The following is a 142,384-nucleotide window of genomic DNA, read 5'->3' on the forward strand; positions in this document are numbered from 1 at the left end:
TGGGTTAAGATTTGGGAATGATCTGAACTTAATTTTAAGTTTCTGCAAGTTCTTATTGTGATTATTTACAATATGCCGATTTGTTTAATTCAACTGGTTTTATATCACAACAATCACAGTGAAAATCTTACAAAGTTCAATCATTTTGTTTGGTAGTTTTAAGAAAAAAAGACTCAACATTATGGCTTCAGGTCATTGTTCATATAAAATGTTAGTGTTTGAGTTTCAGATAGAATATTGAAGTTGATAAACCATCACATTGACTTATTTATATAGCAGTATATAATAAAAACTGCCACAACAATTGTATCCAATACATTGAGATATAATAACTTATTTATAAGTATTTGAATGGAGAAGACATTAAGTAAAGACCTGTTTGATTATGTTCTATTTCAACTGGGAAACAGATAAAAACATCTGGATGTGTCTATCCAAACAACACGTCTTACAAACCTGTGCAGACAGTGAGATTCAGACAACATAAATCAAAGCTTTACTCTTCTTACTATGATTTATTTATTGGGAATTTTTGCTTGAGGTAGATGAAACCGGGGGGCATTATCTTGGTATAATTTTGCCATTATTTGTTTATTTACTGCCTAAAGAGCGAAATTACCGGAGTCAAATTCCTTGTTGGACAATGTTCGAACCTGGCCAATAAAGCTGATTCTGATTCTGATTCTGATTTTGTAAAAATAAATAACGTTTCCTTCATGATTTGCTTAATTGTTGGGTATTTGAGCAGGATCATCTGAAGAACTGAGGATTCACAATTTAAATGAGCTTTGATTTTCACTATTATTTTTGATTGTGTATGTATCAAATAAATGCTTAACAAATGCGTTTCATTGTAAGTGTAATAAAAGAAGATTTGTTGTTTTTAATTCCCTCACATCTTCATTCCCAGTCTCTCCTCCAGGTCTCCTAGGTGTGAAGGTATCTCTGTCTCAGGACACATTTTTCCTCTATTTAGGGGCAGTACAACAATGGGACAATCAAACATCACATTTACATGTCTAATTGTACAATTTTTATACCTAATATTTATTTATTAATAGTATAAGTAACAAATCAAGGTATATTGAAGCATCTGTAAACGTCATCAGATCTTTGTAGCCCAGTTCCATCATTATAATTAATTCTTGGACAGACAATGTCCGGTGATAACACACATATATCATACTAAATGGTTCACATGATGAACATTTAAAAACTGAGTTTCATCGTGTCTCGTCAAATTCACGCGTCTTAAAGTTTTTTTTTGTTTTGTTATTTTCTTTAGAAAATTTCCATGAATTAATCTATAATACTAAGTCTCGGAGATATTTGTGTTTGTAATTTAACATTATGTAATTCCTGCTCAGTTTCATTTTGAAAGTTTAAACATTATTATTATTATTATTATTATTATTATTATTATTATTATTATTATTATTATTATTATTATTATTATTATTATTATTATTATTTTATTTTTTTTATCTCATTATCTCTTTTGTATGGAATGCTGAAACAGTCAAAATTAAATAAACAATTAATTCAATCATTAAATAAATGCACAATGAAATAAATAAAATTGGAAAAAAAAATTCAATTACATTGAACAAAATTACAAAATTACATTTTGAATATTTCATTGGATATATATTTCATTATTTCACTCTTTTGCAACACTGCGTTAAGTATATTGTGTCTGCATTCCTGAGCGTGAAATGCCTGACCTGACTTGTTGGAGCAACACAGACAGTTCAGTCACATGAGTTATAATGCACACATCTTCCACGGCTCGCTGTGTACGTGGGATAAATGTGCAAAAAAAAGTACTTTCGTTTTGATTGTGAGGTTTTGATATGAGTATAGATCTTAGTTTCTTTCGTGACAAAAGCACTGAGGGTGATGTTTTCCTCCTCGGAGACCCACAGAGCCTGCCAGTCAGTAGGAGGAGCTAAAGTACCCAGAAACGCTGACCCATTGAGCCTGTCAGTCAGCCGTGAGGGGCTAAAGTGCCCAGTACCGCTGACCCACAGATCCTGTCAGTCAACGGGGAGGGACTAAAGGCCCATCACCGCAGGGAATACTGATGAACTCTTCCCTTAAAGCTGCTGGTTGGAATATAGTTAAACATTTTAGCCTCAAACGACACTTTTTCCATGTCTGTCCCTCGTGTGGAGTAGCAGTTGAGCAATAACTGAAGTGGTAAGTATATTTCCACGCCTAACTCTGCATTTTTTCCTTCGTTGTGTCGCCGCAGTGACGGATAGTGAGATTTTAGACTTCTGACCTCGATAATAAATAAATACCGAGATGCTGCATCCGCCGCGCGTAAAAACGCCCTTCACCGTGAGTGTGTGAAGGTTTTTAATAACTGCCTGGGTTTTATCGAAGGAAGTGTAGTTTTTCACGCGAATAAGCCGCCGTGGGAAACTAGGGACTGGGTGGAGACGAGAAAAACTTAGCCTTCAGCATTTTCTACTTATGTGAAGTGCGACTAACTCCCTAAAACCAAACATGTTGTAGATTAAACTGCATCCAAATCCCTATAATCATCTTTATTGGAAGCAAAAGCTTGTTCTTTCTGACGTGGGCGTTACAAGTCGTCTTTTATTCATTCCCCCTCTCTCTTTCTTCCCCCTGAGACGTGAGGAAACTTTGAAGGAGCCAGGAGGAATCTCTTATTTTAGTCCACAATTTTCCGGACACCGGAAAAGTCAGTGTGTCAACAGTTGACTCAGCATTGTTGTTTTAGTCACGGAGGACTTTCTGAATAATGCACACGCCCACAGACGATGGGGATTTGGTGGCATTTAGTTTTCCCCAAAAGTGCCTGCAGAGACCGAGCATGATGGAAAGCTTAAAAACACATTTAAGCAGGGTAATTATGTGATTAAATATGGTGTTGGCAAAATATAGAAGCAAATAAAATCCTCTTTTCAGCTGAAGTCGAGTTGAAGTCAGATCTGTTCTGTTTCACCTGTAGCACATCCAGCTGTGCTTTAGGTCTGCACATCTGCAGCCATATCTGTGCTTTAGGTCTGCACATCTGCAACCATACCGGTGCTTTAGGTCTGCACATCTGCAGCCGTAGCCTACCTGTGCTTTAGGTCTGCACATCTGCAACCATATCTGTGTTTTATGTCTGTACATCTGCAGCCATACCTGTGCTTTATGTCTGCACATCTGCAGCCATACCTGTGCTTTATGTCTGCACATCTGCAACCATACCTGTGGTTTAGGTCTGCACATCTGCAGCCATACCTGTGCTTTATGTCTGCACATCTGCAGCCATACCTGTGCTTTATGTCTGCACATCTGCAACCATACCTGTGCTTTAGGTCTGCACATCTGCAGCCATACCTGTGTTTTATGTCTGTACATCTGCAGCCATACCTGTGCTTTATGTCTGCACATCTGCAGCCATACCTGTGCTTTATGTCTGCACATCTGCAACCATACCTGTGCTTTAGGTCTGCACATCTGCAGCCATACCTGTGTTTTATGTCTGTACATCTGCAGCCATACCTGTGTTTTATGTCTGCACATCTGCAGCCATACCGGTGCTTTAGGTCTGCACATCTGCAACCATATCTGTGCTTTAGGTCTGCACATCTGCAACCATATCTGTGTTTTATGTCTGCACATCTGCAACCATACCTGTGCTTTAGGTCTGCACATCTGCAACCGTACCTGTGCTTTAGGTCTGCACATCTGCAACCGTACCTGTGCTTTAGGTCTGCACATCTGCAACCGTATCTGTGCTTTAGGTCTGCACATCTGCAACCATATCTGTGCTTTAGGTCTGCACATCTGCAACCGTACCTGTGCTTTAGGTCTGCACATCTGCAACCGTACCTGTGCTTTAGGTCTGCACATCTGCAACCGTACCTGTGCTTTAGGTCTGCACATCTGTAACCATACCTGTGCTTTAGGTCTGCACATCTGCAACCGTACCTGTGCTTTAGGTCTGCACATCTGCAACCATATCTGTGTTTTATGTCTGCACATCTGCAGCCACACCGGTGCTTTAGGTCTGCACATCTGCAAACATACCCAGCTGTGCCTTAAGTCTGCACATCTGCAACAATAACCAGCTGTTTAATTTGCTAATTATTTTGTCAGACAAATACATTTTAGGTTTTTTAATTACCTTACATAGACAAAATGAACTTTATTAAATCATACCAAGCTGTGCTTTAAGTCTGCACATCTGCAGCCATACCCAGCTGTGCTTCTGCTATCAATTGCTGTTTAAAGCCTTCATTATTTACACGCATCATTCAACTTCTTCATTTGTCTATTTGTATCAGCAGTGATGTATTTTTGATCAAATCTGGATGTGACCAAAATCAGAAATCCCCTAATACATGATACCGAAAAGGGGATCTAAAAGCTTCACAGCCTCGCAGCCCAATGCTTTTGTTATCAATGGTAACTGATCCTGTGTTAGTGCTTTTGGGAGAAGATTAAAGCAGCACAGAGGAGTTTTTTTCTCATGTTTAAATATCAGTTTCATTTGAAGGACTTTGTGAATGGATGAATGAATGAAATGCGTGGCTACTTTTAGGACGTTACTTCCAGCACTTTGTGGTCTCCCGTCCCGTACTTTGAGTGCCATGTGTACTGAGATGCATCCTGAGTAATGAGATCTGACCCTGCCACTTTATTCTACAATACAGATCAGAGTGTGTAAAAGAATACTAATAAAAATAAAGATCAGCCACTATTATGATGAAGAAATCCAAAGAAAAAGAGCATTGTTGCAGTCATGGCCTAAGCTGAAGACTAGTTTATTATTGTAAGGCAGTCCCTGAATTCGTTCCAATATCCGTTCGTGAAAAGAGTCCGGATACTAAAGTCCCAGGCCTCCATCAAACGTGTCCTTAGTGATTGGATCTGTGTCTGTCTTGGAATGTGTTCAGACCTGACATCAGCATCAGCCGCTTGTGATCAGATTTCCTAGGACACATTTAAAGTTCTTAAAGGGGTCAGTCTCCCACGTCAACGGTAAAACTAGCTCGCAGAGCTACGGGGAAACTCATGGCAGATGCGACTTCTAGACTCAAAAAATGAATTATGGAAGAGCAAACAAGAGCGTGACCTGACAAGACACCAAATGAAAGTAAATTGTGGACAGTGCTGTTAAAGCAACTCAACCACTCATGGGAGTGACTCTTTCAGCTGAAAAAACAACAAAAGGAAAGTCTTTTTTGGTGCTTTGACCCTTGCAAGGCACTACGGGATAGGCAAGCCCCCTGACGAGCTGAGGGCCTTGGCTCATTCTTACTGGAGCCTTAGGGCCTTGCAGAGATTACATTGCACAAAATTCACAAAGAATAGTGAGCAGCAGAGAGTGAGACACACTCAGTGATTTCTAGTCACGTGAATGCTTGGTGTGGCTTATTCAAATCACCTTTTAGTCAGTCTCCACCGGTAGTAGCAGACGTAACCTGAGCAAGGTAAAGGGATGTTTTGCATCCAACGAGCTAACAAGAAGAAAATCTTGTTAGGTCAACACCAGACTGCTCTGCTTTAAAAGGTAAACAGACAATATCGACATGCTGTTGTGTGCAAGGATGTGTCTCAGTTTCAGTGTTGATTTTTCTCACCTGAGCCGGTGAAACCTTGCTTTACGCGTGCATGGAGGAAAGAATGAGAACGGTTTCAATTCTTCCGCAACTGCTGGAGGACAGTGGACCAAACAGCATAAATGCCAATGTTTAGTGTTAACATATATGGCTGAGGGAGAGGAAAACATCTAAGATTGTAAGAGCAAGTGACTAAATGGCATGAAGAAGCGCAGAAATTGTTTAAAACAAGTCCTTAGGTTGCTTATAAACATAGACTATGGAGCACATTGCAGACTTATTTCCCCGTTAGGAAGCAAGCGTGTATGTTATTTTTGGGAATGCCTCTTTATTCTGATGGCTGCAACTGCACTCTTCAGTTTATTCGCATAGCGCCAATTCACTATAAAAATCATCTCACGGCACTTTACAGAAAAAACTACTTTTACTCGGATCATGGAGCATCTGCTAAAGAGATTATCATCCAAAATCAAGTATCTCATTGAGTATTTTATTTCTAAACTTCAGTGATCTGTAACAAGCATGCTTCTGTGACGCATTCACTCATCAAACATGCAAAAAATGTTCAAGCACAGAGTCTCCATCTGTGTGCGGTTGCACAACACCGGGGAGGAGCCGGGAGGAACTTTGTGAGATTCATGACCAACACAAAGGGCTATAAAAGAAGGGAGGTGCATCGAGGCCTTTAGACATCAATCTGCATGTACAATCACACCTAATGTGCCTTCTCGAGAGCACTGTCATTCCTGCCTGTTCCTGCTTGGACATGTACCACACAGACGGAAAACTCTGGCGTGAAAAGGCTCTGACGTAACTGCGTCTCTTGAGATATTCGTTCAGATATACACTTGGTTGGTTTTCATGCGTTTCAACTTTATTTCAATTCATATCAGTTTTTCGCCTCTCTTACCTCCACACACACACACACACACACACACACACACACACACACACACACACACACACACACACACACACACACACACACACACACACACACACACACACACACACACACACACACACACACACACACACACACACACACACACACACACACACACACACACACACAGTAACAAATACCCTCCTCTCCCGTTTCCTTGTTTCCCAGGAAACAGCCATTCAAAGGCACTTGCCCACACACCATACAAAAGGCTCCATGCACACCTCATTTTCTCCCTGCTGGTCCTGTCTTACATTTCTCACGTTATTGACAACCTGATCTGCAAGAAGAAACCACGTCCATGTTGTATTAAGATCCTTTTGCCAATTACATCATATGCATTACATTATTTGTGTTTTGGTTGTTGCGGTGCAGAGCTGTGCTTCATCTTACTGTGTTGTTAAGAAACGTCACCCCTCCTTTGAGAGTACTTTCACTTTGCAATTGTATGTTTGATCTCAGATTATTCCAGTTGCATCTTGGGATACCTTAACTGCCTCACCCACCTGTGTAAACACCTTGTTTGGCTACAGCGTCTGCCTTCTGTGCCTGTTGGTCCTGTGTTATTGCTCTCGGCGCTACTGCTGCTCAAAACCATTTGCAGGTTACCAGATGCAGTTATTTAAAATAAGTTTCTTAAACATGAGTTCAGTTAATAATCTGAGTTGAAAATCAAATCTCCTCATGTTTACTCTGTATTAATTAAATGCATTTCACTTTAATGATGCTTCATTGATTCCTGTTGCAGTCAGTATTATTAATGAAGTATCATAAAGTCCCTGTCGAAGGTTATAGTGACTCGCAGAGCTCCTTGTACCTAAGAAAGTCTAAGAAAGAGACTTTATTGTTCACCACTGTGATCTGTAGAGGATTTGCATTGTTGGCAACATAGATTTGTTCATCAGTTTGTTCTGTTTCTTTGAACGACGACTTCACATAATCAGTTGTATTCAGTCTTCAGTGGAACAAACTTTGGGCTTTTTATTCCTTTCTCTTTGCACCAGGGCGGCTGGGATTCGCGACGAAAGTGCGATGGCCAGTCCAGAGGATGTGATTGAGCCAGTGGCTGTGAGCTCAGCAGCCCAAAACCTCGACAGAAGGCGCTTCTCCCGTGACATCCGCGATTTGCATCAAGATGAGTTGGATGGCCTCATGACAGCCAGTGGTGAGTACGAATAAATTAAGGTTTGAGCTGAGAAACTCTTATGGCCTGATCAAAGTCATTTTTATCAAAATGTTCCCATTTTCTTTTTTTGCATTACAGAGGGCCGTCCCTTTCAGGTGGTTCATCGTCTCCCTGAAATTAAAGATTCAGGAGTACCGTTTTTAATGCCTGGTATTCCTATTACATGCAGAGTGGACAACACGGAGAAATACACCACTCGCTCCAAGGTGTTAAGCTTTCTCTCCCTTTCTGTCACTTCTTTTTTTATTCAGTTACTATTTTTCACCACAGTGAAAAATACAAGTAATAAAATCATTTTCTATTTTTCTTTTATGAGTCATTAAAGCACTACTGGTTCTTATGATAAACTTTACATTAGCATTTAAATGGAGAAATATGTCCTTTCACAAATACCATAGCCTACACTTTTTTCTGAGATTTGAATAAAATGTCTGCGATATTTGGCAAATTTTTCATTAGCGCAATTGTTGTACTCAGCTCTGCTGCTCATCCTACCAGTGCATGTTCCTGACAAAAGTGGTGCCATTTAAAATGGAAATAAACAGGCTTTCCAACGGTATAAGATTTACTGCCAAGAAGCATGGTTACAACAAAGAAATAATCTACCAAACACAAATTTCCTTTATTTTTGTTTTCAAGTTTCAAGTTTTATTGTCAGATATATGTTCAACATACAGCACAATGAAATTACAGTTTCCTCTGACCACAGTGAAAAATACAAGTAATAAAATAGAAGAATAAAGAATAATAAATAATAAAAAAAAAACAGTCCACAATAATTAAAAAGACAAAAACAAAACTTGAATATTTACACTTTTTGTGCTAAGTTTTATTATCAAACTGTTTTTAGTTAGTTGTCACTTCAGACAGAATAAATGCTCTCAAATATGAGTAAGGGACTTCTTCAATAACATATCACCTTTTATGTGAAAACCCCCCACACACGTGTTCTTTATTAGTCACTCCTTCCCTGATCTTTAACACCTAATGTGAGTGAAACTGTCATTTTAAAAGTCAGTGGTGCCGTTGCGATACTCTGGGTGACGTGTTGTGTTTGAGCCCGCATACTTCGCTGTTGTACCAACGCGGAGGTGTCGAGTAGACTGGCAATTCCAGTTTTTGTAGTCATTGTCCAGAGAGTACGTTTTCATGCTCGGGCAGAAAAAACTCCTGAATGATGAACATTGAGCAGTTTAGTCACGTTTGAACGGCTTGATTAAGTTGTATGCTCTTTCCACGCCTCAGTAGGCTTTGATTTTCCTCCCACAGCCAAAAGACATGAGTCAGAAATTAATGTCTGCTTGTTTCAATCATTTGAATTTACGCTGGGAAACAATAGACAGCCCTTAGAGACACGATATTCTTGTTTATAACTTCTAAATAACTAGTGCTCAGATAAGCTTGTCTGGCAATATAAACCATTATGTTTCTTGTTTGATGTAAATTTTTGACTTTGAGTGAAATATTTGTGTTGCCTCATTCAAATCTTTAAGCAGATAGTTTTAAATTTAAATAATGGTGTTTTATCACATATGTTTTTCATTTTAAGGCATCGTGCTAATAGATGATGTGATCTGAATGATATCCCCCCAGGTCAGAGTGGGAACCCTGTACACGGTGCGGTTAACTCACGGCCACTTCCAGTGGACGGTGAAGAGGAAGTACAAGCACTTCCAGGAGCTGCATCGAGACCTTTACAAGCACAAGATGATGCTTCACCTGCTGCCGATCGGAAGGTCGGTTCACCGGTCTGTTTATCTCAGCCATGCAAAGCAGCCTCTCACTCCGATGGATGTGCATATTCAAACTGAGTGATGAGCCCCTTTGAGCTTTCAAACGCTGATTGCCTTGAATATTCAAATTTTCTCTGGGAAGGTTTGCGAAGGACAGACAGCTGCTGAGGAACATGTCGGAGGAAATGCCCAGTCTGCACGGGACTGACCGCACAAGGAGAACCTCCAGCAAAATGGTAATTTTAAATTCCCTGTTTTTACAGGAAAGCATGTAACTAGGCTGAGAAAATAGATGCTAGCCTGTTCGGAGCAACACTACGTAGTTCACACTGTCTTCTGATGGATGATAAACTTTGTTTTTTGTTAGTTTTCAAACCCATACGTTCTTTTTTGAATACAGAAATACCTTGAGGAATACCTGAACGGTCTTCTGGACAACACCTTCTGTCGGAACGATCACAGCATGGTAATTGTTTAAAACAGTCACTTGCTTGTTATACAGATATGGTGTGATTGAACAGTCTCTTTTGTCTTTTTTCAGTTGGAATTCCTCTCTGTTGGCGCCCTCTCATTCGTGACTGATCTCGGACCCAAAGGCTTGTAAGCAAAGCCCCGTGGCTTGATGTACGTGGGTGAAATCCGGACGCGAGGGGGGGCTTATCGTGCTGTGTGTTTTTCTCAGGGAAGGGCCCATCTCCAAGAGGTCGGGAGGTCACCGGATCCAGGGCCTGAACTGCTTTGGCCACCATCAGTTCTGTTTCCGCTGGTCGCACCGCTGGCTGGTGGTGAAGGACTCTTTCCTCTTGTACATGAGCCGAGACCACTCTGAGATCAACTTCGTTCTGCTGTTTGACCCCGAGTTCAAAGTAAAAGTGGGCCGTTCTCACACAGACACGAAATATGGAGTCTGCATTGAGAATTTCACTCGGTAAGTCTACTTTGTGTCTGAACATGTAGGTAACGGTATTCCTGGGTTTTCACGCAGCTGTGATGCATGAATCGCCTCGCTTGTTCTTGTGTAGGAGTTTTGTTTTTTTTTAATACTCAGAGGTACCAGCAATAACAGGCCAGAGCCTATAAGCCAGTTTCCTCATCATTGTATGAAGCTTTTTTTTTTTTTTACATATATATGAGGGGGATAGGAGGGGGGGACATCCGCTGCAAGTCTGAAATGAAAGAAACACAGAAAAACACACTACGTGCACACAAGCCTTTGGAATCTGCAAGAGAGAAATCCAACAAACAGAAATGGGAACAGGCAGAGACACAAACAACACAAACAACAACCATTCCAGGTCTCTAAAACTAAATCAGTACTAGGCTGCTGCGATTATCTGTCCCCCAAAACTGTGGGAATAGCATGTAGGTGAGTGAGCAGGTGTGTATGTCTGTGTAATTGTCTGTGTGCAAGGTGAAAACAAGACTTGATGCATGGTCGCCTCGCCTGCTCTCGTTTAGGAGTCTGGTTATTAAGTGCAACAGCTACAGGCAGACGCACTGGTGGAGCCATGAAATAAACCGACTGGCGGAAAACTGCGACTATCTCAAAGTGCAGCGCTTCGAGGGATTCGCTCCACCTCGGGACAACACGCTCACGAAGTGGTCAGTAGAGCTTTCGGCTGATATTTGCAGCAAAATTAAATAAACCTTATCGTCAGCTCTCAATTAAGTAGTAAACATTATGGTTTATTCATTTTCTTTGAGGTATGTGAATGGAAGCGGCTACTTCAGGGACCTGGCTGATGCTCTTGAACAAGCCAAGGAGGAGATTTTCATAACTGATTGGTGGTAAGAACCTTGAGATGCATACCGCGCTGCAAGTTTTCCACTTTAAAATTGAACACGTAAGGAAGAGAATTAAGGTCCCTTGTGTGAGGGGGATTTAAATTTCTGATGTCCTAAACAAAAATGTCTATATTACTTTAACATTAGCACATTTCAGCTCCCTCTGAAGTCTATTTCCAATGTGAGAGTTGTAAAATGTGATTTCTTTTCTTTCCTTTCAGGCTCAGCCCTGAAGTTTACCTAAAGAGACCTGCAACGGATAACTACTGGCGGCTTGATGAGATACTTAAACGGAAAGCAGTAGGGACTCCTTCCTAGTTGTTTTCCATTTTAACTCCTTTTTCAATTCAATTCAATTCAGTTTATTTGGGAAGGGACAGTGTACATTCATATACATTTAGAATTAAAAATGCAAATGCACCCAATTTTAGCTACAGAGCTAGTTTCCATTGGCAGTCCCCCGGCTAAAAATATAAAAGAAAGACAAGTTAAACAACAAGTTAGAACAAATACAAATATAGCGTGCAAAAAGTTTCTGTTCTTGTTATTTTGCTTCTATTTAAGATAGAAGGAACCTTCATTGGCTTCCTGTCCTTTTATAGAATTGATTTTAAACTTTTGATGTCCGTTTCTAAAGCTCTTAACGGCCTCACACCCTTGTAATTATCCAAGCTTTTAACTGTCAGCAATCCTGGTAAAGTGCTGAGGTCAACTGATCAACTTTTGCTGGAAGTCCTGAGGTCAAATTATAAACACTGGGGTGACCGAGCCTTTTCCGTTGCCCACTGCATTTTTAAATCTAGGCTAAAAACCTACTTATTTAAGACGGATTTTAACACCCAGTAGTGTGATGACACTTTTATCTTATTAGATTTTCTTGTATTGTATTGTTTTATTGTTTTTTATTGTTCTTATTTATCCTCCTTTTGCTGTAAAGCACTTCGGTGCACCGAAAGGCTGTTGGAAAGAGCTGTATAAATAAAGTAAATTACATTGTTGAGGGATGAAATGATTTCCCAGTCTCACACAACTCTGTGAACCTTTTTCTGCAGGAGCAGGGAGTGAAAGTGTGCGTCCTGCTATACAAAGAGGTGGAGGTGGCTCTTGGCATCAATAGCGACCACAGTAAGAGGACGCTCATGAATATGCACCCAAACATCAAGGTCTGCACCACCTCTGCACACGACCTGATTTACAGGGAACCACTGCATATTTAAGACTGTCAACAGATGTTTGGTCTCACACTTTACTGAGAAGTTTGCCTCTTTCGGTCCGTCAGGTAATGCGGCATCCCGACCACGTGTCGTCCGTGGTGTTCTTTTGGGCTCACCATGAAAAGATGGTGGCCATTGACCAAACTGTGGCCTTTGTAGGAGGGATAGACCTGGCGTTTGGGAGGTGGGACGACAGTCTGTATCGGTTAACAGACCTGGGTTTGACAGAAGCGTCAAACAGCGAAAATGAGGAGCAGCCAAACAAAGATACGACAGTAAGGACGTTCTGTGGTCAGCTTGTTTCCTGCGTGTGTGTCCCACGTCACTTCAAAACCTGATGGCTGACTGTGTTAACCAGGATAACGGTGTGGCCGATGGCCCAGAACCAGAGAACCCAACAGAACAGGACCCAGAGGATCTGACTGCTAACTCTAAACTCTGGCTGGGCAAAGACTACAGCAACTTTATCAAGAGAGACTGGGTCCAGCTAGACAGGCCATTCGAAGGTACCGTATCAGAACCTCCTAGAACCTCAGAGGAAAAAGATGAAAGGATTGCTTGTTTATTTAGTTTTTTTCTTTCCATAGATAACATAGACCGCAGTCAAGTTCCTCGCATGCCGTGGCGTGATCTGTCAGCGGCTATTCATGGCGGAGCTGCCAGGGATGTGGCCCGCCACTTCATCCAGCGCTGGAACTTCACCAAGGTCAGACAAGAAAGAGAGGCTGGTTGTTATCGTCCACTTGTTGAATGTAATCTCTGCTCGTCTCTGTAATGTTCTTGCTGCTTGTTTTCAGGGAGAAGGGGCCTCATGTGGGAATGATTTCTATGTACGAGCCAACATATATCTGTTCATTATTTGTTTTGTCTTCTGCAGATCTTTAAAAGCAAGTACAAGGACGACTTCTACCCTTATCTCCTCCCCAAGTCTCTCTCCACTGCCGGCTCACAGCCGTTCGCTGTGCCTGGATCCACGAAAGCCAGAGTCCAGGTCTCTAATCACATACACACAGGGTGTTAAACACTAGTGAAAAGAATAGTACTTAACATTCAGAAACACATCCATTGCAGTAACAACATAGCACAAACTTATGTATTGTGAATTTAAAAAGCCAGATGAGGAGACTCTGGTAGTGCTTTCACATTTTTTAACATCAAATAAAGCAGGAGAGGGATTTTCTTTTTCCAAACCTGCAGACAGAGGCAGTTCTGGCTAGATTTATGCCCTGGGCGACCCCAAAACGTGACATGAACAGAGAAAAAAAACAAGATAAATAGAAGAAATATAGTATAGTATATAAACCCAGATATAAATTGCACAAATCATTCATCAGGGTCTAATAACCATCTTTGCTTAACAACAAGTGTGGAGTAAAATCAGACTTTTTTTCACAGCCTTTGATCCAAAATCATCAATTACATCATCATAGGAAATCTTTTGTGCAACTGTATGATTGATGCTGATGATTGAAAGTCCAGAGAGACGCTCCTGTGACATCATGGACCTCAAGCATTTTAATAAGCTTTAGCTTGGAAAAACCAGAACCACTTGTAGATGACAGAATTTTTTTTTTTTTTCATTTTTACCTTACCCAATTAATTACATGTAGTTATATGGGTATATTTTAATTTTAGGGATGAAATACAATTTTTTTGGGAGCAGTTTGTGTTGTGTGGCCTCCTCCTCGCCTCTTCTGACACACACAACCTGTATGACTCTCAGCAGCAAGTTGAGGTGACAGGGTGACGATGAATACGCCCAGCGCGAACTCCACTAATGGAAATGAGCGGCAGTAGTCTAGATTCCAGAAAAGTGGCGAGTTTTTGTTTTGTTTGTTTGTTTTTTACAAGGGCACTCGTGCGCGCCCTCGCCCACATTTCCCAAAGCAAAAACCGGCTCTGCCTGCAGAAGAGGGTTGAAGAAGGCCGAGCCTTTTCTGCCTAAACACGCTGTCATTCTCTTGAAACGAACTTATGGGGCTTTTCCACTCGTACCTTCTCTGCCAGAGGACCCAATTTCACCATCTAAGTGCCTCAAATCTCTCACGTTTTATAGTGGTTTGACCAAAGGTTTTATTGTGGATGTTTTGCAAGGCTTCACTTTTACATCAGACATATCCATTTCAGTCCATTTTGTGACACTGTGCAGCTACCTACGCCGGAGAGACTGGATACTCAGAACTACAGAGGTGACTGGCATTGGGTTAAGCACGTTTGCCTTGAACAGATGACTTCTTATGGCCACTCTAACATTGTTCTGAAGGCTGAACCGCCACACTGCTGCTACACTGGAGACTGGCATTTCCAGCTCCGCTTAAGCCGGTGTTTTGGTTTGGGGAGTTCCTGATCCTGCTAGCTGTTGCTCACTGGGAGGAAATTCCAGAGAACAGTCTTGGTCGTGGCCTGCAGACCGCAGATCTTCAGTGCCAGCAGCCACATGGCAGGATGCATTGAGTGGCACACAAGTCAAAACAATAGACGGTTAATAACACACTGCCTTGCATAATGCTACGGCACTTAGCCCCTGTGCTATTATCTGTTACAGAAATGGGAAGTTTACCACATAAAAAAAAAACATATACTGTATATACACATACATACATAAAATATAAACAGTTTTCGAGTGATTTGCACTGAGCAGTTGGAGTTTCGACTCTGGCGTCTTCCCTGTCTGTAAACGGCTGATTAGCTCAGTATAGGTCGTGCGTTACTAATGTAACGACTGCAAATTCAATGTATGATTAGGCATAAGTGATTTTATACCTCTTACTTATTATTGTTTCCATTGAATCAAGTAAAGGTCAAAGGCAAAAACTCAGGGTGCAAAAATGAAACCAGTGCCTGTCTTAATTTGAAAATTATACATATATATATATATATTCAATCTTCACACACAGTTGCATTTCCTGCTTAGCATTTGTAATGCAAACTCTCTGTTTCAAAAGCACATTCAGCATCACATCTTCTTTTTTTTAAATGTCCTTCAGGGAGTCACAGGCCTTTGTAAAGACGTAAGTTGAAGCGACCAGTACTTGAAGTCCTTCAGGCTTGAAGATCTTGTTGCCCGGAACTGAAGAATGACAAATTTATCAAGTTGCTCTTTTTAAACATTTAAAACGCCGGGCCATTCTGTTTACAGATAAAAGCTGCAATGCTGCAGAAGAAGAAAGGCTGTTTTTCTTGTCGCTGTGCATTTAAATTCTCTCCTGCACACGGAAATCTCTGCACTGCCAGGTTCAGTTGTCTTTGTAAGGTTGGGCACAAAGGCATTCAGTCTCCTATATAAATACTGTTCCTTTGTGATGTTACCGTGGCTGATAAATCAGGCTCTCCATCTGTTCACTGTGAATGCTATCCGTCCTGCAGAACAGTAGTCGGTTGTCAAGCAAGCACACCAGTGATTGGAAAGAGCAGTGGGCCTCGCAGTGGAGCCTGGGATAAAACAAGTCAAAAACAAGGACATTTAAAATAACCTCTGGTGACCAAAATGCTGTAGAAGCAATAGAATTTACATGTGATGCCGACCAAAGTCAGTGTTAAATGTAGCCCAATAAGCAAGAGACTGTCAACACATAGAACAAGGATGAATTAAGTAAATAAAATAAGCTCTGTCTGCATAATAAATGTCATATCTCCACCATCCACCAAAAAAAACTCTGCCACCTCTGTTTTTGGGCCTAAAAAGGGCCAAGACAAGTTAGTTAATGGCCCTCAGCGATCTACCAGGACCGTGAGAGGTATAGAGGAGCCACGTTGTTCAGACAAGAACTGTAAACCGAATCCTGAAACGGACCTGTGTCCTGGGGATCAATCCTGGGTCTGAGGTAACACAGAACATACAGTAGTAGAGGCTTCACAGTTGGCTTAACAGTACATGTCTTGTGGCTGAGGCCCGGGTGGGAAGATGCCCTGTTTCAAGATGCAAGCTCCATCAGGACCTTTTGAACTGGACCTTCATCAGGACAAATGAATGGAGGAATCTTCATCTGTACAAGAAAGCATAAAAAACAACCTTCCTTATATGTTATGGAAGAGTTTGCAACGCAACTGTAGGTAAAGCACTGCAACCAAGATGAAATGCTCTTGGAGTTACATTTATTTTATTTAGTTATTTATTTATTTAGTTGTAATAACAACCTAAAAATGTGTAGTTCTATCTTCAAGTTTAAGGAAATGTTTAAAGAAAATACTGTAAATAAATATAAAACACTATAATTATAAAGTATACTATCTAAAACGTTCTAGAATGTGAAACGTCAATTTTATATTTTGTCTTACTTATTTTTGTCTTCTTTATGTATTGTTTGTTTCCACGGAGTAAAGTTAATGTCTCATATTTATGCTGATCATAAGAAAAAAGGGTAGGCACTATAAGCTACGGCTTCTGCCTACACCTTTTCGGCAAAAGACATTTTTTTTTTTTTTTTACCTTTTCATCTTGTTCTGCAAAAAAGTGTGTACAAGCTGAAATAAAGATTCATAATAATAATAATTTCTCCAATAAAACAGGAAATCAGATAAATGTCCACACAGCAGGGAGACTATGTTATGTAGACTGAGACACCGCCTTTGGAAACGGAGCTATTGGAAGTATGAACATTTAGTGCCATCAATCTGAAACGGTTTAAAACCTGGTCAGAGGTTTTGTTTTGGTAAATGCTGGAACAAAGGTTAAGTAGAAATAAATTACTCATTTTTTCTCTTCTGTAAAAACCAGGGATAACAAATGCTTGCAAAAATTTAATCTTAGAAAGTGGGAGAGTGTATTTTGTGCTTAAAAAAAATATCACTCACAATAGCTATTGTTTGGTGACAGTAGCTATTGATGCGTTTGTGTTGCGGGCGTTGGCCTGCAACCCTAACTCCTGCTAATTATTATCCTGTCGCATCCCCATCTGGTGTTATAGTCTCTTGTTCAGGTTTCAGATGCACTTACTCAGCTGTTGCAGCAGGTGTGCAGCGTTTTCTGTGTCAGCTCCTCAAATTAAAACCCCTTTATGAATATGTAAACCTTTTATTTCATTTGTTGTGGATGAATTTAATTTAATTCCACGACACAAAGAACACGCGTCTTATTGTTGTTGTGTTTGTTTCCCAGGGAAACGGTCCTGTTTCGATAAACAGAAACAGCTGCTAACGTTTGTGTGTGCTGTATCCTCAGGTGCTGCGCTCTTCTGATCGCTGGTCCACTGGAACCTGTGAGAACTCCATCCTCAACGCCTACATACACACCATCGAGAACAGCGAGCACTACATTTACATCGAGGTAACACCGCTTTTGATAGTGCCGTCAAAGTGCAAACATGGCATGGTTTTAGCAGAATCACCAGAGACTGGCTTCTGATTTGTTTAAAAAGAGACGCCGCTTCTGTTGAATGTGATTGCTCATTACTATGTTTACTTTTCAACTCGTTTATCAGACATCTCTGGGAGATTCTCTGGCCTAATTTTGAGGTTTTATGAGTCTGAACGCCGCCTTTCCTGCCAACTTCCTACTTGCTTGGGCCCTCTCCTTCACACTGAGCCGCCATCTGCCTCCTCTCTCCCCCTAGAACCAGTTCTTCATCAGCTGTGCCGATGGGAAGACGGTCCACAATGGGATTGGTGATGCCATTGTGAATCGAATCCTGCGAGCTCACAGGTGGGACCTGGCTGCATGAGCCAGTTTAATTCCTGCGTTTGCAAGCCTCAGGGGGTTTTGAAGCTGCCTGCTGAAGTTTAAAAACTAAAATAAACATAATGAACAATGTGTTGATGTTGGGACTTTATGTGTCTTTGTGCAGAGAGGGGAAGAAGTTCAGGGTGTTTGTGGTGATACCGCTGCTCCCCGGGTTCGAGGGGGACATTAGTACAGGAGGTGGAAACGCCATTCAAGCTATTCTGCACTTCACTTACAGGTGAGATCTTTTTCCTCACCACAAATAGCAGCACCTTACTTGTACTTGTACTTACTTGAAAACGCATCCTTCTTCATATTTTTATCTGACTCAGAAACATGTTTCCAGTAATCAGAATATGGGACTTTATCAGCTGTCACGTCATTCTTGATTGTGCTGAACTTATGATATCAGGTTCCATGTCATTAAGACTTTTTTAACAGATTGTTTAATATATTTATTATGTTGTTCGACATGTCGTAATATAATCTATATAGAAGAAGTTCAATGTTACTAAACTGAGACAATATTGCTTCGGCTGTTATGTGTGTGGTAAAAGTGAGAAATAGTTGTTTTTTTGTTGGGTCTTTTATTTATTTATCCTAAGTTAAGTCAGGTTTCTTCACTGTAATTAAATGAACATAATTGGTCAATGGAGATTTGTAATAGAATGACTTATTTTATTTTTAAATGTAGTGTTTTATATTATTTTTCCTTCACCATGTGTCTTGTGCTTAATTCTACTTGTCGTTAATGTTTTAGGACAGTGTGCCGTGGAGAGCAATCAATAATGTCAAGATTGGGTGAAGGTGAGTTTTCTGATTTGACTGCTTTGATTTACTTAAAAAAAAAAAACACACAACAAGCAAACTAAAAAAGAAAACAGCCACTTATTTGCTCCTAAATCCAAATCTTTCTGTCATTGTTCCTCCCTTTTAAATTGAGTTTCCATAATTTACCTTTCTATATATCTATTTTTATGCAGGTTACACATTAGAGAGTCTGTTAAGTGTTTACGTTGTTGTGATCAGTCCTGTGTTTTTGTGAACCTCCAGTGGGGGAACAGTGGACCGAGTACATCACTCTCTGTGGCCTCCGAACGCATTCGCAGCTCTCCCAGACGCTTGTCACAGAGCTCATCTACGTTCACAGCAAGACCCTCATCGCTGACGACCGCTGCTACATCATCGGTGAGTCACCGCTGGCAAACTCGCTTACGGGGGTCCATGATCAAATAGCTCATCAGTAATCTCATTTCACCGACGCTAGACGTATGCTGCCGCGTGGAACGATGTCTTGACAGGCTGAATGCTGCCTCCTGCTAAAGTGGTTCAATAAAGCTTAGCTTAAGTTTCACTCCTCATTTAAGAATGTATATTAAAACCCAATAATTATTGCATAAGTCAATTAGAGCTATTTGATGACAGAAGAACCTGATCTCTGATTGGACGAATGTTCATTGTACACTACTTGTTATGCAAAAGCACGTGTTATCTCTCAGTTTGATTAATGCATCCCTGAAATATTATTACTGGGGTGGGACTCGTTGTCCAGCATGGATGACACTTTAGCCAGGACTCTCCGTCAGCCACCTCCCTCACTGAGGCCAACGGACAGCCCAGGAAAGAGCTGGACTTCCTGATGATCTTATCCAGCTTCTTCCTCTCCCCTTCTGTGATGCTACTGTTCCAGCAGACCTCTGTAAAGAACGGCTGATGACATTACAGATCTTCAGGGGTGGCCCTTTCCCTCCAAAATACCTCAGTCGCCTCAGAAGGTAGAGCCTGCTCTGTCCTTTCCTGTAGAGGGCATCAGTGTGGAGAGTCCAGTCCAGTTTGGTGTTGAACTGAACACCCAGGTACTTATAAGAGTCCACTTGCTCAGTGTCCTGGATTACCTGTATGTTCACTGCTGAGGGGAGGCAGAACGGCATCTCTGAAAATCCACTACCATCTCCTCTGTTTTCGCTGACACCAGTCCACAAAGCTCTCCGTCAGTCCTCTTTACTCGTCGTCATCCTCTGTGATGAGGCCAACAGTCGCAGAGTCGTCGGAGAACTTCTACAGTATACACCTGTCAGTGTCTGAAGTCTGCTTTGTAGAGGGTGAGAAGAAAGGGGCCCGGGACAGTCCCTTGGGGGTCACCCTTGCTGCTGGTGAGCAGGTCAGACACACAGATCCTGTTTCTCACAAACTGTGGTCGGCCTGTGAGTTGGTCCAGGATCCATGAAGACAGCTGATGGTCCAGACTCATCCTCTCCAGTGTGTCCCTCAGAATCACCGGCTGGATGATATTAATCGCACTGGAGAAGTCGAAGGAAGCGATTCTCACAGTGCTGCCGGGCTTTTCCAGGTGAGAGAGAGCTCGATGTTGCAGGAACATAACGGCGTCCTCCACTACAACATTAGGACGGTAGTGGCTCCATGAAGGGGCCAGGATGTCCCAGGATCAGTCTCTCCAGAGTCCTCATCAGGTGGGATGTTAGAGCCACCGGTCTGTAGCTGCTGAGGTCTTTCAGGTGCAATGTTTTAGGCACCAGAACCACGTCTGAGGTCTTTCAAATCAGTGGTACCACCAAGGCTCATGTTGAAAACACGCTCCACAACTCCAGACGGTTCATATGGACAGGGCTTAAGGAGCCTGGAGCTGATACCGCCTGGTCCAGCTGCTTCCCTCGCTTCCATCCTCTCGAGCTTGTTTCTCACCTGGTCTACTGTGAAGGACAGGAGTGGGGGATGAGTGGCTCCATCTTGGTGTGAAGTGGTTGTCAGTCAACCTGAAGTAATCTAAAAAAAAACTGAACGATTTCAACCAACATAACTATTTTGAAGCTCAGAATTCAGCATTTTGGCTGTTTGAAACCAGGTAAGTGGTAGCGTGATCTGCGTAAAGTACTGCTGCTTGTCGCTCACAAGGTTAAAATTAATTCTGCTTAATTGTATATTTCTAGTCCAAATGGAACCAACACAGAAAAGGGCATGTATATGTCTTTGATAAGACATAACATTTTAAATTGAGACCAAACACTTGACAGAATGAGATGTTTTCTGTTAGTTTTATACAGACACGCAAATGTAGTTGGGCCCTGATGCCCTTTTAAATATAGTTTGAAAGCACCATATTACTATTATTTATTTGATTACTTTTTTATTTCAATAAAGGCTATAGTGTGCATGCACATCTCTGCTGCACACACACACAGGTTTACAGGGTAGGACGGTGACCTTCACGAGGTTGCTGCGCGGAGGTCTGGGCATGTTAATTTATGTGCAGACCAAAACCACTGGGAAACTATAGTGAACTGCATTTTTATTGTGCTGATTAACTGCTTTGCCCATCTTTTAATTTCACTGGTTGTTGAACAGAGGAGAAGAGGAGAAAAATATTGCGTTGTCTGTATTTATAAGGGATACAGCTGAACTTGATTTAAAAACTCAAGCTTATATTATAATACAGGTGATTTTATTTGCTCTAAAAAAGTCTTATCTTCCTTCAACACAACCAAATACCTTTTAAATTTCATACAGCTTTGCACTTAATTCAGAAATAAATCAGTATTCTGGTTACTGAATAGTTAAGATACGAATTACAGAGAACTCAGCACAAAAACTGAAACAAGCACCTTTTCTAAACATATAACTGATATCATAATCCCCCCCCCCTATTCTTTACTCACCAAGACAGAGTCATGGATCTGAAAGGATTAATTTCCAATGCTTGTCTTCTCCACTTGTGCTCCAGGATCAGCCAACATCAATGACCGCAGCATGCTGGGCAGCAGAGACAGCGAGCTGGCAGTGTTTGTGCAGGACGAGGAGAGGGTCCCATCCATCATGGGAGGAGAGGAGTACGAGGCCGGGCCGCTCACACTCGCTCTCCGCAAAGAGTGCTTCAGGTCTGAGCTAAATGTGTTCGTCCTGAAATAACATCCATTAATGCCCACAAGCTTTTACTACCTCTGAACATGGACCGGGTTTTGAAGGAAGTTTGTAAAATACCTCCCTGTTACATACTCCTGGCATTGAGTGAAACCTGTAATGATATACTTTTGTTTGGTTTTTATTCATCTGGTGAAAAGTGTACGCAGTTTAAATGACATCATATGAGTGAGACGTGAGACTTTTAACCCGTGTTTATTTTCTCTGATGCTACAGTGTTCTTGTTGGAGCTGCTTCAGACCCCAGCATCAACGTAGACGATCCCATCAGCGATGACTTCTTCTTCCTGGTCTGGAACCAAACTGCTAAACTGAACACTTCTATTTATGACAAGGTAGAAATACAGTCCGAAGACACGTCTTAACCACCATCAGTTTGAGTTTGGGTTAATTGTATCGTTGCATCCTCGCTGGTTCTGCAGGTCTTCAAATGCCTGCCCTTCAGCACGGTGTGCAGCACGCGGGACCTGAAGGAGTACAGCAGCCAGGACCGCCTCTGCGACACCGACCCCGAGCAGGCGGCAGAGGAGCTGAAGGCCGTCCGAGGGCTGCTGGTTCACTTCCCCCTGAAGTTCCTGTGTGAGGAAAACCTCCTGCCGGCTCTGAACACTAAGGAGGGCATGGCTCCTGCAGAGCTGTGGACGTAACCGCGCTTCCACCCAGATCAGACCACTACATGACTGCGTCACAACTAATCTCTAACTAATAACCAGCATAACACACTAGAGTAGTTACACCACCAAACACTTCGGCTGTGGGAGAAAAGCCACCTCTAGGAATTGTATTTGTCCATCTCTCATGTGAAGTCTGTCCACAGCTGCTGAAATGCTGATATATTATTCTCATTGATAATCTGTTAGTACAGTAGATGAACCCTTGCGGGCCAATTTATTAATGATGCCAGAGTCTGCCTCGTAACTTCTACAGTATAATCTCATCTCCGGGGCCAGTGGTGTTGCGTCTCTTACATAAATGAATGTATTTCTCTGGAGACGACTGCCAGGTTGTTTTGGAAATCGAGCATCTCACATGATCTGGGAACATAGTGTACATTTGTTGGTGCAGCATTTTTTTTGGGTGGGTGGGTGGCTCTGTCTCTTTCTCTTTCTGTCTCTCTCTCGCGGCGCGCTCTCACTCTCTCCCTCTCAGGCTTCACCTCTCACTGCAGTGCCAGCAAATCTGTCAGAACATTTGTGGTTGTTATGGTGACAGATATAAAGAGATGAGAGGATCGTAGCTGCAATAAAGACTGGATGGGGCAGGCAAAGGAGAGTGCTGATACGAGGGATAACTCACCAAAATCAAGATGTTGCACCAGAAAAACAGAAAGTGATGTCTTGATCAAAGAATGAAGTATTTCTGTGGAGGCAAAAATTATTTTCATATTTAATGTGGAGGGAAAAAAAACGTAAGTGCGAAAAAGAAAAGGGGGCAAGATATTTTAAGTATGCTACGCTGAGTTACTGTTAATTTTGGCATTTCGCTACGTCACCATGGCAACCGAGAGAATGATCGTTTCACTGTGTCGTGTGCAGTCTACAGCAGAACATTAAATTTGACCATTGCACAGCTTTTTCCAACGTCGAGAGCAGCGGCCAGGAAATGTCCACCTTGTCTTTGTCCGCAGACATCGACACATTTGTTGTTGTCCAACTTAAAGTAAAATAAAGTGACTGGCATAGATTTTTAATACTGGGATTACCAGTTTGGGGCATCGTGAGACCATGTTTTAACCAGCAAGGATAATGATTGATATTAGACTATATAGCGTAGGGGGATGACCACTGTTGATAAGTTTGTGAATGTCTTGCATCGTGCAACTTTAAAGCATTTATATTGTAGAAAGGCAATCATCTCCCTTTTGAAACATCTTGTATCCATGCAGCATCACATACTGCAAATACTATCTTCCACATGAGGGAACACAAGTTATGGTTTACCTGGAGACAGAAGATGTAGGTGACAGAGGTGAGGGTGAAGGGTCATTTCTGGTACCTACATTTGCACAGATGGGGAGTCAATGTATCTCTGGACAGGTTTTTTGTGAACCCCGTCTTTTTTGAGGATTTAGAGAGCATTAGCACATATATATGTTTTTCTTTTTGTTAGCAGAGCAGTGAGATGGTCCTTTTGTGTGTAGTAGCAGTAGCAAAAAAAAAACAAATCTGATACGAGACAACTTGGAATGCACAACATTAGCATAAGTTCATGATCCCAAAAATGCTTAAACTTGTTGAACCTACTATATGACGAAGCGAGTGAAAGTGCAGACAGTTGTGTAAGCCCTTGACACGTCTCCAGAGGTCAACAACACCACGTCGGTGGTTTCAGTGCAAACCTGACTGATAAAGGATGCGTCATGTGAACGCTGCCCCGCTCTACCAAGCAGCTTGACAGGGACGCCACTCAAACCATCAGTGTTTAGAAACGCTGCTTTACTAAAAAAATTCACTTACTTCAAAAATACCCACACTTTCCTGTGGAAGTTAATACAAGCCACTGAGCCTGCTAGATTAGATGTTAGCATCTTTCACGTAACACGAAATTGGGGTTTTTAAGTGCTTTTCTTTGTTGTGGTTCATTGTGTCTTTGATATACTGAGAAGTGACCTTACACTGTTTCTATTATGAATTGTATTTCCTATTGGACTAATAGCCAGCTATACTACTTATTTTGTATGAATGTTCCACTAATTGAAAAAAAAAATCATGTTTAAAATAATCTCTTAACATTTTTAAACCTTGTTGATGCACATGTGTAGATAGGTTCTTACTTTTTGAAATGGGCCACTAACTCTCAGGGGGGGACGTCTCTAAATAATCTGACGTAATCATTTTAGCACAGTTAGAAGCAGTTTATATTATAATTTACAATATGTTGTTTTTTTTGTTTGTTTAAGTAACTTGTTTTATTGTACTAAACGTAATATCTGCTCTTACTTTAATTCAAAATAATGTCCAAAATGACAAGTGTCCCATGTGTTGTTTAATAAAATACTAACAAGAATATTTGCGTTGTTGGATGGCGTTGTAAGCGACATTACCATCAAATACAAATAATATAACGTTTTTTACGATTATGTCAAATGTTTTGTATGAGACCATGTAAATGTTTAATAGTGTATGTTGAATCATGTCATTCCTCTGTCTACAATATCGATGGAAAAGGTCAAAGGTTGCCTTCCATCACCATAAATAAGACCAAATCTGCCAAATCACAACACATTGCAATCCAAAACTAATGATTAAATGTAAAAAAAAAAAAAAAAAAAGTTTACAAAACAAAGGTTATTTTTCCTGATATCTCATATGCATGCAAATAAAGTATTTTAAGTAGCATATTCTGTTGTGTTTTTTCTTTCAGAGGTGAAACAATGTCATGAGGTCTTAAAGAAATGTGAGAAATGCTTTGGTCAGCTGCCAGAGAGATATAGAGATACAGCTCCCTTTTCAACCATTTCTTTACAGCAGGTTTCACAGTAGCTGATTTTAGTGGGTGGAGTCAGAACCACACCTCACCCTCTTCCCTTCCTTCAAAAGGTTTGCCTGTTTTATAATTGGTGTTGCTGTCTTTAATTACTTCCCTAGTATCTACAACCTACTTCCAAAGTACAGCAAACCGCAGCATGATGGGAAGTTGAGTAAAGGTAAGACCGGGAAACTTGATGATTCTGCTCAGATCCCGGTTTGTGGTGTCATAGTTCCTTGAAAATTTGAAAAGCTCACTGAATTACATATTTTCAGACTCAGGTAAGGGAGAGTAAGGTGTTGCGTCAGAGTTTTGTGAGCTAGTAGTGACTACACACACTAATAATGTGACTTATTTACATGATACGCCCTCGTTAATAGAGGTTGCATTATTCAAACAAGAAATGAAGGTAGATCTTAATGTTTACATGTTTATTAAATGGGAAATCCACTGCTGCAGACCCTCCATTTTATCTTAGACCAAACTGCCTTGCTGAGAAATAAAACATGCATTATTCAAAACCATAATGATCTCCCAAAGACAAAGCAGATCTGCCTCAATGGAAGAATAACTGGCAATCATAAGCTCTTAAGATGATCTTAAGATCTTACATCTAAACATTAGAGTGATAAGATTAGTTGATGGAAAAAGTCAGAACTGTTTGATTATACTGCAGTTTTTCCTGTAATATAACTTTATTGGCTGTGATCAAGAAGGTGAGTGCAGGGACATGTATGCCTGGGGACGAGCCCACATGATCAGACTCTGTCAGGTCGAGGTCCAGTCCGCGTTGCGGGTCGTTTGTCCCTGCTGCGCCGCCGTAGCCCTTGAGCAGGCTCAAACCTCGCAACTGGACATTCCTAAGAATAAAACAAATTAATTTTGAGTGAATAATTTGATAGTTCTTACAAAATACTATATTCACAAGTATCGCTACACTAAATCTTCATGGACTGCTCTTAATAATTAAATCTCCTTATTTCAACAGTGTCTAAAACACATTAATACTCCCCTTGCAGTTGAATTGTATACTCTGATTACAACTGTCGTTTTATCCTTACCCGCTGTACTTGTCAATATGATTTTCCTTCTTTATTTATTATTTAAGTACTCATTTTTCATTCATTTGTTTATTTATTTTTTCCCTCATTCTTTTTTATTTTTTTTTTCTTGTTATATTTATTTATTTTCTTCCTTTCTATGGAACGCTGAAACAGTCACAATTTAAAAAATAATAATTAAATAAATCATTGAATAAATGTACAATGAAATAAATACAATTGGAAATACATACATATATACTTTATTTAATACTGTATACAATTAAATAATTAAATGTATAATTAAATAATTAAATGGTGAATATATTTCATTGGATATACATTAGTCTAAGTTTAAATGATGTGCTTCACCCAATGCAGGAACCTTGAAATAATTAAATATGTAATGAAATAATGAAATATATATCCAATGAAATATTCAAAAATTAATTATTTATGGACACATTTAATTATTTCATTGTATTTTAAATAAATTATATATTTATGTACTTCCATTTTTATTTATTTCATTGTACATTTATTTAATGATTTAATGAATCAATTAATTATTTAATTTTGACCATTCCATACAGCCAATGCAGGAACCATGAAATAATGAAATATGTAATGAAATAATGAAATATATATCCAATGAAATATTCAAATTTTAAGTATTTAATGACACGTTTAATTATTTCATTGTATATTAAATAAATTATATATTTATGTATTTCCAATTTTATTTATTTCATTGTACATTTATTTAATGCTTTAATTAATTCATTATTTATTTAATTTTGACTGTTTCAGCATTCCATACTATGTATTTATTTCATTGTGCATTTGTTTAATGATTGAATGAATGTATTATTTATTTAATTTTGACTGTTTCAGCCTTCCATATGATTGTTCTCTCAATCTGACGTAGCCTACTTATGTTTACATCTGAGTTTGTCATTGTTCCTGTTAAATAAAGTAAAAAAAAAAAAAAAAAAGAAAAAAAAAAGAAACCTCGCAACAGGACTAAACCTGGAGGTGGGAGGGAGGACCTGGGTGGCAAAACATGGCGAAATAACAAGTTTCGCCCTTTCTCCGCAGGTAGAAACTGCGCTGGACTGCGTTTAGTTGTATTTATGATCACATTTGCACTCGGGGCGGCGGTAAACTTGCAGAAGAGGGCCAGATAAGTGCTGCGGCGGCTGGCCAGGACACAGTGGCCGCCTGTGTTTTCCCCGGAAGGCTGGCGGTGCTGGGCGCGACTGTCAACACGGATGAAATAAAAGAGCGAAAGTTTATTCTGGAAAAGGAAAAATCTTAGCCGCGGCCGCGCGCACCTGAGGCGGTTCGGACGCGGGCGCGCGCGCTGGCAGAACCTGACGGATCATTTCAAGTCGCGGGGAAGAGTTTGGACAACTGCGCACGCAAGGGGGGAGCCGTGTGCTTGTTCTGTATTTATTTATTCACCAGTCCTTTTCACAGCTCGTAATTCTTCCAGGGAAATAGGGCTCATAATGCCAGCCTGAGGCTCGGTTCTGGTGCTGTGCGGACCGACCCGGACGCCATCACATCAGACGTTGCGTTGCAGAGCCGTGACTGCTGTTTTTCTACTTTTATTGGCACAACGAGGACTATCCCAGTGGGACATTAGACGTTTAGTTTTCTTTTCCTCGGCGTGCGTCATTTACGCAAATGTCTCGTCAGAATAAACGCAGCAAGGTGGAGGTGCGTTTAGGTTTGTTGTGATGGCTGCCTAACAGCGACGGAAACAGCTCTCTCAAATATCTACACTGCATTCCTTTCATTTAGTGCGTAGTTTTTGTTTGTTTTAAACCTGATATTTAATTGTTGGGAGGAAACATTATATCCGTCGGCCAGGTTGACGTGGGCTAGCCAGCTGGGAGCGTCTGTGCCAGCTCGGACATGGATCTGCTCGTCTAGGATTTATCCCAGAAAGCCGGTTTACTGTACAATCTGCATACAATAAGCCATTCTAAACTGAAAAGCAGCCCCGAAGTTGTACTTGTTACGTCACAAGTTTCTGCAAGTATGTCTGAAAACGCCCCCACACGAAGCCTGGACGACATCGACCTCGCAGCTCTGCGGGTGAGTATCTCCACTGTTCCTGCACGACCACGGCTCAAGCCTGGATTATGGTTCTGCGTTAAATCGACGCAGAGCCTACGGCGTACGGCGCGCGTCGCCGCGTACCTTACGCCGTAGGCTCTGCGTTGGTGTAACGCGGAACCATAAATCAGCCTTGGGTGCTGTGGTTGTGATGGCTTTTCTTATGTCATGCGAGTTTCTAACAACAAGCACAACCGTACACCCACGCAAGGAAGCTCAGGTGAAATAAACACCCCTCTGGCCGGGTGTTGGAGGCAGCTGTTCTGTTTACAATCACCAAACAGATCATCATCCCTGACAACTTTCTGTGTGGTGTGTTAAAATTCAAGAAATAAAGGGAAACATGACAGCCATGGCTTTTACAGGCTTTGGTTGTCATGAAGAATTTTATTGTGTTACCACATACTTTGGACTACCATTTATATCTTGTTGGACCATTTTCTGTAAGTGAATCCAAGCTTTGCAGAAATATTTCTTTGTGGGAATTACTGTCTCACGTGAAGCTGAAATTTAAAACGTGCAAATGTCACTTAATTTCCTGATCCTAATATAAAGTGTCAGAAAAGCTTGTAAGCTTTTCCATGAGGCTTAATCCGTCCCAGTTTTCCTAACTTTTATCTGATCTTTGAAAGTTGCAACACATGGGTACAACCCTTGGTGGTTCTCACTTCATCTGTGTAAAATTTTAAATATTGAACCAATGAATTTATTTCAGACAATTACCACAAAAGTGATTGGTAAACAGTATTTACAAAAGAACAATCCCAAACAACATATACATATTCACCAGTATTAGTTCATCGTCGCTATATATATTCATATATAAATTTGTACATAATAGAAAAATAATATAAGCAAAAATTCCAATTGAATAAACTTGTAAGTATTTATACCTTCAGATATGACATTGATTGATGGAAATTGTCTGAAAAGGGGTATTAAGAAGCAAAACTTATTTATCGCGGTTCAGTAAGAAAAAAAACAAGTTTAATAGTAATTTCTCACATGCATGTTGATATATCATCGGTGATATATAGAGGTTGGTAGCTACTAGTTGGACCCAGGTTAGAGGTCTTTCCCACTTCTCCTTGGATATAATTGGTGGCAATAGTAGTTTTCTTTAATACTAATTTAGCTGTTTCCGTCCAATCAATGGGCGTTCCCTTATTTATTTGAAGTTACTGTTTGAGCAGTGTCGGCACTGTTTCTTTTGTTTTTGAAGTCTTGCCACCAAAATCTGCCAGAGATAAGTGTGAAAGGGTTGTTGTGATTTCAGAAACTCACCAGGGACTCAAGTACATACTCTTATCAAACAGAAGTTGTGTATTCAGTTTAGTGCCCATCCCCAACTTAAATGCATTCTTGAGCTCGTACTAATGTGTGGCAGGCTTCTTCAAGAAACATTTTTACTTGAACCTACTTGAACTATGTCAGATTTAGCATGAATGGTTATCATTTGCATTATTCTTTGCAGGACATCTTTATCATTATTTTAGAAGTGTTAAAATCCTTGTCGGGTCTATTTACAGCATCATTGTGTCTTAAAGTGCAGTGAAACAGTTTTAGAACAAACAGTTTCTTTCTTTTGGAGCACAAAAAGATAATCTCAGTCTCTAATTTGAAGAAATTTTCAGTGGAAGGACTCTGTTTTACATAACTACAGTTGACCCACACAGGTCCCAAGTAATCAGCTTGGCAGAAATGCCTAATTCACATTCTTTTTGATCAGCATTATTTATAACAGGATATATTTAAAAAAAAAAGAAGCAGTGTATGAGTTTCCTCTCTTTTGGTAAATGTTTTATTTTTAAGTTAAAACACGTTTTGAGTGTTTGTGTAACATTGGCTGCTTACTAACTATGACAATAAGTTCCTTGGAAACGAAACGCATTAGTAATTTAGACATTTGATTTTACTTTGTTGCAAATAGTTTGCAACAAAATATGTTTGGCACGGATAAGCTAACAGAGGTGTGTGAGCATTGGTTACTGTAACATAAAATAAAAAAAATCTTTTATTAAATGATTACAGAAATACAAGCTAGATTTCCTTTTTTCACATTTTAATAATTTTTCATTGAAGGGTTGAGATTGTGACTTTTGCTGATATCTACAGCTTTGTAACCACAGGCCAGTTATTTTCCTTTGCATCTTTCAAGACTTCCTGCATCAGTGTGTTAGCACCCTCACAGGAAATGAGTTGTCAACTTCCTCTTGGACCGCCACCGCTTTATTTTATGCTGATGCACTCTAAAACAGGATTATTAAGACTTGATATTTGAGTCAATGAATTGTGTCGTTAATCGAGGTTGACCTCAAGTGTATTGAGATTATTCATCAACATAACACATCTAAACATCAGAGTTATCATTTTCAGTGCATGTTTCTTATTCCAGATTTATCTTTCGGTCACCTAGAGTTGTACGGCGCCTTTTTAAAAACATTTATTTTATTTTATTTTATTTTTATTATTGTGCGAGGTGTGCTTGGACTAAAATTGTACCCTTCCTTGACTTTCAACTCATTCCTCCCATCCCACTCTCTGCTGGACGTGAGTGAAGCTGCCGCCTCTGCCTCACCGCCTACTCAATCATTACATTATTCCCTTCTATGCCGTCGTTCTTTACCCTCCCATTTTACGTCACACTTCTGTTCCTATTCACAACCCGCTTCAGATCTCTGTTGTTGCTCACTTTATCATCAAAGATGGTCATCATTTTTTAGTTTTAACTGCCAGATTCTTCCAAAATATAAATGTTATTGTTCATTTGCATTCTTCCACTGAAAAGAAAATCTTCCCATTGGTGTTGAAGGCAGAAAACTGATCACTGGAAGTGGATGAAAGCAGGATAGGTCATGGTGTACGTTCTAAACCCAAAGCAGCAGTCTCACCACCCACACATCTTCTTAAAGCCATATTGAAATTCCCTGAAAGTGGAACTGGTTGTCATTTTCCTTCGTTTCAGGGGGGAGGGGGGGTTGCATAATTTTGTCAAAGCAACCTACGACTTATTAGTGTCGGTAGAATATGTGTTCACAGCTTTGAAACATAAAATAATGACTCAAGCAAAGATCCTAAAGTTCTGTCCATGTTGTCATGAATAATCTTTGCATATCCAACCTTTTTAGTGATTCTGTTTCTTCTTCTTTGTCAAGTCCTGAAGGTGGCAAGAAAGCATGTGGCTAGGAAGTTTGAACCTAGTTGGTCTTTAAAGGGTGAAAAATGATTTAAAATGACTCCAATGTAAACATTACAAACAGTATTATCTTTACAAAACAATTAAATGTCTGTCACAGTGGTTTTGATGGAGCCTATCGATCTGCAAACATCCTCACTTTGATATTGCAGCTTGTAAAAAAAAAGATCTTATCCAGATCTTTTTTTTTCATCACCTCCTCACCAGTGTTTTGTCTTTAGACTTTATGTAAGTCAGGGTTTGTGATTAATGTAGTTGTAGTGAGATTAAAGCACTTATGAGAGCAGTTGAGGGGTATTACTCTTAACTTAAAACAAATGTGTGTAACAAGTTGATACACAACCTCAACTGAGGAAAAAGTTGGTCAAATTTATTTAGAAACACCTATTTTGACCAAAGATTGTGCCTCTTTGGTTGCGACCTACTGTGTCTGTGTGTTGTATAACAGTTTAATATGCCTCATTAATTCACAAAGGTCTGTTTCCAACAGGATCCGGCAGGAATCTTTGAGCTGGTCGAGGTTGTTGGCAATGGCACATATGGACAAGTGTACAAGGTGAGCCATGATGCCCGAATCATTTATAAAAATGGTTTAACTCCCATGAAAGACTGAGGTGTATGCCGTTCCCTTTTCGGGTTACAGCAGAAAAGGCTTATTGCTATTTTAGTAGATATTTTCGGCCATCAGGCTGATTAAAAGCTTTAAAGCGGCGGTGACGGGGAGATAAGACCCTATACTCTTATTCTACATTTTCTCACTTCAAAGTGAAGTGAAGAAGCAATTAGCTACGCCTATAATGGGTGAAAGTCGTGAGTTTTCAGAACTTCAAACTTGATCAAGCGGCGTCACAGTAACCTACTTTGGCCTTTTCTGCAGGGGCGTCACGTGAAGACAGGCCAACTGGCCGCCATCAAGGTGATGGATGTCACAGAGGAGGAAGAGGAGGAGATCAAAGCAGAAATCAACATGCTGAAGAAATACAGCCACCACCGCAACATAGCCACGTATTACGGTGCCTTTGTCAAGAAGAGTCCACCAGGACACGATGATCAACTCTGGGTATAACTACACTTGTACCTGCCGTGATGTTGTTTTGGGCATATTCAGCTTTATTGTTCAGTTCAGTTCATATTTATTTCAAGCGGTACAACATTTTTACAACATAATTGTGTGTGCGTAGCTGGTGATGGAGTTTTGCGGCGCGGGATCAGTGACCGACCTGGTGAAAAACACCAAAGGCAGCTCTCTGAAGGAGGACTGGATTGCTTACATCTGCAGAGAGATCCTGAGGGTAGGAAGTCGCAGTCGCACCAGTCAAATCAATTATGCAGCTGAAGTCATTACTCAGTGACCAGGTTTGACTTCTTTGTGTGTGAACAGGGCCTTGCTCACCTCCATGCCCATAAAGTGATCCACAGAGACATCAAAGGCCAGAACGTGCTGCTGACGGAGAATGCAGAGGTCAAGCTTGGTATGTCGAGTCAAAGTACTTGGTTTTGCTGAGGTAGTTGTGCTTTGTCCTCTCTTCAATAGTTTATTCCTCTGGTCTGTTTTTCCCTAGTTGATTTTGGGGTAAGTGCTCAGCTGGACAGGACTGTTGGACGGAGGAACACCTTCATTGGAACTCCTTACTGGATGGCACCAGAGGTCATTGCCTGCGATGAGAACCCTGACTCCACCTATGACTACAGGGTAACTCCAGCAGCACTTTTAGCGTATATGTTTGCATATGCTGCAAGAGTAATACATTCAAACTGATGTGTTGTGTGTATTTTACAGAGTGACATTTGGTCCTTGGGGATAACGGCCATTGAGATGGCAGAGGGAGCTCCTCGTAAGTGTTCCCCCTTTTTACCTGCTTGATGTTGGATTAAGTTTTAGTAGTAGGACGTTTATCGTATTCTCAAAGACCTGATGAATGAGTCCGGCTCGCATATGCAGCCTTGTTGGCTGTGTCCTCAGATGGACAGCTGACTCACTGTAATAGGGTAGTGTAGTCGTGAGCTGGCAGCTGATTGCACGGATCTGCCTGTCTCTGGTCTGTGGGGAGATCTGCCTCTAGATTTGGTGTGGAAGCAAGGAAAATCTCACCGAAGCATAGCTGGGTAAAATTTAGAAAAGAATGTCTGGTAAAACACACCGGCTTAACTCTGGCAGCTTATTGAGCCTGCTGCATCATGTTGAGGATGCTGTTTTCCTTTCAGTTTGAGGCTGGAGAGCTGTTTCACCTCACCTTAAATCTGAGTTTAGTGTGTTTACTTTTGATTGACATCCGTCTGATATCGTAGGATCAGACCAAATAATCTCTCAGAGGACTTCTCAGGAAACCCCAAGCTGGAACGTATCCAGTCACTACACTTTTAAGATTATTTCTATTCTGAGATTTTTTTCAATATGAAGGAAACAATATGTACTTGTTTTTTTTGTGTTTTTTTTTTTACAAATTCTTGCATTTTTATTTTTAGAAGCACACATCCATCACAAAACCTTTTTTCTTTGAAAGCAGATAATTTACAATACAGTTGGATAAATGATATTTCAACTGTCAGAATTGAAGGTTGTAACTTTTTTTAATGCTTTTTTGTGTTTGTGTTGGTGTTAAGTGCCATTTTCTGTACTATTTTTATTAACTATTTTTACGCATTGGTTTTAATTATCCATTTTTTGGTAGGCTATTATCTTTAGACTTTCATGTAAAGCACTTTGGGTACCCTTTGGCCGTTGTAAAGGGCTATATAAATATACTTGATTTGATTTGTTTTTAAATCCAGCGGGTAAACTGTCGCTTTATCAGGTTTGATCGACTCAACCACTACATTAGCCTTTGCTTCTGAACCTTGAAAAATGTTGTTGTTGTTGTTGTTGAGCTTGGTTTCCTCTATCTGAAGAATTATTCTTTCGCTTTTTAAGATGGGTATTGTTTTCCTTTCAAAAGCTTATCTTGTGTTTCTATTCTTGAGAATTATGATTCATTTTCTCTCTTCAGTGAGTGCGTTAAAAAGAAAAGCAGAAGTAGTTGTTGTTGTTAGTATTATTATTAGTTATTTTTTTGTGGCCTAATTGTGCCTATTTGTAGGTTTACAGTTTACAGCATTGTTTAATTCCAAATGACACACTTGGAACCAAATCCAGACCTTTCATCATTATTGATGAAGGAATAACCCACACTGCTCCATTAATGCGTTTAGTGAGGTTTTTTATCCCCCAGTTATATTTGATCTTTAGAAAAAGTCTTCTATATATTACAGAGTAATTCTTTAATCCTTGCGATCAAAGCAGCGAGCTGGCGGCAGATCATTCTTGGTAAAGTATCAATTTACACGTCAGATTTAAAACATTTCCTGACTTTGGTCTGCAGCTTTAGAAAACTGGGATTTGTTCAAGGGACTCTTTGTTTTTCCTTTTTTATCATGAGTTTTTCACCGTAACTGATGGGGAGCTACACAGCTGCTATAGCCTGCTGCTGTGAGTGACATGCAGCCGGATATACAGGCCAACTGTCAAGCTGGTGTTGGTCTGCCATCATAAATTATGCAGCGTGTGCTCACTGCATCAGTCTGGTCACTGAAATAGGTCCATGGTGTGGACTGGCCCCTATTTTTGATTCCTTCCTAATTCTAGTTCTGACACCACTTTTCATTTAAGTCACTTAACCTAAAGTAAATATTAAAAGACAGCATCATTTATCTCTTTATATTCTGGGTAACTTGGTACATGATATGACAACATAGATACAGGCCACCTTCTTTTAATTGTAATGTTTTATGTCCTAGTACATACAACTTGTAAACCAAATGAGGGTTTACGTTACTGACTTAAAATGCTTTAATTAAACTCCAGTAAATCTGCTGCTCAATGCATCATGATGTCAAGTATGGCAGGAAACTAAGACCCCTGTCAAGGCAACTTGCTTTTCAGTGTCATACAAGCCACCAGCCGTATGATGAAATGTTTATTAAAGCTTGCTAATTAAAGCATATTAATTATTAAGCTTCTTTTGAGACTCTTGAGGGTTCAGTTTGCCACAGTGCAGCTTTTATTTCACTACATTGGCAGCGTTGTAAATTAAAAGTATGCATTCAGATATTAATTTAATTCACTACATTGATGCTGCATAATTCTGTACACTTGATTATTAAAAAAGAAAACAAATCTCAACAAAATTACCTGTTCAGGTGTGTAGTAAAGTTTTAAACAGGACATCAGTGTGTGAGTAACTTTGTAATGAATCCTCTCTGCAGACAGATAATGTAATAGAGCTGTAAAAATGAATGTCTGTCATATCGAGCTCATGTTATCAGTTTAACTGTGACTTATTCTTTAAGTTGGCTTCTTTTTTATGACGAAAATGAAATTCCCCCTTTCCTTTGGCAGACATTGCACATGTCATAAAAACGGCATTACAAAAGCCTATTTACTGTGAAACTCTGAAGCTAACCAGTCAGGTTTATCTACAGTACCTACCTACGCTGGGAACACGGTGACTCACAGTCCTTGCTCTTACATTCAGTGTAACAATAAGCCTAAGGCACCAGGAGAGATTGGATAACAACAGCTGTAACCATGTTTCAGGATGCAGAAATCTATGATGGTGTCCAGTACTGCTCACTAGCTACCCAGACAAGGAATAGTCTTGCATTACATTTATCCTGATGTGCCATTTTTTTCTTTTTCTTGTAGCCTTATGTGACATGCATCCAATGAGGGCCCTCTTTCTGATTCCTAGGAACTCCCCACCGAAACTTAAATCCAAAAAATGGTAAGTGAACAACCATCCTGATGTCTGTCTGGACTGGCTTAAAAAGATTAAAACTTTCCTTTAAAGGCTTTCTGCCAAAGCTGGACAATAATCAAGTCACCAGAGTGAGTCTGCATACATCATTATTGTTGAAGAATAGCCCACATGGCCCCCGTAATATTTTGTTGGACCACCTTTAGCTCTGTTTATGGCGTACATTCACCATCCATGGCCACGGATGAGCGGTGCTCTTAAGTGGTTTTCTTAAGGTTACACAGCTGTTTAGTGCCAATACTGTCAGCTGTTTTCACATTTTCCACATCAAGATGCTCTTACTTTTACTATTAAACAGAGTTTCACTGTTGACTTTCCTCTGTTAGATTTTGAGAAAAATTAAGGAGATTGCAGTCGTCCAGGATTTTTTCCATTTAACCACATCTCTTCATCAAAGATGAGCGTTTGCCACTGTCTTTCCAAGTTTTTATAAAGCGTTACTAAATCATTGAAAAAGCACTGGCAAATAGTTTTTGACCCAATTTTAGCAATTTCAGCTATGGTTGAATGATTTTATACCATCATTCACCTACCTGTTATCAAGGTAATTAATCTGTATTCAGTTTCTAGCACGTATTCAGGCATTGCCGGATTGACCCAAATTGTTTCAGGCAGCAGTTTTTTAATTGAAATTCATCATGAATGAAATACTTAGTGTTACACGATGTGGCTTAGACTTATTCATCCTACTCATACTACAAATCCGTTATTGTAACATAAAGCTTTACATTTTTCAGCTCCAGTTCCATAATGTTTCATTCTCTATTAGAAGATGTTTGCAAGACGTTGGTCAAAACTGGATACGGTTTTGAAAAAGTCACAGCAGGACGGTGGAGTAAAAAGTGGTGTTATAATAAACTTGGAATGCACATTAGGACACTACAACAATAAATGACTAAATGCATAAAAACACACTTTTATGAGAAGAACACTGAATGGAAATAGTGTTGCTTGTACAAGTAATTTTTGAATATCTTTCCATCTCCCAAAGTAGACAGTTTGCTTAAGGTTATTTTGAATTTATTTGTGGTCAAGATTGCTGTAAAGAATGTCAGAGATAAATAGGTGAGCCAGAAGTTGGCTTATTAAAAATAAATTTGTCATTCTTTTTACAACCCTGTGTTTTTCGTGCCTATTATTTTTTATCTACCTTTCATTAAGGGACTCATTCAATGAAGATTATAGTCCCACAGCATCCAAACAGCAGTGGTTCTGCAGTTTCCCCTTTCTCACTTTTTCACTGCAGTCAAAAAGCTTGTAGTCCTTTTTAAATATCAGTTTAATATCCAAACAAATAGATGCACCGTGATTCCAAATACATAAGATGTAATAGGTTGGTTGCTGCTTTTTGAACATGAATTTTCGTTCTGCTGTTGAAAAGCATTTCATAATAATGATGTTGCTTTGCATTTATTTTAGTTGCAATGACAGGGGTCAATAGCTTATAATTGGTATTTTCTCCGAGTCTCTAAATAAGGGTTTCTCTGTTTACTAGATGTGCATGTGTACTCGGTGTAGTTTCTTAGTCACCCAGGTCATGGTAATAATCAGCTCTGATGATACATTCTGAATAAAAGGTGAAACATCTTCAAGAGCCAACAAAAGGTGCGTTTCCATTAGCAGGGGATCAACGTAAACCCGGCAGCCAGGAGCCTCCAACAGGCTCAGCCCCCTCAGCCAGCGTGTCTTTATTATGCTGTAGCGCCACACAAGAGCCATTGACTGAACAAACAACACTGCTCATCACATGACAACAAGGCCTGAACCAAGTCACCGTTTTTTTTTCTTTTTTTTTCTTTCTTGTAATTTCCATCTTTATCAAATTTACTTGCAGCAAAATGTTTCTGGTCCAAATTGTTCCAATTAATTTTGTTCATGTGATTTAAGCTCACGGGAGAGGGCTCAATGCAATTTAAAGGTTTAAGAAAGGTTTCTGAGGCGGCTCTTGCAGGGAGGTTCCTGTTAATGGAGACACGTGTCAACGATCCGACTCCACAAAAACTACCTGAAACCCCCATTAATGGAAATGCACCTAAAAGGAAGTCTTTGATTCAAGCGTTTGGAAGAATTATGTGTCTGTTTCTATCCATGTCATTTTCCTGCAAAGACATTAACAAATTGCATGAATCGAGATGAATTACTTTAGTCATGTAACAAGGGAAGATTTAGTATTTAGTATTTGTTTCTTGGAATGACTCCCAGTTCCCATCCAGAGATGCAGTCTGTGTGAAAGGGACCAGAAGTCGACCTTCTCCCACATAAACTTGTCCTAAATGTTGGGGAAAGATTCTGGTCAAATGGCCTGTCTGACAGCTTTTATACCTCTTTTCCATTGAGTGGTTTGGTCCAGTCCGGTATTTTGTGTGTTTCCATTATAAAAGGGTCCCATACAACCGTACCATACAGTACTTTGGACCCCGTTAAGTTGTAGGTCCATAGGAACCCAACCGTACCAAACTGCTCATTGGAAAAGGGTCATTTTGGTACATTCCTCTCTGCTTTCCTGTTGCTACCATCAAGTTTATCACCCTCCAATCTCCCATTTCCGTCCAGGTCCAAGAAGTTTTTTGACTTTATAGAGGGTTGTCTTGTGAAGACGTACGCCAGTCGACCATCCACAGAGCAGCTGCTCAAGCATTCGTTCATTAGGGACCAGCCCACTGAACGCCAGGTCCGAATTCAGCTAAAAGACCACATTGACCGAACACGCAAGAAGAGGGGAGAGAAAGGTATGTAAATGAGATGGAAAGACACTTAAGTGTAACACAGCAATTTTAACTTGTATTCAATTGTCTTGCTCTAATTTTGATTTGATTTATGTATTGTTTTTCCGTTGATTTGTCTTGTAGAAGAGACAGAATACGAGTACAGTGGAAGTGATGAAGAGGATGAAAATCGTAGAGATGATCGAGAGTCAAGGTAAACGTAATCTTTTATTTCTGCCCAATTCTTGTTGCATCATCTCGTGGCGTACTCTCCACTCATGTCTTCAATTTTGGTCATCAGTTCAATAGTGAATGTACCTGGGGAGTCCACCCTGAGGCGGGACTTCCAGCGGCTGCAGCAGGAAAACAATGAGCGCACACAAGAGGCTCACAAGAAGCTGCAAGCCCAACTGGCGGCTCAGCGCCGGGACCCCGAGGAGCACAAGAGGCAGCTGTTGCACGACCGACAGAAACGCATAGAAGAGCAGAAGGAACAGCGCCGTCGACTTGAAGAGGTAACGATCAGCCCCACAAATGGTACTTTTAAAAGGAGCAGTTTATCATTATGTGAAATAATGATTGTGTTTTCCCAAAGAATAAAAAAAGAAACTCAAATATGAAGTAGATACCATGAGGCGATTGGCATAGTTCAGCATCAGGACAACAAACCTGGCTCTAATCAAATTAAGATGTGCACAAGGAGATTTCTTGGGAAAACCTATGAATAGAGCTAAGCTTGTTGAAGGAAATGTAGTTAAAACTACAACTTTGTTCCAATTAGGCTTTTGTTTCCCGGACAGATGTAGAACTGTTTTCCTCTACATCCCGTCAGCCCAGCGAATTGACCTATCGACAAGTCCAGCCCCCTAGTTACTGTCGCTATCTTGGACAAGCTATGAGCATTTTTCAATATTTTACAAAGGCAACAGGAACCCTTGGTTCAATGATGTTTTAAACTCATTTTGGACACAAAAGAACCAGCTTTTGTCAAGAATACTCACAAAACACTATTGAGAGTTAGACAGATAGATATCAATGGTAATAAGGTTAAATTGGCAGCATAGGTCTGCAGATCACAGTGCCGGTAGAAGAGGCCTCTTCTTATTGTTATTAAACCACAGAAGTTTCCATGTTCTGGCAAACTGTCGGGTCTCTTTCCCCCAAAGAGAGCTGAGAGGCTTCTGCAGGTCTCCATGATCCTTAACAAGATTAAGCAGGTATTTATAATGAATGGAGACTTTTAATTTTGAAATGGATAACTTTAGATCTACTTCCTACATAGCTTTGGATCTACTGCTACATAGCCTATAAGTAGATCTAAAGTAATAATGTTGCTTAACTTCATATCCACCTCTATCTTGGTATAGATCTGGAGTTATGAACATGTGCCACTGCTGGCTACCGACCACTAGGTTTTAAAGTTATAACTCTTGGGTCTGGTGCTCAGTAGCTCTATAATCTGAGATAAACCACAACACTAGTGGTGATCAACATTAACCAACTCTAGTACTAGCTGGCTATCCTATTTGAGGTAAAGACTGTCTGGCTACATCACAATTAATTAATTTAGCTTTAAGTAATTTTAGCACAGTTCAAAGAACTGTTTCTTTATTTTACTTGGCTCTGTTTTGTTTGAGTTAAGGAGATTAATTTCATTAGAATAAAACTAATTCAATTACCCATCCTCCTGGGATACCTGGAATCGGTATTACAAGTACCCAAGGATTACCTCTTTTGGCATAAACACACCAAAACAGATGAGAGTTTAGGTTCTGGTCCCTGTGGAACCGATACTCAGAGATTGACTTATTTCCCCTCAAGGGGTCGGTCTCGCTGATAAATCTACAACTCGGAGAGCTGATGAACATGTTTCACAAAATGTCAGATAATTTTTCATTGTTATTTTGAAACATAAATGTTGTCATATTTAAGACACCAGTTTATACAGGATTATACAGTATTAAGTTTAGCTCTTGATGGCACAACAGTGATGTCTGGTGCTAATCGAACACTGATGGGTGAATAACTACAAATAAATCTTACGAATCGCCATCTCATAAAAATTAGACATTTCTTTGGATTTAGGCGAGTGTTGATCATTTAATATAATCCTCAAGATGGGAGTGTCTTGGATTTGCTCCTAACATTGAACATGATAAGGTAATGACATGTAATCCAGAGCATTTTTAAAGGATAATACAATATTAGATTAAAAGTAAACTGACTAAGAGGTTTGTCGCCGGCATGGGTCGGCTCTGGTCTTCGTGATTAAGCCACTTAACTGCTTGCTGCTGCTCTGATTGAGACATCCTTGTTTGCCAGTTCCCTTATTTCATGACGGTGCCTGACTTTTAATTTGATTTCAAAATGCTCAACAGTGCAACTCTTTTGATGTGTTATATGATGAATATATGAAACTAATCTCTCAAAAGATGTGAGGTTAGTAAATCCTAGAAGTTAAGATTTGTGAGACCTAGCCACAACATGCATCAAAATATTTTGTATGAATCATGTCAAAGCCTCCCTGGTTAAATATCTAGTACGTTAAAGCAAAGCTTAAGGTGCCTGTAGTGGCAGGGGTTCCTGTGTTTCTCTGCTTTTGCTGGATGAATAATGTGGAATAAAGTGAGACTGCTTAAAGTCATAGACAGTCTGCTCCAAGTACTATGCGTATGAATTATTAACTATATGAAAATTTTGTCGAGTGAAATGAGTTGGTGCAGAAAGGGAATTAAAAAGAGACTCATATTTAGTCTGTGAAAAAGTAATTAATTCGAGCAGTATTATTGTTAGTGAGTAGTTGTTATTGTCTGAATATTCACACCTTCTCTAGATTAACACCACTAATGTTTATCTGGAATTCTGTTCTCAAAAATTAGCTTTACGCATGCTGTTAACAAAAACACTGACAATGATTGTCCTTTGACAGTTAGGCGTAAATAGGTTTTAAAAAATAAGTTAATACAGAAGCAAGTAATGACCCCATATCTGGATTACTCGTAAAAATTAATCCATAATGCTGTAACCCTCAGTGTTTTGCCCAACCTTTTTAGATCACATGTGGTTGTATTTGCATTTACATGCAGACTGGATTTAAAGTTGACACACAGTTCTTGAGCTGGAAGAATGCTACGTTAGACATAAGTTACAGAGAAAGTATATTATTGAACATTTTTAAGACACGTCTACGTCGTGTAACACATAACCGATTTTCTGCCTTGAAAGTGTCAGGAACTTTGCAGTCTATGAGCAGGTATATGGGACTGGGAAGTAACATACACTCACTGTTTCTCAGTAGTTGTTTTGAGTATTGCGCAGGAGAGCATTGTGCTGCAGTGAGGTAGCACTCGATTCATCTTCCTCCACTGCTTGCTCTGTCTTGCATGCTCTTTTCCCAAAAATGAAGTCATGATAAAAGATGAAGGGATGATTTCCCACAAAGAACAAATGTTTTGTTGACCCATAAATGATTGCATCCTGTCAAAAAGTGAGAACTTGCCACTAATTATTAGATGAAATATATTTATTTCTCTCTGTGTTTTATATGCTTCTATATGTTCTGCCATTTGTTCCTGCTCAATTCAACATTTTTCTGCAGCTCTTTGCAGCAGAAAATTGGCTCTTTAGCAGGCTAATTCTCCTCTGCAACCATAGCCCCTCTGTTCATCTCTCCTCCTGTCACATCTCTCTCCCAGCAACAGAGGAAAGAGCGAGAGATGGTGAGGCAGCAAGAAAAAGGTCCCCATCGGAGACTTGACGATATGAGACGGGAGGAAGATCGAAGGATGGCAGAAAGGGAGCAGGTAACCAACCACACGCGATGTGGAGCTGCCGTCAGCCAATCAGTGCAAAGTGTAGGTGTGTTCACCAGAAACAAAGCGCAAGTTGCACTGGTGGTGAAATTCCATGAGTGCGTTGCCATAGCAGCAAGGGTCTAAATTAGTGTATTTACTCAGAGATGAGATTTCTGTGGGTGAGCTCTCTGCATCTCTTATGCTCTGTTTCCACTCAACCCCCAGTGGCATCAGAGTCTGGCTTCAGAGCACAATCACCTTTTTAGTGAATCATACTGGATTAATGTTGCCTCAGAGGAGTCACTGTTTGCTGTTAAATACTCACATCTTTCCATACCTGCCAATTTATCACATTATCTACAGTATGTTGATCTTGTTTTGATGATAACATTTGCCTGTTTCACTGCTTATTCTAAAAAAGAAGACTGCTTTCATACTTGATTGTTTTTGTTTCTTAACAACGCAACACATGGTTCCTTCGTAATGGAATGATATCGCCTAACGCTTATCTGTTTCCATCTTCTACTCCTGTCTGAGATTTATGTGAATGTGTTATCTCTGCCTACTTGCCTTTCTGCAGGAGTTTATCAGGCATAAGTTAGAAGAAGAGCAGCGACAGTTAGAAATCCTTCAGCAGCAGCTGCTTCAGGAGCAGGCACTGCTCATGGTAACTAGTCCACACCGGTCCTCCGTCATTCCTTGTTTTGTTTGTAGAGGGTTTCATGTCTTCCTCTCATTTATAGCGCTTCAATTGAGGTGATTAGTTGACTGGCAATGAAATATATTTCTTGTCAGTATCAGTAGCTTTTGATTTAATCAAAATGTCTTACTTGGGTTTTGGTGAGATTATTCTAAGTGCAATAAATGAAATTGGATCAATGTTTTTTTTTTTTTCTTAGTAGCTTTTATTGATTTTCATATTTAATTAATAGACTGTAGATGTGCATCATCTTGATAAAAACATGCTCTTCATGTTTCAAAGTAGCTCACACCATTGCACATCTTTAAAAGGCATGTGGTGACCTAGATTTTCTGGGGAGTTTTTGCAGTTTTTCGGGGGTTTTTAAGTAAACACTCCTGTGGCGCTTAAAGTCATCATTAGCACTGAACCCTCAGCTTCTGTTTTTGTGAACAGAAATGACCTACATTTCTTTACAGTTTAAACGAAACAGCTGAGGTACATACATGGTTCCTGTGTGTATGCCTTTATAAGGAACAGATGACAGGGTCAGCCACAGGGCAACGCCTCTGCTGCACTTCTAGGGGTCAGTGCCATCTTCAAAGGCAATTCCTAAAGGTGCTGTGTTCTTTAAACTACCAGGAAGACTGATTTGAGCCTGAATTATGACAAAAAGTGTTTTTGCATGCATCTCATACCCAACTTTCAATGAAGCACAATCTTTAGCTCACGGCTGGAACAAATCTGCAAGTAAAGAACTCGCTTCTTCTCCTGCTTCACTTCAATCTGCTGACATAAACTTAACAGTTCCTGTTTGTCTAAGCAACCTTTTGTAGTGCCTTTCATTAGATTTAGTTTATGCTATAGTAAATATGAGATCAGTTAAAAAGAATTTTGAAAATTTGCATTTCAAACCAGTCATGCTGCTAGATGAATGTAAAAATGCAACATCAAGTCCCTGTTTGAATCATCCTATTAAGTCAATAAACATGATACCGAGGAAAGAAAACATTTACTGTAAAGACAGTGGTTTAAAGTTATTTGTAAGCACTTTACTAGGAACACAAATCCTCTCTAAAGTCTAAAATATTCACCCTTAACAAATACTGATTTAAATGCAAAGATTGCAAACTAAAATGATCCGTCAGTGTTATGATAAATCAATACATGTGGTAAATTAACTCCTCACTGTGTAAATCAGCTTTGTAGCAGTAGGAACTCAGATAATCACTATATATTATATTGTCAATTTCAGCATGTGACTTTAAAGTTTTGACAATGCTGTTATTTTTTTTCACCTTGTGAAATCAGCGTCTATAGAAAAGCTTGAAGACCCACGTCTGCAAGTCATAAAAGCTGATACATCAACTCATTCGCCTTTTCTTTGTTTAAAATGTAACCTGAAAAGCAACATACAGGATCAATAAAAGAAGGATATTTCCACATGGGCTGGTTATTACTTGGCTTTGATATGGTCAGGTTTTTCATCTTGGCGGCGTACATCAGTCCTTGACTGCTACGTATCTAAACCAGTAAAAGCAGTCTGATGTTAAATGTATTGGTTAATGTTAGGTTTCATCTGAGCTGAGCAGTGTTTTGACTGTGGTGTTTTTTGTCCTTGCTCAGGAGTATAAGCGTAAACAGCTGGAGGAGCAGCGTCAGTCGGAGCGGCTGCAGCGGCAGCTCCAGCAGGAGCATGCCTACCTGGTCTCCCTGCAACAGCAGCAGCAAGAAAAGAAGCCGCAACTTTATCACTACAACAAAAACCTAGAGCCCAACAACAAGCCCACGTGGGCCCGCGAGGTAGCAGTCGGACCTGCATTTGAAGCAGAACGCCCCACAGTCAACTTTTTCTCCTTTTTTACATTTGTTCTTTCACTTTATTCCTTCTAGGTGGAGGAGCGAAGTAAACTCAACAGACAGGGTTCACCCAAGATCTGCACTACGGTCTCTGATACTGCCATCCAGTCGAGGTCTGACTCCATCAGCCAGTCAGGAGTGGTCCAGTCTGCACAGACTCCGCCGATGCAGAGGCCCGTTGAACCCCAGGGGGGGCAGGGCAAGGTTTGTGTTTTCAAAGGGTTGAAAGTTTAGCTTAACCACACCAGCAGAATAGCGAGCCTAACATTCCTCTCTGCCTCCTGATTTAGACCTACTTATCTGGACGGCCTTATTTATGTGTTCTTTTTCCTTTTTCCCTTCTATATCTATTCCCTTTTTATTATTCCTATCTGAACACATCTGTACTTTCCTCTCCACTGGGACTTGCTTCTCTGATGCTCTTGTGCACTCTTCCTGCTGACGGGCTGCGCCTCCCTTCTCCTGTGCTGCTTCTGCCCTCTGCAGTTCCAGATGGCTCACTTGGTCCCGCTGAAGCCTTACGCTGCTCCCGTCCCTCGCTCCCAGTCCCTCTGTGACCAGCCCACTAAGAACATGTCCGCCTTCCCCACCCAGGACCCCTCCCTCACCCCCGCTCCCCGGCCCGTCCACTCCAGGGAGCTCGTGCGGCAGAACTCGGACCCCACCTCTGAAACTCCAGCGCCGCAGGTGCATCAGATCAGGGAGGATCGTGGCCCCTGGATCCGCCTGCCAGATGTCGAACTCCCACCGAAGGTAAGATCCAGTACAACCCAGAATGATCAAGCTGAGTTAAGGTAACTTTATTGATCAACTTCAACTTCCTTTTATCGCCACACGGCTAGGCCGGTGGAATTAGTTTCACGGTGCAGGTGGTAGCTGCATTGATACCGGAAGGTAGATGTGTTTGCAGGTAGAAACTAGAAACTTACAACAACACCATACAGTACAGTGACACAAGACAAACCGTACAATAACAAAACATTGATGGACAAACAAAACAAATGCTCCAGATTGAATAAGCAGTACAATAGATAAATAAATAGACCTAGATGGAGGATGGGAAATCATGTCCTATTTAGGGCATTAACAGGGACGATACATACAACATTGTCACAAAGAATGAAAAATGTGATGCATACGAGACGTCTAGCTTCAGCTAATTTGCAGTCTTTGTCCCTGGTCAGGCAAAAGAAGGATAAAAGATACTGAATACAAAATACAATAATACAAATACAGTGAATAATGCAGTGAACAGATATCATAAACAAATAAACACAGCTCCAAAAGTTTAGTTTTGCACAAAGGCATTTTAAACCTACGGCCAGAAGGGAGATACTGGAATTGGCCGTATAGTGGATGAGATGTATCATCTGAGATGGATCAGCTAGTCTCTGTAGTTGCCCATTAAAGAGGCATTCTAAGTTGAGTTGTGGCTCAAAAACTCCTTTAAATCTCTTTTAAATTCCTTTTAAACTCTTTAAAACTCTTTTAAACTCTTTAAAATAGTTTTAAAGAAGTTTTAAAAGAGTTTTAAACTCCTTTAAAACTCTTTAAAAAGAAGGTAAGGTAAGGTAAGGTAACTTTATTGATCCCAGAAGGTAGATTTGTTTGCAGGTAAAAGTAGAAACTTACAACAACACCATACAGTACAGTGACAGTGACACAAGACAAACGGGAGAATAACAAAACAAAACATTGACGGACAAACAAAACAAATACAGTTTGTTTTATACAATAGAATAAATAAATAAATAAATAAATAAATAAATAAATAAATAAATAGACCTAGATGGAAGTTGGGAAAGCATGTCCTACTTAGGACATTAATAGCTGAGGGGACAAAACTACATTTATACCTTTTTTAGTTTTGCACAAAGGCATTTAAACCTACGGCCAGAAGGGAGATACTGGAATTGGCCGTATAGTGGATGAGATGTATCATCTGAGATGGATCAGCTAGTCTCTGTAGCTGCCCATTAGAGAGGCATTCTAAGTTGAGTTGTGGCTCTCCAATTAGCTTACTGGCCCACCTCCCAATCTGATTAAGCAAGTTTTTATTTTTTCGAGGTAAGTTGCCAAACCAGGACACTAAGCTAAAAGATCTTATAGATTCAATTTTAAAAAAAAAACTAAAAAAAACACCCAACGCATCTTCAGAATATCAGTTTATTTTATAAACCAATGTAGTTTGTAAGAAGTGGATGTTTCTGTCCTCAGGTTCCCCAGAGAACCGCATCTATTGCAACTGCTCTGAACACCAACCTGCACTCTGGCATCAGGCATCCAGTCAGGGCCAGGTACTTCAGACACTCTAGTCCTTCATCAGATATTCTCTTATACATTTAATTTAGCAGCTTTAAGTGGTGGCACTATACCAACATTATATTTTTATTGCAGCAATCCAGATCTCAGCCGCAATGATCGCTGGGAGAGAGGAGACAGTATGAGCATCATGTCCAATCTGCCTCAGACGGGTTCTCTGGAGAGGCATCGCATCCTCAGTGAGTTTCTGAGCAGACTCTTTCCAGCGCGTCTTAGTTTATGATTTATAAGTGCACATTTTGCAGCATGATTATTATTTTTATGTGTTCCAGGCTCCTCCAAAATGGATTCCCCTATTCTGTCTCACGAAAGCCGTCATAAGCCTGGGGAGTCTCGGACCTCCTCTCGCCCCGGTCGCCCCGCTGTGAGTGGTTCTTTAAGAGAACACTACATTTACAGTCTATCAGCTTCCTCACATGGTTGAAGTTATTTGTAATATTACTTAACCGGTGAATGTCAAAGACAATTAACCATAACGTAAACTGCACTAATTTGCTCCTTCTTCCTTCTTTTTAAAAAAAAAAGCTTCTTTTGATCTGAGATCCATTTGTTGCGTGATTTGCCTTGAAGTGAAGTAATTCAAAGTTTTGTCTTCATAATGGAGCCCTGTTCTGGTCCGTTTCCATTTGGTTAATCTAATAGCAAAAGAATGACACTCGTACAAAATCAAAAAGTGTAACATTTACTTGCAGAACGGTACAAGTCCGAGCACAACACTTGTTGCAGAACGTTGTGCTTTTTCCAAATGAAGCAGAAACAAAACATTCCTGATTTGATTTTGTGTCCAGTCACGGGTTCTCTTCATCCGAGTAATGTGACATCGTTTGTTTTTATAATACAATACTGCTAATATGAAACCAACTGTCCAGAATATCCCTTTAATGAGAGATTGACAAAAGCAATCGGTGCTTCGTATCTCACTTTTGTAATGCGTTTACGGTAATTTACACTGTAGGTACCATTTCTGTTACTCCTCATTCTTCCACCTACTTAAATCCTGTTTGTCGACTTTACCCTAAATATGCAGAGTTACAAGAGGGCTATAGGGGAGGTCAGTAACCTTTTATTATACCATGTGATGCATTGTGTTCATGCATGAATTTATTTTGTATATGCATTTCTTGACTTTATGTTAATACAGAATTAATAGCATGCTTGTTACAGTTTTCCCTGAGATAAACTCTTTTCTTCATATTGAGGTATTTCTATGTGTTTACACTCATTCTGTTATGTGGGCATCCTATATTTAAACATAATCATTCTTTCGAGGGTCCCTCATCGTCAAATGTGTTTGGATCAGCTGTGCATTTTGCAGATAGTGTGTCTTTTTTTGTGCTACCAACTTTTATTTCTGAGATGATTTTGAAAACAATTTTGATTGCACTGTCTAAGTAAACAGTGGTGCATGTGTGTGCAGGACCACGGCCTCTACGCCAAGGAGCGCGCAGAGGAACCACCAAGGCTCCCGGTCAAGGCCAATGACTACCCGCCCTCCTCTTCGGAAAGCAGCGAAAGCAGTGACGAAAGTGAGAGTGGCGACGGCCCGGAGGAGGACGAAAGCCCAACAGATCGGTAAAACCAGCAATTGAAGAAGTATCATGTTGTTTTTTTGCTCGTTTTGCTCCTAAATACTTTTTTCATAATCAGAGTTTACATTCCTATTTCACCCTAAACCCTCATTCTTGTGTGGTTGCAGTCACAGGGATGCAGATACTGATTCGGTCAACACGATGGTGGTGCACGAAGATGAAGCTGAGGTGGGAGAAGGAGAACAAGCTGGAGTGTACGGAGATCAGACCATGCTGGTGCAGAGAGTGAGTCATCTCTACAAGTAATGGGGTTTGAATTGCATTGTGACTTCGTGGGTAGATCAACCCAATGCAGGAAAATAGAGGAAGATGGATGTCTGCGTTAGGGTGGAGCAAATACAATTCTGTAGTTGCACGTTGAGATGTGTTGCATCTTTTTATGGAGCTATAGAAAAGAAAATGATTAGCTGAATGCATGTACAGCTCTGTAGAAAGAGGCGACAGATTTGTTTTTAGTTTAAAAGCCTGTAGACACACTTTCTACAGTGAGGCTGCTCGTCTTTACCCAGAGATTTTACTTGACAGATGAACTTGCTTAGAGGAAAAAATAAAAGTCCAGCACATCCATCAAAGGAATCCTTACATATAACATTACATCAGATATGTGGAATGTATTACATATAACTTTGTGTCTCCAGCCTTGAGGACACTCACCTTCTAGCAGATGCGGTGTATTTTCAGAAAAAGAGGAATGATTACAAAAGGAAAAGGTTACAAATTGTTAAAGATTGGCCAAACACCCAAAAATGATTGAAACATTTTAATAAAATGAGGAAATAAATGAAAAAATGAATGAATAAAATGATGGACATTTTTAGATGAATAAATGTTCAAGCTTTGAAAACAGGATTTCCCTTTTTGTACAAACCACTCAGGAGGTTTCCTGGAGAAAAGTTGGTAACCACCTGCTTAAACACGGAGCATTGTTAGCATTATTGTTCTTTAAATGTTAAGGAAAGAGTCATACGTTGATGCATATCAGTTCATTTACAATTCAGACTTTGGCATGTTATTGTCCACATAATTGGATGATATATTATTTCATGTGGAAGTATTTTCTATAATTATTCAAGAAGAAACGGACAGTGTCTTTGAGAACGTGCCACCACAGGTGTATTTGTCAGTTTAGCACTTGGCACCAGGGAGCAGCAGGTTTTTGTTACTAAACTGTAATGTTAGTTTTGCACTGCTTCAGCATTGCACTCCTGATAGTGGTCACTTGGAAAAGGTTTAAATCTGAGGTTGCTTTTATTTATTTTGTGAATACTGGCTGAAGCCAAGCTGCAGCCACTCACTGTTAGTTTCCCAGATACAGGATCTTAGAGATATTTGGGGGGACAGTCCCGTGACAACATATATCTCCAGATGAATGTTGATGAGGTGAACGGCAGAAGTGTATTTGTGGCTTGTTAAAGTTTGAGTTTTTATGTTTTCCTCTAATATTAGATACAATGACAGTTAATATGATACAAATAAGGCAGGGGAAAAGACCACTTTCATGCAAACAGTATGTTTTATTATAATTCTTTACACCAGTCCTAGTACAGTAGTAGTATAAATTATCTTCAGTGATATTTCCACAGTACAAACGCAATCCATAGCAAGTGTTTTTGAAGAGGCTGGCCGAGTCATCTGCTGATATTTTAAATGCACGACGGCCAGAATCCAGACCGGTCAGAAAATGAAGCTTGATTTATGCTTGTTTGTCACACTCACGCAGAGTTGATGTGAAGGCCAACTACACCAGACAAGTCGGAGCTGATAAATGTTGAAAACAGTTCATTTTACTGGCATTGCAGCAGTATGTCTGTCTGCTCTGAAAATGGCAGAGAAGCAGTAGTAGTCAGAAATACAGTGCTGCCAAGTGGACCAGTCACTGCTGTTGTGGGCTGCATCAGTGAACAGGGATGTGCATATGCGGGTGCTTTTTTTGTTTCACCATGAGTGATTTTAGTCCTCTGACAGAACCAGGGTTTCACGTGTTAATAAAATATGTTGACTCTCAAAAAGGGGTGGTGAAGGACACATTCACTCACACTCGCATCTTCTTCTTTTCCTTTCGGGTTTTCCGTTCAGGGGTCGCCACAGCAAGTCATCCGTCTCTATCTCCCTCTTATCTTCTGCATCCTCTTTTCTAACACCAACCAACCTCATGTCCTCCGTAATACATCCATGCATCTCCTCTTTGGTCTTCCTCTCAGCCTCCTGCTGGCAGTCCCCAACTTAGCATCCTTTTCCTCATAAACTTACTATCCCTCCTCTGTCTATGTCCAAACTATCTTAATCTAGCCTCTGACTCTATCTCCAAAACATCTAATGTGTAACATCAGTCTGATGTACTCATTCCTGATCCATCCTCGTCACTCCCAAAGAGAACCTCAACATTTTAATTCCTGCTACCTCCAGCTCGGTCTCCTGTCCCAAACCGCACATCCTCGCTGATCTCACCACCGTCTTGTACGGCTTTCCTTTCAGTCTTGCTGATACTCTTTTTGTCACACCTCACACTTTTCTCTACCGGTTCCAACCTGCTTGAACACATTGCTTCACCTCTGCCCAAACTCACACCTATGCACTAACATCTGCTGCAAGATCACAATGCATATATGTCTGACTTTAACTTGTTTTGCTAAATTATAATACTAACCATTAAAGGAGCTTGAGGCAGGATTGAGGCAGGATTTATGAAAATAATTCGTAAATGTTTCAAGTTTTCTAGTAATAATGTCAGGTGAAGCGTTCTAAACCCAAAAGAATGAGCCCTCTAGTGTATCTCTCCTTTGCCTTGAACAGGCTGTGTGCTGCAAAATGTGCTGCAATTCGGTCCCGAATTTCCCGCGCTGGGCTGCGGATGTGACATCACATGACGCTGCATGCACGTTCTCCCCGTTCTCCCGTGCCGGCTTCACTGTTGGCTGCAGTACCCCCAACGGCCGTCGTGGTGAAGGGTGGCGCTAGAGAGTCTCATTTCTTAAAAGGAGCCTCAAGCTCCTTTAATATATATGCACAGTTTTTTTTTTTTTTTTTCTTTAATGCTTTGACATAATGCATGAGCCCAGCTATGGTGTTGATCCAACGCAGAAGCAGAGACCACGTCATCGTGATAGCAGGAACAGATTTACAGATGCATGCAATGTATATTTATGATGGCACAAAAAATATAAAGATGGATTTTTGAGTCTTTTTGTGACTGCAGGACACATTACCCAAGATTTAAGTTAACGAAGTTGTAATTACATAACAAATGAGATTGTGTGTTTACCTGACAGACCCCAGAGAAGAGGAGCCATAATGGATACACCAACCTGCCAGATGTGGTGCAGCCCTCCCACTCCCCCACTGATTCAGCCTCTCACTCCTCTCCGGGGAAAGACTCTGTTTATGATGTAAGTTTTACTGCTGCCAAGTACATCAGCCCGACATTTGTGGTTCATTTCTGTTTTATATTCACCTTTATTTCAAACATGAAACCAACCATTGGAGTTTTAGTGCTGTATCAGCAATGTAGATTTTGGGTGTCAGACAACATGAACTTTCTGCTGCTTTGATGTTGATCTAAACACAATAGTTTGTCTCTCTCGGCCCTCTGCTCCACCAGTATCAGTCCAGAGGGTTGGTGAAGGCAACTGGCAAGTCTTCCTTCACCACCTTTGTGGATCTTCGCATGTACCAGTCACCAGGAGGTACGGGAGACAACATGTCTCTAAACGGTGAGTCAGGAACTTTTCAAGGTTTAGGAGTGCTTCATTGCATTTTTGAACTTCAATTCATCAAGACCTAAGGGAGCTGTTTGTTGAATTGAAGCAATCTGAAACGTTAAGTTTTAGATAACTTTTTGTTTTGTTTGTTTTTGTTTCTTCATTTATGTCTAAAATGCTGACAGAGTTGTAGAAATCATGAGGCTCTGAAATGCATAAAACTATGGAATAAAAACCAAAGTTTAAAGTTTTAGGTTTTCTTGAATGAAACATTTCCTCAAACTCAGTTGGGAAAAAGTCAATTATGAGCTCACTTTATCATGTTATATCAGCCTTAAAAGGGTATCACAAACGTACTATCTCGTCTAAAAGGGATGCACATGCTGATTCCGGAACTCAAAGGTCAGGACAAGGAAGCTCCGACTATTTACCTTTATGTTTCATTGAGGTTTTTCTCAAGTTTATTTCCATGAATGACAGAAAATATGGAAATCTGGCTCAATGATGGGCTCTAAATCACCACAAGAGTGTTTATTTATGTACTTTTGACCCATTTGCATTAAGATTTTCCAATTTGTGACATGAATTTGTAGGCTCCCGGTTTGAACAGCTGAAGATGGAGGTGAGGAAGGGATCCATGGTGAACGTCAATCCCACCAACACGCGTCCTCCTAATGACACTCCGGAGATCCGCAAGTACAAGAAGAAGTTCAACTCGGAGATCTTGTGTGCTGCACTTTGGGGTGAGAGTAGATGTGGAAAAGGGGCCACCAATTTTATTTTTGGGGGTTTTTGCATGTTGTGGCATATTTTTATTTGAAAAAATAAAGTTATTTCCTTGGGTATGCGTATCTCCAGGTGTGAATCTGCTGGTGGGCACAGAGAACGGCCTGAAGCTGCTGGACCGCAGCGGCCAGGGAAAGGTTTACCCCCTCATCAACTCCCGCAGGTTCCAACAGATGGACGTCCTCGAGGGCCTCAACCTGCTCATCACCATATCAGGTTAACTGCTGCTCCCTGCCACTGTGTGTTAAACATGTGTGTTCTTCCAGAACCACATCACTCTCTTGAAAGGGACTTGAAAAACCCTGGAAAAGATATTGACAAAAGCAATATTCTAGTGCAGACAGGGCCGCCGCAAGGGGTGTGCGAACCGTGCGACCGCACGGGGCCTCGCGCCCCAAGGGGCCTCGCGCTATTGCCGTTTTTTTTGTGTTTTTTTTTTTTTCAATTTTTTTTTTCCAATTTTTTTTTTCCTTTTTTCCCTTATAAATATCAACAGTCACGTTCCATTACAGACCTAAATGTGTACTAGTCTGTGCATATCAATAAATATATGTGCAATGTCTGTTGTTCAATACAACTGATCAGACCAAGCGCATTGACACAAGCTGCTCTGATCCAGACGGGTGGAGTTGGAACAAACTGTCACACAATGTCGAGAGAACGAGACGGATTCAGGAAATTTCCATCAGGGGATGAAAAAAGAAAAAAACTAAAGAAAATTGAAGAGTTTAATGTCTCTCTGAAAGGCTTGTTTGATAAATTTGTTAGAAAAATCACCGATCCGACCGGGTCTCAAGCAGCCATGGGGCCCCGCGTCGAGGCAAGAGATGATGATGAGGCAGGGGAAGGTATCCAGTATTTTGCTAATTGGAGAGTTAAAATTGCGCATAAAGACACCTGATCCGACCCAGAAAACTCCAAAAATCCCCCCCCCCCCGGCCATTTCGCACAGGGCCTCGCAAATCTCCCAGACGGCTCTGAGTGCAGATATTTAATCTCTCTTACATACTCAGCAAGTGCATTTCACAAGACTGTCACCAATGTGGGGCTGATAAAATCCTTTTCTCGTTTACACTTATTGTTGAGAATTTTGAGTGTTGATGTCTTTTTTTGATGTTGAGTATATCAGGTTTCACATATCTGAAAATACATCATATGTCAAGCTTCTCTCCACCTCACAATGTTTGTATCACATTTTTAACACTCTTGAATTAAACCTGCTTAGTCGTCCTCTGTAATCGTCATCCATCAGTCATAAACCCAAATAATTCTTTGATAACTCACTCTGTCCTAATCAAGGCAAGAAGAACAAGGTGCGTGTCTACTATCTGGCGTGGCTGAGGAATAAGATCCTCCACAACGACCCCGAGGTGGAGAAGAAGCAAGGTTGGACCACGGTGGGGGAGATGGAGGGCTGCGTGCACTACAAAGTTGGTGAGTGACAGCCCCTGTTTGTTTATGCGTTTATCCCCTCCAGAGAGATTCTGATGAATACATCTGGCACAGTGAATTATTGATTACGAGAGTCTAATGTTAGACGGCCTTGTGGTTGTCCTGTCTAGTGAAATACGAGAGGATAAAGTTCCTGGTCATCGCTCTGAAGAACGCGGTGGAGGTTTATGCCTGGGCGCCCAAACCTTATCATAAATTCATGGCCTTCAAGGCAAGTATTTCCTTTCCTAAGAGCTGGAATAGTTATGCAAAGTCAATCAATCAGAATGCCGTTCAAGTTGATCATCTCCCTCCCTCTCTTGAAAACAGTCTTTTGCAGACTTGCCCCACAGGCCTGTCCTGGTGGACCTGACGGTGGAGGAAGGCCAGAGGCTGAAAGTCATCTATGGTTCCTGTGCCGGTTTCCACGCCATTGACGTGGACTCGGGCAACAATTATGACATTTACATCCCCGTTCATGTAAGTTGTGGAGCCGTGTGGATGTTTGAGCTGAGGTGGAGCCGGCGGCAGCTTATACTCTGCACTTTGACCTTAAACAGATCCAAAGCCATATTATTCCACATGCCATCGTGTTCCTTCCCAACTCGGATGGGATGGAGATGCTGCTGTGCTACGAGGACGAAGGCGTCTACGTTAACACCTATGGACGCATTATTAAGGACGTTGTCCTGCAGTGGGGCGAGATGCCCACGTCTGTCGGTACGGGTCAAATGTAACATGGATCAAATGGCATGTGTGATTGGTGCTTGTTCATCACTAATATTGCACTTTGCTCTTTAGCTCATATCTGCTCGAACCAGATCATGGGCTGGGGAGAGAAGGCCATCGAGATCCGTTCGGTGGAGACGGGCCACTTGGACGGTGTCTTCATGCACAAACGAGCTCAGAGGCTGAAGTTCCTTTGTGAGAGAAATGATAAGGTAACACTTGTATGGAGTGCATATTCCTTTGTTGAAAGCGAGTATTTCTGCCATTGATTGCCAAGATTTGCTGTTACGACACGACTCAGACCTCACTGCTGGGCATTAATGCATACAGTACCTGTCAAGTTTTAAAAAATAAGGGAAATTTTCCGCCACCCACTGTCCCACCAGCCCAACCAAGGTCCAGTGTTACATTTTTTTGAAACAGGTTTACAAGAAATCTAAAATAAGTACCTGCCAACTACTTACAAACTACAATTATGTGCTCAGAATCTGACAGGTCGACCTTTTTTTTAACACTGAAATGCTGTGTACTTCCTATGTTTGTAATTCCTATACTAGACCCTAAATGAAAACACAAATGGGAATTAAAGCACATTTTCAGTTTATATACACATTGATTTTCTTCAAGTGAAACATTTACATTTTCTTTTTATTTGTCATTTTCACTCATGTGGCTCTCTAGTATTCACTGATGGACATCGGTCCTTCCCCGTGAGAAAACATATCTTTCAGAACGGGGTAACTGAGCCCCATCCTGCTCCTCTTTGGGAAAGTAACTTCGGTTCCCCATTTTTAGAGATATTTACATGTAGTCTTCACTTTTTTGGCAGAAATGCCTTTTCTATTCTTACATCCATCCATCCCTCCAGCTTGCTCTGAGTTTGCTCCCGTTGTCGCCACTAACCTCGCGAGAACTGCCACCCAGGCTACAGCAGGTTGCAGTTCTCGCGAAACTAGTAACAATTCAGTTTGGAGAGGCACAGGAATGCTTTTTAAAAATTATTATATTACAAAAAACGTAACATTTTAAAGGAAAATAGTACTAATATGGGAGGAAGCCGGGAAAGAGGGGTAAAATACGATAGTTTCCCGGCCAAAACGGGAGACTTGACAGGTATGCCTTAATGGCCTCAGCATGGCCTCAGTTGAAGTCACACTACTCAGCTTCTGGGCATAGCTGGATGTCCGATGACAGAATTTCTATTTAAATGATTATTGACGTCCTTTTTGCTCTCATTTTTACAAATACGCCACTCGTGATGTTCTTCACGTCTGCTCTGCTCCGCAGGTGTTCTTTGCCTCGGTGCGTTCTGGAGGAAGCAGCCAGGTCTACTTCATGACCCTGAACAGAAACTGCATCATGAACTGGTGAAGGAACCGCGGCTCGGGGTCAGTGAGTGCGGAGCCCGGCAGGGCCCGAAGAACCAAGTGCACCCCAAATTCTTGCAAATGCATGCACGCAAATGTGAACATCAGTCTCTCCTCCTCTACCGCTCACTCGCGCCCAAACACTCGTACTGCAGAGATAAACACACGGCCTCAAACAACAAACACTACATCCACAGCCGGTCTCGATATCCACCTCAGCCTACACTCCTTAAGATGCAGTGCCTACAGAGGCCCCCCCCCCCCCACGACGTTCTGCCCAGAATCATCATGCAGAATCGCTGACGAGCTTCAAATGTCAATAGCGTGTATTAATTTGAACTGTGTATATATTCTTGCTCGGTTTCATTTTCTTGGTGGACCTGTGTTCAGTTATAACTATTTAGTTCATAATTGTGAAGTATGGTAACATTCCACAATGGCTCTACAGTACATTTAACGGAAACTTTATGTCAGAATAAATGTGTAAATAGGTAGCACATGGGGCTTAGATGGAAATCATTTGCAGGCGTCTCCTGCAGCGACTGTTCACAGGGATGTTGGATGATAAATGCTGGAGCTCCCATCTGCTGTGGCGCCGCAGCGGCCTCGGGTAGCTGGCCTGAGTTTCTTTTAGTTAAATACTCCATCCTGAAGCCCTATTTCCTCCACTTTTTTTTTTTTTGTGGCCCAAATGGCCAATGATGTAAATCTTAAACATGACAAATAGATCGTCAGAGCTGCAAAAGCAAAATAAATTTCAATTTGAAAGAAGAAATGATAAAAACATCCTGAACGTTTAGAATCAGTGCAGTGAAATCGCCTGCTTTGCTTTCCTCAACGAAACCATGAATTATATCATGTTAGACATTGAAATCTCTTGTTTTCATAGATTTATAAAATACACAAATTTGATATTTAAATGTAGTGACAATGTATTGGTATTAGCCTACTGTTTTTCTGTTTCCTCCTTTTGTTTTTTTAATGTCTGCCATCACATGGCAGTATATAATCTTGTCTCTGAAGAGGAGAGTTCATGTGTTTTAGTGGTAGGCAGCATAATTACAGCTTTAGAGGGTGACGGAGGATGATTTATTCATCAAGGAGAATATAAGAGAAACAAAAGAGGGGGGGTGCTTCATCACGGTGATCTACTCTACTGTAATATACTTTTTGTGCTTAGACTATTTTGTTAGTGTAAATCTTTGTGTGAGATGTGTTCTTGTTTCAGGAGTTGCAGCAGAACCGCGCTGTGTAAGATATCTGTAGGTCATTTTCACTTTGGGCTGGCAGAAAGACTTAACTTAACCACAGAGAACCGTCTTATCAGGCTCTCCAGAAAAACATGGCTGCAGCTCATGGGACTTGTATATTTTACATCTTTACATTCTGCCAAAATTCAGAATATTTATCAACGTGTGCAGCAAAGCCAAAGGAAGCTGAGCTTAGAGGCTGTAAAGGTGGAACAAAACAATCCCCACAGATGACTGACTAACTAATATATCAGATGAGATTGATGGAGCTGATTGTCAGTGCGACAGGATGGCGGCCCAAACAGCAGGTTTTATTCACGATCTGGGGAAATATCGTTGATTATGTTTTTTATGTTCATCAGTGGGGATGCAGCTCATTTTCTGTGGCTCCCAGTACATAAAGCCCTTGGAAGTTGTGAGAGGAATCTTGGCCGGTGATCTGTGGGGATTTTCTGCTAAAGCTTGGCCTCTAAGCTAAGAAAATGCGTTTCATAAAGGAAGCTTATTAAGACTGCAGCAAATGTTCAGGGCTGAGAGCGTCAAGACAAAGATTAAAGAGATAAATGGTTCATTTTACAGCCAGATTATGAAACTGTAAATGGTCACGGAAAGCACTTTCACTTCAGTAAACATATATTTCAAACTGAGACTTTAGTGTGCATGTAAGCCATTGAGATAGATTATAAAGTACTGTATCAAACCTTCTTTCCCCCTCAAGCGAATGTGTTTTTGGTTTTAGATCTTTAATGTGCCACGACCTGCAGTACCGACTTCTCAAATACAATCCACCAGGAGCGCTCGCTCGGTTGTTTTTTTTTTTTTTGGTCAATCTGTTGTGTTTACAGTTTAAGCAGTGCCTTGGTTGGGAAGTTTGGAGGCCAAGAGTTTTTAGGAAGGGTTTTGAGCCCCCCCAATACCCTTTCCCCAATTGTCTCTTACTTAAAATAACTTGAAAAGGAGGCACAACAATTTGCTCTCTTGTTATCATAATTAACATTTGGTGCCAGTTAAGTGCACTTAAATAAAATCCTGAAAATCCCTTAGCTGAACTGACGATGCCTTTTTCAGCGCTACATACAACCTAACATGAGAAATGGACAGGTATCCAGTCAGAGTGGCAATAATAAGTTATTACAGGTTGATTTAATTTGTTGGTGGACTTGCAACAGGAACCAGCAGAGAGAAAGCCATGTGTATGAAATGAAATGAAATGAAATGAGATATATATATATATATATATATATATATATATATATATATATATATATATATATATATATATAGGTACAGAGTGAATATTTAGCTTTGTAGGGCACTAATTAGAATAAGCGCTTATTCTTAAATGATGTGTGGTCTTGTAGTGAGAAGAGTAGCTGGATATATTCTAAAAAAGCCTATTTTATAAAAATGTAAATTAGTCTATATTGAGAAATAAAAGTGAATGTACATCTATAAGAAAGGTATTTATATAAAAATATGTTCCAAACTATTAATATAAGCACAATGTACTTCAAGAAAGAACGATCAAAGCTATAACCGAGTGTAACGGAAATGGATTTTCTTTTTTCCTTTCTTCCTTTATTAATCTATCAGTCATCCAACTTGTTGGCGTGAAATCAGTAGTAGTTGTAGATCAGCAGATACTTGGCTGCTGTGTGAACATGGATGGTGTCAAGTAGTGCTGCTTTAATGTCGCATCATCCAGACAGAAATACCGTCGTTAGCAGAAAAGAGGCCACGGTCTTCACGTCTGGGGCTGACGTGCTGTCACTATTCTCAGGTGAGCATCATAAAGGCAGTGCAGGGGTGTCTTTAAGAGCCTTGAACTGGTGTTTTGTAATGTCTCAGCTTTGGAAATTACATTAAAAAAATAACAGCTAATAAAATATTCATTACTAAACTAACAAACTGGAGAAATCTGCAATTAATAGTCGGCAACCAAAGTTATTTTACACATCGAAGTGTGTTCATGGGTGTCACGGCACATCTGAGGAGATGTTTAGTCTGATAAAAGGTTTCATATCTCACTTGAGTTGACATCCATTGGTCCTGAAAAATACAAGCCTTAAAATGGGAAAAGGAAAAATACACGTTTAAGTTGCTACAGAGCCTGAAACACGCATCGTGCATGGAGCTTTGATATGTAAAACCTGTGGGTGCTTGTTGAAGCTAAAATATGTAGGAATACCACATCTGACCACATGGGGGCGTATAGGTCTATGGTGTTGACAGAAAAACCCCTAACAACACTGCACTTTGTTGTGTTTTACCAGAAAGTGACAGATGAGCTCCTTGTGATCGCCCCCTGTGGCCAGAACTGGTATTGCTACATCAAGTAGCTTTAACAGAAAATTTTTCTAAAAATACAGACAATTACGGTTGCGTGGTCAGATATGGAGTTCAATTCTTTAAAAAATGTGGAAGCAACATGTTATCTACAAAAAAACTAGATCAAAATAAGGCAGCAGCATAATTTATAATTAATAATTATGCACTTGAAATCTTAATAATTTCAAGTGCATAACTGTTAAGTTCACAAGTATGAACAGTAAATCTACTGCAAAAGGTTAATTTAGTGCAAGTTAGTAAAAGTAATCTAGTTAACCAATCTTGAGCACCAGAAATCAGCGCGCCAGTGTGGACGGTGGATGATGTTTGTTCGTTTCCCCTAAAAGCACATTAGGATATAAAAGTGCCGTTTATTTTTGCCCCCGGGGCCTTAAAAGGACCTGGACCTCACAACTCGATATCTTTTCGTTACAAGATCTGCGTCATTGTTGAGCGTACGATTCTCTGATCCATTTCCGAACAACTTGGATGCGAGTTCATCATCAGAGAGGCACCGTTGACTTTGTGCTGAGAGACGACGACAAAGCTTCTGTTTTCTAAGCAATACAAGTATGTGAACCCTTCCGAACCCTGACTGTCCATGTCTGTGTGGCTTGCAGGTAGTGTGACTCTCCAGTGGCCTTTGGCAGACTAAATGTAGGCTGGTTCGTGTCTTACAAAGTCCTTCTCTACTTCTGTGTGTAATCACCCGAAATACCTGCTTCTCTCTGTCAGCCTCACCTGCTGAGATGAAATCTGTCTGCCTTCATGACCCGGACAGAAAAGCACTTCTCTGTCTCAGCTTCTACTCTGTCACGCTGATGCACCAGCAGCGGTAGCTGTTTGTGAAGCAGATCAAAACTTGGGAAGCTAAACATCGTCAGGGTTTAGGGTAGAAGTATAAATCACATCATACTTTCTCAATAACAAGGTTGTTTGTTTTTTTTATTTGCTCTTTTTTTTTTTTTAAAGGTTAACACTTGCTATGTTTTAAGTGTGCGCGTGTCTGTGTTACTTGTGAGAGGTTAACTTCAGATTGTATTTCATAAGCTGATAAACTTTAAACTTTCAAAAGATTGTGTTGAATGACTTCATGTGTTAATACAGATTGTTTGAAAAATAAAATACCTTGATCTCATTCTTGTCTGTAGTGTCTTTATGCTGTAAATGTCTCCCACGTGTTGCTTTATAAGCATCTTACTAACTGATATGTGAAACGCACTTCTGTTCTGAGCCACATCATGGTGCCAAACCTTCATGCTTGTTCCTGTCATTCCAGGTCCAGACGTATTCACAAATTGTAATTATGACCACAATTTGTAACACTTGATGGAAATCTTTTGCAGTCAGTGACTGAAATCTGGAGCTGGTGGAGATCAACGATCCCGGAGGAGCTTTACCGCGGCCGTCACCAGATGTCTGTTTTACCTTCTGTAACTGAAAAGCTGCTGGACTGCAGAGTCCATCGATCCTTGGACATGGTTTAGGTGTTTTCCTGCTCCAGCGCAGCTGATTCTAATAACCCGACGATGATGGTGATCCATTCACCTGAATCAGGTGTGTCGGACCAGCAAACGTTTTTTAAATATTCTTATCCTTGATTTTTTTTTTTTTTTCCCCCATTTCATCACCCAGTGCTCCTACCTAAGTCAGTCCTGGCATTGCTCCCTCTACCAACCCCGGGAGGCCCCGCACTGAGCTCAGGTTCCTTCTTAACCTGAGGAGTGAGCAGGCCGCTTCTTTTCACCCGACAGGGTGGGGCTTCTCCGGCCGGACAAATATTTCATTTCTGGAGTTGCTTTTGCAGAACGTTTGTGTCACAAAACATCTGCACCGGGTGGTAAAATGGCAGAATCACTAAAACTCTTATTGTCCAAGTACTTCTGGGCCCAACTGCAAGTGATCAGTTGTAATTTCAGCATAACAAATAGGCCTGTTCAATTTCCACAGCAGAACTACAAACTACTATTATAGCCATGCAAAAATTATGTATATATATATATATATATATATATGTGTATTTTACACATTTCAATATGCTTTTAACTGTTATTAACAAAGTTTAATCTGTGATCAATGATTAAACAGGAGACATATCAGGATTCAAAAGTATTAATAGGTAAAACTGACTATTTAGTTGAGAGGAACTACGATTGTATCCTGAGATCCAACTATAAACTTTACATTAAGGCGATCCGGCCTTCGATCTGTCTCATATCAAAGAACAAACTTGTGCTCTACTTTCTCATTCAGGGTGTTCGATCTGTATTGTTTGGCTTTTTCTTTTTAAATACATTTGTTCACTTGAATACACAAAAAGAAAACCAAAGTGACTCTAAATTTTAAGGATTATTTGCGTACTTTTAGGACGTCTGGTCTTGCGTCCAACTGTATCATTAAGTGTCCCACCTCAACAAGGGACGACGACGGTGACCATAGAAAAAAAAATACAAGACAATAAACTTTGATGGTGTAAAATCAACCAATTTGACCCTTGTAAACACTTTGACAAAGAAAAACACGGCAGCTGGCAGGAGAGACTATTATTTATTAATATTATGTACAATTATACCATGTCAAGAAAATACAGTGACAAAGTCAAGGTCAAAATACTGGCTCCTGTCTTTTAAGATGTCTTATGCTGTTTTTTTTTGTTTCTTTATTTTTTTTATACCTCCTTCACCCCAGATTGAGTTAACTGCACATTAGTCTAATTATCAGTGTATCTGAGGCACAAAGGAAGAACATGAATAAGTTTAAAAATGGTAATAAGCAAAATAAAACAAAACCCTCAAAGCAGATGAACTGAGTGTGTAAAATCTCTAAAAACACAGTGACTACATGATATGAACCACATCAGGGATTTTTTTTAGATTTTTTTTTTTTTTTCTCGTCCCTCTAAAGAGTTGAGGGCTCATCTGACTCGTCCTTCACATCAGCAAAGCTGCGATAGATGTGGTACTGAGACAAAAACAGTACAGGAAATAAACGTCACCATCTTCATTGTAAACAAAAACAAACGTCCTCCTCCGGGAGATGGCGCTCGCGGGGGGGCTGCGTTGTAAAGTAAAAGGTTTCAGGTAACAGTGGTGTTTGTGTCTAGAAGCACAGCTGGAGACTCAACTGCATGTGGTTACATTTGATGTTTTACAGATAAAAATCAGTGTGTGTGTGTGCGTGTGCTGCCGTGCACTTTAATCAGCAGTGGGTACCGAGTGTGGACGTGTGTATGTGTTTCAGGTTCGGTGTCTTCTCGTCTTCCAAGCAGTGTGAGCGTGTGTGTAAACTCATACCTAAGTCGTATATATTATGTACAGAGTGAAGTTGCAGTCTTTTGAATATTACAGTGTGAATAAAGGGGTGCAAAATGTGCCCCAAAACGGGAGCGGCGTGCAGCTGCTGGACGTGCTCGGCTATGCTGTCTCAGTTCCAGATCTTGAGGAAGCTGTCCCAGGAACCGGTGCACGCCGCCATGCCGTCATCCGTCACACCCAGACAGCTCACACGATTGTCGTGGCCCGCCAGGACCCCTGCAGGAGGGAAGCGGGAAAACAAAGGGCCGTTTGTGATCCGGAGCCGTTTCACTCTGGAAACACAACCCAGTGATTCGGTTTCCCTATTTGACCAAGGACTGTTTAACTTTTATTTTCGACAAATGAGGCTTAAGGCGTGATTCTGCTAATGGGCCTGCAGCTGCTTCCTCCCAAATGTAGTTTGCTTTCAGTTCCCTGAAAAGGAGTCAACATGGACTGCAGAATGTGAAACCCGGACATAGCTTCAAGCGTTAATGGTGTCTTCACAGATGTGCAAGCTGGCTCCTCTCCCATCTACTCGAGGGGGAAGAGACTCCGCCAACTCAAAACAGTTTCAGTCTTCTGCTTTAAAAACCATGTGTCTGCAATACTTTTGTCCCCCTTTTTAATTTCTTTTCTGCTACATTTATTATTTTTTGCAATTTTTAAATGTCCTGCTGACTGCAATGCATCTTTAATTTCATATTGATAAGTATTAAAGCCACACTACGCAGTAATACCACTTCTAACCACTTGAGGGCAGCATACTATAAAGTTCATGACTCAGGCCTGGACATAAGGCAGTGAAGTGCACCTCTAGTGGGACAAAATGGTACTACAAGACATGCAGCCGAGGAGGAGATTCAGCCGGCCCTCCGTGAGTTTGATGAAAGATGGATTTTATATCATTTATAGTCATTTATATCTCTGCATGCAAAGAAATCGGGCCACTGAATGTCAGAGATGTTTCGCAGGAGATGTTTTATAAAGGGGCACAAAGGTCCTTGTTTGAGAGTCGGCTACTTCTGGAAAACAACTTGGGCATCCTGAGTTAGTTCAGACCTTCACAACTCATTACAAAGCAGGTTTCTGTATTTTCAAGCCGCCTCAAGAACTTTAATTACCCGATTAACCCTTTGTCAAGCCCCGCACCCGTTGCTCGGTCGCCCCCGTTGCTAGGTCGGACAAAACTGTCATCTCTCCCGTCCACTTCCACTGTAAAAACTGGGTTTTACATGACTATATTTCTGATAATTGGACCAAAGAAAATCAACAGCAACTAGACATAAATAAAAAGGAACACTTCAGGTACCATGTAGTGAGTTTAAAACACTGACATTTTTGGTGAAAACAAGATCTTTTGATGAGTTTAGCTGATAGCATGGTGGAAGGTTCGACCGTCCACATTTATTCAAAGCAGACATATTTCGTATTTTACCGTTGGTTTTGGGATGAAATGTATTCCTGTGATTCTCTCTGGGTAGTGGGTGTCACTTTTACCAGTGCCCCAAACACACCACTTAATCATTTTAAGATAAATAAATGCTTTCGCTTTCGCGGTTGTAGCTATGGGTTGTAGCTGCTGCCGAACTGACTTTGTTTTGACAGTACGGATCGGATTTCTGCCCGTTTGGGGATAAAAATGACAACTGCTTTAAACTATGAGGACTGTCTTGAAAGTAAACATCATTTAAAAGTATATTATCCTTTTAAAAACACTTAAAACATTAGCCTCTCAAGATTCGACCGGCAAAAAACTACAAAAATATAATTGATGTCTCAATTACTGCACATAGCTTCTCCCACTCAGGCCGAACCCCCTAAACCATCTCTTCAGCGCCACATCGGTCCAGAACCGCCCCCCTACCCCGCCGCCACACCCACCTGCTCGGTCTCCCTTCATGGCGTCCCAGATGTTGCAGTTGAAGTCGTCGTAGCCGGCCAGCAGCAGGCGGCCGGAGCGCGAGAAAGCCACGGAGGTGATGCCACAGATGATGTTGTCGTGGCAGTAGACGCTGAGCTCCTGGTCGGCGCGCAGGTCGAACAGCCTGCAGGTGGCGTCGTCGGAGCCCGTGGCGAAGGCGCTGCCGTTGGGGAAGAACTGGGGAGGAGGAGAGGAAACTCAACGGGACGCCCTGATTTCAAACCTCACCCTAAAATCTGACAACCTTCCTCGCTCCGAGTCGGATCCGTCTAACTACCGCTGCGCTTTCCGTCCTCAGTTTACCCATAAGCCCCTCTGCCAGCTTGTTATGTACATGTCAGTCAGTGGAGTTAAACTATGGAACAGAATGGATTCAGAATTAAAACAATGGCTGCGTCCGAAAATGCATACTTCCACCCTAATGAGTGTGCAAAATGAGTATGCGAGATATTTTAGTGCGTCCGAAACATTAGAACGTACTCAATAGTATGCTCTATCCATACTCATTCTGGGGAAATGTATTAGTGTGGATTGATGGACACTAGCTGAGCAGTATAGTATTATATTAAGTATAATAATATTATTATATAATATTAATATTATAATATTCGTATATAATAATATTATATAATGTCATCTTGTTTCGGCCAGAATAAACGGAACAGAGCGGAGCGGAGCGCTGCTACTGCTGCTGTTACCATGGTAACAGCTGCTACTGCTGCTGTGACACGTCACTTCCTCCCAACGGCAGGAAGTGAGGTGTGCACTCTTAATAGTACGTCCAAATTAATGCATACTACTGATATTTACTCAAATGTGTGCCGAATTTAAGTATACTTTTTATATACTTTTTAGTATGGCATTTTGGACGCACCGACTGTCCAAACATTAACCAGTTTAAAAACAAATATAAAAGCATGATTTTCACAAGGTACAAAGAGGAAGGGGTTTAGTGGCCTTTAAGCGCCTGCAGATAACAATTGGGTGAATGGGTAGATTTGTTTATATTTATGTACAGAAATGGGCAGCTAATTATATGTGTATGTATGCATGTGTATATGTATGTATGTAAGTATGTATATATGTGTGTATGTGTGTGAATATGTATGTGTATATGTGAGTATGTAAATAAATATAGATAGATCAGATGGAGTTAATATAGAGATAGTGTGGTGTAAATAAGTACATTTATATAAATATTTATATGGGCATGTGTGTAAAAATATATAGAAATATTCAACTATGTGTATGTTTGTATGTGTGTGAGTACAGTGTGTGAGTATAATTATAGTATAGTTAGTTATTATAAATACTTGTTAATAAATCATTAGTGAATGGGGGTAGGATTAAATAAGTTTCCACTTCTTCCTACTCCTTTTTGCACATGTAAATTAAGATATTAATTATTATTATTATGTTAAAGGATGAAATTCTTTATATATTTTTTTTTTTTTGGTTTTGCTTTGTTTTCTTATCTTCTCTTTCAATTGTTGTCTTTTTAAATGCACAAAATAAATCAAATCAATCAATCAATAATTGTTATTCAATTGGGACATCGTCGACGGACACCGGGTACCAGTTAGGGTTGGAAGAGGTCAGAAGTCACCTTTTTATCCTCCATCTCTCCACCAGCTTCCCCGAGCATCTCCCTGCAGTGGGCTATAAATGACTCTAACCTTCAGCCCGGTAAACGAGGGCGACCTGGTAACCGAGGGCGACCTGGTAACCGAGGGCGACCTGGTCCCCGAGCGCTACTCACGCAGGTGGCGTTGATGTCGGACTCGTGGCCCGTGAAGGTCTGCCGGCACATGCTGTCCCGGATGTCCCACAGCTTGACGGAGGCGTCGCAGGCGCCCGACACGAAGGTGCGCAGGTCGGGCGACAGGGACAGGCTCATGACGTCGCCGGAGTGGCCCGAGAAGACCGTGGTCTGCTGGCTCGTCTCGATGTCCCACAGTGCACTGGGGCAGAGAGCACAAAGAGGGGGTCAATGGTGATCAGCTCTGGAGGACGCGTGGTTCTGCGCTCCGCCACTCACCACGTGGTGTCTCCCGAACTCGTGATGATTTGATTGTCGTCTATGAAACGGCAACAGGACAGGTAACCTGCGAGGCCAGAGAGGACAGACGCTCAGTTGAATGAGACATTCAGTTATGTTCTCACAAACAAGACCGTCATTATTGATGCACAAGACTTTGAAATGATTTAATTCATCAGGATATACATATATATATAGACTTGTAGTTCTCGAGACCGGTCTTGGTCTTGTCACAGAATCGGATAATTGAGATGTTGTTCCACACCAAGGTGACAGAATCTTGTAACACCAGTTCTTCCTCTTGTTAATGTACAGTTTTGTAAACTATTTGTATTTTGCATTCGATTTAAAGCAGCACTATGTAACTTTTCCACCTTAATATCATATTTCCAGAGTCATTGTGATGGTACATCAACTTCCAACAGGTTTAATGACACCTCTGTCATGGTCTGAGGGGTCTGTATCGCCTTCCCTGGCACTATGTAACTTTGAGGAGCATGGTAGGAACCCTGCCACACTAAAAAACTATTTTTACGGCTTTGACTGCTTTACGGCATACGTCACTTCCCCCTCCTTCCCGATTCGTAGTCGAGACGAAAGCTGGGCGGGGCGTGGAGCGCAGAGCTCAGCAGAAGCTGGTATCATGGCCGAAGCAGCGAAAAAAACGAAGAAAATGAAAGTGTGCATGTGTCTGTATTTAATTACAGTTTTGTGTTTATAATGGCCTTGTTTGAATAAATATATATATAATAATTGTGATTGATTAAGCATCAGGTCCATTTCAGTGATGCTGATATACGGTGTAATCTGATTACTATAATGATAAATAATGCAAGTTCAAGTTGATAATTGTATCTTTAATATTTCAAATTCAGGTTTCATCTCCAAATTAAGTCCAATTTAAATCAGTAACATTTACTATTCATGACTTTTCTGAGGTGGAGGGGGGTGTTGGAGCTGGTTATTCTGCTAGAGGACTTTGGGACTAGTTAGTAGTCGTGTTAATCCTTAAAAGCTCTGGAGTCAATCCTCCAACAGTGTAGAAATAGCGGTAGTGCAGTCGCCACACATATCTGATCTCAGCTGATGGATGAAAACATTTATAGTGAGTTCAACATCATCATCCACTTCTCTGTGTTATTGTACTGCAGTTGAATACAAGCTCATATGGAAACTAGCTGAACCAGGATGATGTTCTACAATCACGCAGGATCAGGAAATAACTACGTTTCTTTTTGGTCTCGGTCTTGAGCTGAACTAGTCTTAGTATTGGTCTTGGTCCTGGTCTTGTATTAGTCTTGATACTCTCTGGTCTTGGTAGTGTCTTGGTCTCGGTTTAGACGGTCTTGACTACAAGTCTAATACATACATATATATATATATATATATATATATATATATATATATATATTAATATCCACATATGACGCAGATGTTGCCCTCGTTTCTATAAAAAGGTGCTTTATTCTAATTTTTCTTTTTAATTTGGGACCGGAAGGTCCCGTGAGCGGGAGGTGGCGCCCCAGCGGAGCTGGCGACCCCTCACCTGTGTGGCCGGGCAGCTCCCTGCTGACCCTGACGTTGCCTTCGCGCGTCTTCAAGCAGTAGATGGAGCAGATGTTGTCCAGGCCTCCGCAGGCAACGTAGTTCCCGGAGGGGGCGTAAGCGCAGGTCATCACCCAGGAGGAGCGCAGAGGGATGGCGTGAATCTAGGACGGACGAGGGGGGCAGGTATTAAGCCGTTTCACGGGCTCCTTTTCTTTTTATTTCCCTTTTACAAGATATTTGCATGTTTTAATGTTGGAAAAGACCTAAATGAATGACTCCGTTTGATCTAGCGTTCCTTTAAGTTTCCTCTCCTGAAAGGCCCAGTTTCATCTAAACATCAATGTTTAGATGAAACAGCACACAACTCTCAACCTAGGGTTCTTTTATACAGAAATGTTCTAAAGGGGCAACATTTAGTTGTTTTGGAGGAAAACACAAGTGCTCCTTTTGAAATTTCATCCCGAGACTTGTCAAATGAACTGATTTGACGTGGAAAGGTAGTGTCCATATTTTCAGATTTTTGTTATTAGAGGTGAATTTTACAATTTTTTCCTTTCCGCAGGTCTTACCATCACTGCATTTTTCTTTTTTACTACTGTTAATGCAACTGTAGATGTTTCCTCATGAAGAAAAGATCTTTGCTTGGTCTACCTTGTTAGTGGTGTGGCTGTCCCAGACGATCAGCTTCCCATCCTGAGAGGCGCTGACCAGAAGCCTGTAAAGAAGAGGAAGGTTTTAAAACCACTGAAGCCGTTTTCACGTCTGTTCTGAAGCCCTTCAACCTTCCACACGTCCTGGACATCCAAGTGTGGGAGGTTTGCAGCATCTTGACGACTTCAGAGATTAATAGACAGAAAACCAGTAAAAGTGCCCGTGTGGGATTATATCATATATTCTGAAAACCACAAAAATAGTCCCCATTGTTGATACAGGGAAGCCTGATCTGACATCAACGACCCGATGTCCACGGCACAGGTTTTTGTGCTCCATCCAGATGTTAATCAGCAGTATTTCCAACTAATAATCACTTTTTTAGTCTATTCTATTTCCTTTTTTATTGGATTTCTTCAGCTGACTTTGGAAATGAAGATGTTTTGTAGGATACATCATTAGTAGTGATGCTCCTAATAAATAGGGCGTGATTGAATACACAGCTGTGCCGAAGCTCCTCACATCTGGACGTCAACAGTAAAGCCGACTACTTAACATTTTGATGTGGGAGTCAGATCAGCTGCCCGGGCTCGGTAGTGTTTGCCGGCCATGGAGCAGAGTTGGATGTTATTGATTGATGCACCACAGGAAGTGCAGAAGCATTCAACAGAGAACCGTCTCACCTTGAGTCTGTACCCCAGTGCATGGCATAGATCTTGGCGAGGTGGCCACGGAGGGTACGTCTTGTCCGCATCTGGATCCGCCCCACAGGATCCAAACCAGCAGCGATCTAAGGTTGTGAGGAATACGGGTTTTTAGTTTGAATTCTTGAATTTTGATCACTGCAACCTTAGTCTCCTTTAAAACTGGGACCTATTTAACTGTCAGTGTTGAGCCGAGTGACAACTTTGACTCTAAATCTACTAAATTACCTCTGATTTAAAAGGAAAATGTGAACCGAAATATGTTTTTTAACAAGTTTTCACAATTTCTTCAGGTTTTGGAAACATTTCTGTGACCTGCTGTGGTTCAAACCCTCCAGGGATGCAGGACAACAGCTCCTTTTTCAGCCACGACTTTACAGTTCTGTTCACAGCCATGAGAGATGGACCGAACCACTGAGGTGCATCATTACTGTACGAGAAAACCTGCAGTACCAAACCCGAGGAGGTGACAGCGGTGGTCACCGTGTGTTTGCACCAACACCCATCTTATCAGGACTGATGCATTTAACTGGTCTAAGCTGGGAAAAGGCTGCAGGACGGGGACACTACAGCCAACTGGATGGTCTAAATGAGGTTCTGACTCCATATTCAGTTATTTATTTATCTAATAGCTAATAATATATGGTGTCAATACTGTTGTAATGAGTGGGGACGGTCCGGCACGTCTCCTAATACCACTTTGTCCGACTAGAGCTGCAGTTAATGGAGACCAGGGGTGGGGACACAGCGTTTCTGTAATGTCCTGCACCCATGAGGTTTCTGGTGGTACCGCCACGCAGAATAACTTTAGGACCCTTTAAACAACTGGGCAACATTAGTAATCGTGGGTTTTATGCTGCTACTGAAGCTGCATTTAATAAGTGGAAACCAACATGCCAACGAGGAGTCCGACTGCCTCGTCTACGTAGGAAACATCAGATTAAGCGCTGGCTGAGCTTCATTAGCTCGTTCTTAAGTTAAGTGAATTTAAGTGCTGCTGATGAGAGTTTTCTGCTAATCCACCAGTGAGTGGATGTGAATCGGGCTGAAAGGTTTGAGTAATTATTCACATTTGCTTATAAACTCAAATAAAAAATTAAAAAGTAAAAAAAAATACAGTATTGATTGTGCATCAGTGCTGAAAATGTACCAATGTTCATCGTTTCCTTCTTTCTTCTTGCAGCAGCAACTATTCTGATCATAACTGGCTCAGGTTGGACTAATCGATGCTGCAGCTGATATTTACAGCAGATTATTGGACGATTTCTGACCCCGGTGGCCCTCAGACATCCTCTGAAAGAATGCCTTCATAAATCCTGCAGGGAAAAGTCAACTGCAGACTTGATTAATGAGAGCCACACCATCAAAGTACGCACGGGTAGTGGGCTCTGATCCGAGTCTCTTAATAACAATGATTGCCACAAAGTGACTCACGTCATGTGACGTGGTGTTTGATGTCATCAGCGTTTAAAAATATCTTTTTCCAATAAATGAAACAATGCAGAAGATCTCTGTCTGAAACATTTCATTAGCTTTGAGCCACTAAAGTTCAAACACAATAAAAAATAAAAATCTACTGCGGTACAGACTTTATTTAAACGGGTTCGGTTCCATTGTCCCCCGTTTATTTGGGATTATTTTATCGAGAATCCCTTTGGAAAGCAGTAATCCCGATTACATTTCGCGTCCCTTCTACGTTCTTTGGTGAGAGAGACAAAAACAAAACTGTGATATCATCTTGGGCCTGGACCCCGGAGGAGAGACCCGTCAGGCCTTCATGATTTCACTTCACAACCTTCAGGCCTCTGGTTAGTAGTTCAGAAGGAAAACAGCTTAACATGTCCCTGCATGTGGTGTGAAATGACGACTGTGTTGTGATGATGATGTCCATCACAGTCATTGATCTTAACATCATGTTAAAATGCCCAAAACTATTATAATGGTTTCATATTAATGAGTAAGAGGAACCAAGCTCTAAACTTGTAGTTCTCGAGACCGGTCTTGGTCTCAAGACCACTTTTTTGTGGTCTTGGTTTCGTCACGGTCTCACCAGGTCTTGGACTCGGATAATTGAGATGCCGTTGCCCCCAAGGTGACGGAATCTGGTGATCAGCAGTTCTTCCTCTTGTTAATGTATAGTTTTGTAAACTATTTGTATTTTGCATTTGATTTAATGTTTTGGTCCATCTGCATGTGTCTGTATTTAATTACAATTCTGTGTTTATAACGGCCTTGTTTGAATAAATATATGGATAATATTTGCATATCGTTGTGATTGATTGAGCATCAGGTCCATTTCAGTGATGCTGATATTCAATGTAATCTAATTACTATAACGATAAATAATGCAATTTTAAGTCGATAATTGTATCTTTAATGTTTAAAATTCAGATTTCATCTCCAAATTAAGTCCAATTTAAATCAGTAACATTTACTATTCATGACTTTTCTGAGGTGGAGGGGGGTGTTGGAGCTGGTTATTCTGCTAGAGGACTTTGGGACTAGTTAGTAGTCGTGTCAATCCTTAAAAGCACTGGAGTCAATCCTCCAATAGTGTAGAAATAGCGGTAGTGCAGTCGCCACACATATCTGATCTCAGCTGATGGATGAAAACATTTATAGTGAGTTCAACATCATCATCCACTTCTCTGTGTTATTGAGCTGCAGTTGAATACAAGCTCATATGGAAACTAGCTGAACCAGGATGATGTTCTACAATCACGCAGGATCAGGAAATAACTTGGGCGTTTTTTTTGGTCTCGGTCTTGAGCTGAACTAGTCTTGGTCTTGGTCTTGATATTCTCTGGCCTTGGTAGTGTTTTGGTCTCAGTTTAGGCGGTCTTGACTACAAGTCTTCCCAATCTGACTCAGTGGCGTTTACCTGTGTGAGGGTGGAGTCTCCACATGCTTTCCTGGCATCCTAGTGGGCACCGTCGCCGGCCGAGGGAAGACACGACATCACAGGTAAATATATCAGAAGTTGAACCCAGAAGTTGAACTACTTGAGGAGAAAACCGTGACTCACTCTGATCTGGTTCCTGAGCTGCTCGGCCTCCTGGCGAAGCTGCTCCAGCTCACTCATCTTGACTTAGTCCCGAGCTGTCACCTGTTGGTCGGAGCACAACTTCAGCGGCCAGAACCTGCGCATGCATCTCAACAAACCCACGGCCTGTGGAAGTCCCATCTGTCAGGGATTTACACACTTCCACATGTTCTCATAATCCAGTAATCCAGAGGTCAACATTCAGCAGAAAAAAAAGATGTTGAATTAGGTGAAAATCGCTCAATTAGAACGGTTATTTTGCCTCTTGATTTGGGGCAATAAATAATTACATAGAAGCAGGATTTTTAATCCCTGTGGATTACTGAAGCCACAGTGAGAAAAACACTTGTAATCTGTTTATGGCTAACCATGCCTGGTTTGAGTGAGGGGAATCATCTGGAATGACTAAGCTACTACTGACCTGCCAGCTTCTCTACAGACACAGGATATTTCTCTAAAGAGGACTGAAACTGATCACCTATCAGCAACCGGTCCCTGGCACGACACCAGGAGACGACAGGCTGAATTTCCTGTTCCTGGTAGGAACACAGCTCCGCATTGAAACGGTTTTCCCAGCAGGGAGCCTGTATTTGCATTTGTGCCGCAATTCAAATTTCTGAAAATCATCCGCTGCACGCATGCATGCATGCAACGCAGGGTGCCCACTGCGAGGAAGGGTATACATCCAGCTCTAGTGGATGACTAGTTCCCCTGGGGGGGGGGGGGGGGGGCTGAGAGGGAGGGGGGCTCGAGACCAGATGGATCACACAGCACTAATGGAAAAGCCAAAAAAAAAGGGGGTGCATTGTGGGTCTCGGTCTCCTGGCACAGCTGCTCATTTAGCCAGAGGAGAAGATAAGATGAGAATGAGGAGGATGAGGAGGATGAGGAGGAGGATGATGAGGAGGAGGAGGCCTGGATGAGTCCAGAAAGATGCTGGGATGCGCCTATTTGAGCATCAGGGATGCTGGTGAAGTGGCAGGGAGACAGGAGGGTGTGTGGTTATGAAACAAGCCCTCAAAAAAGGCACAATGTGACAGAAATTGAGGGATGCTCGGAGTGGAGTGGTGGAGTGGGGGGGCCCCACCCACCCCTCTGGACTGATGTGCATCTACAACAACATAGCTCAATGCCACCGGAGAGATCAGATGTCACAAGTCACAGAAAATGAATGCATGTGTATGTGTAGGCAGGCCTGCCCACGGAAATAAAGTCCACGGTGAAGACGAGACGGCTTTTCACGGGGATTTTATTTCTCTGCAGGCCGCACATCATCAGAGGAGTGGCCCCACGGCCACGGAGGCCCTCACTGCCCCCCCTGATTTATGGTTCTGCGTTTAATCGACGCAGAGCATACGGCGTAGGCTCTGCGTCGATTTAACGCAGAACCATAAATCAGGCTTACCTGGTAAAGCTCCCGACGGTTGCGACGCGCGGCGAGGCCCTTGGAGGTTTTCTCTAAACGCGTGTCCCTCTCACGCATCCAAGACGAGGTTCAGGGGAGGTCCGGCTTCACGAAGAGGGGGGGGAGAAAAAAAAAGGTCCGTTTGTCACGATCAGGCTGCACACATTTCCATTTCTCGGCGTTTTTTTGCTCTCGTGAAAGATCCAGAAAAAAAAAAAGATGAGATCTGCTCCCCCTGCGCGGCCGCTTCCTCCCTTCCCAGGATCGCTGCGCTCCTTTTTTTTTTATTTTTCCTTTTTTATTCTAAGGCCGGCAAATTAACAAAAACATCTTCGTCCAAACGCGCAGGAAGGAAGAGAAAAAAAAAGGCGAATAGGAGCGTCCCTCAGCTCAAGGATCGTCCATTAAAGGCTGCTCAGCCTGTTTTTACTCCGAGTCTTCGTGACGTGATCCTGGTTTCCTTCCTCCCTCTGGTCGCCTCCTCCCTCTGCCGACACTTCATCAGCGCTGCCGCCTTCCGCTGCGACCACGGAGCCGAGCCCAGCCGAATCTGGGAAAAGAGAGAGAGAGAAGGAGGGAGGGAAAAAAAAACCCTGACAGATGAGAAAGAGGCGGCTGGATGCGAGGATCGATTCTGCAGGAGAATCAGCCTGCGTGGATTTTCCTCTCTCTCTCTCTCTCTCTCTCTCTCTCTCTTTCTCTCTGTCTCTCTCTCACAGGCGGCGACCTCTGCATCCACTCGTGTCCTGTTTCTGTGTGAATGTCATCATCGAGGATCAGGGTGCAGGATCACGCGCTGACCGCTGGTGGGATCTCCAGATCCGACCATGAAGCACGTTTCAACCACACCCACCTCCTAGTAAAATCTCATGCCCCCCCTCCCTAAGCAGACCACTCCAGCCATCCTCATTTCAAAAGATCCCTGAATGTGATTCAGACATTTTAAAATGTTGAAATGCTGCAGTTATATACAGTACTCGAGTTGTAAAAAAAAAAAATCAGGGGGGATGGTGGATTTTATCATATGGGGACAGATAATTTGTGTTGATTACAAATAATATAATATAATACCAATAATAGCACTGACCAAAACACCTGCAGAAATACTGCAGGAATGACATAGCAGCAGTTAAATGCAGCATTCTGTAAGCTTTAAATATCCACTGGGCTTACATCAAATACATCAAAACACAACAATAAAAAACAGTTTTCTGAACTTATCAATATGACTCTGTCCTTCACAGGATACGTAAAATGGATCACTGCAAAAACTCAAAATCTTAACAAGAATATTTGTCTTAGTTCTAGTTAAAATGTCTCATTTTACTAAAAAAAAATCTCATTATACTTAAAACAAGACTCATCACTGAAAAAAACAACAATTTTCACCTGTTTCAAGTAGATTTTCACTTAAAATAAGTAGAAAAATCTACTTATTTCAAGTGAAAATTGACTTGAAACAGGTGAAAATTGTCAAATAAGTTATTTTTCTGGTGTTATTCTTCTGGTGATGACTCTAAATGTTGAAATAGCAGTAAAACCACATTCATTGATGAAATGACATAAGGGATGGAAAGGGGGGATGGCAGTTTTACAGGGGGATGATTTTGACTGTTTTTATTTCAGGGGGGATGCCATCCCCCCTCATCCCCCCTCAACTCGAGTACTGGTTATATAAATAAAAGCAGGTCCAGAGTGGGCTCGGTTCTGGTCCTGAGTGGTTTCAGGATTATGGGCCATAGCCTATAGTTTTAATAATGTAAAAAAAGATTATATAATGTTTAAAGCAAAAAAAAGATCATTACCAGAACAGTTACAAAATTTGTTCAGATTGGAGGATGAGGATAACAGACTTAAATTTGATTTCAAACATACTTTTGCAAGGCTAAACATAAAACAAATGTGTATTTCTGTTACAGGTATAAAAATATGGCATAGACAAAGCAAGGAACTGAAAAGTTGCACAAGTTTGTGTCAGCTTAAGAAAATGTTTAAAAAAGAAAAGATAAGTGCCTACAAAAAAGAAGAAGGAGAAAGAGAAAAAAATAGATAGAAGTGGTATTTTTGTTTGTTTTCTTGTTTATATATGTATACATAGATTGGTTCAGCAAGTCAATGTAATTGTATTAACAGAGAGGGGCAGGTATCATACGTTTTCTTCTTCCTGCTCCTTTTCTTTCATGGTGATAATGTGTACTTCTTGAAATTTTGTACAACATTGTTAAGAAGATATACCATGAATGGAATAAATGAAATGAAATGAAAAAAAAAATTATTTATTCTCATTGTTCGTGTACAACCAAATTACAGGTACTGTATCAAAGGTGCTGGTCCGTATATAGATAAAGTGCAGAAAAAATAAAAGTAAGGTAAGTAAAATATAAATAATAAAACAAAGATATGCTAGACATGTTCCAATAGTTATTGCACATTTACAATATAAAGTCATAAAAGCTCATCAATCCAGTTTCCACAGTAGCAACACCCCGATGATGGATATAAAGAAGGCCTTTCTTCAGATTGTAAATAGAGATGTAGGTCCAAAGGGAGCAGAACCTGCACAACCTTAGACAACGTGTCACCGAGTTCACACCAAACACCCCCACCATGATGCAAGAGTTTCAGTGCTGCATCTGAAACACATCTGGGACAGTTCAAGCTTACATTTATGTAATTTCTCTGGTTGTTGGAGAAAATGAATCAACTTGTAGCATGGATCCTTAAACATATAATCCACTACTTTATTATCATTAGACACACCTAGACTTGTTTTTCCTTTTTATTTTAAAGATCACCCATATTTATTATTGAATCATTTTATTAAAGCTACTCTACGTAGCAATACCACTTCCTACCACACGGGGGCAGGTGACGGTTGTGTTGCCAAAGAGCCTCAGACAATACTGTGCTACTGACTGATACAGTCCCTTAATACCGCTTCGTCTCAGCAGAGGTGCACGTTGTTGTGTCTTATGCTTAGATTTTATAGGGTGAACCAGATAACCTCCCCCACCCCCACCGCCAACGTGACTCATACATTTTCAGGAGTACTTTTAAAGCCTATTTCAGCTCGGCTGGCTTAGGTTCTGCAAACCCATGATGCTAAATGATATTAATCTATATTTTTTCTTATCAAATATGTCCTAACATCCTCATTCCAAGTGTTGCAACTGAAACAACAACTGGGAGGAGCTATGCCAGAGCTGAAACCAGAACAGCTGGAACCCAACGCTCTAGGCTAGTCTTAATTTGGATGTTTCTTCATATTTTTTTGTATGAGAGAAAATAGTTTTGCATCCAAATGTGTTATATTTAGCCTTTGTCTGCTGGAGTCAATGAATGACATCTCTGTGCTTATCTGACATTTTAGTGTCAAATGTGTTGGCACAATCAATAATTTCTGTTACCACAACTAAGGGCAATGTGACAATATGAACCCTCCAGGTCACATGTGATAGATATTTTTAAATCGGTCATAAAAGGAAAAGCAGTCTGACATCTGTCATATTTCATGGCATTTCAAGTTTTTTTAAGCACATGTATGGATATATATACATGTATATATATATATATATATATATATATATATATATATATATATATATATATATATATATATATATATATATATATATATATATATATATATATATATATATATATATATATATATACAGACACACACACATATACACAGTACAGACCAAAAGTACATCTTCTCATTCAAACAAATGGGGAAGTGTGTCCAAACTTTTGGTCTGTACTGTATATGTCTGTGTGTATATATATATATATATATATATATATATATATATATATATATATATATATATATATATATATATATATATATATATATATATATATATATATATATATATATGTGTGTGTATACATATATACATATAGACATATATACACAAATATATATATATATATATATATATATATATATATATATATATATATATATATATATATATATATATATATATATAGTCTATTTGATTGTCAATAATCTTTTCATCTGAGCTCTTCCGTGTTCCGTGTTGTCAGACAGTGACCCCTGGTGGGATCACCAGGTATTACAGCCCATGCTCCCTTCACAGCCTTCTGCATGTATCCCTCCTTCATCGAATGTAATTCCTATTAAAAGGCACATTAACATCTAAAGCAGACAGTTATACCTTTAAACACACATGTCATGTTATTAATGAGTGGATGAGATGAGAGGGCGTTAGCCCCGCCCATGGAAGGGGGCGTGGTTATCTCGGGCCAACAGCAGTCCACCGGGGTCATTTCCACGCCCCCTTTCCTACGTCACATGGCTCGTTTCTGCGCTCCCGTGACACTTTTGAACAAATAACCGTGGAACCGAGGCGGGCCAGTTCTGATGTGTGGTCATTGGACAGCAGACCTCCCGGACAGCATCCCAGCAGCTCCCCCCGGCTCCCCCCGGCTCCTCCCTGGCAGCCCGGTCCACCGGCGTGCTGCAGTCATTTCTGCGCGTCCGCTCCGGGACGCGCTCCAGCTGCAGGAGGGGACCCACCAAAGAAATAAGCGCTCTGTGAAGCAGGAAGTGGGCTAATCTGAGCTTCAGTGAGGTAAAGTCGTCTTGTTTACTAACATCCTGGATGTTGAGTTCAGTTCAGTCACACTTGACAGCTGTGTTGTTGTATTTTGACCCAAACTGCGCGGCAACTTCCCTCCCCTCAGTGGGAGAGGCCACACTTTTACATCTGCGCACCTGAAAACACGCAAACACGCCAGCCTGCCATGCATGCCCCACCTGTCCTGGTGCATGTGCGTGGCCGTGGGCAGCATCACGGGCTCGGTGCGTCACGGAGCGTCTCCTCCAGGACATGACCTCACACACACGTCCAGCTCCATCACATACAGGAACTGGACACACCGGCACACCAACCACAACTTCCCTGCTGTGAATATGAGCAGGTCTCAGGCCCGGATGGGATCTAAGCTCGTCCCACTTTATAGTCTATGGGCCATTCCAGATATCAGTACCACTCAAGGTGACAAACTTGCTTATAATTTTTGAAAAGATCCATGTCTGTAGATTATATTTTGGTTTCCTGAGTGGCAGCTGTATCATAGTTATCAGCTCATGAAGTTTAGTTACCCACCCCCTTCAGAAAATTATATTTTAGATGCTTGTTTATAAAACTAAGCTGGTTCCTCTTCTCATTGTGGTGTCCTTTTATGTCCTGTATTTGCATGATAAGGCAAGGCAAGGCAAATTTATTTATATAGCACAATTCAACACAAGGTAATTCAAAGTGCTTTACATTGACATTAAAAGCGGCAAGACATAATAACAAATAGGTAAGAATAAGAAAAGAAGTAAAATAATAAAAAGCACAAGCTGTTAAAAAGACCAGTTTGTGACATCAGCCTAGTGGCTGTTATAGTTTCATAGGAGCCTAATGATGCTCTTCTAGTTTAAGGCTCACAATGACCTGTAACAATGATATAGTAGGGGTATATTATGCATTTCCTGAATCCTTATTGTCCTGTGAGTATTCCAGTTTTTGTATTTTGTGTCTCTGTTGTTCCTAGATGACACAGGGCTAAAAGATAGTATATCATTAAGGCGAAAATTGTGTAAAAAGTGTGTTGTTTATAGTTTAAAGAGCTGCAGTGACCTCTATGTTGGTCAGAAAGATTCACATCTTAGCTTGAATGAATGCTTAAAATGATACCAAAGACAATATTGTGAAACATTGACAGATATCCTGTACATGAGTCTAAACCAGGATTTGCACCAGCATCTAAAATGTAGTTTTCTGAACTTCATGAGCTGATAACTATGATATAGCTGCCACTCAGAAAGGGTTATCATACCAAAATATCATCTATAGACATGGATCTTTTCAAAAATCATAAGTAAGTTTTGTCACCTTGAGTGGTACTGACCAGTGAAATTTTGGGCTCTGGCAAATTGACTATTTAAGGCTGAATTATGGTTCTGCGTTAAATCGCCGCGTACCCTACGCCGTAGGCTCTGCGTTGGTGTAACGCGGAACCATAAATCAGCCTTTACTGTGCCTCTTCTGCTTAAAAGTCTTGGCACCCCAGTGTTTTACTGGAATGACATGAACAGACAAGGTCGTGATTGAGTCAATGACCTTAAAGTGTCCCAGTAGCTGCAAAACAAACCCAAACTGCCCCCCACACACACACACACACACCTCTGTGCTGGACAGTTGCTGTTAGATGTGCACGGATCCACTTTTTCCAACATATACTTCCTGGTGAGCAAAGCTGATTTGAAGTATGTGTGTAATAGTATAACTGGCATCTGCTTATCGGTCAATACCTGATCCTGATCTGAATTAATGAATCCTTCAATGCTTGTTTTTAAACTAAACCTTAAAAATAACTTCCTGAGATGAAATGTAACAAAATAACAGAGATGTTGTGCAATGAACTGTAGTTTGTTAGAAAGAGCAAACATTTAGTCTGTCCAGCAGAGGTAAACAAACAAACACAGTAAAGTTAAAGTGAAGTGGTTTCGTTTGACAATAATCGGTGCAGATATTTCATCGATATCAGGACTGATATCTGATCCTGATATCAGATCTTTGATCCCTAGTTTATATCACAACAAAGAGGCTTAAACACAAATATGAATGTCTTTAAATCTTCAGACTAGCGGTGCCTAAGACTTTTGCATGGTACTGTACTTTAAAAAAAAAATTGTTCAATCTTAGAAACTAGTTTTCTTGAGAAATCAATGCTGATCTCAAATGCGACCAAATAATCAGATTCTCATCTCAACTTAGTGTAGTTGTAGCTGAGCTCCTCCAGAGCTGTAGTGTTGAGGATGACGACCGAGGCCGGACCTCCGAGGCCGGACCTGCGAGACCACCTGCACCCAGCGAGGCCTCACTGCCGCGGTTCCTCTTTGGTTGGAGCTGCGTGTAAAAACAAACGGGCAGCTGTGAATCAGCTGACTGCAAATACCAACCTCCAGCGTGAGCAGGAGGTGCATGCTTGATTGTCATTTTCTCTGGGGGCCTCTCAGTGTTTGATCCACAGTTTTCTTTTGAACTTAAATAAAAAACACCCATCAGTGAGACTTAAACCTCCCCCAAATTACTAAAAGGTCAGACAGCAGCTTTATCTGTCTATAAGTTTCCCCGGTCATGTGCTGCTGCTAGTGCCGGGGGTGCTGGTGCACATGACCGAGACCTTTTTTAGGATGATCCGAAGACAGCATGAACAAAAAATGAGGAAAGAACAGTTTTTTGCGTCTTTACAAGATTGAGAAAAAAAATGTTGAAAAAATTCAGAAAGTACCTCCAAATGGCCTCGACACAGGGCGGGGCCCATCCTGTCCCCTGCAGGCGGTCTCCTTATCAGCACGTTTGCTGAGAAAACGGCAAGTTCTTATGTTTATAGTATTCAACTAAAGTAGAACTGATTCTCCAATAGTCTGATTTACAGAACAGCTTAACGCACATAGAAGAGGAAATGTTAGGTTCTGCAGATCACAGAAAGTCCAGTGACAGTTTGACTCTTTCTCACTACAGCCATGTCACTGTCACGTTTGCAGGATGTGGTTTGTCAACGTCTAACTTTTTCTAGACTTATAACTGGATGGAGCAACGCGCTGCGTCTGCTGATGGTGCTTTTCAGAGGCAGTCCTGAACCCCTCACAGGATCTTGATCGGATCACCTAAGACTGTTTAAGTTGGACTTGACGTTCATCAAGGAGTTAAACTCTTATTCCAGTTTGTCGTTGTTTTTTTACACAACATTTTAGTCTCCCAGCAACTCCTATGCATTTCAAGATTCATGCACTGTCTTTGCACTATTTTCAGGGTATAAATAGTTATTATTTTTTAATTATTGCATCACGGCAAGGCTTTTTTTTTCATAAATCCCATGTTCCAGACCATAATTACGACCCACTTGCAGAATCATGGACTTGTATCTTTGCATTGAGAGGAAATGACTATCAAAGGCAGCACAGCAGTAGGCCTGGTGTTGGACCATTAATGGGTATCGAACAGACTGCTAAACCGAGCTGGGAGGGTGAATGTCGCCTGCAGGGCTTAATAAAGGAAAGTGGTCTGTTTTATGCAGAAGCTCAGAGCAGATGAGCAGGAGGAGGTGACGGAGATCATGTTCAGTCCTGAGCATCTCTTCCTTTCCGCAGGGCAGGCAGGTCGACCTGGAGCGCCATGCTGAACGAACACACCCCTCTCATCACCTCGGGAGTCTGTGGTCTGACTGCCACCGCCACGAAATGCGGAGCCACGTCAGACCCCCCCCAGGACCCCGACTCTGCGCCGCCGAGCCCGGACCCGCGCAAACTCAACACCTTCTTCGGGGTGATGGTGCCGACCATCCTGTCCATGTTCAGCATCGTGCTGTTCCTGAGGACAGGTGAGTGCTGCGGGCCTCGAGCAGAGGCCGCCCGGCTCGTGGATGTCTGGGTGATGCATTCACAGGATAACTGAGTCATTGTGCTGAAGTGAGTCACAGCGTCGTGATCTGCCCCGTGCAGGCTTCGTGGTCGGTCATGCGGGACTGCTGCAGGGTCTTCTAATGGTGCTGGTGGCCTACACCATCATATCCCTCACAATACTCTCCATCTGTGCCATTTCCACCAATGGGGCCATTCAAGGAGGCGGGGCCTACTGTATCCTTACCAACCAGCAGATAAAACAAAATAATTAATAATAAAATCATCATCATCATCATTTCTTTATTTCATTCATTAAAAGAAAAACAAAACAGTTCAATATAATTACAACAAATCTCTTTCCTTGAATGAAAGGGAACAGAAAGAAGACTAAACTTATTTTATCCGTCCCTTTTTCCTAAGAAATCAAATTTCAATTAATGTAATGATAAAAAGAACAAATTACGCAAATAAAAAAAAACCACTTTCCATTAAACGTAATTAAAAAAAAAAAAAAACAAACAAACAAAAAAAGACAAAACCAAAACTACAACAAAGTTATAAAATAACACAAAATAGCTGTCGTCAAACACAGATAGTCGTATTCTTTTTTGATTCAAAGAAAAATAATACGACTGGTGCTAAAAAGAGAGAGAAAAAAAAAGAAAATCCACCTAACTTAACAATTATCATGCTATTTCTTCATCAAACTGGCTTTCATTATTCTTTTAAATGTAATGTTTGATTTGCATTCTTTGGCTTCTGTATCCAGATTGTCCAAACTGATACCTTTACAGAAACACAACGTTCCATTAATTTTGTCCTGAATTTAGTTTTTTTTAAAGATCTCTGTTCCTTTTAAATTATACCTATTTGCTCCTTTTTCAAATTTTTTCTGTATATATATGTTCTGTATATATATTTCTGCATTATTCTGATTTCTGCATTATAACTCAAGTTTGATTAAATTAGGCTTAACTAGGAGAAACCAGACATGATCAGCCGGTCTTTGGGGCCTGAGTTCGGAGGAAGCATCGGCCTGATGTTCTTCCTGGCCAAAGTGTTTGCGTGCGGGGAGTATGTGCTCGGCCTGGTGGAGGCCATACTGGACATGTTCGGTGCAGATCCAGGCAAGTGTTTGTTCTCGAGTCTTTTCAGCACTTCTCCTCCCAAGTTACCCGCCGCTTCATCGTCCCTGTCTTTCCCGTCTCCCCCAGAGTCGTCCGTGTCCCAGGGGGTGCGGGTTCTCCCGCAAGGCTACTGGTACACGGTCCTGTACGCCTCGGTGATCCTGCTGCTGTGTCTCTTCGTCTGTCTGGTGGGCGCTCACATCTACTCCCGCACGGCCTTCGTCATCCTGCTGGTGGTCACCGTGTCGCTGCTGTCCATCTTCATCAGCTCCGTGGCCGTCAAGCCCCGCGACTTCAACATCACCCACCCGGGGCCTGCCAACCAGACGCTGCGCTACAACGCCAGCTACACGGGCTTCAGCGCCCAGACCCTGAGGAGCAACCTGGGCTGTGAGTGGGGCTGTGAAAGTGCACGAGGGGCAGGATGGTACAAAGTTAGCAGCGTTGGTTAAACATCTGGACGTTGTTCCTCTTTTCTTTGTTTGTCTCTGCAGCTGGTTACTCGTTGGACTACAGCACCAACACTGTCATGTCCTTTTCCACCGTGTTTGCCGTCATGTTCACCAGCTGCACCGGGATCATGGCTGGGGCCAACATGTCAGGTTTGCAATCATGGCTTTAAAGGAGCATGAGGCAGGATTGAGGCAGGATTTATGAAAAAAAATTGTATACGTTTTAAGTTTTCTAGGAATAATGTCAGATGAAGCGTTCCAAACCAAAAAGAATGAGCCCTCTAGTGTATCTCTCCGTTGCCTTGAACAGGCTGTGTGCTGCAAAATGTGCTGCAATTCCGGGCCGGAATTTCCCGCGCTGTCCTGCTGATGTGACGTCACATGACGCTGCATATGCGTTCTCCCCGTTCTCCCGTGCCGGCTTCTCTGTTGGCTGCAGTACCCCCAACGGCCTTCGTGGCGAAGGGTGGCGCTAACGAGTCTCATTTCTTAAAGGGAGCCTCATGCTCCTTTAAGTATTTACATCCTTTTATTCTTTTAATTAGACCCATTTCAATGAATGCTATTTTAATTTTTTCTTTTTTAAAGATGTTGTGGCTCTATTGGCCTTTATTCAAAGTGTAGACATGAAAGGGGTACAGAAAGAGAATGGGGATGACGTGCAACAAAGGCCACAGGCCGGGACTCGAACCTGCGACCGCTGCAGGAGGACGGTAGCCTCAGTATATCGGCCGCTTGCTTTATCCACTGTGCCACCCAGCACCCCAATAGCAATGAATGCTATTTTAATGGGAGACAGCATTTTTTGCATCTTCTGTGGTAAAATAAAGCATTTAACTTTAATACAGTAGATTTATTTGTCTAATAAGCTTCAGTGCTTGAAATATTGAGGTTTATTTTGAAAGCAGCCGTGCCGTTTCAAGCGTCACACGAAACTGCTGCACACTGTGATTCGTTTGTTCCTCTTCTTCCATTAAAGACAGAAAAAAACCACAGTGGACACGGATATAACTTGAAAGTGGCAAAAATGGTAATAAATGATAAAAATCAGACATTGCTTTTGAATTGTGGTTCAACGGAATTATTAAAAATAATAATAATAATAATAATAATAATAATTCATAATTCATAATAATGATGAAACTGGGCAGGATAAATTATTTAACATCACAGGTGGATGTTCCTACAGAGGTTCAGGGTCCAGAGGACCGGCTGACGTCCCTGGATGTGGCAACAAGAGGAAGAATGATGACAAACTGAAGAGATTTATATTACAAATGCTGATCAATAAGCCCAGATCAACTTCCAAAGAGATTCAAGGTGAACTCAAAGGTCTCCAAGGTCCATCGGTGTCAGATCACAGCGTCCAACACTGTTTGGACCAAAGCCGATGACTGAGGAGGATGCCGCTGTTGGAAAAAAACGTCAGGAAAAAGTGAGAAACCACGAAGTTTCTGGGAGACAAAACTAGGTATTTTTGGCAAGTTGCATTCACAGATACAAAAATGAGGCGTTGAACGATGTTCTGGAGCTTCTTTGCCGCGTCTGGTGCGAGTCGTCTCAAATCTGTGCTGGTGAAATAAAATCTGAAGGCTGCCAGGGTGTCCTGGGTCGTAATGTGCCGCCAAGCATCAGAGAACCGGGTCTCAGTTGCAGGTACTGTAATGCTTGGATATCTGTCCTCAAACAGGATAATGACTCAAAACACAACTGAAAACACACAAGAACGCCTGAGAAGAGAATACGGGACTTTTCTGCAGCGTCCTTCCTCGAGTCCTGATCTAAAATCCTCAAACATCTGGTGGACGAGCTGAAACCTGCAGCCTGGAGAAGAAACCCTTCAACCTGAGACACCTGGAGCGGTTTGTTCCCTCGAGAGTGGGCCAACGTACTCCGGTGGAGAAGTTTCAACAGTTGCAGATACTATTGATTAGGGCCAGTTTAATTTATGTTTTTGATGATTCTGTTGAAACTCAACTTTAGAAGCGTCTGGTTTTCGTTTTCATTATTACTTTTGTCAGTTTCAGCTTATTTCAGCGACCATGGTGAGTTTTCTTTGTTCGATGGAAGAATTAATGGATTGATTGATATCTTTTCATTCGAACATAAGCACACAAAAATAAAATAAAATAAAACAGCAGAACAATAAATCAATAACATAAAAAAGAGACAATAATAATCACTAAACAATACATTTACCATTGTAAACAAAGTAGAAGAGAATTTATAAATACAAAATAATAGCAAATGTGCTTGAAAAGCTGCTCAGATAAACACGCTGATGTTGTACCTTTCCTGCACACCTCTGAAGGTGAGCTGAAGACGCCGAGCATCTCCATCCCCAAGGGCACCATCGTAGCCGTCTTTTACACCTTCACCGTCTACGTCCTCCTCTTCATCTTGGTCAGCGCCACCTGCGACAGGTCTGACAACGCTTACAGGTCACGTTTTATTTAATGAAGCATCTTGAAACTAGTGATAAATCCTGTTTACCTGTGTTTCTAGGACCTTGCTGATCCAGGATTACGGGTTCTTCCAGCGAATTAGCTTGTGGTCACCGCTGGTCACCATCGGGATATACTGCGCCTCTCTGTCGGCAGCGATGTGCGCGATGATCGGAGCGTCCCGCATCCTCCACGCTCTCGCCCTGGACGGCCTCTTCGGTAAGGCAGACTTTTCTTTTTTCCTTTTGTAATTTTCTTTCTTTCTTTCTTTCTTTCTTTCTTTCTTTCTTTCTTTCTTTCTTTCTTTCTTTCTTTCTTTCTTTCTTTCTTTCTTTCTTTCTTTCTTTCTTTCTTTCTTTCTTTCTTTCTTTCTTTCTTTCTTTCTTTCTTTCTTTCTTTCTTTCTTTCTTTCTTTCTTTCTTTCTTTCTTTCTTTCTTTCTTTCTTTCTTTCTTTCTTTCTTTCTTTCTTTCTTTCTTTCTCTCTCAATTTAAAAAAAAAGACTAAAACAAAAATTGTTATTAAATTATGTCTCTTATTAAATTTTTTATGTACCAATACCTGATGTATTATTTTTATAAGAATGTATTTGTATCTAGGAAATCTGAGGAGGTCTCAGGGTTTTTTTTTCTTTTTTTTTCTCTTATTTAGATTATAAGGTTATATATTGTATGTATATGTATTATATGTGTAATTTATAGTTGTTCTGCTGTGTGACTGGGCCCCTATTCATAAGCTACAGTAGCTTCTGGGGAGTCCCATTTTACAAACCTCAATTGATTATTATCTGTATTTGTGTTTTTTTTTTAATTATTTGTAAAATAAACTCTAAACTTAACTTTCCTAAAAGACTTGTGCGTTCCTCGCAGGTTTGCCGCTGGCCCCGGCGACCATCACGTCCAGCTCCGGGAACCCGTGGATGGCGGTGCTGTACACCTGGGGCCTTGGACAGGTGGGTCCCTGTAGAGTGCAGCTTTGTGACGTCAGAGTCGGGAGCTGCGTCCTCACCGGGGGGTGTTTGTGTCCAGTGTGTGGTGTTTGCAGGCCATCTCAACGCCGTGGCGGCTGTGGTGACTGTTTTCTACCTGCTGGCCTACGCCGCCCTGGACCTGGCCTGTCTGGCTCTGGAATGGGCGTCTGCACCGAATTTCAGGTAACATCCCTATGAAACTCCCTCACGGCTTTGCCTGCACGTTGAAGTCCTGCACCAGTTGGCAGGCTGAGGCTTACGTTGTATTAAATATTTAAGTCTTAAATGGTTTATCAGATTTAACAGTTTGAGGTCAGTTTTCATCAACAAAATAAAACTAAAACAAATCTGACTTTGGTGGATTTTCTTCCAGTTGCAGCGTTCAATCAATAAGCTGCATTTAGAACAAAAATATATGTATTTTATAGTTGTTGGCGATAATAAAAAGCAGTTCAGACATGGTAATTGCTACTAATTCTTACACCCGGTATTTCTAAATCAATAGAGACAAACAAGACGTCATATTTCTCAGCAGCGTGTGATGGTGTAATTATATTCCTTGGCAGCGCTCTTTCCCTCCGTGTTGTAACGATCGCAGCTTCTCTACTGTGTGACGCTGCAGCTTGTCCTGCTCGTGGTTGTATACAAATCTTTCTTGTGTCTTGCAGGGGAAGTTTCTTTCACTAAATGAAGCATGTTCTTTGGCTGAAAAGCTAACAGTTAACATTATCGTGGCCCTTGAGAGATGGACAGTCTGATTAAAGTTAGGCTTTAATCTCGTACCTCTCTTCACCCGTCTTTAATCATCATATCACATTTAGTAGATGCTTTTATTTAAAGACAAACACAGTGAAGCCGCAATAAAACTGTAAACTGAGGAGTAAGTGCAGGTGAGGCTGCATTCAGGTGGGGGTAAGGTTCAGTTCAGTTCAGCTTTATTGAACCCGAAGGTAAATTTGCTTTGCAATAAAGTGGTCTAGCAAGTCCAGCCACATGAAACCATCAGTGCATGCATACAACATGAACATAAACCATAATCACAACATAAAAGGCTAAAACCATATCTGTTTATTCAGGAGGGTTATAGCAGCAGGTATAAAACTATGTTTACAACGTTGGTTTTGCATTGTGGTATATACCTGTATCTGCATCCGGACTGTTGTAGCAGGAAGTGGTCATGTAGTGGATGAGACTTTTAAAATAGATCCAGACATGTTTGTATCTGTCTGTATTCATCTGCTGCTCTCTCGTTATCTTACTGGACCACTTCACTATTTGGTTCAGACTCTTCTTATTTCTAAGAGACAAATTTCCAAACCAAGACACCATGCACAAGGATAAAACCGATTCAATGAAAGCTCGATTAAAAAAGGGTCAACAGTGTTTTGTGGATATGAAAAGATGGCAGTTTTTTCAGGCAAAAAATATGTTGGTTACCCTTTTTATAAACAGTCTCACAATTTGCCTCAAATGTCAGAAAACTGTCAATAACTACCAATATATTTGTATGTATCAACACATTTCACTATCTCACCTTTTTTTTTTTTAAACGATTTATTTTTTCCTTTTTCACAAATAACAGAACCTTTCCTCCTACACACATACAATCAAAAAGTGCCTACTAGGCTGACATAAATACAGACTGCAAAATTAATTATTAGACGACAATTCCCCTTCTTTTACAACAACCCATTTGCATCAGTATCCAGATACGACACAACATCACCCCATCTTTGGTCAAAAGTCTCCATTTTCATTTGTAGCCTTGCGGTCATCTGTTCCATGATAAACCTGCTTCAGTCTCTGCTCCACTGCATTATCGTCGGTGATTTAGTGCCCTTCCAATTCACACTAATCATTTTTTGTCAATCAGTAACAAAATCAGCAGTATGTATCTCTGTTGGGCATTATATGTTTCCTTTTTTACAGCTCCCAACAAGTACACCGTAGGATCCAGAGGAAAATTAACTTTGACAATATTTTTAATTTCTGCTTCGACATTTTTCCAAAACACTTTATTGGATTGGAAATTATTGGACAGTCCCAAAAGATATGCGCATAATCCCGAATTCCTCCAACACATTTCAATCAAAGGTGTCTTAATAAACAAAAAAATATTCAGAGGAGTGTTAAAATATCTAGTTTTTAATTTCCATTTAAACTCTTTCCATAATTGACTTTTTAATCCCTTGTGACTGTCCACACATAATTCTTCCCACAGATTATCTTCAATTATAATATTTAGTTCAAATTCCCGTTTTTCCTTAACATTCAGTGTGTTTTGTGTATCGGTTGAGATTCTTTATATTTCTTCCAGTTTCTTCCCCCAAGCTGTTGCTCTGATGAACTCATCACTCATAGTCTCAGAATAATCAATCACTGTGCAATAATAATAATAATAATAATAATAACCACAATCATATGCTGTAACAATGCACCTTTCAATAACCATGTCTACCTAATACTGCTGCACCTTTCACTTTTTTTTAAATTGTATATATGTTAATAGGATTATTATTTAAATCTGGGTACAGTGAGTGAAATAACCGGAGTCAAATTCCCTGTCTGGCATGTTCAAACTTGGCTGATTCTGATTCAGATATCTGAGTTGCATGCTTTTTATTATCCCACACTTTATGGTAGTCAGTTTTTGTGCTAGGGTTTTGTGGGTCAGGACGTGGATGAGAGAATGCGGTTCACAACAAGGGGATGCTCTTGGAAGAGGACAGTTTTCCAGAGCTTCTTCAACATAGACAAGGACGGCTCGGCTTATGGCACCATTGAGGACCAATGTGGGAGAAAGGTTTCTCCTGAGATCTCCTTGTTTGAAGAGACGGCAGGTCAGCTGATGTTGTTGTGATGAGGGCCGAAGCCCTTGTGATTGAAGTCACTTTTACCACGGCAGGTCAGCTGATGTTGTAGTGACGAGGGCCGAAGCCCTTGTGATTGAAGTCACTTTTACCACGAGTGTCAGGGACTTGTGTCTCGTTCGGGCGGCCGCAGGTCGCCACTGTGGTTCAGTGAACAGGTGAGCCTGGAGGTAGATGAGAGAGTGTAGTTAACTGCCCTCGCCGCTCCGAGACGGCGGGGGCCGCTTCAGTGCAGTGGCTCCTTCTGAAACCAGAACAGTAACTTTGTGTGAGGAAGTTGGTGATGTGTCTAGGAACTGGCCCCCGGATGACCTCGGGGAGGGAAAGAAGGTCAGCAGATAGTTTCTCAACGCGGGCGGAGATGACTGAGGGTTTGTTTTTTCCTAAACGAGGTGTGACGGCAGCTTGTCTGAAGGCTGATGGGAATGTGCCCGAGGCCTCCGGGGGATTTACAATGCTCGTGGGTGCCACTGCTGGAGCTACGGCGGGGCGTAGAAATCGGGGGACATTTCTGGGGAAGCGCCACTCGTTGGCTGCTGGTTTCAACTCGGGAAACTTCTGTGGATAATGTTTCCAGACACTTGACAGCCATCGTTAGTCATGTTGCTGCGTCACCGCCGGTTTCCTCTATTGTCCTTGTTTGGCCTTTTTTTTTCTTTTTTTAAATTCTGTTTATTGAAACACATCACATCATGTTACATGACCTTTACAAATAGATGCATGAATTTTTTTCTTTCAAATAAACAAATAAGTAGAAAAGTACGGTGGCCGACAAGGGCCAAACGCACTGCAACGGCCTAATGCGTCTTGGTTAAGGAAAATGGATTCAAGTACAGAAACGATTCAAATTCACAAACTCAAAACGAGGTACAAAAAGAGGAACGTGGTGCAAATGAAAAAACGTGCTGCAAAAAACAAAGACAAATGCAGCATCATCAAACGCGCTGCAAATAGAGAAACGATGCAAAGCACAAAACGATATAAAACAAGAAACCATCTTCAAAAGAAAAACACTTCCTAACCAGTTACCAAACCTGCAGGGGGCGCTCTCAGCGTAACAGCTCAATGGACAGACACACGGGATGTAGAGAGAGACCGAAAAGCTGACTGTAACGTTAAAATATAATAAAGAAACGTCTCGTAATGTACAGCGTTGTACAGTGATATAAACCACATTATATCACATTACCGTTCCCGCTGTATGTTTAAACCATGGACGTAAACACTGTGGTTCAGTCAGCTGTTCTGCGCATTTTTTCATTTGCACCACGTTCCTCTTTTTGTACCTCGTTTTGAGTTTATGAATTTGAATTGTTGTATCCTAATCCTACCCCAGTGGGTCTTCCTTTGGCAAACATAAAATCTCACCAACCACCTTATGTTTGTCCAGTCATGTTGATGTTATATGATGCAGAGCTGGACAGAAAATCAGACAGTGTTATTCCCTCCTACACCGTATGGGTTGTAGTTATATTAGAGGCTGGCATGTAGTATAGGATTTCTCAGTTGACCCTTGGATTGAAAATTTGATTTTTTTTTTTTTTTTTCTAATTTAAGGAATGACATTAGGTCGGCCTGCCAAGATTGTTCTGCTGGGGGCTTTAGGCAACTTCCAGTGTAGAAGGATGTGCCTGTGGACAATCAGAGAGGCGAATGCTAAAACATTTAATGTATGCTTACTGAATTGTGAACGATTTGAGGAAACTCCAATGAGCAGACAGGGAGTGATGGTTACACTGAGAACTAAACTTGTAGTTCTCAAGACCGGTCTTGGTCTCAAGACCACTTTTTTGTGGTTTTGGTTTCGTCACGGTCTCGCCAGGTCTCGGACTTGGATAACTGAGATGTCGTTGCACCAAGGTGACAGAATCTGGTGATCAGCAGTTCTTCCTCTTGTTAATGTACAGTTTTGTAAACTATTTGTATTTTGCATTTGATTTAATTATTTGGTGCATCTGCATGTGTGTCTGTATTTTATTACAGTTTTGTGTTTATAACGGCCTTGTTTGAATAAATATATGAATAATATTTAGATGTTGTGACGTAGACGTTGTGATTGATTAAGCTTCAGGTCCATTTCAGTGATGCTGATATACGGTGTAATCTGATTACTATACTATTTCAAGTTGATAATTGTATCTTTAATATCTAAAATTCAGGTTTCATCTCCAAATTAAGTCCAATTTAAATCAGTAACATTTACTATTCATTCCTTTTCTGAGGTGGAGGGGGGTGTTGGAGGCTGGTTATTCTGCTAGAGGACTTTGAGACTAGTTAGTAGTCGTGTCAATCCTTAAAAGCACTGGAGTCAATCCTCCAATAGTGTAGAAATAGCGGTAGTGCATTTGCCACACATATCTGATCTCAGCTGATGGATGAAAACATTTATAGTGAGTTCAACATCATCATCCACTTCTCTGTGTTATTGTGCTGCAGTTGAAAACAAGCTCATATGGAAACTAGCTGAACCAGGATGATGGAATACAATCACGCAGGATCAGGAAATTACTAGGTTTGTTTTGGTCTCAGTCTTGAGCTGAACTAGTCTTGGTCTTGGTCTTGATACTTTCTGGTCTCGGTAATGTCTCGGTCTCGGTTTAGGCGTCTCGACTACAAGTCTACCTAGAACCTCAGAGATCTTGAAAAAGCTCTTTCAGAACCCTGTGAACTTCGAGCACGACCAGAAATGATGGGCTAAATCTTGGCTAGTTTTGTTTTGCTGCAATGCATTTTATGCAGCACTTTGAATTGTATTAAGTTAAGTCTGGCACAGGATGAGGAACTACTCACTTGTAATTTAGCTCTCTCCCACCAGGGATTCTGGAGTTGGACTCCTAGTGTGGTCTTCTCGAATGCAGGAGCGAACGCTTTCTGCAAACGCAGAACAGAAGCAGTAATACTCCGCTCTGCTATTATCTATTAAACAAACAGAACGGAGCATCTGCAGAGAGATCAGAGGTGGTCTCGATAGTCATGAAACTAGTGGTTCTTGGTTCCAGACCAGCAACGATGTGCTTCTCTGAAACCAGTTTTCCTGACGGAGACGGGGAGATGTCTGTCGATTACGAAAGCCAACGTTCAAACTGCCTTATCAACGAGGGTTGCAACATACTTCTGATTGCAAAAACAGCAATTTCAGTTGGAAACGTGGTCAAATTTACAGAACAGAGCTGCAAACATCTTCATAAAATCGATGAGACATGTCACGACAAATAATCTGCAGCTGGTTTGTCCATCATGTTGTGATGTTCCAACAAAAGTGCAAAATGTTCAAAGGTCTCACATGTGAGAATATGAAGTTTGTACAGATTTGATCATCATTCAGAAGTTTCTTTGGAACCAAAAAACAAATACTGACCTTTGACTTTAGAAAATGAAAACGAATCATCAGTGTGGACGTTTTAGTCAATCAAATGTTTAATTAAATTATTCAGGTGGATAATTTGCTAGAAATGTGTTTGGGCTCCAGCTCTTAATGATCATGGGACCACCAGTGGGAACGTCACTAAATGTGCTTGAATTTTCAGTCTGAAGATGAAATTGATGAAAAATAATATGTGCTCACTGCTGCTGTGAAAGTAAACATCTGTTGAAGCTTTTACATCCTTTCAATCAACAAAAGCTAAAAAAAAGATACGGATATAACCAGTAAATGTTATTGCCAAGTGTTTTATGAGCCTTGTCCTTCAGTGGTGTGGTGGTCTCGCTCTTGTTCCCCGCAGACCGACCTTCCAGCTCTTCTCCTGGCACACCTGCCTCCTGGGGATCCTCAGCTGCCTGGTCATGATGTTCGTCATCAACCCCGTGTACTCGTCGGCCAGCATCGTCCTGCTGCTGCTGCTGCTGCTGCTGCTACACTACCGCTCCCCCACCAGCAGCTGGGGCTACATCAGCCAGGCCCTCATCTTCCATCAGGTGACTGCACCACGTGCATGTGTGTTCCTGCACCGGCCGCTCACACGTCTGTTCGCTCTTATGGAAATCCTGTCTCACGGCTGTGTGAAACTCACTGGAATTTGGCTCAAGTACGTTAAAATGTTTAAACTCCTGCTTTAGATTTTAGTGGGACGGAAAAGCAGGACGAATAAAATCATTTACTATAAACTAACCGGTCACTTTGAGTTTAGTTAGTAAAAATGGACCGACATGTGCAGGTCGTTTGTTAAATAATGTCACATTCAAATACGAACAAACATGTAACTACATATAGATAATTCATGCAGTCTTTTTATTGTTAAAAATGTGTGAATACCTGTTGTTGATGTAATAAAATACGTCTCCTGTAATATATTTCATACATAAATCAAATCAAACTTTATTTATTCAGCACTTTTCATACAATAGTAAAGTGCGTTACATAATAAAATCAAGATTTAACATAGAAAAACTCACACACTCATGGTTAAAAACACACATTTGGCCATTTTCACACACGTCCTCACATTAATATTCACACAGCACACATATAACCCCCCCCCACTCCCCCACATAAGCAATAAAACATAATCATGAACATCATAATAAAATAATAAAAGCTCCACATGAGGCAGCGTCTTTACTTCTGTCTTGCCTCCATTATTAGTTTTATTTTTATCACTGTGCAAAAAACAGTCCAAGAGCAGCTCCTCCTCCGTGGTTACAGCGTAGTTCTGACCACTAGGGGGCAGAATCCCTTTAAGAATCAGCCCAGCGACGCCTAGTTACCTAATAAAAGGGCTTTGGCATCCCCTCCGTTCACAACCCAGCCCACCGGTTCAGGATGCACCGACCTAAACGCAGCGACTCGGTGTCAACCTTTAAGCCATGACTCGTACTCAAGTGTGCAACAGTCATCCCCCGGCGTTCCTGCTCCACCGCCTGTGCACGGACGTTCAGAGGCGCTATATCTTCTGCATCTGTTGGTAATCAAAGTCAGATCCAGAGGAACCACACTGATTCTCTGCATAATGCATCCTGCATCCTGCATGTGCTCTAGTTATGACCCGTGCTGTTTCCTCGTGTCCCCTGTGGTGCAGGTACGGAAGTATCTGTTGATGTTGGACGTGAGGAAAGACCACGTGAAGTTCTGGAGGCCCCAGGTGCTGCTGATGGTGTCCAACCCGCGCTCCTCCTGCCAGCTCATCCTGTTCGTGAACCAGCTGAAGAAGGGCGGACTGCTGGTGCTGGGTCACGTGCAGCTGGGAGATCTGGGTAATGCTCAGTTGTGCCTTTCTGAAATAATATTGTTAATTACTCTTTTAAATCTATTGTTAAATTACTCGATTCTTTCAGACTTCAGATGCTTCAGCTCTACATTTATTTTGCATATGTGTCTTTGAGCAGCCGTTTCCTGTTTTGACTGAACTCGTGTTGTTGTTGCGTGACGTTCTGAGGGTTGGGCAGCAAGGTGAAGCATACCTTAGGGATTCGTCATGTTCTCGGACGTGTGTCATGTCACTAATAACTGAGCATGTGATCCTGCTCTATATTCAGACTGAAAGGAAATAAGCAGGAAATGATGAGGCTGTACTGCAAATGAGTGACGTTATAGTTGAACTCCTTGTGACCTTTCACCTCCCTCCCGCTGATCCTGTGTTATTCATAGTACATGTTTTATGTATTATTGTAGCCACAGCCCTAAAAATGACTAAATATTACCTCATTATTTATTTGCATATGAAAGTACTATCCAAAGTTCAAGAAACATGCACATGGTGTTATTTACAATCTATCCATGTGCCCCCTGGTGGCCGTAATGGGGCATTACAATGCTGAAGTTTTTGTTCTTTTTTCGTGTTTTTTTTTTTATTGAGAAGAAATTATATACAAAGAACATCAGACAAGTGCTCCAATATATATATATATATATATATATATATATATATATATATATATATATATATATATATATATATACTGTATGTAACAAAAATAAATATAAAATTCCAGCAAAATGAACAGAAGTAGGGAGAATTACACATAAACGAGTGCAAAATAAAATATGAAGAAAAAAAAAAATTACAATGTTGACGTAGACTGAAATTGAATGTTTCAGTTGGGTCACGCAACTGTTTGCATGTGCAAGCTTGGATCTTAGCTGGACTGAATGAGTTCAGTTTTTATTCATGTGTGTTGTTGTGGTTGACCTTTATTACTCTTTTAAATGTAATGTGGTCCAGTTCTACCACAACCTGATGTGAAACGAGTTAGATACCAGCAGAAATATTCTCCTTCTGCCCTTAAAAAAAGGAAAACGTTTGTTAGAAGAAAAGTTTGTAATAGCACAGTTTCATTGTATTTTAACTTAATTGGGGTAAAGCTTTCAGTAAGTGTAGATATCACATGAAAAAAACATTTACATCAACATAATATAGTCTGTGACATAAAGCTGAAAGGAGTTCTGGGTGTAATTTTGCAGAATCAGTTATCTGTTGTACAAAAAATATACAAAATAAAACGACAAAGGAATGATGACTTTTAGAAACACAATGTCCTGTAAATCAGTCTGGCAGAATTTAAATGACTCCTTGAGAATAATAATAATAAGTGAGGTGAAGGTAGGACCATAGATGAACTGGTGAATGAGTCCAGTTAACATTTTAGCTCAGAGTCATTTCCATTTAGGGGGCACGGTGGCGCAGCTGGTAGTGCAGCGGTCTCACAGCAAGAAGGTCCTGGGTTCGATTCCCGCCGGGGGACGCTGTGGGTGCTGAAGTGCGTGTTAGTTCCCCCATGACTTCAGTGCCCACACCATGGGTGGGGTTGGCGAAAGGATCTTTCTGTGTGGAGTTTGCATGTTCTCCCCGTGTTCCCCTGGGTAGCTAGTGTGAGCTACCCTCACAAAAACATGCACACAGTCCTGGGCTATACATGCCCCCTCTGGCCAACCGGGGCGCCAGATGGGGTGGGGAGGATCCGGCCGGAATAACGTGATCCTTCCACGCGCTACGTTCGGCCGGAGAAGCCCCACCCTGTCTGGTGAAAAGATGCGGCCTGCTCACTCCTCAGGTTAAGGAGGAGACCTGAGCTCAGTGCAGGGCCCTCCCGGGGTTGGTAGAGGATGGCAATGCCCAGGACTGTCAGTAGGTAGGAGCACGGTGGTAAAAAAAATGGGAAAAAAACCGGGATAAAAATATTTAAAAAAAAAAAAAGAGTCATTTCCATTTAATTTGGAGAATTTTAAATGAACGTTTGCATCTATGAACCGAAGCCGTCCCTTCAGTGTGCTGTTGATCAGATTTGTGCATCCATTCCCTCCCTTTCCCGTGTTGCAGACACGCTCCCGTCGGACCCGGTCCAGCAGCAGTACAACTTCTGGCTGAGCCTGGTCGATAAACTGGGGGTGAAAGCGTTTGTGGACCTGACGCTGTCTCCTACGGTGAGACAAGGAACCCAGCATCTGCTGCGCATCACGGGACTCGGTAAACCCCACTTATTTTTTCCTTAATTTCTCCCACATTCAGCACATATTATGGTATCGTACAGTGAACCTCGTGCACTCTCTCCTCCAGGCGGCATGAAGCCCAACACGCTGATTTTGGGTTTCTACGACAGCAGCACCCCTGACGACTTCTTCCTGCAGGACTCGGCCTTCTGCCAGTCATCGGTGGGGAAAGGCGGGGAAGATTATAACTTTGGGGTTGACCTGCCGTCGTTGCAGGCCCACTTCCCCCCCGTCCGGCACGTGGAGAGCCCCCGGTGGCTGTCGCCGGAGGAGTACGTAGGCATCATTTCTGACGCCATCAAAATGAATAAAAACGTGTGCCTGGGCCGGTACTTCTTCCAGCTGCAGGGGGAAGGGAAGGGGAGCAAAGAGGACGGATCTGAGAGGATCATAGACGTGTGGCCGCTGAACCTGCTGCAGCCGGGCTGCCGGGACTACCAGGACGTGTGCAGCCTCTTCCTGCTGCAGATGGCCTGCGTGCTCAACATGTCCAGCCGCTGGCGCTACGCCAGGATGAGGATCTTCCTGAACGTGGAGACGGCGTCCTGCGACCAGGGCTGGGTGATCAACGAGGAGACGTTTCGGGAGCTGCTGAGGAAGCTGCGGATCAGGGCGTCCATAAAGATCGTGGCGTGGGACTCGGTGGTGCAGCACCACAGCCTGCCGGAGGGAGAGCGCGCCGCGGAGCCGTCGCCGGCTCTGTCCGAGGAGTTCCTGTCCGCCGTGAACCGCATGCTGATGGAGCACAGCTCGCAGGCCACCGTGCGCTTCCTGTCCCTGCCGCAGCCTCCCGCCCACCAGAGCCAAGCACAGCGCTACTTGGCTCAGCTGGAAGCGGTGACCAGCGGTTTAGGGCCGACGCTCTTGACGCACGGCGTCACCCCAGTCACATACACTGACCTCTGAGCGTGCACGAGTCCTGTTCATGTTCCACCACTTATTATATATGCAAAGTCTTATACTCCTGTTACTTAGAAGTAAGTACAAACCCGACCACACACCATTAAAAGGGAGAAGGGTTGACAGTATTTGGTACACTCTCACACGCTGGAGTGGTTCTTCTTTCGTTGGAAAATGATGCCAACCAGGTGCCACTGGAAGTTTTGCTTTGAAATAGGAAACGTTCCTATTTTTATATACTTGAACGAGCTCAGATATTATAACGGTCGTCGTTTATGTTGATGTAACTTCCTGTAGGCATTAGCGGCACTTCTTTCTCTCTCTCTCACAGAAATAAATGTGTGAAAAACACTCTTCAGAGCAAGAACACCACGTGCACCAGAGATGCCGAGTGTGGAAATGTCTGCAATTCACCTCTGGGATGAAATAATGGAAAAATTGTGTTTTTGATTTAAACAAAAACTAAAATCCAGGTTCAGTTTCTAACAATTATAACAGTTGTTCCTCTTAACCCTTTTACATTTGTTTGTTTGTGCCGGTTGCCTGATCAAGCGATCCAAAGAGTCTTGACCTCTCGTGCACTTAAGACGAGCTTTCCGCTGCCCCTTTGTCTCGCTGCCTCGTGCACAGACGAGGAAATAATTTGCACTTTTGACTTCAGAATGATGAGCTGCATCAGATGCTGCTGTTTTTGTTCAAATGAAACAAAACTGTTTGGATCTCTGCAGTACAGACGTGAAGAGGTCACATGACTGGTTACTGTGGTACTGAGGAATATCGTTAATGACCCGGTCCGAGACAGGACCAGGCGGACCAAAGCCGGGGGCCATAGATTAAATATTTATGAACTATGTGATGAAATAGCGCTGCGCTTGGTTTGTGTGTTTCTGCGAAGCATCTTGCTCAACTCAGTTCTTTCTCAACAGAAAAACTTCAACGGACTTCTGCTCTCTGTAGACGTGCATGTAAGCCGATATACCACATGCACTTTGTCTTATTTATGTAACAGTTTTAAATGTTTAAAATATGTATTTAAGATTGTATCAAAATAATAAACACAGTTTCCCCACTAGTTTACTACTGTCATTTAGAAGTCTGTTTTATCCAAAGCGACTTACATCTGATAGAACAACACAAGCAAGAAATCACATAGTATCATAATCACATAGTATCATTTGTAATGATAAAAATAATAATAATAAATTAATTAATTATTATTATAGAACAACCTCCAAAGCTGCAGAAGTGTGGGTTGGTGGAAATACAACTGAGCCTTTGGCTTTATATTCACTGCAGGCGGTATAAACATCTGATTATTCATAGCTGTTCATGTCAACATTTGACTTTTGTAATAAATAAGGAATCACTGTTATTTCCCCAGTACCCACAATTTTTTAAAGTTTGGATCATAACCAAAGCAATAGACACTAGAACCGGCTGGTGTGTGGTTTTTAAGACCGATATTGAGATTTGTTCATGTAAAAACATGATATCCATATCAGTTGTTTTCCTCCAGAAATATAAACAGACACTTTTGTGTCCTCCTTGTGAGTTGCATAAACACAACAATGTGATCTTAAGATAAACTTGGGTTTTTTTTTTTCATTTTAATTTATCAGCGATTATAATACTGATACCTATAAATGTGCAACTGGTTGAAATCAGCCAATAATATCAACTCGTTCAGACTCGAGAGAAACTTTATACTGTTATCTGGTAATAATAGAAAAGTTGTTACAAAACCAATATTGACGTATTACAAAAAGAGACAAAAATAAGTTTTCAGTTGTGTCAGTAATAACAATAATAATGATAAATTACACGACTACTGCTTCTTGGCAGCAGCTCTCTCCGTGTGTGCGCTCTCCTGTTTTGTTGCGTCCTGATGACTCCGCAGCTTCCTGATGAGACAGGTGGACATGCGGATCCAGTCCGGCAGGAGAAGCGTCAGGGCCGCACTCTGCGGGGAGTCGGGGGGAGATCAAGGTTAATCTGTGTTCAGTTAAGGCACAAACACACCCAGAGGAGGCCGGGTTGGCGGCTCAGACCTGCAGTGCGTGGGACAGACAGCCGCTGGTGTAGCTGCAGTGACCCACGGTGTTGACAGCCTCGCGGGCGAAGGCCGCGGCGCTCTTCACCAGCCAGTTCACCGGCATGTTGTGGGTCATGTTGGTGGACACCATGGAGGGAGCCACGCACTGGAGAAACCAGGATAAAGACAAAAAAGTATTATAAATATATATATATATATATATATATATATATATATATATATAATATATATATATATATATATATATGTATGTATGTATGTATGTGTGTATTTATGTATATGTATGTTTGTATATATGTACCGTATTTTCCGCACTATAAGGCGCACTGCATTATAAGGCGCACCTTCAAAGAATGACGTGTTTTAAAACCTTTTCCATATATAAGTCGACTGCATTATAAGGCGCTACAGTAGAGGCTGGGGTAACGTTCTGCATCCATTAGACCAAGGGTCGGCAACCCGCGGCTCTTTCATCCTTATACTGCGGCTCCGAGTGGCTTGGGAAAATAAATTACAAAAAAAAAAAAAAACAAGTATTTAATTGAAGCGTATTTTATTTGTGTTAGTTCTTTAATATTTTAGTTCTAAATTGGAAGATTATTGTGATCTTGACATATTAGAATAAATATATTTTATTGTTTTTCGTTGCTCAAAATAAACATCATACTCGCGAAAGCCGCTATACCCGCCAAAACGCCATCCATTCATCGCGACTTTCAACCCCAGCAAGGCCAAGAAATGTAAGAAAAGAAAAATATCTGAAGAAAATCGAACATTCAATGATGCCTGGGCAGATTCATTTGCATTTGCCTCTGATGAGAGTGGCCTACCAGTAGGCCCAATTTGTGGAGAACAACTGTCTAACAATAAACGTTCAAATGTTGCAAGACATTTCAACAATACACACAGAGCCTTTGCTGAAAAATATCCAGAGGGAGAAGAGAGAAAAAAGCTGTTTTGGAACTGATGCGGAAGGCTGATCTGACGAAAGATCACTTCAAGAAGTGGGTGAAGTTGCGGCTCAATATTGATCCATGTATAAGGCGCACCGGATTATAAGGCGCATGGTCAGCTTTTGAAAAAATTTAAGGCTTTTAGGTGCACCTTATAGTGCGGAAAATACGGTATGTATGTATGTATGTATGTATGTATATATATATATATATATATATATATATATATATATATATATATATATATGTGTATGTGTGTACATGTATGTGAGTATATATATGTATGTATGTATGTATGTATGTATGTATGTATGTATGTATGTATGTATATATGTATGTATATATATATATATATATATATATATATATATATATATATGTTTATGTATATAGATTGTATATAATGTATATGTATGTATATATGTATGTATACATATATGAAATGTTGAAACTCTTCATATGTTTTTACCTGAACTGTAATTCCTTTTGACTTGTACTCTGCATGCAAACACTGAGAGAAATATGTTACAAAAATCTGCAATAAACACAACAAAGAGCAGTGAGAGAGACATTAGATCTGCCGTTTCCGGATGTGTTTGAAAGGGGAATCAGAAAATACCTTGGTGGCAGAGTAAAGAGTGAGCAGAGGCTGTGGGCGGACCCCCGCTTCAGATGAGATGTTGATGATCAGCCCCGTCCCTCTGCCAAGGTGATGGAAGACAAACCATAAATCCACTTTTACCACTGTGAGCTATAGATATCAGTGTGAGTGAGAGTACCTGTCCACCATGCCGGGCAGAACCAGCCGGGTCATCTGTAGGAGACAACAGAACATGATCATCATCAGATGCAGATGAAGAGAAAGAGAGAAGAACCCAGTCAAACACAACTTACCTGCGAGACAGACAGCATATTACAGTTGATAATCTCAGTTATTTTCTGCTCAGAAGAAACATAGAGTTAAACATGATTCTGAGACAAACGTGACAAAGAACCACTTGTTATTGGACCTACCTGCTCAGCGTCGGGTATTTCCAGAAAATAGGCAAAGTTGTCAGTGCAGGTCATTCCCACATTGTTAACTGTTAACACACAAACAAGGAATCTTGTTAATAAGCACCTCTACTCTTTCATCAGTGTTTCACTCACAAACCCACTCTTTATTCCTTCTGGGTTTATTAAGTTTGAATTTAGGAGGATTTTCTATTCTCTTGTTTTGAGTTTCTAAGCTGAGCAAAGCTCAGCCTCAAGTTTTAAGTCTGGTTTAATTTGAAACTTTCCATGAGTGAATTTAACAGGAAACCTGTCCATAATGACATCATACCATTTACATCTTGATTAATGCAGAAAAATTGGATTTTGTTTCTTTTATCCGACAACAAATCTGAATCTGTCACTGAAAAGTGGTGTGTTTACTATAATAAAAGATATACATAATTTCAGGCACATCTAAATATGAAAAAGTAAGTCAGAATGTCTCAATCAATAACTTTCTGGCTCTTTTTCTTCATTACCCAGGATTCCAATCTCCAGGCCTTGAATTTCCTTGGCTATGGTTGGATAGGTGCTGCAGCCCTCGGTGAAGTCCACTTGGATGGTTCGGGTCTTTTGCCCGTACTCGTTCTCTGAGGGAGTCAAAGAAGTTGTGTTTTACTTCTGCTGGCCTGCAGATGTGTCCCCCGTAAACATCCCGGCAGCATTTATGTTCGACTCACCAATCTCCTTGGCAGCCATCTGCAGCTTGTCGTCGGATCTCCCGATCAGCACCAGATCCAGGCCTCTCCGCGCCAGCTGGAGGGAAACATGCAGCCAGAGATGTTATCATTGTTGCAGAAGAGACCCAAGTTTGAACCAACAGCTGATAGACTCACCTCACTGGCGTACGCTCTCCCGATGCCAGACGTGGCTCCGGTGACAACTGCTCGAAGGACAGAGAATAATAATAATAATAATAATAATAATAATAATAATAATAATACATTTTATTTATAACACACTTTATATTTAGTAATCTCAAATTGCTACAGAGCAGAAAAATAAAACATGAACATTTTTTAAAAATATATTTAAAAACAGAGCATATAACAGATTATATTATTATAATTATTATAACATTACATATTATATATTATTATAACAGATTTAGTTATAAGCTTTCTTAAAAAGGTGAGTTTTCGGATCACGTTTAAAAGCCTTAAGACCACAGATGATCAAATCAGGACAGGTGGAAACCTCTGCTGATGGCATGAGATGTGGCAACAAAGTACGAAGCTTTTTCATAAGTTCTGCAAAGATACAAGCACATTTTTATGGGCTTTGCAGTCCCGAAAGCTTTATTTAAAACCATGCAACCATTAAACCATAAACAAAAGAAATATCTATATTTTAACAGCTTTTACCTTTAATTCAATGTCAACATTTGAGTAACAGCACTGAAGAGTATACTGTAAATGGCCGGCTCTTAAGGAAAAAAGGAGGACGAATACAGAGAAATGCAATGTTTGTTGATAATGAGACGGAAATAACCCATCAAGAAGAAATGTGAACAATTTATCAAACCGGTATCAGAGTTTACTGAGAGGAAGGCTGCTGTCTGCAGCGAAGGATCCTAAAACGCAGGCTACTGTAACCTGGAATAACATCCTCCACCTGGGAATCCTTCACTTTTACTCATCACGGTGACAGAAACCTCTGCAGTTGTCTGCAGTGAGGTTAAAACCCCCACAAGGCATCATAAACATCATTAAATTACATTAATTACTGCATTTACATCTTTTAGTCCTGCAAAAAACACCTTAAAAATGTCATTTTACATGTTTGTCCTACTGCTGTAAAGGAAACCTGGAGGAGAACAGGACTTCACCTGCCCACTGTCCGTATTCCCGTAGGTCCACTCGCCAGTACTCCGACAGGAAGAACTCTCTGAATCCACAGCAACATGACCAGGTGAGTTTCAGCAGGTAGAAAGCAGCCGTTAGTCCTCCGAAGATGGCCATGATGTCGGTGAGCGACATCCTGCAGCTGAGCTCCTGACAGAGGAGGCTTTCTTTCTGGTTTAACGAGTAAATGTTATTTCTGTCGTTCAGCCGTGCTCCTCCTCACGTTGCTCCACCTCCACTGCTTGCTGCTATCACGGGGGTGAGATTGGTGGATGCTGAAGGCCCCTTCAAGACCTTTTTCTGAAGTTAATAATAAATCAGTTTATCAATGTGGTGACGTTACTAATAATGATTATCGGTCTGTGAAGGTAACCCGCCCTCAGAGCATCCTCTGGTCACAATGTTGAGGCAGAGTTGGAGCCATTTGAAGGAAAGGTGTGGTCAAAAAGAGTCTAATCTGCCCTTTTGCAATCAAGATTTTCTCTTACGAACCTCAAACTGACATTCATCATCACCTGTTTCCAGAAACGGTCATCACTTTTCTGGCGGTTTAACTCGATTCATAGAATTAGTGAATTTGCACCTTTGAAACACTCAGGATCATATTTACTGAAACAAGCCGTCCTCACTGCGCCTGCAACCGCTCGCATCTAATCACAAAGTCCCATACGGAGCTGACTCATCCGGCAGCGATAAACACAACAACGCAGACGTGAACGTGACCCCTGATAAGTCTCTGCAGCGGTTATAATCTGTGAGCGTTTCATCTCAGCAGAAACAGTCCTACCATTGATAGAGAATCAACATTTGTACGCTGATAAACTGATTTAATGTCTGAGCGATAGTAGTTGTGATAATTTACAAATGACATGCGTATGCAGGCCAGGAGCCCCAGTGATGGGAAAAAAAGCTGCTTATCTTAACGCTCTGTTAACTTGAGGAACTATCCCATCATTGTTTCCATCAAAACTCTGTGATTTTACTTTTCAAGCTGTGAGCCACTGATGTGACTGTTTCAAATGAAATCAAACTAAATAGGACGATAATAGTTCAATATTTTGGCCCCAAAAAATCTAATTTGACTTATTTTTCTGTGCTCACTGACAGTATCCTACATCTGTGATTAAGAGTGTCAGAGTTCATTATTTAGACAGTTGTTGTGTCTTTAAATAAAAGGCTCATCGTTTGGTTATTTATACTAACAAATTATAACAATTATTATATAACAGTTATAACAAAGTTGACATTTACAACCTTGTTGTTACTCTCGGTAAACATGTTCTCAGTATTGATTTCTGTCATAACAGATGAAGACCAAAACCTGTAAAATAACATCTGACATGTGATTTCATCATGGAAAGGTTTAATGACATTTAAACCGATTAAATCATTTGCCGTCTTTGTTAGTTCTCATGCTGTTAGCAAGATTAAAATAGAACAAGACTGAGTCGTGATCAAAAGTACTAAACAGTAAATATCTCTATAAACCACATCAGTAACGGAAATAAAAGTAAATGGTTGTCTGTTAGCATTACCAGCTCATGTCAAACTAACTATTCAAGCTTTATGTCCTCCAACAAGTTTTCCATCATGAGTGTGGCGGCATAAACAACAATTAATTTAACAAGCAGTTATTGTATTAAATAAATAAATCCAACTTGTTTCATTTAGACAAGGTTCACTGACCTTTAGTATTCTTTATTACAGGACATCCAGAACCACCGGAGACACGATCGTCCTCCACCAACTACCCTAAAAGAAGAGCGTCTCATCTTTCTGCTGTGGTATTGAACCTCAGCTGAGCAGAAAAACTCCCAACTGTTGGGATTTTATCAAATTGTTTAAGAGTTTGAAGGGTTTTTCTATAAGATTCTACACTGGGGGTTTTTCTCTATTTGCAGGGTCAGCTCGTTTCATGATTAGGCTGTTAAAATAGTTCAGATATTTACTCTTCCTTAGATGAAGACAATGAAGAGAAACAGATCTTTTAACACTGATGGGTCTTATCTGTTATCTGGGTTGACATCTTAAGTAGGAAGCAATAAACAGGGACGCTGAAGGTCTGATATGTTTGGCAGATGAGGTTCACGTACAAAGAACACCTCCCTTTTTAGTATAAATACAACTGGATCGATGACCACCATGTGCATTTCTCTCCTGCCTATGTGGTCTGAGAGAAGTGTACCTTCGTCCGGAAAACATTGTGCATGATATAATAAAAGCTTGTATCAACTTTGTTTCTATTTCACTGGTTTTCTTATGGTGCACCCGACAAACGAACACGAGGATCTTCCACAACTTTAAAGCTGCAGACATTTAAAGACCACAGCTTAGTTTCCATCAACCTGCTGCTTGTACGCAGTAGTAAGTAAGACTAAACGCCGCTCAGAACGGGGCCAGGAGGGCACATGTTTTGACAGTTTTTCAAGAGACGAGGTGTAAAAATTCACAACACTGCTCTGCTATTAAATGTTGTCGTGAAGGTTTGAATGGGAGGAGCTGTTCGATCGGCGGGTCCATCAGAAATCCTTCACAACGCTCACCACTCACTAGAACTGCACACAACGGCACTTGAAGAAAGAGCAGCACCCCTTTAAAACTCAAGTGATACATTTCAGCTGGAGGTCAGACAGTGAAACATCAGCTGGAGTCTCGTCAGGGTTTGGTTTCTCAACATCGACCTTCTGCAGCTCAGAGCAGCTGGGTATCACACCTGTGTCGTCTCAAAGACTGCGTTAGCCTCTGGCTCAGCTCCATCCAGACCTCCAGGGTCCGGCATGAGTACGACCAGTGGCCATTAACGTCCCCTCTCTGTCTAGATCAAAGCTGCACTTTTTGATTGACAGCATGGCATCACGTTATAACAAGTTGTTTCTCGTGGTTTCCAGAGACCCGGGACGTGACCCCCGAGCAGTCAGAGGAATCTGCAGAGGAACGAGGGAAATGAAGCGGAGAGAGCAGGCCGTGTTTGGCGGCTGAAGGTCCGACGAGCATCTGGGGAAATGTTTGGGGCGGCAGGTCGTTTGTGTCCTGGTGCACAACTGTCGTCCCGGCCAAGTGCTCAGTAGTGAGCTGGATGCAGGACTGACTCACAAAACCCACAATCAGAATAGGAAACTGTGAATGAAAGACCTGCAAAGAAGTGAAACCACAAGTAACAAGTACTTTCTTATTATATCTTATTGTATTTTCTTATCTTACTTATTTTCTTACTGTCCAGCAGTGAGGACAAATGCAGTGAGAATATTACGAAGATTTTTTTTACCATTTTTTTACTGAGGTTTTTACCATCTTAAGAATATAGCCAGAGTCCGCCCGTTTCTCTCTCAGGCCAGCACGGAGGTGCTGATGCATGCTTTTATCTCATGTCGTTTAGATTATTGTAATGCCCTGCTCTCTGGTCTTCCTAAAAAGAGTATTAAGAACCTACAATTATTACAGAATTCAGCCGCTCGCGTGCTGACGAGGACCAGAGGGCGGGAACACATTACACCTGTTTTAAAATCGCTGCATTGGCTCCCCGTCCGCTTCAGGATTGATTTTAAGGTTCTTTTACTGGTTTTTAAGTGTCTTAATGGTCTTGGGCCATCTTATTTATCTGACCTGCTTTTACCGTATCAACCCTCACGGACCCTGAGGTCCTCTGGCACCGGCCTTTTAACCATTCCCCGAACCACGACCAAAACCCACGGTGAGGCTGCATTCAGCCATTATGGCCCTTATTTATGGAACAGCCTGCCAGAGAACCTCAGGACCGCAGAGAACGTTGATATTTTTAAAAGGAGGCTCAAGACACACCTTTTTAGTTTGGCTTTCATCTGATCTCATTTACCTAGTCTTTTCAGCTATTTATTGTGTTTACTTCTTTAGCTTTGTTATTATTTTTAAAACTTTAATCCATTTTAGTGACTTTTTATTTTATGTTATTTATTATTCATCTTAAGTCTTGTATAGATTTCTCTAAGATTTTACACTTTTAGGCATTTTTTACCTTCTTTTAATCTTTTAATTTTAGCTCCAGTGTTTCCTCAGGGGGGTCGTCCACACTGGGAGGTGTGCCTGCTCTGCCCATGGGGGTGTCGTCATGGGGATCCCTCAGGCCTGGGTAGCTGGGGGTGGGACTCCACCTTCTGTGTGGGGTCTGTCCTGGTCTGTCCGGGTTGGGGGGGTCTCTGTGGCGATGCTCCTTGTGGTCATGGTCGGTAGAGCCTCTCAGTGTGGACGGCCACCCATAGGTAGTGTTTTCCTCACCTGGATCGTTAGTGCTAAGCCATGTCACCAGTCCACTTACTGTGTGTGTGTGTGTGGGCGTGTGAGTGTGTGCACATGTGTATGAGTGTGAGTGAGTGTGTGTGTACGCGTGGGGGGTGGGGGGTGGTGTCGTATGGGATGTTTTAAATTGTGTTTTTGATTGTTATTTTATTCTGCATGTAAAGCACCATGTGTTGCATTTATATTGTATGATTTGGTGCTATATAAATAAATAAAGTTTGAGTTTGAGTTTTGAGTGAGGACAAGTGCAGCTCAGCAGCTGTCAGGCCTGGACCAGCTGCTGTCCAGTACAAAGATCTTTGTTCATTTACAACAACTAAATCAAACACACGTGTCCCGGTCCCTCAGACATGTTATCGGACAGATAAATGAATGGAAACAAGTGGGAGGTCAGTTATTGATCGCCCCCCCTTCCTGAAATAGGACTGAATTTGAGAGTAAATAACAACAGACTGCAGACTTGACTTGTCTTTCTTGCTCCTGCCGGTGATTCTATTCGTCTTTGACAAACACGTACCTTTCCTTCTTCTTCTCTTAGGTGAACAAAACACACACACCCATCAAAATGCAAATGTGGCAAATAAATCCATCCCTTCTGAGTCTGATTCTGTCACGTGTCTTTCTGATAAAAGGAAGATTTTTCTCAAATTCATTTTTTTTCAATTTAGTATTTTAACTGTATAACAACGTGGTGCTTGGAGCTGACTAAATAACAGTCAAGAAGAGAATGAGAGACTGATGAGGTTCTTGAGGAGTTTCTAGTTTTACCTGCTGATGTACCGGCATTCAAAGTAAATACAAAATAAAATAAACAGGCTACCTTCAGAGCAAAAACACCAGTCAACTTAGCAACTTTTAGCTCTGCTCAGCACAAGCAACATGAAGGCTCTGTGTGCATGCATGAATTCAGTCTGAAATAATAAGCATCATCCTAGCTGTTGCTATGGTAATCGGAGTCTGTTTCAAAAGCTCTGAGAGCTGGGAGGACAAGTGATTAAGAGGCTGCAGGGAGATGGTTTCGCTTTATTTTCACCGTTCAACCCAACATTGATATTTTCAGGGATAGTATAAGCACTTAAAACCTTTTGTTCCTGATTAACCTTTTTATAACGGAGAATGTTAAAACTCCCGTACACCTTATTCTCACGGTACACTTGTTTATTAGCTAATAAACAATTGTACGGTGAGAAGAAGGTGTGCAGGAGTTTTCTTTTTAAATTTGGCTGCAGCTTTCCTCCTCCGACGCACCTTTCTGCAAATCCGGTGTGCAAAATGTTTTCCACTTCGAATAACAGAGAATGTGAAACGGCCCTACATTAGATTTTCACCTGTAATGACACATATGGGGTGATTGTTTTTTTGTTGTTGTTTTTTTAAATAAGTATTTTGTTTACTGCAACAGATCCTTTTTTTGGGGAGCTTATCTTAATTACTCTTTAGGAAATTGGACTCCTTGCAGCATTTCCTTTAAAATTTTCTTGTGAGATATTGAAATCTCAGAGTTGTGTACTGCTTTTGGATGCAGCAGAATTAACATGATATGAGACGCAATAAAATGTAGCCAGTCACACAATATGGAGCTAAATCGGAGAAATAAAACATCAATTATGAACATTTTCACACCTGCGAGGGCCTATTATACAAGTAAACACATCCACACCTCAACACAGTGCCACACAGAGGTCGCTGCATCGTTTGATTTTTATGTAAACTTCCACTTGTCGCTGTATGCTTGTGTGAAGGGGGTACTTGAACTGTTTTATGCATTTGTTTTTTTAATAGTTTTATAGTCACATGATGTCCTTCCTGGTGTTTACACTCTTTGTGCCCAAAATTCCCTCAACATAGGCCGACACTCAAAAGATAAATACGTAAATAACTTGACTTGAATGTATTTATGAAACTAAACATAGGGGTTAACATATTTGTTTATTTGTTAAATAAGTGATTGTACAATGAAAGTGAAAATCAGGTTTATGGGAAATGGAAAGTTAGAGTTTGAGTACTTATTCAGGATTACTCATGTGGATGTATCTTTAAACCATATATGCTTGGCATTGTTGGACCACCTTTAATTTTGGTTGCATCCATTCATCAGTGTACAGCGTGCACGGATCATTTTTGAGCTTTAGGACAAAGAGGAGTTGGACGGCGAGGACCTGCGTTCATGACTGCGACAACAGCAGTGACCACTAGAGGTCACTGCTGGGCCCAAACAGGCCGCACCTGAACCCGGATGTAACAGACAAGTGATGCATTAGCCCAAATTAAAAAATCACATCTCCTCAGCTCCTCATCTGTTCACATTGTTGATATAAGGGAAGATCACAAAGTGCAAATACTTGCATCTTATTGGTTTATTTGGCTTTGCGGCGCCATTTGTAAAGCAACTCACTCTAAAACGTCACATTTAGCTCCAAATTTTGTTTAAAAAGGGGGTGTGCATTTTTGTAAGTCACTTTTAAGTGCATTTACAACAATATTTGTGAACTTAAAAATATACTAAATAGTTAAACATAAATATTAAATGTTACAGGTAAATTTTAACTGTCAAAGCTAAATGCTAAATATAAATATAAATATTAAATATACATGTAAATATAAATATTGCGTTTAAAGATTCAATATAATTAAATAAATATTTTAATTATAATATATATTATAATATATAATATTATATTATACATAAATAAATATGTTAAATAAAAATATAAAAGTTAAATAATCAATCTAAAGTTTTAATCTAAATCAAAATGTTTAGGGTAAAACCATAGAGGGTGAAACTAAGTATTTTGCTAAAATGCAAATTCACACTACCGGTAACCGGAAGCACCAAAACAAAAATACGCACTGAAACCAACTTTTCAGGAGAAATTAACACATGATCATTATCATGACAATAACTGCCTAAAACAAAAACATGAAATGCCTGCAAACAGACGTTTTATTTAATTTGCAGATCATTGTTTAAGTAGCCCAACCAACCTCACCATCGTCCGGGATTGTGCTGCTGTCATGTGATCAATTGTCTCTCAGGCTACTGTTCTCAGACAGTGACAGAAGGTCTCACGTTACAAGGAACAGGATTACATGGCCTACATTACACTCAAAGGCCTTTCAGGGAAGTTTCCCTGCTTTCTTCGTGGCATTGATCCCATGATCCTGGAAAGAGTGAGTGACGTCACTGTCAGAGGCCGGCAAATTAATCACCCTGATCAACTAAGTTAGTTTACAAAGGAAGTTCCTCCTACATTTTCCCCTCAATAGTCTGGTATGGCAGATGTATAGATGTCTGAACGATTTTAAAAGAGATTATTGAGCAATATATTATTCTATATATGAGCATATTACAAATTAGGGCTGTTATGATATCAATATTGTTGACAACAGCATTTAGCATACAAATAATAAAAATATTGTATTAATTTACATGTTGCAACACCAGTAAATTACCTTTGATTTTGAATTTTTTTAATCTTTTTTGAATTTTTTAATTACAATGATATGACAAGGAGCTGTATGTCTATTATGATTTAATTATCAAGTTAATGTCAAATTTTCCCTCCTTTCTTTCCGTGGCCAGCACTGTGGGCCAAGCTGCTTCCTCTCAGCTGGACTCTTTATACATCTGACCTTGCTTCTGAGTGATCTCTTACAGTGCTGTCAGGCATGTCGCTAAGAGGCTTGCATGCAGCAGATCAGTTTGGCATGGCCTCACCTGACTAATCTGATTACTTCAACAAGTCTTTCACCAACCTGTAAGACAAGAAAAAAGGAGAAAAAAATGATCCTCACATATTTAACAGACCAGATTCATTAAAACAAAGTTGTGTGAGTTGTGTGTTTGAGTAACTTTATCTTAATACACTTTGAACTGTTTTTAAGTTTAATTGTTTTATAGGTTTTCCTTCTCCGTCAGGCTTAATTACCATCTGCCCGCTCAAGAGTGACTTTCCGTAGCTCGCCACAGAAGTCACACAAGATGTTTGCAGCTCTGTGCTCCAGCTTATTCTCGGTTTCACTAGCATTTCCTTAACATGCACGTTAAAGGAGTTGTGTTGTCAAATAACAGGATCAATGAAATTGATACAAATGTCTGGAACATTTTTGGTGAGAATACCAAACGGACTACACAAGCTCCCCTTTAAGTCTTTGCAGTTCTGTTTATAGCAGCTAGTTTTTAGGGCGTGGAGCATCTTAACTTCACACCACTCCCCTTTTCTGCAGGGCATGTTCCTTCTGAAGTATAAAGCTGGATTTGCTACGCTGTGGTTACAGCGCAGGTGTGAACCTGATGGTGTAAACTACAGTGGAGGTTGACATGCATCTTTCTCCAAATGTAAAAAAAAGTATAGATGAGCACAAGAAACATGATTTGTGGATTTGACCTTATTTTTGGAGTTGTTCTCTGTTATCTCTTGTTCGTTGCTGTTTTAAGACGGGTAGAACAATAGTTTGCTGCAATGTCGATAAAAACGACTGATGGTGAGCTGCAGCTTGCGTATGATGTACTTTATTTGCTCCATCATTGCCATGTCTGAGCTAGCAGGAGGTAAAAAAATATCAATAATTGGGACTGTGATCTACACTAGTGGGTGGCGGTGTAATTACAGAGTGACACAAATAATAATGCGCAAGTGTAAACGCAGTGTAGGAGCCGTGCGTAACTGGACTGCAGATGGTGGAATCAGGATACATTTAAAACTTTGCATCCCCACAGAGTAACAGCTAACAAAGCAAAGTGTGATACTATGATCTCGATCAGGGATGCAGCGCTACCCTACGTTATATATGTGTGTTTATACGTCCGTCCGTCCATCCATCCATCCATCCATCCATCCATCCATCCATCCATCCATCCATCCATCCATCCATCCATCCATCCATCCATCCATCCATCCATCCATCCATCCATCCATCCATCCATCCATCCATCCATCCATCCATCCATCCATCCATCCATCCATCCATCCATCCACCTCATCTGGCTCCTCTCGATGTAGAGGAGCAGCAGCTCTACTCTGAGCCCCTCCATGATGTTGAACTCTAGTGTTACCTCTTGGTCTTCCCACCTGTAGCCACTAGTGAAAAATGAGGCTAACCTTTTTTCTCATTCATAGTAGAATGATATATTTTGTAAGTAGTTTTAGTTATTATGTTAATTATTCCATAAGCTTGCTTTTATGTTGTGGTAGAGAGGTATAACGACAATATTATCTGAGAAACATTTTACCACTGACTATCTCCATGTCCCCGTGATTTCAGGTGAGGAGTGTAGGGTGCCTCTTTAATACCAGTTCCTCCCAAAACAAGCCTAAATAAATCTGAATTCATCAGTACCCACAATGCCAAGTTTATACATTTCTGTAAAGTTCCTTTTGGATTTAAAATCCATCTATCACCTTATCTGTAGCTGTTTCCTTCTGGTCAGGTTCACAGGGGTCTACTGGAGTCTACCAGAGTCCATCACAGGCAGGGCTAGCAGGGCTAGCAGGGCTAGCAGGGCAACACCAGGCTAGACCAGGGTTACACCAGAACCACACCCTGGACAGGCTTCATGTAATAATGACTAAATCAGCTCCCACATGCATGTCAGCTTAATGTGCAAGCAGAAGGAGTGTGTTTCTACTTTCACCTGCTGCTTCATGCATGCACATGCGTGCACACACACATGCGCGCACACACACACACACACACACACCCACACTCTTCCCACACTAGTGTGGATTAAAAGCTAAAGAAGGTTGAGAAGTCAAAGCTCGTCAGTCCTTCCTACTCGTTCCTTTCTTCTCAGCCTACTGCCAATCTATTTTTACTATTCCCCACTCTGGGTCCCACTCTCTCCCACTCACCTGAGGTTGGGGTACCGTCCCCTCCCAAAACAGGCGTAGCAGGAACTGAAGTGATGCCAACCCTCTGGAAATGTGGAGACTTTTAATTTTAAGCACTTTCTGTCAAGATCTTAGACCAAAGAGGAGATAATTCAGTTTTAAGTGTTTTTTCTGTCATTTGGGTTGGTTTTTGTTATTTTTTTTTTACCTGCCATGGCATGTGGAGTACCTGGGAAATCCTTGACTATGGAAGACCAAAGATAAGTGCTCCATCTGTGTGAGACTCTAAATCCAGTGGGAATCTAGATGCTGTTCGGTGACGGACTCCAACCGTGACATGGCTGCTGTGTAGAAACCTGCTCCAGGTACGTTTTTTATTTAAGTGTTGTTTTGCTGAAATAAAAGAACATGTTCTTCCTTTCTGTTTTGTTTTTTTATTACGTTGGAACGTTAGAACTGCTTAATCTTTCATATACTATAAAATAATCACTCTATCCATGACTATATACAGACAGTTTGGGGGATAAATTATTTTACAACATGTTTTTATTTTCACTGGCTCATGACATAAAAACTCGTCTTCCTCTAAACTTAGTTGCCGATAAGCCAGTGTCAGCCTCTTTATCAGTGTCAAGCTCACTGGCGCCGTTCAGCTGATCCGTACAAGGAAATAAATTACACTGTTTTGTCAGATTTGAGTTTTAGTTGGTGAAAACCGAGCAAATGGATATGAAATGCAGTTTTTATTAGATATTATATAAGATATTCATGCAAAGTTCCATATATTGAACACAGTTATTCTATGAAAGTTCAGAGAGCAAACGATTTCAACTTTGTGGTGAAAAATTTATCATTTTGGCTTCGTTCTTTCAAATAAATAGATTTAAAAAAAAGTGTTTAAAGTGTAACATACCCCTAGTTCAACTTAAGTTAAATACCAGTTTCAAATGGGTTTCCAGACAAGAGGAGCGAAAAGAAACATTTTTTCTCATTTAAGATTATAAAAAGGTTTTATAAATCTTATAAAAGAGAAGTTATTGCAGTATGGAAAGAAAAATGGGCCAAGAAATGGATGGAAAACTTAACGGGAGATTGACATCAGGGTAAAAGGATACCAGGTAGAGGAGCGAAGGCCAGAATCCCTGAGCCACATTTAGCTCCTGGTTAACTGGCACTTCATCTAAACTCCATGGCCGAGCTAATCAGCTTGTTAGACACATACTCCTAAGTCTAAAGTCTCCTGGGGATAGCCTAGGCAGGATGCACTCGGCAACACGGCCAGGTGATGGATGTTGAAAAGGCTCAAAAGCTGAGCGGGATGTAAATTCATGTCAGGATTTATATCTTAATCATCATGATTGTATTTCATAGTTTCTATTTTTTCTCTCTTCTTGTTGTTTCCCGGAGCCAGCGATGGTTAGGGATCGTGTCGTCACCTGTCCACCCTCGGACTAGACGCCTGCAGGGTGCCGAGCGAAGTGATCCCTTCAGATCAGACGCTCTGTCGACGCTCTGTTCATCATAAACTCTCCCCCCCGCCCTCGTTCTGAAGAAAAACAAGAGCTTTGTGAAAACATGGAAGATCACAGAGATTCTCGCCATCTGCAGAGTCTGGCCTACCACCCCCGATGGGACCACAACTTGATAAAAGGGAAGAGAAAAAGAGATGTATGGACACCGGGTAGTTTTAGTCCCTCTGAATCATTATCAGCAGCATCAACGTTGTCATTCAGGTCCTTGTTGTCAAAGCCGCGGTTGCCATCGTCCTCCGAGCAGCGGATCAGCAGCTGGAGGGGGAACTGTTTTTTTCTGTTTTTACTCATGATCTCATTTTTACCCTGCCGAGCCTGGGCGACCACCTTCAAAGTAGCCCTGGTGGGACCCTGGACGTGTGACCTCTTGTACTCCAGAGCCCTCCCGGATCTGGCAGCCCGGCTCGCCACCAGCCGCATCAACAAAAACCCCTACCTCAACAAGGGCTACTGGTACGACTACACCCTGATCAACGAGGACTGCAAGTCGTCCCGTGCCCTGGCCCGCTTCGCTGATCTGGAGGGTTATGGCTCTGCGTTTCTGGGCCCAGCCAACCCGGGCTACTGCTCCTCGGCCGCTATGTACGCAAAGGAGTGGGACGTGGGGCTTCTCTCGTGGGGTTGCCTCAAGCCGCACATGAGAGAGGGTGAGATGTACTCCTCCTTCCTGAGGCCACTGCCGCTGTCCTCCAGCGTGCTCTTCACCGTGCTGCGGTTCTTTCGCTGGGCCCACGTGGCCATCATCTCGGAGGAGACGGATGTGTGGGAGGCCACGGGGCTGGAGTTGGCGTCCTCCCTGAGGGCCCTCGGCCTGCCCGTCAACCCCGTGGTGACCATGGAGACGGACAAGGACGGACCTCGCAGGGCTCTGACGAGAGTGAGGGAGGCGGACCGGGTCAGAGGTCAGTGGCAGCTGTTATCAAGCATCAAAACCCTTCATTTAATCAAGATAAATCATGCCAATGCCTTGTTCTCCCTGCAGTCATCATCATGTGCATGCCTTCCGCCCTGATCGGTGGAGAAGCCCAGTACCAGCTCCTGACGACGGCCTTATCTCTGCGGATGATCGACCGGGGATACGTGTTCATCCCTTACGACACACTTCTGTACTCACTTCCCTACAAAGACGCGCCCTACTACCAGCTGGGAAACGACTCCAAGCTCCGGAGAGCCTACGACGGCGTCCTCACCATCACCATGGACTCTGGGGAGCGCAACTTCTACGAGGCCTTCAGAGAAGCTCAGAACAGCTACGAGATACGCAGCAGCACCCCGCCGGAGAGGGTGAGACCTCTCACTAAAGGTTGTTATTGTAGGAATAGAAAAGGATGGTAAATGTCAAAGAATGTGTCCTCTGTCCTCTGTTAGGTGTCTCCTTTCTTTGGCACCATCTACAACATGATCTACTACATCGCCATGGCTGTTGAGCAAGCTCGTGCCAACGGAGGCCGCTGGGTAACCGGCAACGTCTTGAGCGAGAACGAAGGCGGCTTCAAATTCGAAGGATTTAATCAGCCGCTGCAGGCCGGACGCGCCGGAGAAGGGATGCAGGCCAACTTTGTGGTCTTGGACTACAGCGGCATGGGGAACTTCCTCTACTCCACGCATTCCCTGCACGCTGGTCACACCAACGGCAAGGCCGGCGGCCTGAAGTACCTCGGCCGGTCCATCCACTTCGCAGGCAGCACTCCCTACAAAGACTCCACTTGCTGGTTCAGCCCGTACTTTGCCTGCAGTGGAGGTAAGGGGGGAGGAGATGCAGCTGCATCGGTGGACATGTGTCCAGAGCACTGAAACCCTCTTTTCTCTCCAAAGGCCTGGATTCAGCCACTCTCTTCTTCCTCTTCCTGCTGTTCGCTGGTCTCGCTGGACTTGGAGCAAGCATCGCAATCCGCTTCAAGTACGTACACTAACGTTGGAACAGCATTATGTGTAATTCCCAGGACGTACTGTAACCGCATTTATTGGTCCTGCTGCTCAGGAGAGACGGCAGTGTTGGGTTCAGCTTTGGGGGCGGCATGAACGGCGGGTCGGCGAAGGTCATCCTCACCCTGGACGACCTGGTCTTCATCAACACTCAAGTCAGCAAAAGGGTAGGTCCTGTCAATCAATGCTTACGAGTCTACGAGGGGAATATTATGGGCTCTTACTTCCCTTCCCTCTGTGTGAGCAGAAGCTTAACGACGACAGCATCGTGAAAAGCCAGGTGGACCTGAAGACGCCTCATCACTCCGTGTCTGGCCGCAGCTACTTGGCCTGCACGCCAGACAGTTCCAACGTAGCTGTATTTGAGGTGAGGAAAGTATTGACGCATGTGAGTCCTTTCTTTTTACTTTCTATGGGTTCAACAAAGCATTTTCTTAACGTCCTAGGGAGACTGGGTTTGGCTGAAGAAATGTCCCGGAGCGGTGTCAGGTGTCAACGATAGCGCCCAGATGGTCTTCATCAAGGTAATGCAAAAACAAAACCAAGATCAGAGGGTCACAGAGATGTGTGAGGCGTTCCCAACACAGTCGTGTTGTTTCCCTCTCAGCTCCGAGAAATGAGGCACGAGAACCTCAACCTGATCCTGGGGCTGTTCTTCGACTCGGGGATCTTCGGCGTCGTGACGGAGCACTGCACCAGGGGCAGCCTGGAGGATCTGCTCGGGAACGAGGAGGTGCGACTGGACTGGATGTTCAAGTCGTCCCTGTTGATGGATCTGATCAGGGTGAGAGACGTCACATCCCTCACTCGTGTCTCGTTCCACGCCTGATCTCTCATCATTCACAAGTTTTCCATCATCAGGGAATGAAGTACCTGCACCACCGCGACATCATCCACGGCCGGCTCAAGTCCCGTAACTGCGTGGTGGATGGCCGCTTCGTGCTGAAGGTGACGGACTACGGTTTCAATGAAATCCTGATATCGCAGGACATTGAAACGGAAGAGGAAAAGCCTGAAGGTGAGAAATCTGCATCTTTATGGTGAGGACTTTCTGAGTTTGCAAACATGTCAAACCGTTCATTACTGGCTCTCCAACTTTTCCAATAATAAGACTCGCTGTGGACGGCTCCGGAGCTGCTGCGAAACCCCGGTTTGAGGAGGAAAGGCACTTTCTGCGGGGATGTTTACAGTTTCGCCATCATTACGCAGGAGATCATCTGTCGCTCTGCGCCGTTCTGCATGCTGGATATGCCTGCTAAAGGTGAGGGGCTCGATACCAGTAATGTAGAAGGACGTTCATATGAAAATACACAACTGTTCCTACTGAAATGAGGAGAGAATTGACATTTACAGTCGACTAAACCGTCTGCACAGAATCTGCCACTGATTTTCTGCGTTTCTGCATGCGCCTCATGTTTCTCTAACGGATTCTCTGTGCATGTGTTGACAGAGATTATCAACAAAGTCAAGCAGCCCCCTCCTTTGTGTCGGCCTATTCTGTCAATGGAAGAGGCGCCGCTGGACATTATACAGTTAGTAAAACAGGCTTGGAGTGAAGAGCCAGAAAAGCGGCAAACATTTGAGGATATCTTCAAACTGGTAAAAAAAAGAAAAACTCAAAATACTCGTTCACGTGTGGTTTTCTGGATAATTGAACTTTTATAACAGCTGACTTCTTCATGTGACAGTTCAAGGGCAGCACCAAGGGAAAGAAGACCAACATCATCGACTCGATGCTCCGGATGCTGGAGCAGTACTCCTCCAACCTGGAGGACCTGATCAGAGAGAGGACGGAGGAGCTGGAGGTGGAGAGGCAGAAGACTGACAAGCTTCTGTCCCAGATGTTGCCCATGTGAGTGTTAGCAACTTTGAACCAAATATCAAGGACACAATAAACCTGTTATGTCATCGTCAAGGTTAGGGCTGCTGGGTTTGATGAGGAGTTGGATATTCGTGGAACCCCCCCCCCCCAAAAAAAAAGATACTTAAATAGTGACCAACAGCAGTCTGAGGTTTTCTGTGGAGACGCCTGGATCAAAAACACAAAGAAAATGATGCGATTGATGCTAAATTGTGACCATCAACATGAAAAAGAGAAAATTAGAAAATTAAAGACTGTTTTAGACAGGAACATTTTCTTCCCCCGTTAACAAAGATGTTTTTTTGGCTTCAAATAAGACATTTTTGACTAGATTTATGCAATATTAGGCTTATTTCTAGAGGGGTCATGGATGCTTGACTGAACTCGCCAGGCTGTTAAAGCGACCCACAACAGACAGAAAATGATGCCGTAATTTTTCCGTCACAAATGGGCTAAAAAACTTTGGGCTTCCCTCTCTGCTGTCTTGTTTAACTTTTCAGGTATCACTTTCATAAATGTTGCTTCAATGGGAAAAGTTTTAATTACATTTGTTTCCCACTGTTGCATCATTTATTAAGAAATGGGAAGTCAGATTTTTTTTTATGGGATAGAAGACATTGAACAAAGTCCTGATTTCTTTCTTAAGTAACATAGAACCTCTAATTTGCAGTCGACGCTCATATAATAATAATAAAGTGGAAAAGGGGATAGAAGTAATGAAATATAGCTAGAGCGCAGCGCAGGACCAGAGGTGCAGCGATGCTGCAGGATCTGAAGACACATCTTTGGGGATCATGGGTGAATATAAAACTCACAGATGCTTCTGTGTCACAACAAAACCCTGAATTACATATTTTATGGTTCAACTCACCCCAAAATAAGTCACAGAGTGTATTTTAGATTTTTTTTAAACTGGAATTCACTTAAGACGATATATGTTCTCAATAATACAAAAACCAATGAGTTGATTTAATAAGGTTTCAAAATATGTGGAGTGGAAATGTGCGAAGGGTAAATAGTTGAAAAGCAGGGAATCACGTTTAAAAAAACTGTGCAATCTTTGGTCAAAGTTCACATGCTACAATTAGACCAAACAAAAGCTGGTGCCCAGTGGTTTAATTTGCAATCTTTGATTGTCCTTTCCTTTGAGTATCCTTTCCTCATCATATCCATCTTTTAGTTCTGTGGCCAAGGCGCTGAAGACGGGCAAACCTGTGGAGCCGGAGCATTTCGCAAAGGTGACCCTGTACTTCAGTGACATTGTGGGCTTCACCACCATCTCCGCCCTCAGCGAGCCCATCGAGGTGGTCAACTTACTCAATGATCTCTACTCACTCTTCGATGCCATCATCCCATTGCATGACGTCTACAAGGTGAGGCTTGCAGATATTTATATCCATCTGCAAATGTTATATAACGTGTCATGAAGGGAAAAGTTCTGCTCTGGCTCACCTACAGTTGCACTGTAGGTGATAGTTGCACACGTTTTAACGTTTGACTTTTCAAATACAACCTTAAAAGCAGGATCCATGACAGGATGAGCCTCTGAGGAGCAAAGATGGGCTGAAAAGCTCCACTTTATCAATAAATAAATGAGAAAATGTGTTTTAATACTCACAAACAATGTTCTTTGGATAAAGGTTGGAAGTAATTTGCATATTTCGCCCCTTTAGTGGACATAATACCATTAAACTATTCAAGGAATCTACAGGGGTTTTAGTGTGTGAAGGGTAAGGGTGAAACCTAATCTGGACACCTGCGAGCTCCAATCCTGCACATGGCACCGCATCAAGAACCCTGACACATCCACAGGAGCAGGAGATTAGTTTGAGAAAACCTTGTCCAACCATTATAGTACAGAGCGACAGTCACAGATGTCGTTTACAACTCTAATGTGCTAAAAAAGGTCAAAGCCCTTGGCTAGTCAACATGTTGAAGAATTTGGTATGAAATATTTTTCATCCAAGGTGATACAGGAAAATCTTGTGATCAGATGGATCAGTGTCTCAGAGCTTTCTTTTTGTGTCTTACAGTCCGTACTTAAGACAAAAAGATCAGATCAAATTCCATGAACTTAAAAATACATGTTGCAGGCTTGAAATGCAAACTTTGATATCAACGAATAACATGGAGCCGAAGGATTTTTTTTAAAACTTTTTTTTGCATTTTCCACATCATTCAACCTTTTTCTGATTGAAGTTGTATAATAAAAGAAACAGTTCAGGGCTTTTTATCCAATATCTTTTATTTGGAGGGAAAAGTCCACACAGCTTTATGTATTTGTAGATTTGACCACATTAAGGGTGTCAGGACTCAGTGAGTGGAGTTGGTGGTCCTCCCAATGATGGTTAGATTTTGTACATTATAGGATAAGACTTTTATTTATCTCAAATTTTCCTGTTATAGCAGCAAAGATAAGCCATCAAAAATATGCAAAAAGTAGACACAATGCATATCTGCAGTGGAAAAGTGAGAAAGGGTCATAAGGGAGTAAACTAAAGATAGATATACTCCAAATAACTTAAACTGAACAAAAATTAACAAAATGTAGACAAGAATATCAGTCATTTTATAAAATATATGTCAGATGAGGTAGTTGAGGGAATAAAGAGTAGTATGGGCTATAACTTTATTCTCATTCCCTTCAAGGAATCAGACAGTTGTAACTCTTCAAGATGAGGATTTCTGAAATGTGATTTATTCTTTTACATGTTTTTTACATCCACTTTTTATCACAGGAACTCCTTCATCAGTGCACATCAGTGCAGATCAACACTTTTGATTCTGTTTTGTTGTAATCAGGTGGAGACTATTGGCGATGCCTACATGGTGGCCTCGGGAGTTCCCACGCGGAACGGCAACCGGCATGCAGCTGAAATGGCCAACATGTCCCTCGACATCCTGCACTGCATAGGGGCCTTCAGGACGAGGCACATGCCTGACCTCAAAATCAGGATCCGCGTCGGCCTTCACACAGGTGGGTAACCGTGAACCCCCCCACCGCCACGGTGGGGCGTCAGGGGACGCAGCATCCGGACAACTTCTCACTACAAGTCCTTACTTTTAAACTTTAACCGCACATTTAAAATAAAACCCAAACGCTTTTTCAGTTAATACGAGCCAACGTGTTGCAGAGTAATAAGAATATGAGTGCCCTAGATGCTAAGATAAGGTGGTATTTTTACCTCCTTTATCCATGTCTGAAGCGTATTCCTGGAACACTGAAACGCTATCCACTTAGAGCGCTGTCATCCAATTAACACACTGCACACTTGGGATTTCTAACTCCATCCAATGAATTTATTAATGCACTCAGAGAGCTGGCAACGCGCAGCTTTAATGGCATGTGTGAACATTAAAATGTGAACAAACCCCCCCCATTTTTGATCAAAATGTTAAAGAGAATTTTGAGAATCCACTAGAAAAGGACTGACAATAGTTAGTGTTGAAGTTTCACACAAATGTTTTTTTTTATGTAGACGAGGAATTCTGTTTGAAGCTCTTTTAACATCTGTATCAATGTGTGTGTGTGTGTGTGTGTGTGTGTGTGTGTGTGTGTGTGTGTGTGTGTGTGTGTGTGTGTGTGTGTGTGTGTGTGTGTGTGTGTGTGATGGCGTGACGGCAGGCCCTGTCGTCGCAGGAGTAGTCGGCCTGACGATGCCTCGATACTGCCTGTTTGGAGACACTGTCAACACGGCATCTCGCATGGAGTCCACATCCGTGCGTGAGTGTCTCCCAATGGAGCGAGACCAGATTGGTTAATTCTTTTATAATTGGGGGAAAATGGCCGAGGTGAGAGAGGAGGGTTTGGCAGTGTGGCAGTTTGAGTACATGCTGTCTGAGGTTAAACAGGGCTTTGGGACAGCAGCACTCCCTAATCCTTTAAGACTATCAACAGAATTAGAAGCCATGTCGAAGTTTAAGGAATAAATGTCATCAATTATACATTTTTGCACTTACAATGACATTTTAGTAAAATCTCCAAACTCCCAAGTGAAGTTTATTTATGTTTAAACTCTTAATCTGTTTCTTCTCATCACTTGTATAGATAAAACCACTCTTCTATTGATTAAACTGGCCAGTTTCCTATGTAGAAAGTAGTTATTTTGTTCTTATACTTAATACTTTACCACATTTTTACCACCAAGAGTAGATCAGGATGAGAGATCTGCTGCCATCCAGTGGCTTAATCGCGCATCTCTGACGCATCTCTGAACCAAACCCCTAAAAGCTGGACCTGATCAGATATTCTCCTTTATTCATCCCCTATTTGTGCAGCTTACAGAATCCACGTCAACCAGAGCACAGTTGACATCCTGAACGAACTGAAGATGGGATACAAGATTGACGAACGAGGCTTGACCGAGTTAAAGGTAAAAAACCGAACTGGAAACTGGAAACAGTTCAGACGGAAAAGGAGCTCATCTCTAGCTCTTTAACAGAAACCAAAGCAAATGATCATCTGTTTCTAGGGGAAAGGGATTGAAATGACTCACTGGCTGGTGGGGAAGGATGACTTCAAAAAGTCTCTGCCAGCTCCTTCGGACCTGCAAGGGTAAGAAACTGCATCCATGTCATTAGTCTTATTTAGACTCTGAACTGTTTGACCGTTTGACTGTTTGATCATTTTGGAGTATTTTAACACACATTGTTGCCTGATTGAATACATGGGGTTGAGTTATGCTCCATCCAACATTTGATTCACAAAAAGCTGCATTTTCTATTTCTCATCACAGGAATAGTTTTGCAATCGCGTTGGAAGAGATTCCTCCTGACAGAAGACAGAAGTTCTTGGACCGACAGAAGAAAACTAACTAGCCTTTGGCGCGCTGCCGACGGCCAGAAAACGAGAGATAAAAATCTCTCACACACAGATGAATGTGTGAAATAAGAAGCAACTGCACATATAAATAATTCAAGCTACACTCAAAACAAAATCCAGAACTAGTGACGAGGTTTGTTTTCTTTTGTCAAAATTCAGGTCCAGGCTAATTTTTCATCTTTCTGGCGGATCGTAGTTTCCTTCCTAGTTTATTCATAGCTTGATCACAGCAGTGCCACAATAAACCCTGACTCTTCGATGAAAGATGGACCGATGGCTGGCAACTGTGTAGACTGTGTTTGCACGTCAGTGATTTTTATAAATAAAGGCAAGATATTGTACTTATGCAGTCGCTTAACAAGAGGAGATTATGATGGATGTATCTACCAAACATGTCATGTACTGTATGTAACCACCAACCCACGGGTTTTACTTATATACTGGAGAACATTTGAACATCCAAATGATTGGAGCTATTAATGCTCAATGTTTTAACTGAGTTATGCTGGAAGTTATTATTTCATAACATGAAAAAAATCACAGCGCATCTGTAATATTAACCAGAACTAGACTAGTCAGCCAGGATTTAGAGGTCAGGACAGCTTTGCTTTGCTTTTGTAGCCACAGGACTGTTTGCACAGGGTGGATGAAGCCACATTATCCAGGGATGTGTTGAGTGAAATGTGGTCTGATTCTTTGGGAATTGATTTATAAATCAGAATAATTAGTAGTTTGTTTGGTTAATGGTTAAATTCCATTTGTTTTTTCAAAGCTTGAACAGAACAAAGCTTTTCAGCATCTGCAAGTTGTGGCTATTGAACATATCAGTTCAGCGTTTCTCTGTAACCATGTTGAAATGCAAACATATGGTGTTGTTTTTAATGATGCATGTTTTGCTTTTAAGATTGAAGACATTTTCTACCAGAACAAAAAAAGACTTTATATGCAAACAAGTGAAATGACAAATGACTGCTGACAAACAACCGTGCAGCTCTGCATAGGTCTCATCCACGGTGCATGCAGCCCATTACTGAAACATGCTGCACGCATGGCTGGATGCGCTCCGCTAGGCGCGGTCTTTGACCTTATTCGATGCAGTTCGTCTTTTCTGCACTGATGCACAGAACGTCCGAGTCAATTGACTGAGATGATCTTTTCCAATAATGTGCTTCGTCAGATTGAGCCCTTTAATTTGCATCTTTGTGAGGGAAATGTATTTCCGTGTGTGCAACTGTGAACTTCTGCTCGGGCTCTCGAGGGGACAGCATCCGAGGGGTCCTCTCGGATTAGAGGGGGGGGGGTCCCAGTAACTTTACATAGCACAAGCATGCCAGGGGGGAGGGGCTGGGTCTTCTGAGTCACTTATCTTTGGCTGGGAGATGTGTATATACTGCAAATGTGTATATAGTCGTTGCCCTGCAGGGTTAGGGACTTGTTAGTGTTTTGTTTTTTTTTCTGCTTGGGTTATCAAAACCTCTGACACAAATGGAGGTATTAAGAAAAGACTGCACATCCAGGGAGCTCGCGGCCATGCGGCCGGCCTGCTGACGCCCTGATGTGAGGGATGATGTCAGGATGTGCTCTCTCTGAAAAGCTGTAGACGTTCTTTTGTTTCATGGCAGCTTGCTGCTGATCACTTTTAACCTACGCCGACTTGTTGCAGTAGCTCAGTTTATAGAAACAAAAACCAAACAAACACAAACAAGAAAAGATCATCTGATCCCTTGTGGTGTGTCACATCTTTCCTTCATCGATGGGTACCTAATGAGTAATCCTAATTTAAAGGCAAAACCAAACTTTTGTAGATTTACAATCAATTTGCCAAACAGATCAAAACTGAGTGGGCTGCGTTGTTTATTTTGAAAGTGATCTCAGTGTGTTTCTGTAAATAAACTATGGTTTTAGTGAAGACTGTGTTGTCGTATATTTGTCTCTTTTGCCCCAACGTTAAATCTGTTGAGAATGATTCGTATGTGTAACAATCGAGTGAAAATGTTGGGATGGCTTCACATGACGCCACTTCTGCACATTCTTCATTTAAGCACTTCACTTCTTCAATATTCAAGCACCACAGTTGCACTTGGGAGAGAATCTTCTCAAGATGACTTAGGTAAATTATTCAAACGCTCTTAATTAGGATGTGTCAGCTCCGCTCAAGCGTCATCTTACTTTCACCTTTAATGGTTTGCTGTGAAGATATGGATGCAAAGGCAAACTTTGCCCTCGGTGGTGCATCTAGACCCCCTCAGGTTTAACCACAAGTTGCACCGGTCGTTACACCCATCTTCAACTCCCATGTTGAACTTCATCCAACCAGTTCATGCAGTGGTACTCAGTCATCACTCTTCCTGTATTTTAAATCCATGGATCAGAATCTAACCAATCATAAAAGCTCCATCTGTCCACATTAATACATTTAGACTGTGTTACTGCACATCATCACCAGTCCCACCTAGAATTTTTCACATATAAAGAAGCTATATAAGAATATACTGCAAACACACAAGATTGATATGGTTGTAATATAGCTGACTGGATATCAGTAAACCTATGCAATGGTAGTTTTCTATGAATTCAAATATCAGGTTCCTTTAACATGCACTTCTTTTTTCCATCTCAGTAAATGATGTTTCTATGCATTTAGAGGCTGCACGATCCCCCACTGCATCCGGCCTACAGCTGCGGATGAACCCAGACCTTTCAAACAACATTTGCTGCAGATGCTCATGTATCCTCACGTCTCTGTAGTCAGTGTGAGAAGAAAAAAAAAAGAAAGAAAAAAAGGATAATTTATGCGCCGCATACTGGCCGATTGTCCACGTGATGACGAGTGTTTCCCCGGCTGAACACCGCGTTCCTCGGCGCACCACGCCAACCCTGAAGCCCCCGGTTTCTGACTGACACTCCGGATTGGAGGTGTCAGTCTGGCACAACTCAAGCCGCAGAGAGGCAGAGACGCGCAGGAAACCTGGACCCGATCCTTTCACGATAAAAGCGAGAAATCGTTCATCAGAATAACCAGAATAAGCCTTGGAAAGTAAACTGTCAGGTTGTTAGAATAGGTTTTCCTCCTTTGTAGGAAATTATTTGAGTAAGTGTAATGATTTTAAAGATATTTCAGTGACAGATATTATCAGAATCTGCTCCACAGATATGTTTATGGAGTTTGCAGCCGGTTTTATTTTAAACTCTTGCAGAGAGAGAGAGGTCATTGGTGGAGCTCGTAAGGTGGTCTGGAAGATCTCCTTTAATGTTGAACATAAATCTGCCGTCAATGTCATGAAAAATAATAAATAAAATCAATGCTTTTGATGCTGAAACTGGGATTATTTTTCCATCACACATCTTGCTTTTCTTTTTCTACCAGGAAAAAGTTGGTTGCTGCCACTTTCCTCCCTGTACCTGACTATTGCAACCTCCTATATATGCATGCCCCTGCAAACCGTCTGCACCCTCTGGACACGGTGTATCATGGTGCCTTAAGGTTTGTCCCTGGTTTTAAAGCCCTCACTCACCACCGACCTTATATGCTCCAGTTGAGTAGCCGTCTCTGCATGCAGCCTCATACGTTGGCATATTTTTATCTATAAATCTATCTTGGGTATGCTCCCCCACTATTTATGTAATTATTTCTCTAAATCACAAAGCAATTACCACTTCCGTTCCAACGAGTTTTATTTATTAAACGTGACTAGAGTAAATTCTGAATGTGCTAAGCAGTGCTTTAAATACGCTGCACCTGCTGCTTGGACTGCGTTGCAGAAAACTCTGAAGTGAAAGAAGCTCATCAACCTTGTATCTCTAAAAACCCACGTGAAAGAAAGTGGAGCAGCTTTACTGCATTTGATCTTGTTTTAATGTGATTCTGGAGCCGTAGTCTTATTGCTTTTATTCTGTTTCTTGTGAGATTCCTGTGTGTTTTGTAATTGTTGCAACTCTTTACGCTGCTGTCTTGGCCCAGCTGCCCATGGAAAAGAGGTCATTGTGTCTCAACGGGACCGACCTGGTTATACAAAGACAATAATAATAATAATAATAGTAATAATAATAATAATAATAATAATAATAATAATAATAATAATAATAATAATAATAATAATAATAATAATTTGTTCCCCTCTCCTTACCAAGAATAAGCCGTCACTCCATTAATCATAGCCTCTGCAGGAGCTTATTCTGTCTCTGGATTGATACTTTGACTTGTGAAACGAGGCAGAACAACAAAACCTTTTATAACACCACTGTTCCGCCTTGGGAGGTAGTAACAGGGGCATACAGGTGTAGCAGGGTGAAATCAATCAACACATCACCAGAACGGTGAGAGATAGCTGTTGTAATGCCGGGTGTGACTAAACGGATGATGCTCAAATACCAAGTAAGAGAAAATACCTCCATGTTGTGACCGTGATGTTCGGGGAGTCAGAGATCAGGTGGAATGGATTAAATAAGTGTATTATATACACTGGGAGGTGCTACCCACTTGGTGGTTGCTTAGCAACCTGAAAAGAGAGGCTGACCCAGCATCAGCAGCAGCAGAAACCCTGCCGATGCCAGCAGCGATGGGTCGACCTGTATAAGTAGAACTGGAAAAACCCTTCGGTGATGTCACCCACGGGGGTTTTACCAAAGTCAAATTCCCTTCAAAGAAGATTGACTTACTTTTGGAGAGAGCCCCTAGTGGCCACGCAGGGAAGAGGTGTTTTAGCTTATTTTACCTTGGACACCAGAGATTAAAAGTGTTTTCTTTCTTATTCTTATTCTACCATGCTGTAAATCTGTTTATTTTTGCAGGAAAATTTGACTTTTTTTTTTTTTACATGGCGGGTCAAAGAAGATTGACTTACTTTTGGAGAGAGCCCCTAGTGGTCATGCAGGGAAGTGGACTTTGTAAAGGAAAACAGGAGGTTTAGCCATCCTATTTTAACTTTAATCTCTGAATAATTGCTGAATAAAGCATCGAGGGACCATTTTCAGATTGTTAAACGTTGAAAAACTTTGTGAACCACACACTCAGGAGGTAATATTAGGATCACTGTGAATGCACAGAATCAGAATCAGAATCAGAATCATGTTTATTTAGCCAGGTCAGGTCAGACAAGACATGGAATTTAGTTATTTTCGCTCATTCTACAGTAATAGGAAATATAGAAATGACAGCGCTTATTAACATATACAATTTTTAAAAAGTGAAAGGTGCAGCAGTATACTGCTGCACCTTTCACTTTTCACTTTTTGAAAATTATGAATTAGACATGATTATTGGAAGTTGCATTGTCACAGCATATGATTGTTTTATTGTTATTATTGTTATCATTATTATTGCACGGTGATTGATTATTCTGAGACTCTATGAGTGATGAGAGTTCATCAGAGCAACAGCTTGGGGGGAAGAAACTGTCTCTGTGTCTACAGTGGAGATTTAATGAAAAGGGGGTTTCCAGTGAGGTCTTCTCCAGCAGGACCTTTATTTTGAAAATCCTCAGTGGATGTTCTGTGCTTGAGCTGTCCAGCTCGACGGTGGTGGATGTGCACTGGCTATGGGCAACCTCAGACAGGTGGAGGAGACGTCCTCGAGCAGCTGAGCTGCAGCGCGGTCGGACCGGAGGACTGGGCTGGGCTGCAGGACGAGGAGCGCTGCACGCCGTGCGCGCTCGCCCACCGTGCGCCGATCCTCCTGCAGCTGCTGGATCCACAATAATGACACCAGAGCCCGAACCATGCCGTGGCTGATTCTCTCCCCATCCTGATCCCTGGCGCACATGCTTGACACCTCGGCGTGGACGCGGGGAGGACGAGGGATGTAGCCGCAGCGGATGAAGGAGGAGAGCGCATGGGCTTCAGCTTCCCCCCCCTGATATCTCTACCTTTCAACGGGCTGCTTATTTCTCCTCCACCCCGGCCATGGAGAACCAAGGAGCCGAGCCGCACAACTATGAAGATGTGCAGAAGAGCGGCTACCTCCGCAAGCATAAATCAATGCACCGGCGCTTCTTCGTGCTGAGGGCGGCCTCGGAGCGCGGACCTGCGCGCCTCGAGTACTACGAGAACGAGAAGAAATTCCGCAGCAAATCTCCCGTGCCCAAGAAAGTCCTGAGCCTGGACACTTGCTTCAACATCAACAAGCGGGCGGACTCCAAGAACAAGCACATGATCGTCCTGTACACCCGCAGCGAGAGCTTTGCCATCGCGGCGGACAGCGAGGAGGTCCAGGACGAGTGGTACCAGGCGATGCTGGACCTGCAGTGCACCTGTAAGCCCCGGGATGATGGGGATGCGCTCCCCTCTGCCCTCCCTGCATCAGGCCTGCTGCCTCCGGCTGTTTGTTCTCCATCCATACACTATATCTGGCTGCCTGTTAGTGCGTCTCACCGGCCGCCAGATATTTGCATATTTTATCCTTTTCCGTATCTTTTATTTCATTTGAATATTCAGGTGTGCGTCTTTTATTTCCCCGGGAAGCAGGTGCGTGTGAGTGCACTGGGGGTTCATCATCACGCTATGGGCGGCATGTGCTCTGTGTTTGTGCTGCACAGTCTCAATATACGCGTTGGTTTGTTAAAAAAAAAAAAAAAAGCAACAAAAAACGAGGAAAAAACAACAATTTGACGTGTTGGATGTAACATGCATGTATTGATATGGTGTGAGCGTCCCTTTTCAGTGAAATACAGCCCATCTGTGACGACAGCGTGTTTTTGCATGGCGCAGTGGGCATATAGCAACCATCCGCGGGACGCATCATATAGTGGCAGCCTATCGCGGCGCGCTGCGCGCAGCCCGTGTTTTTGTTTTTCTGCACAGCTCGCCTAACCTACATTTCTGCTACGACGCTGCTGGTAGGAGGAGGCGGCGTCGTCGGGGCGCTTCTCACTGGAAATGGTGTTTTCTGTTGGTTATCCGTGTGTTTACGTCGCCATCCGTGTGATGGAGCGGCGCGGAGCCCTCCACCCTCCCTGCCATCATCCTGCCATCCTGCCATCCTCAGCTCGCCGAGGCTGCTGATGGGCTCGGATGTGTTGTGGTGGAACCCTAAACACACACGCATTACAGCTCAGACTCCCATTTTGTTGAGGTTACAGTTTAGGAGCTTACCACTGCAAAACACTGGCCACAATTTATTCAAATTCGTTAGAAAACCCTGCAAAACAGAGCTTAAAGGACCGTTATTATGATTATTATCTCCATTAATTCATCAATTAATGAGGTCTTAATGAAATGCGTGAGACATTTTGATCAAAATTCCACAGAGATGCAGTATTTTAAAAGAATAAATAAATCAATAACCAGTTAAAACCTTGTATTTACCCCTGTGTTTGCAGCAGCTGAGTTTATAGGGAGTAGGCTGCCACAGTTTTATACTGATATACAGCAAATGCAGCAAGATATTGAAGATAAAGTTGAGAGGATTTGGGTCTGTGACATCACAGTACCACGCATTATGCCTCAGTTGGATATTTTTTTAGATTTGGGATACCCAAAGCCAAGTAAAAAGATTGTGATGTATCAGTTTCAGTTTGATTTGGACGAATATTTCATTACTTTTAGCAAGTGTCATCCAGCCTTTGCGGTTTCCCATCCCTACTATCGTCAAACACGCAGCTAAAGTAAGTTTATCCACGCTTTATGGCACTATGTCACCAATCAACACCAAAGCAACCAGCTTAGACAGCCATCATAGCAGAGGCAAATCTGGTGAACTGGCCTTGCTGCTAGAAATGTTCATGTTGAACGGGGGTTCTGGTTTTCTGCAAGCTGCAAGAAAGCTCTGTGTACTCTTTAACTTCGGTGAGTTGCCTCTGCTGATATGGCGGCTCAGTGGAGTGCATGGTCAGGGCAGCTGTTGCTAGTCACCCCCAAAACACGACTGAAGACCAAAGGTGACAGAGCTTTGGCAGCGGCCCCTAGACTGGAATAACCTGCCATTCATGTTCGATCTGCACAAACACGTGAGGTTTTTAAATCAGCTTTAAAAACATGCCTTTTCTCCCTGATTTTGATTAGTTTTGGTGGATTCTGGCAAAATCTTATTTCAAACATATTCTAATTATTTATTATTTTACTCTTATTTTGTATTTCATTGTATTCTTGTATTTTGTACCCATCTTATTATATTTATTTTATCTTTGTAATATCTGCCTTTTATTCAGTTGTTTTTTAATCGTACAGCACTTTGGTCAACCTCGGTGGTTTAAATAAAGATTGAGTTGAGTTGAGTTGACGTTAGCTGCGAGGTGAGTGGTGGTTCAGGAGGAATCCAAGTTTTGTTGTTTTGTCACTGGTAGATTTAGTTGTAGCTTGTGTCTTTGAGCAAATTACCTAAAGATTATTTGAAATCCTGTTTGACTGCTCAGATTGAGATGCATCTGCAGAAATTTGTGTCTGAAACTTCCTCCGTATGTGGTTTGAATCCAATTTGGTTGGTCTTGGAGTTGACAATAGGTCATTTGTGTCGCTTTAAAGTCTAAGGGCCTGATTTACTAAAGGTTTGCATGCGTAAAAACGTGTGCAAACTTGACATCACCCGCAAACCAATGTGCAAGCTGATCTACTAACAGCGTGCAAAGAGGACTGCGCCTCTCAAATGAGCAAAATAGCACACGCTGTTCATTTAGTACTTTTGCCCTGATGAATAATCAATATGGGGCGTACCCGCCAGAAAGCGCTAAATACTGGGAGGGGAAAATGCAAATAGGTTCATTTACCACACGCAATGAGATTTACCAAGCCTAAAAGTAATTGCGGGGATTGTGATTGCGTCTGTATTTAATATGTTCGAAAGGAAGGTGCTAATCTGCCCAGCATTACGCACCCATGGCTGCTGTTATTGTGGCAAGGAGGCGACATCGCCAAAATCAAAGAATACGCAGAGAGAGAGTCTTTATTCTGCTGCATGCTATTTTAAAAATGGTTGCACAAGTTTTATTAAAGGCCACTTTTTCTTTAGTTCTTCGCCTTATATCTTGCCACCTTCTTTTAACCTACCAACTGCATTTATTCTATCGCAGATTTTCTCCCATATTGCGTTTCTTTTGGTAATGTTTAAATTTCTTTGCTGTAGTTCATGAATGTGTTTTGCCTCTTCCACTAATATCTCTAACTCCAACTTGTCAAATTTCATTTTGCGCTTGCGACTATCCTGCTTTCCATCCAGACTCTCCATGGCGCAAACCGTAAGACACCTCATTTAAATACTGCGGTTTGCACCTGTTATCAATTGCGCAAGCATTCTTAGTTGATCACCTGCAAAACACACAACAACAGCACGTGCAAACTTTTTCAGTGCACACGCAATTTAGTACTCTTTATTTAGGATCTTAGTAAATCAGGCCCTAAGAGTTGGCGATCATTAGGACATTTGAATGTATACAACTGGGAGAAAAATCTCAGTATGTTTCCTTTAAATCAGATGATTCTTTTTAAGAGGAAATGGAAGCAAAGTCGTTTAGGACTAGGTGTATTTAAGGGATTGTTTCACCTAGTCCTAAAACAGAACAGAACACTTGTTTTCTCGGGGTTAATGATGACTCTGAGAAAAAACTTTGATTTGTCATTTTTTTCTGCGGTTGGACTGAATTACAATGTAGAGCTTTACAGTTCAGCGTTTTGCTTTCCAGAGTGGATATACTCTCAGCCTTCTAAGACGTCATTAATTATGAGCTAAGGCTTAATTGTAATGATGATGATGAATCGGCGGCAGCACAGCTGCTTGGCAGGTACAGATGTGCTTTTAGCATGTGGCCGTTCAGTTATTATGGAGGAAAGAAATCCTGCTCATTAGAGCGATGTTAACCCTGAACTCTGAGGGTTGTGTTTATTTGTTTAGTGTCTTAAATTACTAATTGATTTATTCTTGTGTTTTCCAGGTAAAAGTCCCGAGGATTACGGCAGCAGTGGGGAGTGCAGCTCTCCGTCTCCCATTCCGACCTTCAAGGAAGTTTGGCAGGTCAAAGTTTGGCCCAAAGGTCTGGGTCACGCCAGGAACCTGGTGGGCATCTACCGGCTCTGCCTCACGGACAAGACGGTCAACTTCGTCAAGCTCAACTCCGACGTGGCGTCCGTCGTGCTGCAGCTGATGAACGTCCGCCGGTGCGGCCACTCTGAGAACTTCTTCTTCATCGAGGTGGGGCGCTCGGCCATCACGGGTCCCGGCGAGTTCTGGATGCAGGTGGACGACTCGGTGGTGGCGCAGAACATGCACGAGACCCTGCTGGAGGCCATGAAGGCGCTGAGCGAAGAGTTCCGCCAGCGGAGCAAGTCCCAGTCCGTGGGGACGTCGTGCGGCGGCGGCACTGCCTCCAACCCCATCAGCGTACCGAGCCGGCGCCATCACCCCAACCTGCCGCCCAGCCAGGTGGGCTTCTCCCGGCGGGCGCGCACGGAGACCCCCGGCACGGGCGGCAGCACCAGCACCTCGCCCACGTCGCGCCACGGCTTCCCGCGGGCGCGCACCGCCAGCATCGGCGCCCGGTCGGAGGAAGGTGGGGCCAGCGCCAGGGGCACCTGGGCGAGCTCCAGCCCCAGCCTGAACGGGTCCTGCTCCACCACGCCCACCCTGAGGCCCAAGCCCACCCGGGCCCCCACCCCGGCCAAGATCACCCTCAGCCTGGCCCGCTACACCCCCAACCCGGCCCCCTCCCCCGCCCCCAGCCTGTCCTCCAGCTCGGGTCACGGATCCGAGTGCGGCCTTGTGGGCGCGGCCGTGGGGGGCATGACGGTCTGCTCCTACCCCCGAGTCTCCCAGAGAGTCTCCATATCCGGATCGCCGAGCGACTACGGGTCGTCGGACGAGTACGGCTCCAGCCCCGGCGAGCACTCGCTGCTCCTCCCCAGCCTCGCCGGCCACCACGCGCACGGCGACGGCTCTTCCAGCTACATCGTGATGGGGCAGCGCGAGGGCCTGCTGGGCTCGCACCACCGGTCCAAGGGCAGGCGGATCCTGCGGCGCTCGTCCAGCCGCGAGTGCGAGGCGGAGCGCCGGCTGCTGAGCAAGAGGGCGTCGCTGCCGGCGGCGGCGCACGAGCGCCTGACCCCCCACAGGAAGGACGAGGAGGACGAGGATGACGAAGAGTACGCCGTCATGTCTCAGAGCTCGGAGAGAGAGAGGGGGAACCTCCCGGTTCGGGGGGGGGCGCTCAACGTGGTCGGGGACAAAAGCCGGAGGGCGGGGGGCGCCGGCGCGGGGGTGGATAGCGGCTACATGTCGATGCTGCCCGGCGTGACCTCACCCGTCTCCCTCTCCCTCTCCATCGGGATGCCGGACGCCGGCGCCAAACCCGGGGCGGAGGACGAGTACATGGCCATGACCCCCAACAGCAGCGTGTCCCCTCCCCAGCACATCCCCCCGCCCAGCACCGAGGGCTACATGGTCATGTCCCCCAATGGCAGCGGCTCGGCGGACCTGCCCGGCCTGGGCGTGTGGGAGGGCAGGGCCGGCGGCGAGAGCCGGGGGCCGGCCGGCGACTACATGAACGTCTCACCGCTGGATGGCCGCTCCGCCTGTAGCACCCCCCCCTCCCACCCCGAGCAGCACCCGCTGCAGCCCAAGATGTTCAACTCCTACTTCTCCCTGCCGCGCGCCTACCAGCACACACTGTACACCCGCTTCGAGGAGGACCTGGGCAAGCAGGATGGGAAGCAGGAGGGTGACGGCGTCGGGAGGGGAGTAGGCGGTGGCGGCGGAGGAGGCGGTGGCGGCGGAGGGGGGTACAGCAAGAAAAACAAAACAGCAGTGGGCCCAGCAGGGGGCTGCCAGCTCTCCATGTCTTCCTCCTCCTTCTCCTCGAGCTCGGCCAGCAGCGAGAGCCTGGAGGACCGGTCCGTCTCGGCCGGGCGCGGCCTGAGCCTACCGAGGACCGGGGCGGAGTACAAGAGCGCAGGAACCTGCACCAAAGAGGGGCGCCACCACCAGAAACGGGCCTCGAGCAGCAAGAGCCCCAAGCAGCAGCGCCGGGGTCGCCCCCTCAGCGTGTCCTCGGACATCGCCAAGGCCAACACGCTCCCCCGCGTCAAGGAGAACCTGCCGCCGTCGGCGTCCCAGAGCATCGGCGAGTACGTCAGCATCGCCTTCAAGGAGGAGGGTAACTACGGAGACGGACGGCGCGCGGCGTCCAAACACGGGCAGCCCGGGAGTCTGCGGCCGCTGAACCAGCCGTTGCTCTGCCACGACAACCCCGCCGTCCTGTCCCGCAGCTTCTCGGCGCCGCTCTCCACCTCCGCCGAGTACGTCAGCATGGACTTGGGGAAATCCTCGACACCGCTGACCCACGTCAGGTCCACGTTCAGCACCCTGCAGGCCTCCCCGGCGATGGCGTCCAAGGTCCGGCACGAGCACGCCACCAGCTCCCCGCTGGTGGCGAAGGCCAACGCCGGGTACAGGCCCAAAATGAAGATGGCGGCGATGCCGACGGACGGTTCTGACCCCAGCGTTCCCGCCGGACCGGCGGCCCGCTCCGGTCAGCCGCTGTCGATGGAGCAAGAGGCTGGTCTGGGCTTCTCCCCCGTCAAGTCCTTCCAGTCGCCGGACAGGGGCAGCAGGCTGGGTCACCGCTCGGACGCGTTCAGCACGCCGCGCCACACATCCTCCTCTACCTCCCTCTTCCTGGAGGGGAGCCAGGCGGCGGGCCGCCGGCAGGGTCCGGACGGCTCGCCGTGGGAAGGCTCGCAGGCGGCTGGCTCGTCTGCAACTCCTCCGCCAGGCTCCACCTCCTCCGCTGAACTGGGCCTTAACTACATCGACCTTGACCTGGCCCTGAAGGACGGCCCCCCGGCGGGGGGGGGGCGCGGCTCTCCCGCCTACAGCATTGCAGGGAGCGCGATGGGCAGCGCCGCCGGCTCCGGCCTTAACACTTACGCCAGTATTGATTTCTTTAAGTCGGAGGAGCTGAGGACGAACCAGAGCAGCAGGAAGGACGGTCAAGGTGAGTGCTGCGGGCCGTAAACCCAGATAATCCCAAAACATCCCTCCCAGGGTCACGTCCGACTCTGTGTTCATGTTAAAAGATAAGCTTCATAAGACATAAACATATTAGCAGGCAGAAACTCCCCTCAACTTTATTTATTCAGCACTTTTCATCAGTAGTAACGCAATCTTTTACATAATAAAATCAACTTTTAACATAGAAAAACTCACACACTCATGGTTAAAAACACATATTTGGTCATTTTTACACAAATCCTCACATTAATACCCACACAGCACACATATAACCCCCCTCCCTCCGCCACATAGACATTAACACACAATCATGAACATCATAAATAAATATAAATAAATAAATACCTGGCTTGATGCTGAGGTGAGGAATGATATCTTGGGGATCGATCCACACCAGGAGCCCCTCCCACCAATCATAGCGATGGATTCAATAAATACATCAAATTAGAAAATATTTAAAAGCTAAAAATACGTTTTAGTCAACAGGTTTTAGCAGGAACAACATGCAACAGTCAATTTTCTTCCTTCATTATCGGCTTCATTGCCTCTGATTAACATTTGCACTTATTTTTATGAGCAAAAGAGACTTAAAATGAATCAAGATATCCAAAATCATGTTAGTTTAAGGTATTTATGTTTTATCTTCCTGGAAAAGACAGACTTCTTTTTGGATAGATAACATTTCTAGTTTTTTGAAGAGGTAGAAACGTTGGCTGTTTGTGCTTTTACACCCTTGTGAAGCTCCAAACTGTCTTTGTGAAGTGGTTTGTTTCTCCATCACACACACTAACACACACACTAACACACACACTAACACACACACAAACACACACACACAAACACACTCCAGCGGTTGCATCTTGCCCGAGGACGTGTGTGTATGTGAATTGTGGACATCAGGGTTCGAACCACCAACCTCCCGGTTGTGCAGCTGCCTAAAATAAGCATTTCATCAATATTAAACACTATCTCCCAAAAAAAGAAGCTGTAGTTTTAACCTGAATTATTCAAAAATAAAGACAACTGAAACTGATGGAAATAATATAAAACACTTGACTGATTCTAACAGTTGCATATTGTTATAATACATGATTCCTAGTAATATTTGCGTGAGTGGCTGTGAGTGTCGATGCCACGTGAAAAGCTGGCAAACACACCGGACGTCTGGGTCGTCTCCTTTCATCTGGCCCTGATGTGAAGCGCCGCTCGGAGCTGGTGGGCAGCACGGCGTTTCTCGGCTGCCGAGTCTCTTATTATCACGAGTGGGTGTTGAGAGAGCAGAGCCAATTGATTTGTCTGCTGGTAACGAGCCATCTCACATGGATGGAGGAAGAGGGGCCAGGACCCGGGCCAGGACGCGGGCCAGGACCCGGGCCAGGACCCGGGCCAGGACGCGGGCCAGGACCCGGGCCAGGACGCGGGCCAGGACCCGGGCCAGGACCCGGTGCAGGACCCGGGCCAGGACGCGGGCCAGGACCCGGGCCAGGACGCGGGCCAGGTGTTTGTGTTTCCGTGTGGATGTGCTGTTGGCTGCAGATTCCAGCTGATCTGACCCTCACACCAAACAGACAGCAGTCTCCAACTGGTTAACGCTGGTTTCTGAGGTTCATTTTGTGGTGAATGTAAACCGACGACACGTCAGAGAGCCGATTCTTCCAGGAGACGAGAGGAACGGGCTGCAGGAGGCCCTGCATTAAAGGGAGACCACAAGCATGAACAAGCTTGCTGTAATATAGGAACTAAATAGATTAAATTGATTGTACATACAGAAGGATGGAGGTACTCAGGGTGCTTAGAAAGAGTTAGAAAAAGTGGATGTGCAAAAGATTATGTGCATAAGTTGTAAACAGTCAGAGATTTAGGCCTCCGATCATTTCCATATATTTTATTAACTGCATTATTCTAAGTAACTAAGCTCCAGGAGGAAAGCTTGGACAGTGACTTTACAACAGAAGAAAACGTCAGATAAATAGGTTTGATCCGTGAATGTCCATTCAACACACATAAAACCTCCCTGTTTTCATTAAGCTCTAATTAGATGCTCAAATTTAAATCCATAATAAGACCAAGCTGTTTGTTTGTGCCATATCTTCCAGCAACAGTTTTGCCGCAGCTGCAGGCCGAGCAGTTTTCTGTAGGTGTCGAAAGTTTACTGCCAGAGTCAGATGCACCGTCTGATCCCATTTGTCTGATATTTGTTTGTCTTTAATTGTTACTATTTCTTATTTGACTTACAGTGGCTGCGGTAAATTAATAAAACACATCAGCAAACTGAAGAGCTAGACTTGTTGTAGATGTGGGCATTCTGTAGCTATGCACACATAAAAACAGCGAATATGACCAGATAACCCATCGGAAATGAAAGTAATTCACATTTTAGATTATTTAAGGTGTATTTGATGTAAATAATGTTGGAATAACTATTAGGATAAATAATCTAAATCATTATTATGACTAAATAAATAATGATTCATCATAATAATTGTGGGTGCAGCAGCTGGCTGCCTCACTAGCTTTGGACTTTAAACTTAAACTTAACTTAAACTTAAACTCCTTAAATGCCAATAGAAATGCAATATTCTGCTTTGTCACTAGTCACTGGTTAGAACAAATATGGAACCAAAGGAATCTTACAAAAAAGGTATTAGTTCCTCTTAAACATAAATTACATTTATGCAAAATGGCTACAGCAATAATAATGCTGACTGTCTGCAGGATGGACAGCTTTATTACGCTGCAGAAGAATCGTAGTTCAGCTTCGGTCCTCAACGCCACCAAACAAACAAAGTCCGCCCGTTTTGTCCTGTTCATGCCTTGATTTTGTTGACATGATCGGAGGTAGAGGACTGAACACTTTGTCTGTTGTTAAGGGGCCAATAAAGAGAGGAACCCTCCCTGGA

General features: G+C 42.1%; 8 protein-coding genes across 15 annotated transcripts in view; 6 read left to right on the top strand and 2 right to left on the bottom strand.

Moving 5' to 3' along the window:
* chrne (cholinergic receptor, nicotinic, epsilon) overlaps nucleotides 1-887 on the top strand; it is an 8,335-nt gene extending 7,448 nt beyond the window's left edge. The window contains exon 12 of the mRNA XM_061740907.1: nucleotides 1-887. This exon is cut by the window's left edge and continues 251 nt beyond it. The gene's annotated coding sequence lies outside the window, so the exon portion shown is untranslated.
* Nucleotides 888-2,001: 1,114 nt separating this feature from the next.
* On the top strand, nucleotides 2,002-25,378 carry pld2 (phospholipase D2). The gene is made up of 24 exons (XM_061739859.1): nucleotides 2,002-2,199; nucleotides 7,536-7,696; nucleotides 7,796-7,923; nucleotides 9,311-9,453; nucleotides 9,593-9,686; nucleotides 9,851-9,916; nucleotides 9,992-10,050; nucleotides 10,133-10,378; nucleotides 10,909-11,052; nucleotides 11,155-11,238; nucleotides 11,457-11,535; nucleotides 12,288-12,398; nucleotides 12,515-12,724; nucleotides 12,808-12,955; nucleotides 13,037-13,155; nucleotides 13,327-13,440; nucleotides 17,611-17,715; nucleotides 18,002-18,090; nucleotides 18,233-18,346; nucleotides 18,869-18,915; nucleotides 19,162-19,296; nucleotides 21,848-22,001; nucleotides 22,261-22,378; nucleotides 22,466-25,378. Exons 2-24 carry the CDS (start codon nucleotides 7,564-7,566, stop codon nucleotides 22,688-22,690), a joined length of 2,865 nt encoding a protein of 954 aa, XP_061595843.1. The 5' UTR covers nucleotides 2,002-2,199; nucleotides 7,536-7,563; the 3' UTR covers nucleotides 22,691-25,378.
* Nucleotides 25,379-27,572: 2,194 nt separating this feature from the next.
* On the top strand, nucleotides 27,573-62,167 carry mink1 (misshapen-like kinase 1). 5 transcript variants are annotated; one of them, XM_061739860.1, is made up of 32 exons: nucleotides 27,573-28,654; nucleotides 32,362-32,427; nucleotides 32,749-32,931; nucleotides 33,053-33,163; nucleotides 33,253-33,343; nucleotides 33,434-33,564; nucleotides 33,652-33,706; nucleotides 36,553-36,631; nucleotides 39,218-39,393; nucleotides 39,514-39,583; nucleotides 39,671-39,884; nucleotides 43,065-43,172; nucleotides 43,744-43,830; nucleotides 45,469-45,645; nucleotides 45,736-45,906; nucleotides 46,189-46,455; nucleotides 47,920-47,999; nucleotides 48,100-48,203; nucleotides 48,297-48,388; nucleotides 49,052-49,075; nucleotides 49,442-49,596; nucleotides 49,721-49,838; nucleotides 52,883-52,999; nucleotides 53,212-53,323; nucleotides 53,905-54,054; nucleotides 54,170-54,313; nucleotides 55,397-55,531; nucleotides 55,660-55,760; nucleotides 55,859-56,008; nucleotides 56,089-56,248; nucleotides 56,330-56,469; nucleotides 57,545-62,167. In XM_061739860.1, the coding sequence occupies exons 1-32, from the start codon at nucleotides 28,598-28,600 to the stop codon at nucleotides 57,626-57,628; spliced, it is 3,909 nt and encodes a 1,302-aa protein (XP_061595844.1). In that variant the 5' UTR covers nucleotides 27,573-28,597; the 3' UTR covers nucleotides 57,629-62,167. The 5 variants fall into 5 exon arrangements, with proteins under 5 accessions (XP_061595844.1, XP_061595848.1, XP_061595845.1 ...); XM_061739864.1 differs by having other exon boundaries at nucleotides 46,297-46,455; XM_061739861.1 differs by lacking the exon at nucleotides 49,052-49,075.
* A 1,563-nt stretch (nucleotides 62,168-63,730) lies between these two features.
* Nucleotides 63,731-76,304, bottom strand: gnb2 (guanine nucleotide binding protein (G protein), beta polypeptide 2). The gene is made up of 10 exons (XM_061739869.1): nucleotides 75,809-76,304; nucleotides 74,386-74,466; nucleotides 74,242-74,280; nucleotides 71,340-71,446; nucleotides 70,657-70,720; nucleotides 70,004-70,166; nucleotides 68,458-68,524; nucleotides 68,179-68,380; nucleotides 66,380-66,596; nucleotides 63,731-64,732 (listed from the first exon to the last, which is right to left on the bottom strand). The coding sequence occupies exons 2-10, from the start codon at nucleotides 74,440-74,442 to the stop codon at nucleotides 64,626-64,628; spliced, it is 1,023 nt and encodes a 340-aa protein (XP_061595853.1). The 5' UTR covers nucleotides 74,443-74,466; nucleotides 75,809-76,304; the 3' UTR covers nucleotides 63,731-64,625.
* A 3,833-nt stretch (nucleotides 76,305-80,137) lies between these two features.
* Nucleotides 80,138-101,488, top strand: slc12a9 (solute carrier family 12 member 9). 3 transcript variants are annotated; one of them, XM_061739868.1, is made up of 14 exons: nucleotides 80,140-80,412; nucleotides 83,988-84,217; nucleotides 84,339-84,473; nucleotides 85,229-85,366; nucleotides 85,454-85,756; nucleotides 85,861-85,968; nucleotides 88,130-88,241; nucleotides 88,324-88,481; nucleotides 89,131-89,213; nucleotides 89,290-89,414; nucleotides 95,824-96,016; nucleotides 97,117-97,291; nucleotides 99,355-99,501; nucleotides 99,592-101,488. In XM_061739868.1, the coding sequence occupies exons 2-14, from the start codon at nucleotides 84,013-84,015 to the stop codon at nucleotides 100,428-100,430; spliced, it is 2,721 nt and encodes a 906-aa protein (XP_061595852.1). In that variant the 5' UTR covers nucleotides 80,140-80,412; nucleotides 83,988-84,012; the 3' UTR covers nucleotides 100,431-101,488. The 3 variants fall into 3 exon arrangements, with proteins under 3 accessions (XP_061595851.1, XP_061595850.1, XP_061595852.1); XM_061739867.1 differs by having other exon boundaries at nucleotides 80,138-80,412; nucleotides 83,993-84,217; nucleotides 85,229-85,756; XM_061739866.1 differs by having other exon boundaries at nucleotides 80,139-80,412; nucleotides 85,229-85,756.
* Nucleotides 101,489-102,182: 694 nt separating this feature from the next.
* Nucleotides 102,183-106,452, bottom strand: hsd20b2 (hydroxysteroid (20-beta) dehydrogenase 2). The gene is made up of 11 exons (XM_061740908.1): nucleotides 106,294-106,452; nucleotides 105,302-105,348; nucleotides 105,146-105,221; nucleotides 104,945-105,055; nucleotides 104,445-104,512; nucleotides 104,325-104,369; nucleotides 104,210-104,244; nucleotides 104,050-104,131; nucleotides 103,900-103,965; nucleotides 102,473-102,622; nucleotides 102,183-102,384 (listed from the first exon to the last, which is right to left on the bottom strand). Exons 1-11 carry the CDS (start codon nucleotides 106,442-106,444, stop codon nucleotides 102,250-102,252), a joined length of 966 nt encoding a protein of 321 aa, XP_061596892.1. The 5' UTR covers nucleotides 106,445-106,452; the 3' UTR covers nucleotides 102,183-102,249.
* Nucleotides 106,453-116,338: 9,886 nt separating this feature from the next.
* Nucleotides 116,339-128,511, top strand: gucy2d (guanylate cyclase 2D, retinal). Of its 2 annotated transcripts, none has more exons than XM_061739872.1 (19): nucleotides 116,339-116,777; nucleotides 117,820-118,846; nucleotides 118,927-119,228; nucleotides 119,313-119,685; nucleotides 119,760-119,844; nucleotides 119,926-120,037; nucleotides 120,118-120,237; nucleotides 120,317-120,394; nucleotides 120,478-120,654; nucleotides 120,732-120,888; nucleotides 120,982-121,131; nucleotides 121,321-121,469; nucleotides 121,559-121,722; nucleotides 122,912-123,104; nucleotides 124,534-124,708; nucleotides 125,357-125,455; nucleotides 126,010-126,104; nucleotides 126,204-126,286; nucleotides 126,468-128,511. In XM_061739872.1, exons 2-19 carry the CDS (start codon nucleotides 117,988-117,990, stop codon nucleotides 126,547-126,549), a joined length of 3,453 nt encoding a protein of 1,150 aa, XP_061595856.1. In that variant the 5' UTR covers nucleotides 116,339-116,777; nucleotides 117,820-117,987; the 3' UTR covers nucleotides 126,550-128,511. The 2 variants fall into 2 exon arrangements, with proteins under 2 accessions (XP_061595856.1, XP_061595854.1); XM_061739870.1 differs by having other exon boundaries at nucleotides 117,824-118,846.
* Nucleotides 128,512-132,120: 3,609 nt separating this feature from the next.
* The window catches only part of si:ch211-284e13.4 (insulin receptor substrate 1-B), an 11,787-nt gene continuing 1,523 nt past the window's right edge, over nucleotides 132,121-142,384 (top strand). Inside the window, exons 1-2 of the mRNA XM_061739873.1 lie at nucleotides 132,121-132,803; nucleotides 136,414-139,467. Of these exons, the coding sequence (XP_061595857.1) occupies nucleotides 132,455-132,803; nucleotides 136,414-139,467 (3,403 nt within the window). The 5' untranslated portion in view covers nucleotides 132,121-132,454. The remainder of the gene's footprint in view (nucleotides 132,804-136,413; nucleotides 139,468-142,384) is intronic.

The sequence above is a fragment of the Cololabis saira genome, chromosome 14 (assembly GCF_033807715.1).
Source record: "Cololabis saira isolate AMF1-May2022 chromosome 14, fColSai1.1, whole genome shotgun sequence".
Classification (NCBI taxonomy): domain Eukaryota; kingdom Metazoa; phylum Chordata; class Actinopteri; order Beloniformes; family Belonidae; genus Cololabis; species Cololabis saira.

Coding starts and splice junctions, on each gene's coding strand:
- pld2 (XM_061739859.1), top strand. CDS start 7,564: ATGGCCAGTCCAGAGGATGTGATTGAGCCAGTGGCTGTGAGCTCAGCA. Junction 9,454..9,592: donor CACCTGCTGCCGATCGGAAG/GTCGGTTCACCG, acceptor TTCTCTGGGAAG/GTTTGCGAAGGACAGACAGC. Junction 12,956..13,036: donor GCTAGACAGGCCATTCGAAG/GTACCGTATCAG, acceptor TTCTTTCCATAG/ATAACATAGACCGCAGTCAA.
- mink1 (XM_061739860.1), top strand. CDS start 28,598: ATGTCTGAAAACGCCCCCACACGAAGCCTGGACGACATCGACCTCGCA. Junction 33,164..33,252: donor TCTGCAGAGAGATCCTGAGG/GTAGGAAGTCGC, acceptor GTGTGTGAACAG/GGCCTTGCTCACCTCCATGC. Junction 49,839..52,882: donor AGACCATGCTGGTGCAGAGA/GTGAGTCATCTC, acceptor TTTACCTGACAG/ACCCCAGAGAAGAGGAGCCA.
- gnb2 (XM_061739869.1), bottom strand. CDS start 74,442: ATGAGTGAGCTGGAGCAGCTTCGCCAGGAGGCCGAGCAGCTCAGGAAC. Junction 74,281..74,385: donor AGCTCAGGAACCAGATCAGA/GTGAGTCACGGT, acceptor GGTGCCCACTAG/GATGCCAGGAAAGCATGTGG. Junction 70,167..70,656: donor ACAGCCACACCACTAACAAG/GTAGACCAAGCA, acceptor CGTCCGTCCTAG/ATTCACGCCATCCCTCTGCG.
- slc12a9 (XM_061739867.1), top strand. CDS start 84,013: ATGCTGAACGAACACACCCCTCTCATCACCTCGGGAGTCTGTGGTCTG. Junction 88,482..89,130: donor CGCCCTGGACGGCCTCTTCG/GTAAGGCAGACT, acceptor CGTTCCTCGCAG/GTTTGCCGCTGGCCCCGGCG. Junction 89,415..95,823: donor GCGTCTGCACCGAATTTCAG/GTAACATCCCTA, acceptor TGTTCCCCGCAG/ACCGACCTTCCAGCTCTTCT.
- hsd20b2 (XM_061740908.1), bottom strand. CDS start 106,444: ATGTCGCTCACCGACATCATGGCCATCTTCGGAGGACTAACGGCTGCT. Junction 105,349..106,293: donor GGAATACGGACAGTGGGCAG/GTGAAGTCCTGT, acceptor TCCTTCGAGCAG/TTGTCACCGGAGCCACGTCT. Junction 105,056..105,145: donor GATGGCTGCCAAGGAGATTG/GTGAGTCGAACA, acceptor TGACTCCCTCAG/AGAACGAGTACGGGCAAAAG.
- gucy2d (XM_061739872.1), top strand. CDS start 117,988: ATGGAAGATCACAGAGATTCTCGCCATCTGCAGAGTCTGGCCTACCAC. Junction 119,229..119,312: donor GCAGCACCCCGCCGGAGAGG/GTGAGACCTCTC, acceptor GTCCTCTGTTAG/GTGTCTCCTTTCTTTGGCAC. Junction 120,238..120,316: donor CCAACGTAGCTGTATTTGAG/GTGAGGAAAGTA, acceptor TTAACGTCCTAG/GGAGACTGGGTTTGGCTGAA.